Source organism: Phascolarctos cinereus, unplaced genomic scaffold (genome assembly GCF_003287225.1).
Source record: "Phascolarctos cinereus isolate Bilbo 61053 unplaced genomic scaffold, phaCin_HiC Scaffold_5;HRSCAF=322, whole genome shotgun sequence".
Lineage (NCBI taxonomy): Eukaryota > Metazoa > Chordata > Mammalia > Diprotodontia > Phascolarctidae > Phascolarctos > Phascolarctos cinereus.
In genome coordinates, this window is record NW_027555958.1 from 246,848,153 (window position 1) to 246,977,913 (window position 129,761).

A 129,761-nucleotide genomic window follows, 5' to 3' on the forward strand; every position below is an offset into this window, starting at 1 on the left:
AACTTGTTTGCGTGGTGGGTGGAGGCTTGTTTGCATGGTGGACAGATATTTGCTTTCATAAGGCAGCCCCTCTTACTCCGTGTGTGTGTGTCTCTCTCTCTCTCTCTCTCTCTCTCTCTCTCTCTCTCTCTCTCTCTCTCTCTCTCTCTCTCTCTCTCTCTCCACGTGTATGGAGGAGCAGACAGCCATCTCGCAAGATTGTAATAAAGGCAACCTTTGCTTTCCACCTTGAGAAGTCTCTGAGTTTAATTTGGGTTGGGGTCGCTGTCCTATGATTTCACTATTTCTTTCAGGCCTGCTAAAATGTTTTAATTGGTCAATGCATGTTCCCTGCCTGACCTGAAGAAAATTAAATTTAGATAGCATTGAAAGTTCCCCCTTGAACTGGGTAGGGGCAATGAATCAAGACAGTTGAATGATGCAGCTTTTGTTACTATGAATCAGCCTCTCCTAAATATTCTCCCCTGTCTCCACTTCTGTAACAGTGTTCTCCCCTCCTACCTAGATGACTCCTCTTTCTCAGCCTTGGGGGATCAGCTTTCTTTTTTTCTGTTTTTGGAGGCAATTGGGGTTGTGACTTGCCCAGGGTCACACAGTTAGTAAATGTCTAAAGCCAAATTTGCACCCACGTCCTCCTGACTCCAGGGTCAGTACTCTATCAACTGCATCACCTGATTGCCCCTGGGAGTTACATGTATCACCCATGCTCTGTGTTGAGCCATCCTCCCTTTTCTTTATGTGCTCTCCTTTGGTAATCTCATCAGCTCCCATGAACCCATGGTTATTACTATCTTTATACAAATCACTCCCAGATCTATATATTCAGCCCTATTCTCTCTTCTGAACTCTAATTCTGCATCAAAAGCTGCCTGTTCCATAATTACACCTGGATGTCCCCTGGGCATCTCCAATATAGCATGTCCCAAATGGAATTCATTATTATTTTCCTCCAAACTCATTTGCCTGTCAAACTCCCTCATTTGTCAGTGGCCCCACTGTCTTTCTAGTTACCCAGGGTCAGGGTCATCTGGGATGACCTCCTTCCACAGCTGCCAGACCTAATTGGTTTTTAAGTTTTGCCAATTCTGCTTCCACAATAGCACTTGCATCTGTGCCCTTCTCTGCCCACACATCCTCAACCCTAGCTCTTGTCACCTTTTGCCTGTATCACTGAAATAGCCTCTTCAATGGACACACAGAGTTTGTCTCTATATACATATATACGTGAGGGGAAGGGGGGGAAGCAGGAAAGGTTACATGGTTACATGCTAGAGGGAGGATTTTTTATTTTACCTTAGAAACAACAGGAAATCTTTTAACATTTTTGAGTATTGGGGGAATGATAAGGTCAGATCTATGGTTTAGGAATAACCATCTGGCAGCAGTTTAGAAGACTGATTGGAAAGGTGAGATATTGGATGTAGAGAGACCATTAAAAAGGCCGAAAGGTGTCATAAAGAGTTGGACATGACTAAACAACAATATCACAAAAGTTTAGTATCTTAACTAAATTCTTCAAGCTCACAAGTCACAAGTGATGTGACTTACTGTCTTAAACAAATGGTAGCAATACTAAATTCTCCTAAGATGACCTCTTTTAAATGTTTAGTAACTTGTAAGTGCATCATTTTGTCTCAACATTGAACCTGAGCTAAGAGGATGCTGGCACTGGAGCTGAACCCCCAACATTTGGTTTTGGCAGGTAGGGACAAAAGGAGATGGCCTTGTTGAGGTTTAGGGGTGCTGGGACTCCAAAATCACAATACGTGGGTGCTGCCTGAAAGAATTCAACCCAAGCCTTCTTTCAGTCAAAGACAAAGTTTATTAGAACATCCATCATACTGCCATCATATTAGGCAGACTCTTAAGGAGTCTGAATATTAGTGAGCTATTGGCTAGATTTTAAGGATCTGAGCACCTTAATGGTGACAAGATGGACTTTATATACAGAACGACTGTGGGAGGGATCTAGGAATGGCCTGAGTAGTTTGAGCGGGACAGTGAGGTAATAGAATACCAGGGACCTGGACCACTGGGCCAAGGGAGAATGGAGCCTAGCTAGGATTAAGGGTGGGAAGTGGCCAGGGGCCATAGGGAGGTAAAACAATGGAGGGCCGGGCTGGGTTAAAGGTAATAGGGAACTGGGAAATTTGATGTAGCCACAAGGAAAAGCCAGTTGATGGGATTATAGCCTCAGGCAAAAGCCAGAGATTTGGCCATGTGGGAAAGTATAGGGTTTTTCCTTTCTGGGGTCCAGATCCCAACCCACTTCAGCCTCATGTGGGAAGACCATTGTTAAAAACATAGGAGGATGTTGTGATTTGATGGTAAGACGTTGTCTGGCTCCCTATCATGAGACTTCTTCTGATGTTGTATGGTGAGCCTTCCTTGTGGGACACAGAGGAAGCTCCCACTAAGCCAGGGAGTACTGGAGAAGGCTGCCTAGGAGAGCAAAGAAAGCGCTAAGATCATCATTCCCTGGATAGTGTTGATTGTGCTGTACAAATTGGACTGCCAGCATAGTCAGATTGAAAGGAAATTGGCCTGACATATCCAGTAGTTAGAGACAGATCTCTTTCAGAGGAGTACTCTTCTGAGAGGCCCCAGGTAGGAACATTCTATGATCTCTAACCCAGAGGTTCATGTTCCTACAGAGATAGAAGCCTTGAGACTAGAGAAGGAAAGCAGACCTGGGGCAGAGACTGGGGAGCTCCCACCCAAGCTTCAAGTTTATTCTATTGTTGAGGCCTAGAGGTTTAGGGGTGCTAGGACCCCAAAATCACAACATGCAGGTCCTGCCCAGAAGATTTAAACCCAAGCCTTCTTTCAGCCAAAGACAGGGTTTATTAGAACATTCACCATATTGGCCAGACTCTTAAGGAATCTAAGCATTTTTATCACTAATGGAACTGGGCCAGATCTAAAGAATCTGAGCCCCTTAATAGAGACAAGATGGACCTTATATACAGAAAGACTGTGGGAGAAATCCAGGAGTGGCCAAATAGTTTGGGGTGACTGGAGGAAGGGCCTAAGGAGGATCTGGATGGGAGTGGCCAGTAAGCTGGGGTGAACAGAACACCTGGGACCTGGACCAAGGGAGAATGGAGTCTAGACAGGATTAAGGGTGGGAAGTGACCAGGGGCAGTTGGGAGGTAACTGAACAGAATTGGGAAATTGGGTTTAGCCACAATGAAAGGCCAGTTGATAGGATTATAGCCAGAGATTTGGCCATGTGGGAAAGTCCAAGGTTTTTCCTTTTTGTGGTCCAGATCCCAAAGACATGGTCTTTTCCTTTTTTAGGGGTTCAGATCCCATCCCCATCACTATCATTTCAATTCTGGAGGAGGACAGACTCCTGGATCTAAAGGATCCACCTAGGAGCTGGAGTGTCTACAGAATTTCTGAGGGCATGTACTAAGAGAGCCAATGGGGAGAGGTTTTTAGCTATGGATTTTCATTTCCTGGAGGGAATTCTCTCCTCTCCCCTCCTTTCCCCTCTTGTCTCTTCTCCTCTCCTCTCCTCTCATGAAATATCACACCCTTACCTGAGGGTTCTCTGCCCAAAGGAAGGTAAATTTTAGTGACTGAAACCTACCTTGATATCTTGGAATTTACTGGCTACACTTCTTTCTTAAAGACTATGCCTTAAACCCAATTCACTGTCCCAGCCCAAGCACTACTCAATGGTTGTTTTTTGGGACCTTATGGCTCAGAATGAATGCAAATAGTAATTATTTCTCTTTCAGCCAGAAACCCTGAAGGTCTTCCCCTCCTGGTTTGGTTATTATCATCATCATCATCATCATCATCATCATTATTATTATTATTATTGTTATTATTATTATAAGGGTGATCCCCTAGCTCACTTCTTAAACAACCCTAATCACTGAATAGGCATTGTCTCAGTCAAAATGAGAACTCAGAAAGACCTTAGCTTAAAAAGGCCAAGGTCTCCCACTGCATCCTGGGCTATCTCCAGTCCTTCTGATCTATATCTGGCCCCTGGACCCAGACAGCTCCTGAGGAGAAAGCGAGGCTGGTAACTTTGCTCAGCCCTTCCTCATTTAAATCCAATTCATCTGAAGTCATGGCATCATCTTCCTGATGTCATAGTCTTTTTTGAGAATGAAGGACAAACCACAACTACACAACAAGTTTATTGGAACCTCCTGAAGGCGAATGCTCTTTGTCACTTTTTAGGTGACAGAGTTAGGGAGTTATTGGTGCTTGGCCTTATAAAGATGAACTCCTCCACCCCCACTCCCACTGCAGCCACTTTGTAGATAGGGATCTGCAAAGAAGGAGATGAAGCTCTTAAAGAAAAGAGGTTAGATAGATCAGATCTATGTTGTCCCCTTTCCCAAGGCCTGCCACACTCTATACCCAGCCAGTCTGAGGAGCAATTAGATCCTACCTTCTGGTGGAACCCAACCAGAATAGTTTCAGACTTTAACTATGGGTCTCCCCCATCTCCAACCATACAGATATGGACTAATTAATTGGTGAAATTTGAGCAGGAGTTGGGATAGTTGCGGTTTGAGCAACTATTGTCAGTACAGATAGACAATCTATGAATGGAGGAAGAAGTCACAGAGCCCACCTCTGCCCTGCTTTGTGGAAAGAGGTGGTTAACACCATCCCTAGGAGGGAGATTTGGGAGTGGCTCCAGAAACACAGGATTGATAAGAAAGCAATTGATGGCCAGGCCTCCAGGTTACTAGTAAAACTGTACAAGAATATTAAGCATTTGGTCACTAGGGGCCATTCAAGGCCACCCAAGCCTAAAGTTTTCTCTAGCTATCTATCTTCTAAAGGGATGTTCAGGAAAGACTAGCACCTCTGGTGTGAGGGCTTGCTGAGCCCTTTTCAGGGCTATTCATCCACCTTTGGTGTCCACCTCTCACCCAGCTCTCACCTGTGGCTCCAAGAAGCTTAACATGCAGAGGCCATGCCCTAGTAAAAAACCATCTCAGCAGGTAGGTTAAACCAGGTTGAGGGTAACCGACAGGACTCAAAGGCATGGATGAGTTAAGGGGATGTCTACCGCAAGCATGTGAAGACTTCCCTAGGCAGAATGGGTAGAGGAGAACAATTTGTTCTGATGGCCATGAAGGTGGATAAAAGCAGGCACTATAGCATGCTTAGAGGTTGATCAAACATTGAAGATGCCAAAGTCATCTGCTGTATCCCAGGGCATCACCAATGGTCCTGTCTTTTTCTTTCCACTGGACTTCAATTACTCTGGAAGAGAGTGAGGCTAATGACTTTGTGCAGCTCTGCCTCAATTAAATCTAATTCATATGCAAGCCAAGACATCACCAATGATGTCACTGGTCCTTTCCTAAAACAAAGGCTAAACAACATCTATCTGCCCTATTTAGATCATTCAAGGGAGGTTTACAGAGGGCAGCCCATATTGGAAAGGGGTGCTATGGGCTCAGGATCTATCTTGTCCTTTTCAGCAACTTCTAGGCATGTTATTGTGGATAAGGCCAAATGGAAACTCTTAAGAGTTACAACTACCCCATGGAGCTAACACCACATAATCTGGGGTCTCCAAGGTGGTGAAAATTACTCCTCCACTAGTGATGGAGATGAAGGAAGCTGGAGTACTCTGTCACACCACATCCCCTTACCTGTGTTACCTGTGAGGAAAGCAGATGGTACCTGGCAGCTTACAGTGAATTATAGGGAGCTGAACAAGCTATCATGCTTATTTCTACAGCTGTTCCTGATTTTGTCAGTGTTGAAGACCAGGTAACCCAGACCCAGGGTAAATGGAATGGAGCCATCAACTTTGCCGATGGTTTTTTCTTTTTTTTTTCCCCTCTATTCCTGGGGCTGAGATTGGTCAGGAACAGTTTTCTTTTACTTGGGAAGAAGTCCAATATACCTTCACCATCCTTCCCCAGCGCTACGTGAACTCTCCTTCACATTATGATAGATAAAAACCTGAAAGAGGCCTCCCTTTCTGAGGGGATTGGTAAATACTACTACACTGATGACATAATGTTGATGCAGTCAAATGAAGCCACAGTGGGAGAGGCCCTAGATCAGATGGTGGCCCATATGAAGGACAAGGGCTAGAAAACAGGAAATCAACACTAAGAAAATTCAGAGTTCAGCTTGCTCAGTCAAGTTGTGGGCAAAGTCCGGAATAAGCTCCTAAGACTTGCTTCTCCATGATCTAAGAAAGAAGCCCACAGACTTATTGGACTTTATAGGTTTTGGAAAACCTATATTTTCCAATCTGGATATCCTGATGGCCTTCATTAACTCACAAGTCTGCTTCTTTCAAGTGAGGCCCAGAATAGGCTATAGGCCTAGAAAATGTAAAGCCAGCTGTTCATCAATTCTTCCCCTTGAGCCCTTATAATCCTATAAGGCCCATGTTTTTAGAGGTCTCTGTCCATAAAGACCACGCCGTATGGAGCCTTTGGCAGGTACTAAGAGGTTGCCAGAATAAGTCACTATATCTGCAGCTACAAGCTTCCCAGAGCAACCACTCATCATATCACTTTTGAAAAGCAGTTGCTTGCCTCTAGTTGCTACTGAACAGATGACACAGGGTCCTACAATCACCTTTTGTATTGAGTTGCCTACTATGGGTTGGCTGATACAAGATCACCCCCTCTAACAGAATAGGTATAGCACAGGAAGTTTCTATTGCTAAACAGAAATGGCAGCTCAAAAATCACTCTTGCCTGGGTCCCTCTAACGTTGGTGTTCTTCACAAACAAGTGGTGATGGGACCAGAGACTGAGGCCTCCAGTCCAGATCCTTGAACTCTGCCTCCTCCACTGGCCCAGTGGGCCCGCCACCCCCACCCCCACAAAGAACCTGATTCCCAAGGAATGTCATTTCACCCAGTTAACCTATGGTTCCATCTGCTGCAAGAAAGACATATGCAAGTGTACTTCAACAGCCACTAATCTGGTAACAGCAAATACCCTCAGGAGTAGGGGTACTATCAAATCCTTCCAGTTGGCTAAGCTTCAGTCTACATGACTAGTATGTAAGAGAACCTTGAGGGATAGGGCAGAGAATATCTTCATCTACATTAGTTTCCAAGCAATGGCCTGTAATGGGTGAAAGATGAAATGACTGAAGAAACAAAAGTTCCAACTTCCAAAAATATTAATTTATTAAGCAATGAATAACAATTATATAACAAATCAGGACCAAGTCCTTCAGCTTTGGCACTGAACTATGAACACAGGAGGAAACAGATTTTTATGCATTAAAAACAATTAATCAAATAAGACCAATTAATTTTTTAAAAATTAACCAGGATTATTAGGTAATCTGATTTCTAAGCTGTGAGGGAGATAGCAAACAGGTACAATTCCCTGAAATCAGGAAAAAGAAGTATCTCATTCCCTTTAATTGTCTATATTCAATCAAAGGAACACAGAAATAATAACTAATTGACCGATATAGGGACAGTTTTCAGATAAGACATATGGGTTGTTGTTTTGAGATATATATTGGGAGAAAACTCCTAACATCAGTCTTTGGATCTGACTGGGTTTCTGGTCAGCGTAACTGAAGTTCTTAGTCAGAGATCTCTAAGCAATAGGTAGAAGTGGTCTAGCTTCCCAGCTACACAAGACTAGGTTCAAACAATGCAATAAGGTTTTCTCATAATTCCCACAATTGAATAAAATTTTCTTACAAGACAAAAAGTGGACTAGACCTGTAATTAAACAGAACTGAGATACTTCCAGAATTGAATCACAAGATGAGGTAGGTACGGTTCACTCAATTTCCACCACCATTTGATGTTCTAATTCCCTGAATTCCCCTTTTTGATTCATAGGGGAGGGGACCAGCCCACTCCTGCCATGGATCACTGACCTATAAGCCAAATTCATATTCATAATCAGAATTATTGAAGTCAGATTACAGATCAAACTTCTTAGAGGGCTCACAATGGACTAATTTTGGGAAGGGATATTTACATGCCACCAAGGTAACCAAGAAAATTCAGCATAAACATAAACACCATGAAACAAAAGGCCAAGTAATGCAATTGTTAAAATATGTTTCCCAGAGCTAAGACCAGCAAGCAGGCTATGCCCTGAGCTTGGCATAACAATAATCCTTTGCGCTCCGGCTGATCTCACTCTCTGGCAAAGCGTATTGCTTTGATCAGCACCAGATATTCACTGAGGGATTTTTTCCCCCTATTTCCCAGGAACCCGAGAGCCAGCATCCATCACATCTCTGACATACTCACAATCTCTGCTTCTTGTACTCTTGTTCCAGTCACAGAACTCTGGTTCAATAACCCACAAAGTAATCACGACTTGAGACAATCAACTTAAGAACTGTTCCCATAGAACCCAGGGACAGCTGCATTATCCATGCATGAGCCTGCCATGGGAACGGCTATGAATGATTGTGTCATACTCTAATCCACTTATGTATATAAAATACTGCCTTGCCCCAACATGTTATACCCTCCCTCAGGGGGAGTATGGGGGGGAGCTTCCATTTACAAAAGTAATTTTCCTCATTCTGAAATTAATTAAACTTCTATTTGTGTCCCAAATCTGTCTCTGGCCTGCTTTGTGCAGCTCCAGCCACCCACAGGTTAGAGGCTTGTCTGGTTGACGTAACAATGATCATCAATATTAGCTAATATCAAGTCTCCTTGTATCCTAGTAATCTAATGTCCATTTAATTATTACATTTTGTCTGGAATCCCTGATGGCCCATGTAATCATCTGGTCCTTGGAAATATCTTTTCTTGGATATTCTGGAATAGGCCTCATTCTCATAGCAGCTTGCATAGCAGTGCCAAAGCTGAGGGACCTAGGTCCAATTTGTTATGTAATTGGCATTCATTGCTTAATAGATCCATATGCTCAAAAGCTCAAATCTTTGTTTCCTCAGTCATTTCATCTTCTGCCTACTACAGGCCATGAGTCTAGCCAAATGATTTGACATCTAGAAGACACAAGACTAGACAATCAAAGGTATTCCCCTTTGGGGCCAAAACAAATGGAGGAATATACCTCCCACTGTGATGCAGTTTGGGGGTTCAAGGGTCCTGGGACCCCAAAATCATGACATGCAGATCCTTCCTGAAAGAACTCAACCCAAGCCTTCTTTCAGCCAAAGACCAGGTTTATTAGAACATCCATCATATTGGGCAGACTCTTAAGGAGTCTGAACATTAGTAAACCATTGGCTTACTAATTGACTTACTTATTGGCTAGATTATAAGAATCTAAGCAGTGGCTAGATTATAAGAATCTGAGCCTCTTATTGGAGACAAGATGGGCCTTATATACAGAAGGCCTGTAGGAGGGATCTAGGAGTGGCCAAGTAGTTTGGGGTGATGGGAGGAGGGGCCTAAGGAGATCTGGATGGGAGTAGCCAGTAAGCTAGGGTGAACAGAACTCCTGGGACTTGCACAATGGAGCTTAGTTATTAAGGGTGGAAAGTGACCTGGGGCCATAGGGAGGTACGGAATTATAGTCTCAAGAGAACGCCAGAGATTTGGCCATGTGGGAAAGTCCAGGGTTTTTCCTTTTTGGGGTCTAGATCCCATCCTCATCAACTGCATATGGTTGTTTTGGGGGCATGTTAGCATCTATCAGAGATATATACTAAATAACCAAGTTGGAACTCTTTTAAGAATAGCAGAGGTTAAGGAGTGGGTCTAATGCCAATTTGGACTTGGGGGATGATACCATGCTGTGCTGGGCATGGGACTATATGATTTCCCCACACTCATGCTAAGGACAAGGCAACTATTCCTAACCTAAGTTGCCCTCAACCTATCCCCAACTGGCAAAACAACACTCACTCACCTACCTCATTAGACTGACATTTAAGACCCTCTACAATCTGGACCTTCGCCTTCCCCTTTCCCTTCCCTCTGCCAACATAAGGATCTAAAGGAATAGGATCCCAAAGGAATGTATATTTTGATCACTGAAACCTTGAAAGATATCTTGGGACTTACAGGTTAGATTTTTTTTCTTAAGGACATTGCCTTAAACCCAAATCACTCTGGCTCTCATTGACTGGCCAATAATAGGTCCGGGGTCAAACCCGACCTGGTCATTGTTTGACTCACAGTGAATGTAAATAGCAATTGTTTTTATTTTGGCCAGAAACCCTGAGGGTCTTCCCCTCCTATTGATTTTTTTTTTTTGACTAGGTAAAAGAGGCCATTCTCTGCCTCATTTCTTACCTAGCCTTAATCACTGAATGTGGCTTTACCTCAGTCAAACTGAGACCTGTTAAAGACCTTAGCTTAAAAAGGCCAAGATCTCCCACTGAATCCAGGGCCATCTCCAGTTGTCCTGATCTATATCTTTCCACTGGACCCAGATAGCTCCAGAGGAGGAAGTGAGGCTGGTGACTTTTTGCACAGCCCTCTCTCACTTAAATCCAATTCACTTGCACATCATGGCATCACCTCTCTGATGTCATGCTCTTCTTAGAGAATGAATGACAACAATAACAACAACAATAATCTGGACCTACCTGAATTCCCATCTTTGTCTCCTATTATTCCCACATATGAACCCCCAGACCACAACCAGACTTTTCTACTCATTTTTCCCTAAAATATTCCTGTTCTTTCTGTTTTTGTGGGTGCTGTTCCATATCTCATCTTCCCCCAAAAGATAATGTTCTATCCCCCACCTCTCTATATCCTATTGATAAGGATGGGATCTAGACTCCTAAAAGGAAAAACCCTGGACTTTCCCACATTGCCAAATCTCTGGGGTTTGCCTGAGGCTATAATCCCATCAACTGGCCTTTTGTTTTCACCTATACCCAATCTCCTGATTCTCTGTTACCCCTAACCTAGCCTAGCCCTCCATTGTCTTACCTTCCTATGGCCCCTGGTCACTTCCCATCCTTAATCCTAGCTAGGCTCCATCCTCCTTTGGCCAGGGTGCAGGTCCCTGGCATTCTATTACCTCACTGTCTCCCCCCCACACACAAACTACTTGGTCACTCCTAGATCCCTCCCACAGTCTTTCTGTATCTTGTCTATCTTGTCTCCATTAAGATTCTCAGATTCTTATGATCTAGCCACTGCTCAGGTTTTTACAATCTAGCCAATAACTCATAGGTGCTCAGATTCCTTAAGAGTCTGGCTAATATGGTGGATCTTTAATAAACTTTGTCTTTGGCTGAAAGAAGGCTTGGGTTGAATTCTTTCAGACAGGACCCTCATGTTGTGATCTCAGAGTCTCAGCACCCCTAAGCCTCTAGACCTCATCACTACCTTTCTCAAATAATAACTCCTCAATGAAGACTTCTCTGATCACTCCAGCCAGATATGACTCCCTTACTCCTCAATACCATATAGTTTCTTTTTTTCCCTTTTTAAATTTATTTTATTAATTTATTTTGATTTATCAACAATCACTTCCATATGTTTTTGAGTTTAAAATTTTTCTCCCCCTTTCTCCCCTCTACCCTCCCCAAGACAGAGCACAATCTGATATAGGCTATACATTTACATTCCTATTAAACATATTTTCACATTAGTGATTATAAGTAAAAATTAAAACCAATAGGAGGAACCATCAGAAAGAGGAAACAAAACTCAACAGAAGAGAAAAAAAATAGCAATTCAACTTCCATAGTTCTTACTTTGGATGTGGATAGCATTTTCCATCACGAGGCCGCTAGAGATGTCTTAGATCCTTGTATTGCTGGGAAGGGTTAAGTTTATCAATATTAGTCATCGCACAACGTGGCTGTTATTATGTACAACGTTCTCTTGGTTCTGCTCATTTCACTCAGCATCAGTCCATACAAGTCTGTCCAGGTTTTTCTGAAGTCAGCCTATTCATCATTTCTTATAGCACAATAGCATTCCATTACATTCATATACCACAACTTGCTCAGCCATTCCCCAATTGATGGGCATCTTCTCAATTTCTAATTCTTTGCCACCACAAAAAGAGCTGCTAATTACCATATAGTTTCTATCAAACAGCTGACATTTCTTAAATATTGTGTTGTACCTTAATTATGTGTGCACATTTCTTCCCATATAGCTAAAACAGAAACTCCTATAAGCAGGGATCAGGCCATATTACTATCCTCAGTACCTAGCACTGTGTTATGCACATGAGCTGCTTAATTGATACTTCTTGAATAAATGCTAGACTTTTCCTGTTTTAATTATCTATGACTATAATTTTGAGAGAAAGGACCTTCCCTGCCCAAACCCATCAGACTGTTACTTCAGTTTGAGTGGCCACTTGAACTTTCAATTTCAACTCTGGATCACAGAGTCACAGATTTAGCTCTGAGAGTGGCCATGAAGTTACTTAGCTCAACCCCCTTATTTTGTGGGTAAAGGAAACTGAGACCCAGGGAAATTAAATTATCTGACCAAGTCTACATTGTATCAAATAGCACTAAGTTATTGCTGTTGTTTAGTTGTATCAGACTCTTCATGACTCCATTTGGGTTGTTGTTTGTTCATCTTTTAGAAGCAATTGGGGTTAAGTGATTTGCCAGAGTCACACATGTCACATTTGAACTCAGGTCCTCCTGACTCTAGGGCACTGGATATCCACTGCACCACTGCAGTTTTCTTGCCAAAGACACTGTAATGGTTTGCCATTTCCTTCTCCAGCTCATTTTACAGATGAGGAAACTGAAGCCAACAGGGTTAAGTGACTTGCCCAGGGTCACACAGTTAGTGTCTGAGGCCAGACTTGAAATCATGAAGATGAGTCTTCCTCATTCCAAGCCTAGTGCTCTATCTGTTGTGCCATCTAGCTGCCCATTTTGTAGGCCAAAGAACATCTAATCTATAAGAAAAAACAACTGAGGCAGAACTCTGAGCTAATAACCATTTATTTAAGGGAGCTGGCTCCCTTTAATGAATGGGACCTCAAACTTTCCTCAAGATCTGAGATGCCTCCTTCCTCCAGGGCCTTACTTTTACAATGCTTGCTACCAGGACAATACAGGTGAAATATGACAAAAATACAGACTCTGATTGGTGGATAAACCTTGCCCCTGACCCTTCAGGAATGTCTACACAAAATACAGAATCCCATTGATTGACAGACAGACTTGCAAGCAGACCTTAACAGACCTGTCTTGACCTTCCAGAAGGTCCTACCAAAATCAAGGTGTAGCCCATGGGATTGGGCTGATGAATGGAGGGGCTGGTGGAAGTGCAGGTCCCAGGCCAGCAAACAGGGCCACTCATTGGCCAAATGCTCGTAGCCATCTCTTAATGAAGGGCAGGGGAGCAAGGGAAAAGGCCTGGGACTTTCCATGTAATTGAGTCACTGTCACTCTTGGGCTTGGTTTCCCTACTCAGCAGGAGGAAAGTGTGGAGGTCCTCAAGTTAGCTTCCTATGATTAGGCAAGAGAACTTCTTAGTTAAGTGACCATCTGATTGGGCAATGTATAGTTTGGGGCCCTTCATAAAAGGCTTGAGGCTTTTTATAAGTCTGGGGTCCTTTTATGAGAAAGAATCTATCCTATTTGATATTCCCAATTAACTGATTAACTAAATATATATTGATAAGTATAACATGTTATAGTGATAACAGGTATAATATATTAATTGATTGACTAAGACTAACTGCATGTTGATTGGTTGGCTAATTTGATTGACTAAATGTATATTGATTGTAGGTTTACTATATTGATATATTGATAATTACTACCAATCACCACCCCTATAAAATCACTAGCTGATTAATACTGATTGGGGTAAAATAATGCTCCAATCATCTATTTCACTGTTTGGTACACAGGTATTAAATGGAAGGCAGTTACATGGTGCACTGGATAGAGCGCCAGATCTGGAGTCAGGAAGACCTCAGTTTTAATACAGCCTCAGACACTTCCTAACCATATGACCCTGGGCAAGTCACTTAACCCTGATTGCCTCAGTTTCCTCATCTATAAAATGAGCTGAAGAAGGAAATGTCAAACCACTCCAGTATCTTTGTCAAGAAAATCCCACATGGGATCACAAAGGGTTGACCGAAACTGATGTGGTTTAGGGGTTCAGGGGTGCTGGGACCCCAAAATCAGAACATGCAGATCCTGCCTGAAAGAATTCAACCCAAGCCTTCTCTCAGCCAAAGACAAGGTTTATTAGAACAATGTCATATTGTGCAGACTCTTAAGGAGTCTGAACATGGGTAAGCAGTAGCTAGATTATAAGAATCTAAGCATCTTAATGGAGACAAGATGGACCTTTTATACAGAAAGCCTGCGGGAGGGATCTAGGAGTGGCCAGTAAACTGAGGTGAACAGAACTCCTGGGACCTGGACCTTGTGGTTAAGGGAGAATGGAGCCCAGCTAGGATTAAGGGTGGGAAATGGCTGGGGCCATAGGGAGGTAAGACAATGGAGGGGAGAATTGTAACCACAATGAAAGGCTAGTTGATGGGACTATAGCCTCAGGCCAATGCCTAAGATTTGGCCATGTGGGAAAGTCCAGGGTTTTTCCTTTCTGGGGCCCAGATCCGAACCCCATCAAAACAACCTGAACAAACTAAACGGCCGAGCCAGGATTTGAACAGGTGTCCTCTAACTCCAAATTTAGCTCTCCTTATGGATCAGATGGCACACAATCCTTTTGTCCCCATACCTCACACTCCATTATTCACTTGCTCTGAGCAGCTCTGATTGCTGAGAATCCAATCTCTCCCACTTACACTTGGGAAATGGGGACAATACCATTCAATCCATCTACTAAACTGGCACCGGTAAGTGGTGCAGCAAATTGCATGTTGGACTGTGAATCAGAAAGACCTGAATTAAAATAATTCTTCATGAATTTACTAGCTGTGTGACTCTGGGCAACAGACCTAACCCCTCTCCAGCTTCAACCTTCCCAAATGTAAAATGGAGACAACAGCAGCACCTACATCACAGGGGTGTGGTGGGAATAAAATGCAAAATGTGCTATATGCTACCTATCATTATTATGGTGAGGATCAAATGGATTAGATGATCTCTAAGGTCCCTTAGAGAAATAGCAAACCACTCTGGTGTCTTTGCCAAGAAAACCCCCAGTGGGGTCACAACAACAACAGAAAGTCCCCGTCAACTCTAAAATCTTATCAGCATGTGGTCCTATAAGTGAGATCTAGGAAGTACATAGGATTTGTCAGCTTTGAAGCCCTGCATAAAGGGTGGACACCTATTATGTGAATGTACTATGTTTTGTGGGATGCAAATATGCTTACAAAAGAAAAATTAGAAATGCCTCTGCCTTACAAAAGACTGAGACTTATCCTAGCCGTTAGGAGTTCATAATTTCATCTTGGTACAGCAGGCTTGCTTGCACCTGATCAGGATGCCCTTTGAGGGAATACAGGGGTACACAGCCTGAGGGACATAAAGGGGAAGTGGTCCTGGCAAAGGAAATACGTTTGTGCATGTGACAGTCATGGCATTTTGCAGAAGGCCAGTCTTCTATGGTTATAGGACTGCTTTCTACAGAAACATGCGATGTCACTGTATTATCAAGCAAGAGGGTACAATAGCTAAGTTGTCCAACAGGTGGCCACCAGCCCACCAGCTACCTCAGTTCCTCTCTTTCTAAAAAAGCTGTAGTATCCCCACAGGCCACCAGAAGGCATATAACCTGTAATGCATACATTGCTCCCCTACCATTACACCAAGTCCACCATGGCTTCAGTAGAACCACCACGCAATTGGGTTCAAACCCTGGTCAGCTGAGTCCAAAATTTATCTAAGGTATAAAAGGGAACATTGCTCAAAATATTTAAAATGCAAAATTTATGGTCAGCCTCCACCCTGTTTGAGCCCCACCTGGCTCTCTAGTAACAACCCCTACCCCCACCCACCCACACCCACCCACATATTTCTGGATTCTATGAACTTCTTCATTGTACATAATGTGAAAGGAAAGAAACAGATCAAGAACTCTGATAGAAAGACACTGGCTTCTAGTCACCTCTTAAACTTCTTCTCACTTGCCTACCCAGATCTTTAGGTGGACAGACAGAAAAATTCCTGAGCCACCTGTGTCCTTGATTCATGGAAAGGAATAAAAGAAAGGCACATTCACCCTATATCAAGGTCATGGACTAGAAAGAAAGGAACATAATGAGGGGACTCACTTTCTCCATCCAGCTCACAGAGCCAACGGAATTGACAACTGCCCTCTGTTTCCTTATGTGTCAGGATCTGCTCTGGAATCTGCATTTCTGTTGTGGTGCTAGTCCCTGGTCATTTCATTCACTGGTCACAGTCCTGAACAATTACTCTTACCCCCTGGAAGCCTAGCTGTCCAAATTAATGGCAACAACCACTCACCCCAACCACCCTCGTGGTGATTGGCACATTCTGATCCAAGTTCCATGAAAGGAAGAGGAGAAGCCAACATTACATTCATCAACATATAGACTGAATCTGCCTCTTTTCCTATGGAAAATATTGTCCATTCCAAGAGGATGTTCTTCAAGATCCCTGATGAAAGGAGAGAGACAATCATCATCTTGTACAGTAGGATAGTTGCAGAGTGCACTGCCACTCTCCTCTCCAAATCATCACCCAGGGCCCAGGGTAAAATAATAATTAAAAAAGATAAGAGGACAAATGCAAGGTGCAAGTTACATATATGTTACTTTCGGTGGGGTTAGCCTGGAAGAGGTGGACAGAAGACATTTCCATCCTTCCTTTGCTATTCTCTGCTCTCTCTTCACCACCCCAAATATGTTCAGTCTCTGGGCAGCTGTGGTTATTGTGGGACGGGAAGACAAATAGAAGGGGAAAGGCGCCTGCCTTTAAGAGGTTAGGAATCTCACAATACTCCTCCTCACCCTAGACTTTTAATCAAGCAAAAAGCATTAAATATGTACTTACTAAGTTCCAGGCACTGGGCTATAAAAATGAAAAAATGTTTTCAAAGAGTTTATGTAGACCCTCCTGGATTGCCAATTTAGTGAATACTACCACAGAGACTAAAGACACCAAAAATAACTATGGTAACTGAATGGACTCCAAAGTACACAGGATCCGTGACAGCAGAACTTGGTATTGAGGTTGTTAATATAGCATGCGTGAGCAAGCACACACACACACACACACACACACACACACACACACACACACACACACAACACAGGCTCATTCTTCCAACTTACACAGGAGCACAGGTTAGCTTCCTAGAGGCTTCTAGAGCTCTAGAGTAATTCTGAGGGGCTGAGATTTCTATTACTGTTGCTCATGAGCCCCGATACAGTACGCTTCCAAATATCAGTTGACACCAATTACCTTTTATCAATGGATACTTACTGGAAAGGTAGAACATGGACATAAGTGAAAAACAATCCCCCCAAAACTAGGATGCACAATCTCCCCTTGAACAAGATCCTGAAGAAAGGAGGCTCAGACTTAAAGTAATCAGGCACCCATCTGCAGATTACGTGGGACTGAGAGATTTTTGACTTTAGGAGTCCTGAATAAGTTTGCTTCAGAGCATTTTGTCAATAATGAATAAGTCACTCCCTTGTTCAGCTGGACTGGGATCCCTAGTGATTGTGGTGTCTTGGTCTACTGCTGGGCTGGTTCAAGCGGGTCACTTAGCTGCTCTGTCAGACTTGGCTGCTACTAACTCTGGTTTCTGGTTAGACTTCTTATGGCTTTGATGAATCTCCCGGTCTCACTATTCGAATCCCTTTTGAAATATTCATTTGCTTAAGATCAAGAAAAACCAAACACAGATGAAACAGAAATTACATGTGTTCACAGACCCATGGCACAGGACAGGGGGTAGGGGCAGCTGCTCCTCCTCTCACCACCAAGTAGCTCACAATAGTTTTTATCTTCCTGTCACCATCAGGAAGCAAAATCGCAGAAAGGGGCTGAGGAAGGAGTATAGGGATCCCTTTGTATACAAATGTAGCTATGGCTCCCTGCCTCCTGAGTGGTCAGTTTTTCTGGCTCCTCAGCCAACCAGAGGATTCCTGGCAAGAAGTGAGTTCCACCAAGCCTCTATGAATTGAATAGGAACCAGGCAAAAAATATTCCACATGCTCTATATAACACACTAGGAAGTTCCAAGGACCAGGCCCTCATCAGCCAGTCATCTGAGGGCACAGAATCAGTCTTGGCAAAGCCATAGAGAGGAGTGGAGTGGCCTAGGGGTCAGAGTGATACACACGCTCTCAGCTGTCCTGTCCCCTAACCCTAAGAAGATAAGGTTCACAAGACACGTATCAGTGAATCCCTAATCTAATGGGAACTGCAAGTTTATAACACACACACAAATTGCTAGCATACAAAATGAGACACAATTTCGTCTAGCAATGTTTATCAGCCCTTATGTCTACAAGATGGGAAAGAAGGAAGGAAGTATTTATTAAGTGTCTGTTATGTGCCAGGCACTGTACTAAGTACTTTAGAAATATTATCTCATTTGATCCTCACAAAAACTCTTGGAGGTAGCTATTGTTACTATGCCCCTTTTGTAATTGAGGAAAACAAGGCAGATGTGGCTTGCCCAGGGTTACACAGTAAGCAACTAAAATGGGATTTGAACTGAGGCCTTCGTGACCACAGGCCCAGAGCCTCATCTGCTGTGCCACTTAGATGCCTAAGTATTACTCAGGGATGAACGTCATCTAAACTGAGATAGGACCATTATCTATCAGTGTTCCTCCTCCACAACAACTTGGTTAGGCTAGTTGCTGGTGGTGGTGGTGGTGGAGGCGGAGTTTGGTTTTTTTTCCTTTTAGAAGGAATCAGAGATATACCCAGGACTTCATTGAACCAGAGGGCTAAGGCTCAAGCTGTTCTTCCCTTAAGGCAATTTCCTGGTGGCTTCTGTCCCTATTGACATGTCTTCCTGGTCACATAGGATCACAAAAAGATGGATCCACATGGACCCACATGGCCCTTCAGACTTGATGGATGTCTCAGTATAGGACAAGTCACCATACCCTGTCCTGATGACCTAATAAGTATCTATATTGGAGGGGTCCATGCCTACCCAAGCTAAGTGCTAGTGTATCCTTATTGAATATCCTTTGGCTAAGTAACTTATAGCTAAGCAAATCTCTTTTTGTTAAGTTTTGCATGACCTAGAGAATCTAATTTCATTTCAGCACTGAACCTAAATTACCAGCAGATCAGCCTATGCTCAGCCCTCCTATTACACCAAGGTTATAAAAATAGGAAGTGAGGTGAATAATGGTGCCACAAAGAAATACTGTGAAGGCAGATGGAGGAATAGGCTTAAGGGGGAAAGATAATGAGCTCAGTTCTTAATATACTGAGTTTGAGGTGCCGGGGACAGTAGGTAAAAGAGATGCAAACCAAATGCTCTGCAAGGTCTAAATTGGAAATGTTCTTTACTGAATAGGTGATCAGAAAAACCGTGATGAAGGTTTCCTATTTTGGCTATTATTTGGCTATTCATTAGGCAAAAAGGAGACAAAGAAGGGAAGAAAATAAGCATTTACACAGTACTTTATGTGCCAGGCACTGTGCTGAGTAAGTACTTTTACAAATATGATCTCAGTTGGTCCTCACAACAAAGAGGTAGGTATTATCCCCATTTCACAGATGATGAAACTGAGGCAAACAGAGGTTAAGTGACTCGCCCAGGGGTTGATGGTTGATGGAAAAGGTCTGTTGTGCCAGGCTGGGAGAGGAGCTCAGTTCAGCATGGGCCCCACAGGCAAAGACAGGACCCCAGCAAACTCTAGGCCTCAGAGGACTGAATCACTAGCAGCTGTGGCAGTTTCCAGACTTCTCAACCCACAAATGCCAAACACAACTTAGGTCAGGAGGAAAAATCTGCCAGACCTGGGTGAGAGAGAAATGCAGTCTGGCCCCAGCCCTGGTGCAGCCCTGGGGCAGAGGCAGTGGTGGCTATTTCTGGAGCTCTCTGGCCCACAGATGGTTTGGGGATCAAGTAGGTGATCAGAGGAGGATTGCAGGGATCTCTTTGTAGGCACTGAGGCAGGATTCTCTTCCTTTGCCCATGCTTGGATCAGGTCACAGTTCTGGGTGGTGGTCCTGGGGCGAGGAGGAGTGCTGGTGTGGCAGAGCTTGTGGCAGCAGTAAAGAGGGAATCCTCACAGTTCCAAGGCAGAAAAGAGGGCTTGTGGTCACTCATAGATCACAGCACAGGCCAGGAAAGGTGTAAATATCTTGTCTTTGATCATAACATCTTGGAAGAACTGAAAATTTACATGTTCCTTGAAGTATCTCCGAAAACAGCTGCACAAAACCCTTGAATTTTGGGACAGTACATTCTCTACACTGGAAGCAGAGCCCTACCTTAACAAAGAGTTTAAAAGTCAAGTAATTGGCTGGGATCATGAGCAAACTGAGCAAAAAAATAGTCAGACTGCAGAATTTTTCTTTGGTGACAAAGATCAAAACATACAACCAGAAGACAACAAAGTCAAAGCTCCTACAACCAAAGCCTCCAAGAAAAATATGAATCAGTCCCAAGCCATGGAAGAGTTCAAAAAAGATGTTTTGTTTTTGACTAGGCAATGGAGTTAAGTGACTTGCCCAGGGTCACATAGCTATTGTCTGAGGCTGGATTTGAACTCAGGTCCTCCTGAATCCACGGTCAGTGCTCTATCCACTGTGCCACCTGGCTGCCCCTCAAAAAGGATTTTGAAAAGCAAGTAAGAGAAGCAGAGGAAAAATTGGGAAGAGAAATGAGAGTGATGCAAGAAAATCATGAAAAACAAGTCAACAGCTTGTTAAAGGAAACCCCCCAAAATACTGAAAAAAAATAACACCTTAAAAAATAGACTAATCTAAAGAGGTCCAAAAAAACAATGAGGAGAAGAATGCCTTAAAAAGCAGAATGGGCCAAATGGAAAAGGAGGTCCAAAAACTCACTGAAGAAGATAATTCCTTAAAAATTAGAATGGAGCAAATGGAAGCTAATGACTATGAGAAATCAAGAAAATTTAAAACAAAACCAAAAGAATGAAAAAATAGAAGACAATGTGAAATATCTCACTGGAAAAACAACTGACCTGGAAAATAGATCTGGAAGAGATAATTTAAAAATTATTGGTCTACCTGAAAGCCATGATCAAAAGAACCTAGACATCACCTTTCAAGAAATTAGCAAGGAAAACTGCCCTGATATCCTAGAACCAGAGGGTAAAATATAAATTGAAAGAATCCACCAATCACCTCCTGAAAGAGATCACCAAAGAAAAACTCCTAGGAATATTATAGCCAAATTCCAGAGTTTCCAGGTCAAGGAGAAAATATTGCAAGTAGCTAGAAAGAAACAATTCAAGCATTGTGGAAACACAATCAGGATAACACAAGATTTAGCAGCATCTACATTAAGGGACCAGAGGGCTTGGAATATAATATTCTGGAGGTCAAAGGAGATGGACTAAAACCAAGAATCACCTACCCAGCAAAACTGAATATAATCCTTCAGGGTAAAAAATGAATATTCAATGAAATAAAGGACTTTCAAGTATTCTTGATGAAAAGACCAGAGCTGAATAGAAAATTTGACTTTCAAATACAAGGCTCAAGAGAAGCATGAAAAGGTAAACAGGAAAGAGAAATAATAAGGGACTTATTAAAGTTGAATTGTTCACATTCCTACATGGAAAGATGATATTTGTAACTCATGAGACCTTTCTCAGCATTACGGTAGTTGGAGGGAATACATAGAGACAGAAGGCACAGGGTGAGTTGATTTTGAAGGGATGATATCTAAAAAATAAAATTAAGGGGTGAGAGAGGATTATACTGGGAGAAGGAGAAAGGGAGAGATAGAATGGGGTAAATTAGCTCACATAAAATAAACAAGAAAAAGCTTTTACAGCAGAAGGGCAGTGGGGGAAGGTGAGAGGGAATGAGTGAATTTACTCTCATCAGATTTGGCTTAAGGAGAGAATAACATACACACTCAACTGGGTATGGAAACCTATCTTACCCTACAGGAAATAAGGGGGAAGGGGATAAGAGAGAGGGGGTTGATAGAAGAAAGGGAAGATTGGCGGAGGGGGTAATCAGAAACCAATACTTTTGAGGAGAGACAGGGTCAAAGGAGAGAATAGAATAAATGGGTGGTGGGATAGGATGAAGGGAAATATAGTTAGTTTTTCACAACATGACTATTATGGAAGTGTTCTGCATAACTACACATGTATAACCTATACCGAAATTGCTTGCCTTCTCAGTGAGGATGGGTGGGGAGGGAGGAAGAGAGAGAATTTGGAAGTCAAAGTTTTAAAAACAAATTGTTTTTACATGCAACTGTGAAATACGATATATGGGCAGTGGGATATAGAAATTTATCCTGCCTTATAGGAAAATAGAAAGGGAAGGGGATAAGAGAAGGGAAGGGTAGATCAGGGGAAGGGGTATTCAGAATGCATGCTGTCTTGGGGGGGCGAGATGGGGAAAAAATTTTGTGGAAGTGAATGTTAAAACTAATTAATTAATTGAAAAGAAAAGAAAAGAAAATCCAGCTCTCTGCATCTCAAAGATGCAAGGAGTTCTAACCTTGAGATGTAGAGGTCAGCTTGGGAACTTAGTTGGCCAAGGGCAAGACCCAAGCAAGGATGAATACCCCACCCAAAAATGTAGCAGGAAGGGGCAGACAGGTAGCTTGGCAGATAGAGCACTGGCCCTGAAGTCAGGCGGACCTGAGTTCAAATACAGCCTCAGACCAAACACTTGACACTTACTAGCTGTGTGACCCTGGACAAGTCACTTAACCCCAATTGCCTTAAAAAAAGTAGCTCTAATTCAGGAGCTAAAGCTCAAAAGATAAATAAACCAAAGAATTCATTATTGATAATTAATTTTTTTAAACTTATTTAATTAATTTTAATTATTAATAATTAAAATTATTCCCAGTGTCAAAAATCAATGTACATCTAGAAACTCCTCCAAAAGAAGGAGAGAATGAATAAGTCCATAATAACTAAAAGCAGAGACTCAAAGGAAAAACTGATTTTCCACAAGAATTACATGAGTAATAAAGCAAGAGATAAAAAGTAAAGAAAGGGAAGAAGGAATTGAAATGAGAATAAATAGCTTAGAATGAAAGTGGATTTCCTGAAAAATCAGACTAGACAAAACAGAAATTGATAACTTTATGAGACATCTTGAGACATCAGAACAAAATTAAATGTTTGAAAAAATAGAAGGACATGTAAGATCTTATTTTTTTTTAACTGACCTGGAAAACAGGTCAAGAAAAGATGATAATTCAAAATCACTGAACTTTCCCAAAACCAAGAGTTTTAAAATGAATAAATAAAAGCCTGAACACTCTCTAAATGAAAATTCCCACATTTATTGGAGCCAGGGAAAAAACAAAAAAAACCCAAAATCTATTGATAACCTCCTGAAAGAAACCACAAAAGGAAACATTTCAGAAATGTCAAAGCCAAAATTCAGAGCTTCCAGATCAAAGAAAAAATATTGAAAATATCCAATCCAAATACCAGGAACCACAGTCAACATCACAAACAACCCAACAGCTTCCACTATAAATGAAAGATCTTAGAATACAATATTCCAAAAGGCAACAGATATAGGCTTATAAACCAAAAATAAATTACTCTACAAAGTTGAGTATAATCCTACAGGAGGAAAACAGATTTTTAGTGGAATAGATTATTTCCAAACATTTCTGCTGAAAAGACCAGAGCCAAGTGGAAACTTTGAAATGCAAACAAAGCAGTCAAAAGAAACCTAGAAAGTAAATATATTTGAACAACTAGATGGAGCTATGTGAAGATAAGACATAAACATTCTTAACAAGAGAGAAAAAAACAACAGGTATCCCTTCAGAACCTTAATTTCTTTGAAGGGTATTAAACAAGTTAAATAAGAAAAATAGAGGACCTGGAGTGAACTGATTATATCCTGAGGGTTTTGAGAAAAGAAAGAGAAGAAAAGGTAAAAGTAATAAACTAGTATAGAAAGGAGAAAGAAGGCAGTAGAACTTGATACTTCTCATAATGGGGGTGGGTAAGAAGAAGAGAATACAAACAGAAGAGAAGAGCAGAGAGCAGGCATCAAACAAACCTCACTTTTATCTAAACTGGAAAAGTGAGGTGAATACACACAGTTTAGTGTACATCAAACTCAATAGAGAGACAAATGGGGATGGGAAGAGAAGTTAAGAGAATGGAATGGAACAGTCACAAGCAAAACAAACTCTTTAATCCTAAAAAAAAAAACAGAAAAGAACTAAAATATAATAAGGGGTGGGATTCCTATTAATTAGGGAATCCCAAACAAATGGTGGTAATGAATGCAATGTAATACTATTTCACCATAAGAAACTATGAAAGCAGATATGAGAGAATTGTGGGTTGATTCAGAGTAAAGTGAACAGAACCAGGAAAATAATTTATACAATAATGACAACACTAGGAAGACAAATAACTTTGAAATAATAAAAAACTCATCAGTGCAATGACCAATCATGTCTCCAGAGGACATAAAGGAGGCTACCTACCTCCTCATAGGGATGATAAATACAAAGTACAGAAAGAGATATACTTTTTTTTAATGACTACTGTGTGGATATGTTTTGCTTGATTATGCTTATTTATTACAAGGCTTTTATTCTGTTTTTATTAGGGTGGGAGAGGGAGAAGGAAAGAAAAGTTAGCAATCAGGATGCCCAAAAAGGAGAGCCACTGAAGCATTTCTAAAAATAGAAGACATATAAAAGACAAGCAAAAGAAGTTCAGAAAGAAGCCTAGACAAGCAGGATAGTTTTGAAAGCAAGGTGTAGAATTTGTTCTCTGTGTGTGTGTGTGTGTGTGTGTGTGTGTGTGTGTGTGTGTGTTTTAAGTAAGTGAAATGAAATGGTGATTCACAGTTTCATTTACAATCTCCTTTTTCCATTCTGCTGTGTATATGGAGACACTCTTTTTTTGTGTGTGGAGGGGGTGTTAAGTTCATAATATCTTTAAAAATTAATTTTAAAAAGAATGGGAGCTGAATCATAGGATTGAAATAAGGCAAATGTCCTAATTTTTCTTTTTTCTTTTTGGCCCAGGCAGTGGGGTTAAGTGACTTGCCCAGGGTCACAGAGTTAGTAAGTATTATGTGTCTGAGGCTGGATTTGAATTCAGGTCCTCCTGACTATAGGGGCCAGTGCTCTATCCACTGCACCACCTAGCTGCCCCCTAATTTTTCCAAAGAGAGAATAAAATGGAGCCCACTCACTGTAGTAAGCCTTGACTTCAATTTCTGGCAAATTTTTATAATATGTAACTTAAGAGATGATTAGTGATCATCTAGAAAAGTGGTGATCTCTAAAAGCCAGTATTACTTAATCAAGAACAAGTCATACTCGACTAACCTCATTTCCTCTTTGACAGAGTTACTGGACTGGAAGTTCAGATGAAAGTCATAGATAACAATTTATTAAAATTTCAGTTTGACAAAGTATCTCATGTTATCCTGTGGGCAAAGATGGAGAATTGTGTTACTAGATCAGTGTTGTCCAATTTTTTTTTCTCCTACCTATCTGACGGGCTCCTTCTAATCTTTGCTAGACAACTGTCATACTACATCCTAATCATGGGTGCCCTACCCCAAGTCTGTCCTGAGCCCTCTAATCTTCTATCTTTCAGTGATCACATCTGTTCCTATGAATTCAATTATCAACCCTGCAAATGAATTCCAAATTTACGTATCTAGGCCTAATCTTTCTTCTGAGCTCTAGTCCCAAATCACCAGCTACCTGTTAAATGACTTTACCTGGATATCTCAGAGGCATCACAAATTCAACAAGTCCAAAGAGGAATTCATTATCCTGATCCTAAACCCATCAATTCTCCCAAATTCCCAGTTTCTGTTGAGGGTACCACCAACCATTTAGTCATCCAGGTTTGAAACCTCAAATTCAGGGCAGCTAGGTGGTGTAGTAGATAGAGCGCTAGTTCTGGAATCAGGAGGACCTGAGTTCAAATCCAGCCTCAGACATTTACTAGCTATGTGACCCTGGGGAAGTAATTTAACCCCACTTGCCTAAAAAAAAATCCCAAATTCATCCTTAGTTCTTGCTCCTTCCTTCTCCTTCCCACCATATCATCTAATCACTTTTTAAGTCTAAGTCAATTCTACCTCTACAACATCTCTCATATTCCTCCAATGCCAGGAAGAATATCTACCAGAGAGTCCTTACCACGTGAACCAAGCTATCTTAAAAGATATCAAAATCATCCTTGAGACTTAATTGGCTCAGGGGCTAAAGGTTTTGATCGTTGATATCACTTCCTGGTAACTTGAGTAAAAAAGCAAGAAGGATCTGCAGCTTGGATCTGTTGCTTGGCTGGAGGACCGCCAAGAAAGGACAGCTGAGGAAGGAAAGCTGCTCTCAGTAGTATCCTCACTTTATATCCTTATTGAATATGTTTTCCCTGCTATGGCTGAGCAAATTATCTGTTACCTGTTTGATGACCTATTCATATCTTATTTTGTTTTAGTATCAGATCTAAACTACCAAAGGACTGGCCTGAATCAGGACCCGACAACACCTCCCATTTTCTATACTCACATATCCTAGTTCAGACCTTCATCACTTCTTGCTTGGAACATTTCAATTAGTCAGTCTGCTGGGTGTGAGGAATTACCTCAGAGTTGTTTTAATTTGCGTTTCTCTGTCAAAGCCTTCTAATTGTCCTCCAACCACTCCCTCTACAATCAATCCTCCACCCATCTGGTCATATCACTTCTCAAGTACCTCAAGAACCATTGCTCAGGAAGTTTCAATGGTTCCCTACTGTATTTAAGAGAAAAGGAAAACTTTTTTCTTTGGTCATTTAAAGCCTTGCAAAATCTTACTCCTGACTGTACTTCCATACTGGTTTCATACTACTTCAATCAACTCGATGTCTCCCATTCAGGACATCCCATCTCCCACCTTTATGCCTCTGCAGACTATTCCTCAAGATTGAAATCATCTCCTTCAGCACCTCCACCCTTAGAATTCTTAGGTCTCTTCAAAGCACAATGCCGGTATGACATCCTATAAAAGATCTTTCTGGATTCCTCCAATTATTTATGCTCCTCCTCCCTTGAAATGCCATTGTCTTTATGTACATTTTGTATTTCCTTATCTCTATAATTTTTGTTTCTCCCTACTCCCAACCAAATGTAAACTCCTAGTGAGTAGTGACTGCTTAATTTTTTACTTTGTAGCCTCACCTTCTAGCACAGGACTTTAGCACATAGTAAATGCTAAATAAATGCTTGTTGCATTAAATTAAATTGAATTGAGAAAAGCACATGAGTCAATAGTTCCTGGTGGTCCCTCAATTACCTTCTTTCAGTATTACTACAATCCACAATTTTTGCAATTATTTACTAGCTTCTCTTTCACATACATTGAGAATCAACCTCCCTCAAAATTGTCACCTCTAGCATAGACTTCCTCTGTGTATATTTGTATATATTCCTACTGCTCTGTCATTTTCACTTCTTCATATAGTATATTGTGTCCAAAGCAAATGTGGTGGTTCCATTGTGTCATTAATGAAGAAAAGTGTGTCTTAGAAATTTGCCAGTAATGGGAGAATTTGTTACTCCCTCTCTCTGCACCCCCTACACCCCCACCTTGAATCTAGCATGGAGTTGCCTCAGGCCAACTGAGGCAATAATTAGGAAGGCTCAGAAAGAATCTCTCCCTTTTATTTTTGTTCAGTCATTCAGTCATGTCCAACTCTTTGTGACCCCATGGACCACAGAATGCTAGAATGCCTTCTATCCTCCACTCTCAAAGTCTGTCCGAGTTCATATTTATTGTTTCCATGACACTACCTACCCATTTCATCCTCTGCTATCCCTTTTCCTTTCACCTTCAATCTTTCCCAACATCAGGGGCTTTTCCAATGAGTCCCATCTTCTCATTATGTGGCCAAAGGATTTAAGCTTCAGCTTCAGTTTTTTGCCTTCTAGTGAATAGCCTGAATTAATTTCTTTAAGTATTGACAGATATGACCTCCTTGCTGTCCAAGGGAGACTCTCAAAAGCCCTCTCCAGGCACAGTGGATAGAGCTCTGGCATTCAAGTCAGGAGGACCTGAGTTCAAATCCGACTTCAGACCCTTGACACTTACTAGCTGTATGACCCTGGGCAAGTCACTTAACTCCGATTGTCTCACCAAAAAGCAAAAAAAAAAAAAAGTCTTCTCCAGCACAATTTGAAAGCATTGATTCTGTGGGGTTCAGCTTTCCTTATAGTCCAACTCTCACAACCATCCACTGCTATTAGAAAAACCACAGGTTTGACTATACCAACCTTTGTCAGAAAGGTGATGTCTCTGCTTTTTAGTATGCTGTCCAGATTTGCCATAGCTTTCCTTCCAAGGAGCAATCATCTTTTAATTTCATGGTTGCAGTCTCCATCTTCAGTGATCTTTGAGCTCAAGACTATAAAACCTGACCCTGCTTCCATTTCTTCTCCCTCTATTTGCCAGGAAGTGATAAGACCATTTGCCAAGATCTTAGGTTGTGTTGTTTGTTTGTTTTAATGGTAAGTTTCAAGCCAGTTTTTATGCTCTTCTCTTTTACTCTCATCAAGACGCTTCTTCTTTTTTTCTTTGGTGGGGGGGGGTAGGAAGCAATTGGTTAAATGGGCCAGGATTACACAGGTAGTTAGTGTCTGAGGCCAGATTGGAACTCAGGTCCTCCTGATTCCAGGGCTGGTGCTCCACTCATTACACTACCACCTAGCTGCCCCCATCAAGAAGCTTCTTAATTCACTTTCTTCCAACAGAGTGGTATCATCTGAGATTGCTGATATTTTCCCCGGCAACCTTAATTCCAGCTTTTGATTCACCCGGCCTGGCATTTTGAATGATGTACTCTGCATATAAGTTAAATAAATAAGGCGACAATAGACAGCCTTGTACTCCTTTTCCAATCTTAAACCAATCAGTTGTTTCAGGTTTGGTTCAAACTGTTGCTTCTTGGCCCACATATAGGCTCCTCAGGAGACAAGTATGGTGATGTGGTACCCCCCATCTTTTTGAGGAGTTGCTACAGTTTGTTGTGATCCACACAGTCAAAGGCTCAATGAAGCAGAAGTAGATGTTTTTTCTGGAACTCCCTTGCTTTCTCCATAATCCAGCAAATGCTGGCAATTTGGTCTCTAGTTCTTCTGCCCCTCCAAAAATCAGCTGACTCTTCTGGTAGCTGTCATTTCAGATATTGCTGAAGCTTAACTTGCAGAATATTAAGCATAACCTTGCTGGTTATTGAACTAGTCACCTTAGCTGTGAAATGAGCACAACTGTTTGGTAATTTGAATGTTCCTCGGCATTGCCCTTCTTCAGGACTGGGACATCCAATCCAGTGGCCACTATTGAGTTTTACAAATTTGCTGTCATATTGAGTGCAATACTTTAGCATTATAGTGTATTTATAGTATATTTAGCATTATAGCTCAACTGTAATTCTATTACTTCTACTAACCTTATTGTTAGCAAACCTCTCTTTACCAAGCCTTCTTCCCACCAGAATATGAATGTTTAGCTCATTTGGTATCTAGATCTAGATTTACCTGGGGTTCTTTGCTTTGGGGGTGCTAAATAATACATTTTCAGTAAGAATCTCATTAGTTTGTTTTGACCTCTAACCAGGGAAAACTCAAGCAATTTATGGAATCATCTCCCCCTATGTTCCAGGGTGAATACAATCCATCTTAATTACTTTTAGCCTCCTCTAGGAAACACACCAACACAAAGACAGACAGACACACACACCAGGTGAACAATATCTTAAAGGAATTAGTTTCTTTAAAAATTCCTATCAGATACATACTCCAAAAAGGTCTTTGATAAGAAATCACCATGTAAACCAAAAAACTCACAGTAGTACTTTCTATGGTAGCAAAGAACTTGTAACAACATAGATGCTCATTGATTGTGGAATGGCTCTGAAGATGACACTTCCCTCTTCAGCAGAAAGGATGGCTGCTGCAGCCAGAGTCAGGGGCAATAGGAATGAATTAGGACAGATCCTAGACAGCTAAAGTGACCAGTTCAGGAAACCTACAGTGAGACAGATCAGGACTGCCATGATTCACCAACATTCTAAAACAGACAGGCTACAGGCTAGAGGCTGTCGTGAAACTTTGGCCACTGTTACTGTTGTTTGTCCTTCATTCTCGAAGAGGACCATGACATCAGGAAGGTGATGCCATGACATGCAAGTGAAATGAATTTAAGAGAGGGAGGGCTATGCAAAGTCATCAGCCTCACTTTCTCTTCCAGAGCCATCTGGGTCCAGTGGCAAGATATAGAATCAGGACAACTGGAGATGGCCCTGGATGCGCTGGGAGACCTTGGCCTTTTTAAGCTAAGGTCTTTTAACAGGTCTCAGTTTGACTGAGGCAACACCTCATTCAGTTATTAAGGCTAGGTGAGAAATGAGGCAGAGAATGGCCTCTTTACCTAGTCAAAAAGAAAAAAAAAGCTATCTGGATAGGGAAGACCCTCAGAGTTTCTGGCCAAAACTGAAACAATTGCTATAAGGAGAGAAGAGAAGAGGAGAGTGGATAGAGTGCTGGGCCTGGAGTTACCCAGACTCATCTTACAGAGTTCAAATTTGACCTCAGGAGAGGAGAGGAGAGGAGAGAAGAATTTCTGCCCAATTGGCCAGTTCTTTCTATTCATAGGTTGTTGTCTGTCCTTCATTCTTCAAGAGGACCATGACATTAAGGAGGTAATGCCATGACATGCAAGTGAATTGGATTTAAGTGAGGGACAGCTGTGCAAAGTCACCAGCCTCACTTTCTCCTCCAGAGCCATCTGGGTCCTGTGGCTAAATATAGAAAGGAAGATGGCCCTCGGCCACTGCTGAGGTCAGTACTGGAGAACTATTCCAACCCCTGGCACTCTCCCCTCAGTTCCTTCCAATTGTTTATATAACCTATGTAAACAATTGCATACACAATGCAACTCTACCCCCAAATCTTTCCACCTATTGCCTGGGAGTGATGAGGAGAAAGCTTTGGGAAGATTGTGAGGAAGTATAATACAGTTTCCCTATAGTTTTGCTATGAACAACAATTTTACTATGTTTTTGTAAACTATATTACCACCAAAACATCAATTTTCTCAACCTGTGAATTAGGTTGGACAATGGATAGCAAGTTTCCTAAAGGCAAATGGAGACAGCCAGATCCAGATTTTAATAATTTTCATATTTCCAAATGACATTTCATTTCTTTTCCCCACAGTCAAAATCTGTTCAGTACAGGCAACCCAAGCTGTGTGCACTTAGTTTGGTAGTTAGCAGGCTGAGATACAGTGAGTATGGGGGCCTCTGGGGAAGTCAGCACATGTCCACAGAATACCCTCGGGTACTTTCCTGTTTTGAGAATAGTGCCATGTGGTGGCTGAATTATATATTATTTTCTACCTAGCTGATTAATTAAGTAATAGCCTGCTTTAATGGAGATTGAAGAAAGCAGGGAATCAAGGCTGGTGTGGTCAGCTTTTACTACAGCAACACCCATCAAATATAAACCTAGCCCTTACCACTTGTCATATATGTTTAAATGCTTGTTAGGATCTGCTTTCATTGAGTTACTTTCAGGGAACTTCCCTTCCACAATTTTTTGCTATTTTCCAAAGTGATACTGTTCATAATCAGGCAGCATAACTGAAGCAGCTAGGTGGCAAATCGGACTTGGGATCAGGAAGACCTGATTTCATATCTGGCCTCAAACACTTACTTGCAAGCTATGTGATCTAGACAAGGGAGAAGAGAAGGGAATGAACAATTTCTATGGCGACTATTACATCTCAAGGCGCTAGGTGGCGCAGTGGATAGAGTGCTGGGCCTGGAGCTAGGCAGACTCTTACAGAGTTCAAATTTGACCTCAGGTACTTACTAGCTGTGTGACCCTGGGCAAGTCACTTTGCTCTGTTTGCCTCAGTTCCTCATCTGTAAAATGAGCTGGAGAAGGAACTGGCAAGCCAGTTCAGTATCTTTGCCAAGAAAACCCCAAATGGGGTCATGAAGAGTGGGACAACTGAACAACAATATGCCAAGAATAACAACTTTACAAATATTATCTCATTTTATTCTCACAACAACCTTGGGGAGTAGGCATTGTTATTCTCCCCATTTTACAGTTGAGGAAACTGAGGCAAACAGTGGTTAAGTGACTTGCCCAGGGTCACACAGCTAGTAAGTATCTAAGACCATATATGAAGTCACTATTCCTAACTCAGACACTGTGCCACCAAACTTCCCATAGACAAGTCTCTTAACCTGTCTGCTTTAGTTTCCTCACCTGTAAAATGAAGATAGTGATAGCACCTACCTCCCATGGCTGTTGTGAGGATAAAATGAAGTATTTCTAAAATTCTTTGCAGACTTTAAAGTGCTACCTTAAAGCACTGGTTATTACTACTACTTTCTACTAACATCCTTCATAAGGTTAGGCAAACGAATTTATACTTTAAACTAGCATTCCTTTTGGCTGCCATAACTTTCTCCTTGGCAAATGAGATCAAGGCTTTCCACTATATCTAAAATCCAGTCCCTTCTCTTCTTTGCCTTTTAGAGTCAGCTCTGTATAACGCAGCAGTGAAGTCCCAAAGACCTGGTTTCAGATATTATTTCTGAAACTTACTATTGGTGTGATGTTGCAAGTATTTCACTCCAGCCTTAATCTCCACATCTGGAAAGGGAGAAGAATAATAAACATAGTACTTAGCTCATGGGGCTACTTTGAAGTTCAAATGACATTATATCTGTAAAAATGCTGTTTGTGTTAAACCCTAGTTTCCATCCACCTATCCACCCTGGACATCTTGCATATGCTCTGTCTCTTCCCCATCCTTTTCTCACCTGACACTGCACTCCCAACTCCTACCCCAATTCTCCATACACCAAGCTACCCTCCCTTAGGAAGTCCTGCCTCATGAGTGCAAATTCATCTACTATAGCTAGCTGTTCCCAAACCATATTTCACATGGACATTGGCTCTAGGGTTTTTATTTTAAAACAAATTCTTTGTTATATGGGATAGGTTCCAAGGAGGGAGAAAAGGAGGGATACAGGGAGAAATCTAGGTAATGAAAAAACAAACCAAAAAAAAAGTAAAATTTGGTTTCTTTAAATTTTTTGCAAGTGAAAAGAATTTTTAACATGTTTTTAAAACTTTGGGTTCCAAATTTTCTCCCTCCCTCCCCACCCACCCTCACTGAGAAGGCAAGCAACTGGATACAGGTTATACTTGTGTAGTCATGCAGTCATGTTGTGGAAAACTAAGTATATTTCCCTTCATCCTATCTCCACACACACACACCCCACCCGTTTATTCTATTCTCTCTTTTGACCCTGTCGCTCCTTAGAAGTATTTGCTTCTGATTAATAAAATTTATTTTTTTAAAAAAAGAGAGAGAAACCTAGAAGACCATCCATGCCAACCCCTTAGTTTTCCAAATTGAGGTCCAAGGAAGTGAAGTGACTTGTCCAAGGTTACACATTAAAGAAGAGAGTCATGATTTAAACTCAGGTCCTTTACCTCTAAATTCATTGGTTTTGGTTTTGGTTTTTAATGTGTTGTTTAATTTTACTGAACTATTTGTTTCCTCTTTTTTTCTTTGTTTTAAAAAATGGCTGGGAGGGATGGGAGAGGGCTACATTGGGAAATGTAGTTGATGTAAAAACAAAATATATCCATAAAACTTTATTTTAAAAAAATAAGGCTTTGGAGTCTCAATTCTGATATCTGTGTGACTTTGGGCAAGTCACTTAACTTCCTTGGGCTTCAGTTTCCTCGTCTATAAAAAGAGGGCGTTGGACTAGAAGATTCTGGTCCCTTCCAGCCCTAGGTGATTCTTCTACCCTGGATGCCGGCGGGCAACCACCACTCAACTATTTATTTCCTCCAACGGCTCAGAAAAGAGTAATCAAAACAGTACTACGGAGAATTCTGGGAAGGGTGTTAAAATCAACTGCACTAAAGCTCGGTGAAAAAGCACTGGATAAAAAGTCCCTTTTCCGGCTCCTGCTATCTCACCTAGTTAGAATGCAAGCTCCCCGAGGGCAGCTGAATGCCTCTTTTGTATTTGTATCCTTTATACTTTACTAGGCAGAAAGTAGGTGCTTAATAGTCAGTAAATATTTTGTTGTTGTTCAGTCGGGTCCTACTCTTTGGCGTTTTCTTGATAAAGTTACTGGAGTTTGCCCTTACCTTCTCCAGTGAATCCATTTTGAGAAGTTTGCCCAGGATTACACAACTAGGATGTGTCTGAGTCTGAATCTGAACTCAGGTCTTCCTGACGCCAGGCTCAGGGTTCTATCCACTGAGCAAGTAGCTGCCTCTTTATAGTTAACAAATACTTTTTCATTCATGCAAGCATTCAAGGCTCAGCTTAGATGACACCTCCCCAAAAAGCCTTTTCTGATTTTCCCAATAGTTCTTTCCCTCTTCAAAATACCTGGAGTTATCTGTGTACACGTACGTGGTGTATCTCTACCTTGCCCCATACTCACGTTAACTGCTCCCATATTCCCCAGTGGGTGCAAGTTCTATGAACACTGTTCATTTTTGTCTTTGCTAGCACACTGCCTGGTACACAGACTCTCGATATATTTTTTACTTTGAGTCAATGCCCCCTCCAACTCCACACGACTGGATCCCCGGGAGGCAGCTCTCGCACGGGGATCAGCGCGAGCCAAGCACCACCTTCCAGTTCAAGCCCTGGACCACCAGGACCCGAGGCTAGCACGCATGCGGAGCCCAATTCCAGAGGGCAGGAGAGAATTGCCGGCGTTAAGAAAGCAAAGGCGGAGGGAGGAGGGAGGATGCACGTATTTCCGCTCCGGCGGACAAATAATACTGGCCAAAGGGGAGGAGGCTAGTATTCCTGGACCCTTTAACAGAGTAGGAAACGGGTGGGGGAAAGTCGGGAGGAAAGGGAGGTATCGCACCCCTTTAATTATACACACACCCCATACACTTTTTGCCCCACTGTAGCTTCCTCCTGAAGCCACAGCCGCCGCAGTAGGCGAAACCGCGCGTGCTGAGTCCAGGCTGCCTGGCACGAGCCGCCCCCGCCCCGGCCCCTCCTCCCCAGCCCGCCCACGCAGAGCCGGAGTCGCGCGCCAGACCGCGCGCACGGGCGCGCACGTCCCTGCGCCTGCGCGTCACTCAGGCCTGCCAGTGCGTGGTGGGTGCCGCCGGCCCCCGGGGGGGGGGCGGGGGAATTAAAGGAAAAAAAAAAACTGCGCGTGGAACCGATCCAGGTGAGAGGCGCGCTTCCCGATGGGGTCATGGGATTTAGGGGAACAGGTTCTCCGGAGCAGTTGGGCCCCGAAGGTTGGGGGGCAGGAGAGTAAGATGCTGGGGGGGGGCGTGCGCGGTGCGTACGGGGGGGGGCCGGGAACGGGCGCGTGTAAACGTGCCCAGGGGGGCGGGGAAAAGGGAGAGCGTGCCCCAGACTAGGGAACCCTCAAACCCCGGCCCCTCCCCCCCACACTCCGCGGGCACACCTACCCCCCCCCCTCTTGCCCTGGTCCCTAGTTCGTGGGCGGGATGCTTGGGGAAGAAAGTATGCGGACCCCGCCCCTCGTGGGACTTCGCCTTCCCTCCCCTCCCCCTGGGATGGGACGGAGCAAAAACTGAGGGGTGGAGGGTGGTCTGGAGACGGAAGTAGCATGCTTCTGCCCCTGGGGAGGGGGGAAAAGGGGAGAGGAGGGGGCCGAGGTTTGGGGAAGGGGTGAAGGACCGGCTTCCTAACTAATTCACCCTCCACCAAACACAGGAAACTCTCCCAGCACTCCCAGCACCATGGCATCTGGAGTGGAAGTCTTGCGATTCCAGCTCCCAGGGCATGAGGCTGCTACCCTTCGAAACATGAACCAGCTCCGAGCAGAAGAGCGCTTCTGCGATGTCACCATTGTGGCCGACAGCCTCAAGTTCCGGGGCCACAAGGTAATCTTGGCGGCCTGCTCCCCATTTCTTCGTGACCAGTTTCTCCTCAATCCCAGTTCAGAACTACAGGTCTCGCTAATGCACAGTGCCAGAATCGTGGCAGACCTCCTCCTGTCCTGCTATACTGGTGCTCTGGAGTTTGCTGTCCGTGACATTGTCAACTACTTGACTGCTGCCTCCTACCTTCAAATGGAGCATGTGGTAGAAAAATGTAGAAATGCCCTGAGCCAATTCATTGAACCCAAGATTGGCCTGAAAGAGGATGGAGTTAGTGGAGGGATTGGATTGACTGGGCTCAGCTCCACCAAGTCACTCCTCCCACCTGCTCGAACCCCAAAGCCAGCTCCCAAACCCCCACCACCACCACCTCCTCCACCTCCTCTTCTCCGACCAGTGAAGCTAGAATTTCCCCTAGATGAGGACCTTGAGTTAAAGGCAGAAGAGGAGGAAGAGGATGAAGAAGAGGATGTGTCAGATATCTGCATTGTCAAAGTGGAATCAGCATTGGAAGTGGCACAGAGGCTTAAGCCCCCTGGAGGCATTGGGGGGAGCCTTGGTCTTGGAGGGAGTCTTGGCCTTGGGGGCAACCTTAGCCTTGGAGGGGGTCTTGGCCTTGGGGGGGAGTAGTGGACTCCTCATCAATGAAGTTGGAGAAACAATTGATGCACCTGATGATAGCACAGCACCCCAGGGGGTAGTGAAGGCCTGCTATAGCCTTACAGAAGACACAGAAGGGGAGGGTCTGTTGCTGTTTCCTGGAGGTCAAGTAGGGGAGGGCATTACCCTTGGGCTGGGAGATGAAGCCCTAGCAGCAGCCACTATGTCCCGGAGCAGTGGTGTTAGTGGGAGTTATGGGGGCATGAGGAGTCCTATACCAGGAGGCTCCCCAGTGGGAAACCCACTGAAGAACATCAAGTGTACCAAGTGCCCAGAAGTGTTTCAGGGTGTGGAAAAACTTGTGTTCCACATGAGAGCCCAGCACTTCATCTTTATGTGCCCTCGATGTGGGAAACAGTTCAACCATAGCAGCAACCTCAACCGTCACATGAACGTCCACCGAGGTGTCAAGTCACACTCCTGTGGTATTTGTGGCAAATGCTTCACGCAGAAGTCTACACTACACGACCACCTCAACCTTCACTCTGGGGCTCGACCCTACCGTTGTTCTTACTGTGATGTGCGCTTTGCCCATAAACCTGCCATTCGACGCCACCTCAAGGAGCAGCATGGCAAGACCACAGCAGAGAATGTCCTTGATGCCAGTGTGTCAGAGCTCAATGCCCTCCTCCACTAGCAGGAGGAGGGATAACTAGGGGAGGGGGTGAGGTGAGGAAAGAAGATTGCTGGTAGAAGGGGGTGATGAAGGATCCTCTTTCACCAAGGGGAGGAAGTTTGAAGGGGAAAAGGGCTTTTCTGTTTCCAGGAGAGTTAACATACATTCTGGGGTTAAAGGCAGAGGTATTACAAAAGAACAGCTGCTCAGATCTTCAGGGGGAAAAAGGTGGGTTAGACGTTACTGAGGGGACTGACAAACCTTTCCTTGGGATGATAAGGAAAGAAAAGTTTTCCTGTATTCTAGGATAAGAAGGGCCCAGGAAGAGGGAAGGCTCTTTTCTGGAAGAGGTAGATTATTGGGTTGCGGATGGTGTGCAGGGTGTAAGTAGTAAAAAGGGGAATATAGGAGAAGATGGTTTTATCATAGGGTAAGAAAGCTATAGAGAAGACTTAACTCAGTTGGGATAGGGTGGGTGGGAATTGGGAGGGAATCTTACCAAAGCTATACCTATCCTTAGGTGGGAATAGAACAGGGGAAACCTCTTAAATTCTTGGGAGAGCAACTGTTATGAGGAAAAGGTTATCAAGTCCCAGGGAGAAAAAGTAGAGAATGTCTTTCTTGCATGCTAGGGAGGAGGGGAGGGGGACAGGGATGGGCTTTTGTCTCAGTAGACAAAAAGTGACAAATGGTGGCAAAAATGAAGAAAAAGGGAGAAGAATGGAAGTAGACTAGAAAACAATAGAGGTAAAAGGAGGAAAGTCAGAAGTAGTGAGGGTTGGGGAGGGGACATGGGGGAATGAGGAAAATACCTAGAAAAGGGCTCTTAGGGAGGGGAGGGAAGCAGCTGGGGAGGGAAAGGGTGTGGTAGACAATAACGGTATTTTTTAAGGAAACATATTTTTCAGGAGTTTTCTGGAATCTGAGGTCTCAGTTTGTTTTTATTTTCCACAAAATAAAAAAAGGGTTTTTTTCTTTATATTTTGTTGTTTGTGAGTCTGAGTTATCCCTTTCCTTCCAGTCTGGACTTAGACTACCTTGGCCATCCAGCTTCTGCTTCTCTTTGAGTTTTCTGTACCTGTCCAGTGTTTTTAGTCACCTCCTGGTCTCCTCACCATGAGGGCAAAGACCGTGTAAACTTTTTTCAACAGTACTTTGCTAAATTCTTAGTACTCTTCATATATGGTGTTTCAGTCCCAACTCATGTCATTATCTACTTGTGAGATGTCACATACAAGCCTGTTGCTTAAACAAAGGGAGGAAATTAGACTAGATCAGAGGTTCTCAAACTGGCATGATAGGCTTGGATGGGGTAAAAATACATTTTTTTTCCCACTAAGATCAAACGAACAACATTTCCTTCAATTATGAATTTTAAGTTATTCTGAGAAGGGATCCTTAAGCCTCACCAGACTGCTAAGGAGGGAGTGTCCATGATGCCCCCAAAAAGGTTAAGAACCCCCAGACGGGATGGTCCCTGGGGCCCTCTCCAATACTACTCCGAGTTTGTGGATGGAAGGAAAACTTTAAAGGCCGCTCTCAGCCTGTGCAAACTACAGCTCCCAGGAGGCCTCGGAGGCGGCCCCGGGTGCCCAGTCCCAACCCCCAGGAGCCGGGGCTGCCGACTCGTCCGGGTTCAAGGGCTGTGGTAGAGACGGCTGAGGCGGCGCGGCCCTCCGTGCTGGGAAAGCGGCGTCTGCGCTTCTTCTGGTCGTGATGTCATTAGCGAAATTGTGATTGTGTTAAGTTCTCGGAGGGACCGGTGGCCGGCCGGGCGGGACTGGAGTAGTCTTTAATTAAGCCCTAGTTACTCACAATAAGAGCCGGGAGTAAAAGCCCTAGGTAAAGGGGAGGAGCGTCTCGGAGTACCCCCATCCCCACCCACCTCCAGGGGCAAAGGCTTCTCTCCAGCTTCAGCCCGGACCGAGATCAGAGGCAGAGGCACGGTCCTGCCTCTTGCCGGGACGCCCAGACCTGAGGAACCTCGGCTCCGGGGTTATTGGGCAATAGACTTGCACCACAGAGGCGGCCCCCGCCCCCGTCCCTGCACTCCGGCGGAGCGCCCGCGCTCGCCCCCCCATGGTAAAGGCCAGGGCGGCCAGATCGCAGTGGCCTCCGAGGCGCCCCCGCCAGAACCCTCCCAGGCATCCTCCGCAGCCCTCGGGGCTCCTGTCCCAGGAAAATGGCAATGGAATGGGCCACGGCTCCTTTAAGGGTTCTCTTCCTCCTCCCTCCTTCCACAACTCCCCCATCCCCCCTGGCCCACGTGACCCGGGCGGCCGCGCGCCTCCTGGGCCCCCCGCGCGAGCGGCTATGGCGGCGGCGGCGGGAGCTGCAGCGGCGGCGGCCGCCGAGGTGCGGAAGGGGAGGGGGGGGAGGCGGGTGCATGCCCGCCCGCGCGCGCGCCCGGGGGAAGCGCGCACTCGTGCAATGCTCCGGGGGTGCAACGGGGCCGGGGGGCCCGAGCCGGGCTTGCAACAAGCCGGGGGGCCAGCGCCGGGGGCCGGGGAGGGGACCAGGGGATGGGAGGCGGGGGAAGCGGGCACGGAGGTGCGCGTGCAGCCGCTGGCTACCCCCGAATGGGCGGATGGAGCCGGGGTCCCAGGGGCACGCGCACGGGGTGCGCGGGGCAGACCGCCAAGCTGGGGGGGAGTGGGTGCCGGGGGGGGCGTCGCGCGGGGCCCCCGCGGCTCCGGGGACAAAGGGGGAGCGTCTCGTGCACCCGGGAGGAGGGGGCGGGGCCGGGGCGCGTTGGCCACGCCCCCTCCCCTCCTTTCTGTTCCCGGGATGCGGGGGCTACCGAGGGGGAGGGGGTCTCTTCGGGCCCGGGGGAGAGGGCGAGGGCCACTTCCTGGGAGCCGAGGCAGAGGGCGAGGGGCAACCCATCGGGGCCGGGGGAGGGGGCGAAGCCTGCTCTCTTCCGCCCGGACCCAGGCGTCCTGGGTTCCTCTGCCCCCAGCCGGGTTGACCAGTCCCCCTACCCCTTGTCTCCCCTCGCAGGGGGAGGCCCCTGGTGAGATGGGGGGGGCGCTGCTGCTGGAGAAAGAACCTCGGGGAACTGCAGAAAGAGGTAAGCATGCAGTGTATACAGGATGTCTGTCCCCCAGCCCCCTCTTCTTTCCTATTGAGAAAGTAGCCTTGTTCCCAATACCCCCTTCTTTTTTCTCTCTGGAAGTGACCCTTTCCAATAACCTGGCAGGATGGTAAGCTACCTTTGCCCGTAGATTCCTTTCCTCCCTCCTTCCTGGAAGGAATCCTGTTCCCCAGCCATGTGTGTGTCTGTGTGTGTCCCTCTGTCTGTCCATCCCTGTCTCTGTCTTTGTCCCTGTCCCTGTCTCTCTCATCTCAGCTCACTCCTCAATCTTTCTCTTATCTTCTTAGGTCTCAGCTCCTCAGGAGATAAGTCTCCTGGAGAGGAGACCCCACCCCAGGACCATCCAGAGTCTGTGGAACCCACTGGCCCCTCATCTCCTGCCTCAGTCACAGTGACTGTAGGGGATGAGGGTGCTGACACCCCAGTGGGGTCCACACCCCTCATTGGTGATGAGCCAGAGAGTCCAGAGGGAGATGAGGGCATCCACAGTGGTAGGATGTTGTTAGGTAAGGAGGTTGGGAGGGCTTGAGACTGGGGAATTCAAGGAGCAGGGAGAACTGGGCTCTCAGGTCATACCATTTTCCCTCCTCTCTCTCCCAACCGTGTTGTCCAGGCCATGCCACTAAGTCCTTTCCCTCGTCCCCCAGCAAAGGGGGCAGCGCCTGCCCAAGCCGGGCGAAGATTACCATGACAGGGGCCGGGAAATCACCTCCCTCAGTCCAGAGTTTAGCCATGCGGCTGTTGAGCATGCCTGGGGCACAAGGGGCTGGAGCTGGGCCTGAGCCTGCCCCTACCCCCACCCCTACCCCAACCCCTACCAGCCCTGAAGGGAAGCCCAAGGTCCACCGAGCTCGAAAAACCATGTCCAAACCAGGGAATGGACAGGTAAAGGACATATGCAGGGAAGGGAAGAAGTATATCTTATAATAAGGAGAGGGAGCTGGGGGGAAAAGGGGAGTCTTATCTTCCTTTCTGTGTATTCCCCAGCCTCCAGTTCCTGAGAAACGCCCCCCTGAAGTTCAGCATTTTCGAATGAGTGATGATCTTCACTCAGTTGGGGATATGGGAACAGGTATATCCTTCAACCATAGATTCTAGCATCTTTCTCACCCATGCCATTGGGACAACAGTTAACTTTGGTCTGGGGCATCAAAAATCTTGCTGAGGTTTGAGGAGAAGAACCTTACTTGACCTCTTTAATTCCAGACATTGCCAAAAGGAGGAAGCTGGACTTGGGAAGTGGAGGCCCCCACAAGAGAGGACCCCATGGCTTGGTAAGGCTGCATCAGGGACAGGACCAAGGGGCAGTAAGGGAGCTAAGAACAGAATGACAGCCTCTTTGAGAGAAAAACAAGTACTGAAAAGGAGAGAGGTGTAGAAATAGAATATTTTAGTTCCTTAGAGAAGGAATTTGCCGACAGGACGGCTCAGCTGGAGTAAGGGTGGGGAGGGGAGAGATGCTGACTCTTGGGTGGGACAGGTCTCTAATATTCAACACACTAAGGTGCCTTCTAAGGGCAAGGTACACAAGGTGATACAAAGGAGAAAGATAGTTTCTGCTATTGAGAAACTTAGTGTTTAGGAGATTTAACCACGTCTATCAATCAATCAACATTTATTAAGCTCCTACTATATATCAGGCCCTGTGCTAAATGCTGGGGATACAAAAACAGGCAAAAAATAGTCCTTGCCCTCAAGGAGCTTACAATCTAATGAGGGAGACAACATGCACACAAATATATACATAGCAAGCTATGTGCAGGATTAATAGAAAATAATTAATGGGGAGGGCACTGGAATTAAGAGGGTTGGGTAAGGCTTCCAATAAAAGATGGAATTTTAGTTGGGACTTAAAGGAAACCAAAGGTCATTAGAGCCAAGGAGGAAAAGCATTCTTGGCCTGGGGGACAGCCAGAGAAAATGCCCAGAGCCCAGAGATGCAGTGTTTTGTTTGTAGAACAGCCAGGAGGCCAGGGTCACTGGATCAAAGAGTATGAGTTTCAGAGTAGAGAATAAAAAGACTCATACCTTAGGTTATAAAGGGCTTTGAATGTCAAACAGGGGCAGCTAGGTGGCACAGTGGATAGAGCACTGGCCCTGGAGTCAGGAGGACCTGAGTTCAAATCCGGCCTCAAACACTTGACACTTGCTAGCTGTGTGACCCTGGGCAAGTCATTTAACCCCGATTGCCTTAAAAAAAATTTTTTTGAATGTCAAACAGAGCATTTTATATTTAAGCCTGGAGGCAGTAGGAAGCCACTGGAGTTTATTGAGTAGGAGGATGACATGATCAGACCTACACTTTAGGAAAATCACTTTAGTGGCTAAATAGAGGATGTATTGGAGTGGGGAACGACTTGAGGCAGGCCGACTCATCAGTAGACTGTTGTAAGTACCTAGACATGAGGTGATGAGGTCCTATGTTATCATAGTGACAGTGTCCGAGAAGGGGGCAGCAGGTTGCAAAGGTGAAATTGACAGGCTTGGCAACAGATTGGACGTGAGAGATAGTGAGCAATCCAGGATGACTCCTAGGTTTCAAGCCTGAGGAACTAGGAAGATGGTGTTGCCTTCTACAGTAATAGGAAAGGGGAGAGAGGGGAGATGTGGTTTGGGGGAAATGTAATGAGTTCCATTTTGGACATATTGATTTTAAGATGTCTACCTGACATCCAGGTCAGAATGTCTGAAAGAGTTGGAGATGTGAGATTGGAGGTCAACAGGGGGATTAGGGCAGGATAGGTAGATTTGAGGTTGACATCCTCATAGAGATGGTAATTAAATCCATAGGAGTTAATTAGGTAACCAAGTAAAGGTGAACCAGGTAAGGTAGTATATAGAAAGAAAGAGGACCTGGGACAGAACCTTGAGGGACACCTGAGAGTAACATACAGAGGTGTATCCAGATAGGTAGAATGAGAACCAGGAGAAAGTGGTGTCCAGAAAACTTGAAGAGAATATCAAGGAGGACAGAGTGATTAGCGTTGTCAAAGGCTGCAGAGAGGTTAAGGAGAATGAGGATGGAGAAAAGGCCGCTGGATTGGCAGCTATGAGATAGATCATTAGTAGCGTCAGTTTCTGTGGAATAATAAGGTGGGATACTGTATTTTGAGGGATTAAAAAGACAGAGGAGAGAAAGAGGAGGAACCTATTATAGATGACTTTTTTAAGGAATTTAGCCACAAGAGGCAGAAGAGATACAAGATGATAGTGGGGATAGAAAGATCAAGTGAGGGTGTTTTTCAGGATAGAGGAGACATGGGCATGTTTGTGGTTAATAGAGAAGCCAGTAGCCAGTGAGAGATTGAAGTGAAAGAGTGGGGATGACAGAGGAGGCAATCTGTTGTAAGAGACAGGGTGGAATGGGATCTCTTGAACAAGTAGAAGGGTTAACCTTAGTAAGGAGTAAGGCCACTTCATCCAGTGAAACGGGTGAAGTAGGAGAGAGTGGTAGGAGTATGAATGATGTCACTTCCCTACTCAGTAAACTCCTGTGGCTCCCTATTGCCTCTAGGATAAAATATGCCCCTTTGAGTTTTTAAAGTTCTTCATAACCTGGCCCTAACCTGCCTTCAGTAATGTACAGTAAGGTTCCCTTTCCACGCTCTAAGATACAGCCAAACTGGCCTTTTCTCTTCTCACACTTGACACCCCATCTCCAGTCTCCTCACTTTGCTTTGTTCAGTTTCCTCCACTCCACCTTACAGCTCAATCACCACCTTCACCCTTTTCTGATTTCCCCAAATGCTAGTGCCCTCCTTCCGACTGCCTTGTATTGTTTGTGCCTATGTGTGTGTGTCTACACACGTATCTCCTCCAGGTAGAATATAATTTCCTTTAGAGTAGGGATTGTTTCATTCTTTATATTCTCAGCATCTAGCACAGTGCCTAGCACTTAGGAAATGTTGGTTGGTTGGTTGATATACACACAAATATATCATAAGATAGAAGTTGATAAAGGCAAAGGAGATATCTTGACAAAGTATCACTCTAGGAACATGGAAGGAGGGAGAGAACACTTTTAGCTGATGGGATCTGGAAATCTTCATGGAAGGGGAACTCTTTATTTCCCAGTTGGAAGAGCTGGGGCCTGCTGGGGGGTCTGAGGACATGGCCCTGGAGAAGGAAAACCAGGAGGCCATGGAAGACTGGGATACAGATGTAGGAGAAGGCTTCAGTTTGTACTATGACTCATACTCTGTGGATGAGCGAATTGACTCAGACAGTAAGGTAAGGAGCAGCTGGGTCTGGGGTGAGGTGACCTCCCTACCACCAGCTTCTTGCCATCATTTATGATGCCTCTCTAGCCTTAGAGGCTTTAGAGAGTCTGTGTATTGTGCCTAATCTTTTCTTTGCTGACTCTGTCTCTTTTGTTCCTCCAACCATCATTTCATACTTACCTACCAGGAATGCTTCCCTGATTTACCAGACAAAACTACCTGTACACACATGCAGGTTTACACACATTTCCCTGAGCCCTGATGTCACAGTTGTCCTGTTTCTGTATTGACTTGTCCAGTTGAGAGCTCCCCAAGGGAGAGGACTGCCTCCCCATCAGACTCCCCACCATATCACCCAAAGGACAAGACCTTTGATCTGAGGGTCACCCTCCCACAGCCCCATCTTCTTCTCCCTTTCTAGTCTGAGGCAGAGGTCTTGGCTGAGCAGTTGAGTGAAGAAGAAGAGGAGGAGGAGGAGGAAGAAGAAGAAGAGGAGGAGGAGGAAGAGGAGGAGGAAGAAGAGGAGGAGGAGGAAGAGGAGGAGGAAGAAGATGAGGAGTCTGGCAATCAGTCCGATAGGGTAAGGGTCGGATATCAGGGTCTGTAAAGGAAGTCTAGGCTTAGGAACAGAGAAGATAAACTTGCATACCCAGGTTCCGATTCTTCCCCCTCCCCCTCATCAGAGTGGTTCTAGTGGTCGACGAAAAGCCAAGAAAAAATGGCGGAAGGACAGTCCTTGGGTGAAGCCCACCAGAAAACGTCGAAAGCGGGAAACACCACGTGCCAAGGAGCAGCGGGGTAATAATCCAGATTAAGTTCCTGTCCCCCCAAATCCTTGTTCTCCTCACATACACATCCCTGCCTTGGTTTCCCCCAACTTTTCATCTCTTTCTCTCCCTCTGTACTAGGGGTGAATGGTGTTGGTCCCTCTGGCCCCAGTGAGTATATAGAGGTGCCTCTGGGGTCTCTGGAGCTACCCAGCGAGGGGAACCTTTCTCCCAACCATGCTGGTAATTGGGAAAATGGGGGAGCTGATTCAGGGAGCCTTGGGTGGGATAAGCTAAGGGTAAGAGTAATAACTCAAGACTAGCAATCACAGCATAACCAATGGTGGCAGAAGAAGAGAGTTCCTGTTACTGGAAGGGATGGGATTAAATTTTTTGTTGTTTTTTTTTTTAAGAGCAGTTTTGATCTATTGGGTAGATTAGTTGGGCAGAGAAAGGGAAGGGTACAGTCACTGATCCTAACTGGATGAAAAAACCAGCCAGTAAGATGAAGGGAGTTGGGGGGCAGAAGTAATGTCTGGGTCTCCCTATGACTTTTTGTCTTTCTGCATCCCTTTGCCCCGAGGGGTGTCAAATGACACATCATCCCTGGAGACGGAGCGGGGGTTTGAGGAGTTACCCCTGTGCAGCTGCCGCATGGAGGCTCCAAAGATTGACCGGATCAGCGAGAGGGCTGGGCACAAGTGCATGGCCACAGAGAGCGTGGATGGAGAGGTGGGTCTGGACTCACAGGGAAGACAGAGAACGGGGTGGGAGGTAATGACAGCAGATAGCTAGTTATGAGTCGGATCTTTCAAGTCCTTTCTAACTGTGAGTTCTGGTGGATATCCAGTGGGTGGGAGGGTAGGGAGTGTGGGTGGGCTGGGGGAAAACTGGGGAAGAGTAACAGGGAAATAATGGGATCCTCAGCTTGTCTTTTCCGCTTCTATGCCTTAACTGTTCCTCGTCTTTTTTCGTCTGCCGCTCCTCTGCTCACACCCTGTCCTCCAGCTGTCGGGCTGTAGTGCAGGAATCCAAAAGCGGGAAACAATGAGGCCTTCGAGCAGAGTAGCTCTGATGGTCCTCTGCGAGACACATCGAGCCCGGATGGTCAAGCATCACTGCTGCCCAGGCTGTGGCTATTTTTGTACAGCGGTGAGGAGGGATATTGGTAGGGCTATGCAAATCCCCAGGACAGGGTAGGGGAGGGAGGTTGCTGGGCAGACGACCAGACCTCCATGGGGAGGGAGGAGTTGGAGGGAACCATGAAGCTGGGTCATTTATTTGGGTCCTAATACCGTTGCCCCAATCCCCCCCCCAACAAGGGCACATTCTTGGAGTGTCACCCTGATTTCCGAGTGGCCCATCGATTCCACAAAGCCTGCGTGTCCCAGCTGAATGGGATGGTTTTCTGCCCCCACTGTGGGGAGGACGCTTCTGAGGCCCAGGAGGTGACAATTGCCCGGAGTGATGGGGTGGCCCCACCTCCTGGCACTGCTGCTCCTGTCCCCCCACCCCCTGCCCAGGATGCCCCTGGACGGGCCGACACTTCCCAGCCCAGGTACCCCTCCCCCCCAGAAAAAAAGAGCCCTCTCCCTTTGTAGGCTCTTCTTCACCTATTATCTTTCATTTCCATTTCTACTTACCTTTTAAACCCTTACCTCTTTATCTCACGTTCTCTTACTTTTCTCTCCCCATTCCCTCCCCTTGTCCTTTCATACCTTCCTTTACCTTTCCATGCTCTTTCCCTCCCCTCTCTCCCCCTTCCTCTGTCTTTTCTGCTGTACCTCTTCTTCCCCTTTCGTTTCCCCTTTCCTTCCTTCCCTCCTTGTCCTTTTCTTTCTTCCTTCCTTTCTTTCCTTCTTTCCTTCCTTCCTTCTCATCCTTTCCCTGGGATATGAGAGTCTTTTCCCTTTCCCTAGTCTTTTTTCCCTCCCTGGGACATAAGAGCCCGTCTCCCCACACCTCTTCTGTTTCCCCAGCGCCAGGATGCGAGGTCATGGAGAACCAAGACGCCCCCTCTGCGACCCACTGGCTGATACCATCGACAGCTCAGGCCCTTCCCTGGCATTGCCCAATGGCAATATCCTCTCAGCTGTAGGTCTAGGGGCTGGCCCAGGCAGAGAAGCCCTGGAAAAGGCACTAGTCATCCAGGAGTCCGAGCGGTGAGAGAAACTAATGGCTGGCGGATGCACAGATAGCTGGGTCTCTGAAGGGAGAGGGATCTTTTTTTAGTAGACTCATACTTAAGGATGAGTAAAAGAATGGTGTCTCAAGGAAGAGGCGTTTGATGAGGGACTCAGGGTGTTAAGCTCTTAAGTCTCCCTGTTCCATCCCCTTCCCCTCTCCCTCTCCCCCTGGCAGAAGGAAGAAGCTTCGCTTTCATCCCCGGCAGTTGTACCTGTCTGTGAAGCAGGGGGAGCTGCAAAAGGTCGTCCTAATGCTCTGTGAGTGTCCACCCCAGCCCAAGGTTCTCTCTCTGTCCATCTGTCCCTCTCCCTCAGTCTCTCTCTGTGAATGACACTCTTCCCCCCCCCCGCCCATAGTGGACAACCTGGACCCCAACTTCCAAAGTGACCAGCAGAGCAAGCGCACACCCCTGCATGCAGCCGCACAAAAGGGCTCTGTTGAGATCTGCCATGTGCTCCTGCAGGTAAGAGCAGGCCAGGCCTTCGGTGTCTGACGGTCCCCTTTCCTTGCCCACAGAATTTAGGATCCAGGGCCTCTCCTCCCACTGTCTCCCCTTCATCCTAGTCACTGAGGGAGGCCCTCATCCTTATTTGACCATCTCTTCCAGCCCTCAGCCGTCATTTCCCTGGCCCATCTCCTTTTGTCCCCCCTGCCCTGTTCCAGTTCCCACTCTCTCCTGGAATACCCCTACATGCGCGCGCGCGCACACACACACACACACACACACACACACACACACACACACACACACACACACACACACACACACACACACACACACACACACACACACACACACACACACACACACACACACACCCCCCACGTTGTCATTTCTACCTTACCAGTACCTTTTATGCCCATCCCCTTCTCACCACTCACACAGACACCGTCCTAGTTCAGGCCCTCACTGCCTCTCACCTGGACTATTGCAATAGCCTTCTTCTTGGTCTTCCTGCCTCAAGTCTCTCCTCACTACGATCCATCCTCCATTCAGCCTCCAAAGTGATCTTCCCGAGCCACAGCTCTGACCATGTCACCCCAGTAGCTCCAAGATCAACTATAAGGTCCTCTCTTTCGCATTTAAAGCCATTCCCCAATCTGCTCCTTTTCTATCTGTCTTCCCCATCTTACACTGTACTCTGTCCCACCCACTGTATGATCTAGCTATACTGTCTTATGTGCTGCTCTGTACACACTCCAACTCCTTATTCCATGGCTTTGCACTGCCTGTCGCCTAGGTACAGAGTATTCTGCCCCATCATCTCCATCTCTTAGCTTCCCTGGCCTCCTTTAAGACTCAGCTCAGATCCCACCTTCTACAGGACACCCTTCCTGGTCCCTCTAGATGCTAATTCCTTACCGCCAAGATTACCTTTCACCTACCCTGTACGTAGCTAGTATGTACCAAGTTATTTGCATGTCGTCTTCCCCCATTAAAATAGAAGCTTCTTCGGGAAGGGACCCTTTTTTTGTCTTTCTTTGTATTCTCAGTGCCTGGCGTATAATTATTGCTCAATAGAGGCTTGTTGACTAACTAACCCTTTTTCCTACCTGCCAGGCTGGAGCAAATATCAATGCTGTGGATAAGCTGCAACGGACCCCTCTGATGGAGGCTGTGGCCAACAACCACGTGGAAGCCGCTCGATACATGGTACAGCGAGGAGGCTGTGTCTATAGCAAGGTGGGCACCTCAGCTGGCTGGTGGGCACAGTTGTACTGGTCTGAGTGGTGCAGTGGGAGATGTGGCAAGGGGTTATAGATAAGGTGAAGGAGAAAGAACAGGAGGTAGCTGTGTGTGTTCCTTGGGGGCAAGGGCTCTGTAAACTTGGATGAGAAAAAAAAATTGCATCTTTATTTTTAGTAGCCCCTAACTGAAATTTAACATTTCCTTCAAATATTTTTTGTAAGTGTCAAGTGTCTGAGGCCGAATTTGAATCAGGTCCTCCTGACTCCAAGGCCACTGTGCCACCTAGCTGCCCCTCCTTCAAATAGTTAAAAACATCATTCTGAGGAGTCCATAGGTTTCACTGGGCTGCCAGAGGGGAACTGTGTCTCCCTGCCTTGTCCAAGCTCCCCCCTCTCCTCAAAAAAAAAATGTGAGCACCTCTGCTTGGGGTATTAAAGGTCTGTGTGCACTTGTCTTCCCAGGAGGAAGATGGTTCTACTTGTCTTCACCACGCAGCTAAGATTGGCAACCTGGAGATGGTCAGCCTGCTGCTCAGCACTGGCCAGGTGGATGTAAATGCTCAGGTCAGTGACCTGTGGTTCTCCCCCTCGCCTCTGTTCCCCGTCTTTGTCTTTTAATTGTTCTGAGTGTTTCTGTGTCTCCAGTTGCTGCCTCTCTCCCTTCACCTTTTTGTGTATGCTCTTTTTGTCATTCATTCTCCCATCTCTGTTCTTCTTTGACTCTCTTTTTCCTGCACGGTAGTGACTTGTTCTCTGTCTCTGCCTGTCACTGTCTCTTCTCTGGTGCCACTTACTGCCTAAGCCCCACCTCCAGCCCATGTATCTCTCCCTGCCTTCCTGTGTTGTGCTTTGTCTTTGTTGGTATCCATCACTAGTCTCTCCCATACTGTCTCATTCTCCCCCTAGATTGCTCCTCTCCCAACCTCTGTCTCCCATGTCCCATCTCTCTTGCACTTCTCTCCTTCCCTGTTTGTGTTTTTCTGTGTCTCTCCAAGAGAGAGAGAGAGTGTGTGTGTGTGTGTGTGTGTGTGTGTCTTTCTCTGAGAAGGGGAGGCTCTGAGAGAAGGGGAAACCCATGCCTCTCTTTTTAACCAGATACTGCTATAGGAGACGTGACTGGGCCCCAACACTTACCTGCCTCTTTTTACTCCTTCCAGGATAATGGGGGCTGGACACCCATTATTTGGGCAGCTGAACATAAACATATTGAAGTTATTCGGATGCTGTTGACCCGAGGAGCAGATGTTACCCTCACTGACAATGTAAGAGAAAACATGTGGGTACCCAAGGGTGGAGCAAAGTAGGATGATATCTTGGAATCCTTGGATATCTCACATTTCTTCATTTTGTACCTCCCTGACTTAGTAATATGCTATTGGGTATTGGTTTTACCCTTATTCATTTCAGATTCCTATACTACACCAATAAGCCCCACGATGGCAGGAACTAAGTCTTATTTAATCTTTGAACTTCTCCAGTGCCTAGCGGGTGATTGGTCATTGTTTGTTTTTGTTTTTTTCACTTTAACTGAGCCTTGGGGACCAGATATCCTGAACCAACTCCTATATCTTTCCCTTGTCCTCAGGAAGAGAACATCTGTTTGCACTGGGCATCCTTCACAGGCAGTGCTGCTATTGCCGAGGTCCTACTGAATGCCCGCTGTGACCTCCATGCAGTCAACTATCATGGCGACACACCCTTACATATCGCTGCTCGAGAGAGTTACCACGACTGTGTGCTGTGAGCATCTCCCACACCCCAGAGCCTGTGCCCTGGGTTCCCCATTCTTCCTCTTCTCTTCCCTTCTGTCCATCCCTCTTCTGCTTCTCTCATTGGCTCCTGCCGCATATTCCTTACTGCTTTCCTTGTTCTACCCCTTCAGGCTTTTCCTGTCCCGGGGTGCAGATCCAGAGTTACGGAACAAAGAAGGAGATACGGCATGGGACCTGACCCCTGAGCGCTCAGATGTCTGGGTGGCCCTGCAGCTCAACCGAAAGCTTCGCCTTGGTGTGGGTAACCGAGTACTGCGGACAGAAAAGATCATTTGCAGGTGGGGGTTCCTAGAGTCACCTGTCCATTTAATTGCTCCCCCAAAAGGGTCTGGGTGGGGTCTCATCCCCTCAGCCATATTGCTTCTCTTCCCCCTAGAGACGTAGCTCGAGGTTATGAGAACGTGCCAATCCCCTGTGTCAATGGAGTGGATGGGGAGCCGTGCCCAGAAGATTACAAATACATTTCTGAGAACTGTGAAACTTCAACTATGAATATTGACCGAAACATCACACACCTGCAGGTGAGTGGGTTGGGAAAGATCCCCCAGACTTCTTGATATCCTAAGTCTAACATTTCAGAGATCCTTAGCCAGTTTCCTGATTCACCTCCAGTAGTGTCAGAGGGCACCCTCTTAGCCCAGTCCCATTGCGAACTCCTGACAGCTCTACCCAAAGCGTTGCTCCCATGCCATGTAGACAAAAGCCTGATGATCTCTGACAGAATGAGGGCTCTGGGCTGTGGAGGGGGAGCGTTCTAGAGGCTGGAGGGCAGGACACCTGGGTCCTGGACTTAGAGGATTATGACCCCAGTGTCCTCACTCCTAGCACTGCACCTGCGTGGATGACTGCTCGAGTTCCAACTGTCTCTGTGGCCAGCTCAGTATACGGTGTTGGTACGACAAGGTGAGTGAGCTTCCCGACCCCCTCATTTTCTAAAGAGCCCTCATGTCCCTGGGAGGAGTCCTCCCCCCAACTTCCAGTGTTCATTTTCTATCCCTTCCTAAGGAGGAGGAGCTGTCCAGGACAGAGGGGGCTCAGAGAGGAGGAAGTCTTCCCTTCATGGGGATTCTCTCTCCCCTTCCCCGATCCCAAACCAAGGGCAACAGAGAACATTTGTTAGGAAACTGCCATTTTTGTTGATATATGCAGATAACCTTCAAATGGCCCTGTATTTGTCCTGCTTCTTATACCAACATGCCCTTCTCCTCCTCCTCTTCCTCCCCCTCCCCTCCCCCTCCCCCTTCCCCCTCAACTAGCCCCTTCCCATGGGATGGGATGAAAGATTGGGAAGGAAGAACAACAAGTGGTCTGCCATCAATACCACTGTCTCTTCTCACCTCTCCCCTTTTCCTCTGGAACCAGGATGGACGTCTGCTTCAGGAGTTTAATAAGATTGAGCCCCCCCTGATCTTTGAATGTAACCAGGCCTGCGCCTGCTGGAGAAGCTGCAAGAATCGAGTGGTACAGAGTGGTATCAAGTGAGGATGCCTGCCTTTCAGCCGCCCACTCCTTCCGGACCCTGGGGACCCAGGCATCCTTAATTCCCTACTGCAGTTTTAGCCTTGCCTCTTGAGTGAAGTGTGAATAGTGGGGCACCCTTTGGTCCTAGGGCTCTCTCTTCCCTCCCCATGACACACCTTCCCATATTTTTCTCCTTGGGAGGTCCCTCTGAGAGATACAATGGAAAAAGTACTGGATTTTGGGAGTCAGAGGACCTGGGTTCAAATCCCACCTATGAATGGGAGTTGCTTCTGAGTGACCTTGAGAAAGACACTTTACTTCAGCTCTAAATCTAGAATCCTCTTTCTGTCTTTGCCCTGGATGTCTTCCTGTCCATCCCCCTGTCACAACACTCCATGCCTTTTCCCTTCTCCCCACCCTCCAGGGTTCGGCTACAGCTCTACCGTACCGCCAAGATGGGTTGGGGTGTCCGTGCATTGCAGACCATTCCCCAGGGTACCTTCATCTGCGAGTGAGTGTGCTGGGGACCGCCCACAAGGGAGTGTGGAAGGGTTTGAGGAGGGCAAGGGCTGGGACTTTTTGGTGCAATAAAAAGGAGAGGCTATCTGATGTGTGGATAGAAGGCTAGACTTGAGTCAAGATGGCCTGGTGTCAGGTCTTACCCCTTGATACATACTAACTTTGTGACCCTGAACAAATTACTTAAACCTCTTAGTGCCCTCAAGCACCATTTAGAAAACTAAATTACAGAATAGTTGCTGACCTGCATTGGTGGAAAAAATTTTCGCAAAAGGCATTCCCTACAGCCGTGAAATCACAGGCCTAGAAAAAAAAAATTGAGCTTGGATTACAGCTTTAGATAGGGGTGAAAGTGGCTTTAGAGGTCATCTAATCCAACCTCCTCATTGTACAGATAAGGAAATAGGCTCAGAGATTAAGTGACTTGGTCATAGTCACAAAAATAGTAAAGGGGGAGGGGTAAAATTTGAATTGGGTCCTCAAAATTCCAAACAAGAGCCCCTTCCCCTAAACATATGTCCACACATAGATATCTCTAGGAGAAAACTGCTCACTATGAATTTGTGCTGTTTTCACCTCTTCCCTTGCTGTTACTTACTCACCAGTCCTGTTATTCACCTACTTTTAATTCCCTAGTATACTTTGCACTACTGTTATTACACACCTTCCCAGTCTCCAGTCCCCTCGCTCTCTGAACAGACAATTTCACTAAGTGCTTTAATAAGAAAATAAAAATCGTCCTATTCTGAGCTGCCTCACCTTCCTAACTTGCCACCCCATGTCTCTTCATCCACCCTCACTTTTTCAAGTTGAAATCTGTCCACCTAAACTCATGGTCCTACCCGGTGACACCCTGTCCTACATCATGGTCCCCTAACTCTTACCTGATCTTCTATCATGCTTTCAGTCTTCAGTGTCTTCAGTCTCTGGTTTGAGTCTTCTCCCCTCCCCTCCTTTTTAAAAATATTTGAATGGCACTTTCAAACTACTGTCCTATATCTTTTCCCTTTTTAAAAAACAAATATTTTATTTGTTTTAATCCACCAAGATCTACCTTCTCACCCTCTCACCTCAACTCTCCTCCCAGTTGAGAACATGAGAAAAACAAAATCCATTACCAGCATGTATAGTCAATCAAAATAAGTTGGATGTTGGCCATGTCCAAAAAGAATTAGTCTCATTCTGCATTCTGAGTCATTCACCTCTGTATCTGGAGGTAGGCAGCATGTTTCATTATTAATCCTCTGGAATCTTGATTGGTTATTACGCTGATAAGAGTTCACATACAACAGTATTCCCGTAATTTGTTCACCCTGTTCCTCAGTTGTGGGCATTCCCTCATTCCCGTCCTTTCCCCACCCCTCTCCTCCTGTTTTCCTATTGAGCAAAATGGATTTATGTACCCAGCTTTGTATGTGTGTATTCTTGCTTCCAGATAAGTTCTGATGACTATAAGATTCAAGTGTAAGCCATTACCTATTCCCCCCCCCCCCCCGTGCCCTTATAGATGTCTATCTTCGTACCTTGGTACCTTGGAGAAGATGATCTTACCAGTTCCCCATATCTAAATGTAAGCAGTTTATCTTTGTTTCGGCTTTTATCATTGTTCATTCATGTTTATGTTTTTTTATGCTTCTCTTCACTCTTGTGTTTGAACTAATGAGTTTCTCTTCAGCTCCTCTCTTTATCAGGAATGCTTGGAAATCTAGTTCATTTTTTTCCCCCTGTAAAATTTTACTCAGTTTTCTGGGTAAGTTATTCTTGGCTGAAAAGCCATATCTTCCACCTTCTGGAATATTATATTCCAAGTTTCCTGCCTTATAGTGGTGGTTGCTAAATTGTGTGTGATTCTGACTCTAGGGCTCCTCAGTATTTTGTGTCCTTTCTTCCTGTTTCCAGGATTTTTTCTTTGACCCAGGAGGTTCCTAGCAGTTTTCATTTGGGGCTTTCTTTCAGGAGGTGACTGATGGATTCTTTTTATTTGCACTTTGCTCTTTGGTTCTAAGAGAGATAAGCAGTTGAAAGATTTCTTGAAGTAGAATGTCATTGGCCCTTTTTTGGTCTTGGTGTTCACATAGTCTAGTGATTCTTTAATTTTCTTCTCCTTGATCTATTTCCAGGTCAGTTGTTTTTGCTATGAGATACTTTGCATTTTCTTACCCCCCCCTTTTTTTTTTTCAGTCTTTTGACTTTGTTTTAATATTTCTCATTGCTTCATAAAGTCATTGGCTTCTGTTTGGTCTATTGGGGGAGGTTTTGTACTTCTTGTGCCACAGTGTTAATTCCCTTTCCAATTCTTTTTTCTGTAGCTTTCATTTCTTTTTCTAATTTTTTTCCTCAAGATTTTCATTCCATTTTTATAAAAATATCTTTAACTCTTTTTTTTAAACTCTTGCTTCATCTCTTCCACCATAATAGCTATTTATGGTGCGGTTCTTTTTTTTTTTTCTCTCTCATTCTTCAAGCCCATTTCCTGACTTTGGACTAAATGTTAGGGGAAGGCTCTATCGCACTTCTGGAAGGAAGGTCTAGGCTGGTCCAACAAAGCTGTCAGTTGGCACCTGTCCTTGTGACAGTGCCCCAATATGGGTATGCAGTCTCCTTTTGTGGTGATGTGCAGCCTGTCCTTGGACATTGGAGTCTTCCATTTGTGACAGTTGCCCCTGTTCTGACCCTGTTCCCAGTGTCTACAGATCTCTCTGTCTCCCTATGCCAACCTGGTCCAGATGAATGATGCATTGTAACTTTTTCTGGATTTCTCCATCAGGATTCAGGCTGGTGAATTTTATAGATCTATTAGGAGCAGTTGTAGACAGGAGCTCGGCTGCCTTAACTTCCTGCTACTCTACTATCCTGGTTTCACAACCCTTTAATCTCCCCATTTAATGTTCTAGCTTCTCCAGAGAGTCATCTTTATAGCCAGTGCTTCCACTTTATCGTGCCCAATTCTCCTTAACCACTTGCAGCCTGGCTTTTACCCCTACCAGAAAACCAAAACCATTCTCACAGAGGTCACTAGTAATCTTATCCACCATATTCACTCTTTTAAAAGTCCTTTAAAAAGTCTTCATCCCTCTTAATCTTTTTTTTTTAAAGGCAGTCAGGGTTAAGTGACTTGCCCAGGGTCATGTAGCTAGTAACTGTCAGAGGCTAGATTTGAACTCAGGTCCTCCTGATTCCAGGGCCAGTGCTCAGTCCACGGCATCACCTAGTTGTCCCCATTCCCCTTAATTTTTATCATCTCCCCAGCACGTGATGCTGTTGACCACTCATTCCTACTGAATACTCTCCTCCTTTGGCCTTCATGACATCATCTTCTGATCCTTCTGATGCCACTCCTTAGCATTCTTTCTTTCTCTATCATTCCCTGACTCTTCTTCCTCATCCTACCCCTGAAAGGTAGTTCTTTCCTCAGAGCTTAGCTGTTCATCTTCTTTTGTCTCACTCTTCCCTCTCTGCACACACACATCTTTCCCCTTTCTTCTCCCCTTCAGACCTCATCTATTGTCATGCTGTCATGGCCTCTACTGTCATCTCCCAAATCTACATTTTTAATCCTAACCTCTCTCCTGACCTTCAGTCTTACATCTTCAGCTTTCTACTACAAGTTTCCACTTTAATGTTCCAACAGCACTTCATATTCATCAATATACCAAACTCCTCATCATCTTCTCTCTAAGAGTGACCTCCTAGTTGCCTAGATCCCAAACCTCAGTCACCTTGGAGTCCTGCCTTCTTTCTTTTTTTTAAGGCAGTTGGGGTTAAGTGACTTGCCCAGGGTCACACAGCTAGTAAGTGTCAAGTGTTTGGTCGGAGGCCAGATTTGAACTTAGGTCCTCCTGACTTCAGGGCCAGTGTTTTATCCACTGTGCCACCTAGCTGCCCCTCCATCACATCCAGTAGTCAGTCTCCAAGTCCTGCAAATTGTCCTTCGATCTCTTACATCTGTTTTTTCTTTTCTTCCTCCACTGCCGCCTGCCATGTCCAGCTTCTAAACGTAGCTCAATCATAAAGTATTTACCATGATTTCCTAGCTGATTTATCTTCCTGTAGTCTCTCCTCCACTTAAAAATCTATTCTAAACATACTACTAGATTAATTCCATTAATCCAGTCAGCCAACACTGTCTTCCCAAAGCATCACTATTAACTTGTCTGTCATATCACTGTCTTGCTCAAAAGTATTGAGGAACCCCTCACTTAACTTGGCATTCAAGGTTGCTATAGTCTATATTCACTCGCTATGCCGTTAAGCTCCCCCTACCCCATTACTTCCTTGTTCTTATTCTACTCAATTAAACAATAAATTCAGTTAACATCTGTTATACACCTACATTCCCATCCTTCATGAATTCTAAAGTCTGACAAGGAGGTAGGGCATAAACACAGAATTCTAATTGGCAGTATTGTAGAAGTACATTAGAAGTGCCTTGTAGGGTTACTGACCAGGGAGATCAAGGAAGGCTTCATAGAGGGGGGTAACATTTAAGTTGGAAGGATAGGTAAATGCTGACAGGTGATAGACTCAAGATGCAGAATGAGATAGGCAGTTTTGGATATGGCCACTTCAAGAATTTGTTTTGTTTGACTATAACTATTTATTACAAGGGTCTTAACTTTTATTTTTTTCCCCCAATGGAAGGGAGGGTACAAGCTGAGAAAATGAAATTTAAAATAAAGGATGAATAAAAGCCCACTAGTGTTATGTAATGAGAGCTAAAGGCCAGGATTCAGATCTCATCTTTGACCCCAGACTATACCTCTCAGTGTCCCCCAGGCAGCTCTGTATAAGACCATAACGTCTTAAGGTGCAGAGGAGATGCTGAAAAGGTTCCCCACTCCCATGAAATCATAGGTCTGGTCAAAAAAATGAATGAGTAGGGGGCAGCTAGGTGGTGCAGTGGATAAAGCACCAGCCCTGAAGTCAGGAGGACCTGAGTTCAAATCTGACTTCAGACCAAACACTTGACACTTACTAGCTTTGTAACCCTGGGCAAGTCACTTAACCCCAATTGCCTTAAAAAATAAATCAATAAATGAGTAGGCAAAGTCTGTTGGTGGAAGGAGAACATTTCTTTTTGTAGGATGTAACAGGAGCAAAAGTGATAGTGGGATATGGGGACAGAGAGCAGTTCCAGACTGACTGGAACATAGGAATGTACTGTAAAGGTAGGATGGGGAGAGGCTGATATGACATAAGGCTGTAAAGGGAGAGTGGTACCAGATTGTGAAGGACCTAAATCAGTCAGTCAACAAATACTCATTAAGCTATGCCTGGTGCTATTCTAAGTTCTAGGGATACATGTATGAAGAATAAAACAAACCTCACTCCTGCAGTGAGTTTACATTCTAAAGTGACTAAATATAACTATATACATACATGTGTGGATACAGACATATACTTACTGAATGCCAAACAAGGAATTTAAACTTTACTCATTAAGCAGTAAGAGGCCCAGGAAGCTTTTGAACAGATCTGTGTGTAAGAAATACTCTGGTAGCAGTGTGAAGGATGGATTAGAGGACAGAGAAAATAAGGCTTTAGCTAGCTATTGAAGCTGTGCAGGCTGGTGCTCTTGAGGTCCCTTAAACTGTGAGCTTCTCAAAGGTAAAGATTGTCTTTTGCCTTTTTTCTATCCCCAGCACAGTACTTGGCACATAAGTGGGCACTTAATAAATGTGTACTGATTGAACAGTAAGTAGGATGATGGCAGTAGAATGAATGGAGAGAGGAGATAGATATAAAATTAGCCTATTTGTATCCTAAATATGCCTTGGCTTAGGACGTTCACCCTACCTGAAATGCCCTGCCACAGGAGTGGGGAACCTGCAGCCTCGAGGCCACATGTGGCACTGCAGGTTCTCAATTGTGGCCCTTTGAATCCAAGTGTGTTTTGGATTCAGTCAAAGGGCTGCACCTGAGGACCTAGAGGGCCACATGTGGCCTCAAGGCTGTAGGTTCCCCACCCCTGACCTACACCCATCCAATATTACCCATTTTAATAGCCCAACAGAAGTGTTTCTTTTCTTTTTTTTTCTTTTTAATTAATTTTTAATTTTCAATATTCACTTCCACAAGATCTTCAGTTCCAAATTTTCTCCCCATCTCTCCCCTCCCCCCACCCCAAGATGGCATACATTCTGAATACCCCTTCCCTAATCTGCCCTCCCTTCTATCATCCCCTCCCCTTCCTATTTTCCTGTAGGGCAGGATAGATTTCTATACCCCATTGCCGGTATATCTTATTTCCCAATTGCAGGTAAAAACAATTTTTAACATTTGTTTTTAAAACTTTGGGTTCTGAATTCTCTCCCTTTCTTCCTGCCCACCCACCCTCGTTGAGAAGGCAAGCATCTCAACACAAGTGTTTATAATCATAACATCCCACAATGATCTGGGGCTCCCAATAGTACCTAGTATCTGAACCACTGCAGGAATGAGGATGGGTGAGGTGAGGTTAGGAAGGATGACAGATTTGGAGTGGGGACAGAGTCCTTCAGAGAAATTGAAAAGGATAGTGCAAGAATAAGTCACAAAAGGTTAGAAGTGGGGATTAGAGTGTGTAGTATGTGGGGACCTGTGGACAAACTTACCCTCCTCTGTATCCCTCTCAGAACTCCTCTCTTCCCCCTACTGGATTAGGTATGTTGGGGAACTGATCTCAGATGCTGAGGCAGATGTTCGAGAAGATGATTCTTACCTCTTTGACCTGGACAACAAAGTGAGTAGATTGGGATGAGGGGGGAGGCCTTAACCTGTTTCCTCTCCAGTGCCTCCCTTAAATCTTGAGTTGGGTCAGCAAGAAATGATGCAGCATCAATAACTACGTTGAGACTTCGGCCCAGTAGCAAGGAGTGAGATAGGGGAGGTAACCAATCCACATTTTCTCCAGGATGGAGAGGTGTACTGCATTGATGCCCGATACTATGGCAACATCAGCCGTTTTATCAATCATTTGTGTGACCCTAACATCATCCCAGTTCGAGTCTTCATGCTGCACCAAGACCTCAGGTTCCCCCGAATTGCCTTCTTCAGTTCTCGAGACATCCGGACGGGCGAGGAGCTAGGGTGAGGGGGATGCAAGGGTTCCCTGGGGTGGCTGGAAGGGTGGGCAACTGGATCTTTAATGAGGCAGCCAGGTGTAGTCCCTAAAGAGTCGGGGGAGACAATGTGAGGGAGGGGAAGTGTGGGGCCCAGGAGGCCTGGGTTCCAGGAATAGCATCCAAATCCCACAGTAAGCTCTGCCACCTTTCTACTTGTATGACTTTGGGAAAGTTGTCACATCCCAGCTCTAAAATGAGGATTTGGGGCCAGATCATGGGTTTTAACCTGTGGGGTTTGTGGATAGATGGATTTGGATGGGGGGAAGAAATGACATCTTTATTTACACTTAACCTGTACTGAAATTTACCATCTCTTTCAATTATGAATGTAGGCAACAAACCTGTAGTAATATGTTTCTATAGACTGTCAAAGTTGCCCACAACACAAAACAATTTAAGGATCCCTGGACTAAATTATCTCTAAGGTCCTTTTGAACTCTACATTGTATGGTCCTATGACCCTAATGTGCTCTCTGCTAGCCCTCAGAGGGTTCCTCAGGTACTCTGGCATTCTCTCAGAATCTCCCAAGTGACAGGCAAAGAGCTCCCTGTTACACCCCTCTCCTTGCCCCCTAAAGGTTTATATTTGCTGCTGTCTCCAATCTTGGGTTGGGTTTAACATGAGGCTTGGGCCTAGTTAGCCAGAGCTTGAGTCCCTAAAAAGTGGCCAAAGAGGATGAAAGCTGGGGCGAAAGCTTCTCGGGCGGGTAGGTAGGCAGATTAAAAACCCGGGAAGACTTGAGGTCTAGATCCCAAGTTCCCCTGATCTTCCTGGCAGGTTTGACTATGGTGACCGCTTCTGGGACATTAAGAGCAAGTATTTCACCTGTCAGTGTGGCTCTGAAAAATGCAAGCACTCAGCAGAGGCCATTGCCCTGGAGCAGAGCCGCCTGGCCCGTCTGGATCCCCACCCAGAACTGATTGCTGACCTTGGGTCCTTGCCCTCCCTCAGTTCCTGACCCCAGATCCAGTGACTTCTGGGGGGCTTCCTCACAGAGTTTCTTCTCCTGGGAATTGTTCTCACCTCTCAGAACTAGCTGCCTTTTTCCTGCCCACACACTGTCCCAAGCCATTCCTGTTCATTTGTATCACCTGTTTTGAAACTGGGATACTCTTCCCCATCAGCAAGGAATGATGGTGTCCTGTTCTGCCATAATGATTGATTCCCAGACCCAGTTCCCCACTTTGAGACAAAAGTGACCTCCTTTGTATTCCCCACTACCTATCAGAGAGAGACAGACAGACACACACACACACCCGCAATTGGATTAAAGAAAGGGCATCTTTGGGGATCTGAGCACCCAACTGGGGTGTGTCTGCAGCAGCAGCCTCACCTCCCCAGAAAGTCAAGGGCAATCTGTGCTCTCCCACCCTGAACATTGCTTCCTCCCCCATATCACTTGACCGTCATCACCCCACTCCCTGACAATTTTTTTTTTCTCAATAAATGTTTTGGTTTCGTTATAAGCTGTCTTAGTCTTAGTAAGGGGTGGAGTGGGGCAAGGTACCAGATAAGGTACCCTGCTGCCTGGGAAGAGGAGGAAGGAGGGTGGACAGATATCGGTTATGGGAGAATCCAAGAAATTATAGAAAAAAGAAAAAGAGCCATTGAGTTGGAGAAAAAAAGATTTGGGAGTATCAAGATATGGTTAGACTCCTGTGGGATAGAAGGTGAGCCTTGATCTCTGAGACAGATTATTCAAACCTCTTACTGGAATAGAACTGTATTAATTTACATCGATTTTTGAAGAGGCTCCGAGTATTGTTTAAGGTCAGGTTGCCCAGAGCCTAGCCCCAGTTTCAGCCACCTCCCTGACACCCACCTCAGTTCTTGCTTATGTTGTTAAAGATCCAGGACAGGGAAAGTTGGAAGTTGGGTACTGGTAGGCCAGGGCTTTAGGACCACAGGTAAATGGGAGGGGTAGAAATGGTGACATCAGCAGAGGAGGTGGGGCTCAGAGGCAAGCAGCAGATAAGACACTAGTTCCCTAGAGAAGGCAACAATTACTCTGGAGCCTTCCTGTAGTCATGGGGAAAGAACAAGATGAGAAGGAGGTTTATGGTAAGGCTTGGGGCTAGATGCCTAGGACCCGGAGGGTTGAAGGGTCTGGTTAAGGGAAAGCAGGAGTTTATGGAATCACGGGAGGAGCTAGATGCCTGGGACTTCAAGGGGAATTTAGGGAAATGGGCTGAAGAATTGCTGAAGGGCTGGATCCCTGGAACTCTGAAGGAAGCAGAGGTTTGAAAAAGGCTTCCTAGGTTTGGAGGGGCAAAGGGGAAACTTTAGGAAGCTGGACATAGGTAAATTATTGGGGTTTTTGAGGTAGGAAAAAGGGCAGGTGTTAAAAGGATGGACACTTGCGTCTCTGGAGGCTGGAAGAACTATGTGCTTGGGTCCTTGAGAGCTGGATGGAGGACTGGGCAGGTGGATTCCTCTGAGGGCTAGAGGGGAAAAAGGACTCCTGGGTCCCTCTGGAGCTTAGAGGAAGAATTCTCTCAGGAAATGTAACATCTAGGTTTCTGGTGGCTGGGAGAAAGTGGATTCTTGGATTCTGTAGAGGAGGGACTGGGAAACAACGCCTGAGTTACTAAAGTGAGAGGAGGATTAGAGGAAAGGGGCCATTGAGAGCACCAAAAGCCCATTTCAATTCCTATAGGGAATCAGGAAGAGGGAGGGTTTGTTTGCTGGACTTCCTGGAGACGGCTACAGGTCAATGATTGACCTCTTTCATAACAAAGAAGAACGGAGTCCAGTGGAATTGGGGAAAACAGATACCACCCCACAACCCTCTTGCCAGTCTCCTTTCCCTTGCCCCTGGGCCCTTCTCCCCCTACCCTAATCCTTCCAAAGGACCCTGGAACCCTCATGACTGCCTCTTCCCCTCCCACCATGTGTGCTGTAAGTGCAGGTGCTCCACAGAGTTTGTGTCCACAATCTGAGCAATACAGTTCCAGCTAGGCTGAGGAGGAAAGATATCCATACCCCTAAGATGGATGAGGAGCATCCCAAGGGTTAATTCTTGTGTTTATACAATCCAGAGTCCCCTGATGAAAATGATGCTAGCCTCCTGGTCTCCCTCCCAGCAGCTGCTCCTCATGCCCTGGGGGACGGGAGTGAGGAGTCCGTACTGGAAATGCTTGCCCAGAGGGCTAATAAAGAAATGAAAACTGGCAAGGAGGGAGGCGGAAGGTGGTGGGTTAAGAGTACCAGAGAGATTGATGGAGACTGGAGAGAAGATGAATAGACCCAGAATGACAGAGGTCCAAATTAGACTGGAGAGGGAGAGTCCTAAGTGGGGGGAGGGAGCAAGGTAAAGGCTATTTCCTGGGCTCCAGGCCATGGAGGTGTGAACCAGGAAAAGGTCTGATAAGCTTATAGACCCAAGGCGGGGCTGGGGGACGAGTTGCTGGCTGTTAACCTGGCTTTCCCAACTCCTTTTACTTCTCTATCCTGCTCCATTCCCTCTCACACTTATCTCTGTCCCCTTCTCCCAGTCTCTCCCTCACCATCTCTCCCTTTCTGTCTGTCTTTGGCTCTCTTCTTTCTCTGTCTCTCCTCTCTATCTCCCTCCCTCCCCTCTCTCAGGCTTTCTTTTCCTTCACTGTTTCAATGAAGTTTGGTACTTGTGAAAGGGAGTTACTTGACAGCAGGGGGTGGGGCAAAAGGTCTTGGGCTAGCCCATAAGAAGGGAAGGAATTTGTTCTGGGGAAGACAAGGTTGACCCACAAAATGACAACCAGTATATGCTAACCTGTGTGGTTCTGAGTCTCTGCTTACCTCACTCTCCCCCTCAGGGAAGCCTGTCAAATATGATCCCACTTTCAGAGGCCCCATCAAGAACAGGTAACATCTCCCCCTACCAAAATTCCTATTCCCAGATATACCCCCCACACAAACTTCTATCCAATGATTTCTCCAATTCTCCAACAACATTAACCCCCATTAGCCCCGTCCTCACTGCCTTGAAAAAAAAATTCTTTTTCATCTCTCATTCTCTCCAGGAGCTGCACTGATGTGATCTGTTGTGTCGTCTTCCTGGTGTTCATTGCAGGCTACATTGTTGTGGGGCTTGTGGGTGAGCTTTTCCTTTCCCACAATCTAAAGGTGGAGAGAGGAGGACGGGTGATGAAGAGACCACATCCCTAACACCACGGCCTTCCTCTACCTCTCTGTTTCTTTGTCCCTCAGCCTGGTTATATGGAGATCCTCGCCAAGTTCTTTATCCCAGGAACTCTACTGGGGCCTATTGTGGGATTGGAGAGAACAGGTGAGAGGACCTGAATGCCTGGGTCCCTGAGGGAAGGAGGGGCTGAGGATGGATGCTCTTCTTCCACCTGACATTAGCTCCCTCCTCCCCTCCTACTTGAAGAATCCTCCCCCATCCTTCAAGACCCACCTTGAGTCCCACCTTCTCCATCAAGTACTCCTGGCTTCTCCAGCCCACAGAGAGCTCTCCCTGCTCAGTGCCCGCATTGTTCTTAAAGTCAGCACTGTATCATTTGGCACCCAGTTGTTATCTGTTTTGTGTCAATCTTTGTGTCTTGTTACCCCCTAGATTATAAACTCCTTGAGGGCAGAGACAATGTATTTCCTCCCCCAACAGCTCAGGGCTTGGTGCCAAACAGTTAACTGTAGGGCCTTTTTTTTCCTCTATAAAATGACAGGGTTTGTACTAGATCTTTAAGGTCCTATGGGGCCAAATCAATTCAACAAACACTTCTTAAATGACCAAAGCATTATATAGGCAATACAAAAAATAAAAAATAGCACAATACTTATTCTCAAGGAGCTTACAATCTATAAAATCTATAGTATATGTTAGAAAATTACTCAGGATATAGGGAAGTTTAAACTTTATCACCTGAGAGGTTCAAGGAAGGAAAATGTGGTACTTTGGAGGAAACACTGATTCTGGGCTCAGAGGAACCAAGTTCATATCCTGCCTCCAAGGTTTTGGATTCCCTCTGTCTCAGTTTGATCATCTGTAAAACAAAGGACTTGAAGTAGTTGTTGCTGTCCAGTGATGTCCAACTCTTCCTGACTCCATTTGGGTTTTCCTGGCAAAGATACTAGAGTGGTTTGCCATTTCCTTCTCCAGCTTATTTTACAAAGGAGGAAACTGAGGCAAACAGGGTTAAGGGACTTGCCCAGGGTCACACAGCTAATAAATGAGACCAGATTTGAACTCTGGAAGATGAGTCTTCCTGACTACAAGCCCTGAACTCTCTCCACTGAGCCACCTAGCGCCCCTTGATTTATGAAGGAGCCTCTGATTCTCTGAGTCTGTAGCTGACTGACCAGGGCTTATGGTCCTGCCTTTTCTCCTTACAGAGAGAAGCCATACCTCTATTACTTCAATATCTTCAGCTGTATCATGGCTACTACTATTATTACAGCCACTATGGATGGACTTCAGTGCCGAACTACTCAGGTCAGAGCCTGAAATCTGAGGAGCCTCTTGGGAATCCCATGTCCTTTCCCTGCCCTGGGAACCCAAATAGAGCACTGGATTTGAAGTCAGGAAACCCAGGTTTAAATCCCAGCTCTGTTATTTACTCCTTGTGACCTTGGAAAAATCACTTAACCTCTCTGGGCCTTACCTCAGTTGGATTAAATGATCTATAAGGTCCTTTCCAACTCTAACTTATCATCCTTTGACCTGGATGTCCTCTTCCCCAACTGTCAGAGAGTTCCTTATGGATCCTGGCATTCTCTCTCTTAGCCCTTAAGAATGTCTTAGGAGACTCTGGCAAATAGCTCCCTATCATACCCTACCTCTCTACCTTGCACAGATTTGTGTTTCTTCCTGCCCCAAAGAGTATTGGACAGTGAATCTTGATCAGATGTATCAGCCTGTGAAGGACGTCTTCAATTCATCCCTGCAGTTTTGCCAGCCCAGTGTTGATCCAGAAATGGTGAGCCAGCATACACAAGCACACAGACACACACACACACACACACACAAGGACTATGATCTCAAGTCAAATGAACTATAATCAACAATCAAAGTCTTTCTGCAAAAGATAAAGGCAGGACTATATGAAGTCAACCCAAACATGAATCTTCTCCAGCATCTCCACATCACTCTCCCCTGCCCAAGGGGTGTGTTTGTGTGTGTGTGTGACTAGTGAGTGTGTGTGCCTGTGTGTCTGTGTGTGACTGTATCTTCATCCCTTTCCCCAGGATGTGATTTCAAGTCTGAATTTGGACCTCTGCCCTGCTTTCCTCCTCATTTCTACTCCAGGTTAGTAAGTGATTTGTCCTTTCACAAAAATACACAGATGGAAGAGGCTTTAGAGACTCTTTAGGCCAACTGCTTCAGAAGAAGAAACTGGAAGCCCAGAGAGAAGGGACTTGTCCAAGATCACTCAGCAAGTTAGTGGCAGTCAGAACTCAGGTGTTCTGTTGTTCTCTGTCCAGGGCTCTTTTCCCTGCACTGGGCTTCATTTAGCACGTGTTTATTCGCTGTACATTAATTGTACATTTAGCACAAACTTAGAGTGCCAGGCCAGTATCTCCAGCTGCCCACTCGACCTCTCCACTGAAAGTCCCATAGGCAGCCTAAAACCAGCGTATGTCCAAAACAGCTTTCATTGTCTTTCCCCTTAAACTTCCCATTTCTCCTAACTTCCCTCTTTCCATTGAAAGCACTACCATTCCTCCAGTCACCCAAGTTTGATACCTTATCTCTTCACTTTCCATTCACCCACCTCCTGTCCCATCCACTCCCTCTGCCTCATCTCCGTCAGTAGCCACGTCTTGTCCACTTTACTTCTTCAACATCGATTTACTAATGAGACAACCATCCTAGTCCAGACCCTTATCACCTTTCTCCTGGGTCATTAATATAGCCTTATAATTGGTCTCCCCGAATCCAGTCACTCACAGATTTCTCTTTGGTATTTGACAGAAGAACCAACCACTTACTTCACAATGCAGCTCTAGCCTATCCTTCCAGGTTCCCTACACATTAGCACTCTACAATCCAATTAAATTGGGCTGTTTAGTCTGTTCCCTCTCCACCACCTGAAATGCTTTCTCTTCTCACCTCCACCCCTTAGAATCCCTAACTTCCTTCCAGACTTAGCTAAGGTGTCTCCTCCTGTAAGAGACTTTTCCTGATTCCCCTAGTTGTGACATGGTTAGACCATTAGGAATGGCCATTTGGCATTCATGTGCAAAATGGATTGGTGAGGGGAGAGACCGGATGCAGAGAGACCAATTAGAAGACTAATACAGTAATCCATGTCCAGGATAAAGGACTGAACTGTGGTGGTTGGGATGTGAATAAAGAGAAGGTGAAATTCACTGGATGTGAGAAGAGGTGAGGAAAGGAAAAGTGAGAACAAAGAGTTAAAGATGACTCCTAGATTAGAAAACCTAAGTGATTGGGAAGATGGTGCCACACTTAACAGAAATAGGGAAGTCTGGAGGAGGGATGGATTTAAGGGGAAAGATAATGAGGTTTTTTTGGACATGATGAGTTTCAGATGCCCATGGAACATCCGGGAGAATTAGGCACTTGATCATGTGAGACTGGAATTATTCAGGAGAGATCGTCATCAGGAGAGGTGGGGCCTGGGTAGATAGATTTGGTAGTCATCTGAATAGAAATGATTGGTTGAATCTACAGGAGATGATGAGATCACCAAAAAGAGTATAGAGAGACAAGAGGGCCCAGCACAAAAATAGATAGGGGGCAAAACGGGATGATGAACCTCCAAAGGAGACTGAGATCTCTGAAGTGTTGCAGCAAGTCAGGCCCAGACTTTAGGAAGGTTTCTGTTTGCTTCCCAAGGGCAGCAGGAGCTGACCATCCTTACATCCAACAAGTATTTATTGACCAGGAAGTCAGGTGCCAGGTACCAAATGAGTCTAACCTTCACTGAATTCTCCCTCTCCAGCTCTGGGCCGATGTATTCCTTCTGTCAAGTCTGCCTCTTCACTGAACACAACTATTATCATTCAAAGCATCGAGTGAGATATCCCTTCTCTCATTCCTCATCCCTGTTCTTCCTCCATCTACCCTTTGGCCCTCATATCTAGTTTCATCCTTTTCCTTCACCTCAGTGGTCTCTTGGACACCCTTAATGCCCGAGAAATCAGCACCAAGATTTTTGAAGATATTGCTCGGTCCTGGTACTGGATCCTTATGTGAGTTGCCAGGTTTTTCCAGCATCTCTGTTCCTTTCCTCAGTCCCTTTACTCTAGGAAGTCACAGCCTCATGGTACATGGGGATATTGGCTTAAAAGTAGAGGACAGGAAAATGAGAAAGCAGAAGAAGAACTGGGGGTGACAATAGATCACAAGGCCTGGAGGGAAGAAAATCTGCCCTGGGAGAGACAACACATAGTTCCCTTGGATGAGGGGCAAGGGAGGTGGCTCTGAAGGTGTAGGGGCTTCAGGAACAGTGTGGAGAACACAAGAACTTCCGGATCTCCGTCCCTCATTCCATCCCTTCCTATCCTCAGTGCCCTGGCTATCTCTGTGGCCTTGAGCTTATTGTTTTTGCTGTTACTTCGCCTTGTGGCGGGCCCCCTGGTGTTGGTGCTGATTTTGGGGGTGCTAGGGGTTCTCGCGTATGGGATCTACCACTGTTGGAAGGAATACAAGACACTTCGGGATGAAGGAGCCACCATTTCCGAGGTGGGCTTTACCACCAACCTTTCTGCCTACCAAAGTGTGCAAGAGACCTGGCTAGCTGCTTGTGAGTCATGCCCTCCTCCCTTAACACCCTGGATCGCCAAGCTGTCTAAAACACAACCAAAGCCTATCCCTATAGATTAAGCCCGACCCACAAAACCACTTACTTGTTCCCCCATCCCCTTGCCAGATACTTCCAAACCATACCATGTTTCCCTTCAGAGCTGGTATGAGATCTCTGACCTCTCCCAAACCCATCATATTTCCCTTTGGAGCTGGTGACCATACCGCCCCCAGTGCATCAACTCCATAGTCCTCATCTCTTCTCCACCATTCCCATGATTCCCACTCCCCTCCCCATTTCTCCCATAGTGATTCTGATTTCTGTGCTGGAGGGGATCCTTCTGCTGCTTCTGATCTTCCTCAGACAAAGGATCTGGATAGCCATCGCTCTCCTCGAGGAAGCCAGCAAGTTAGTGGGGAAGAGAGTGGGGAGATATTTAAAATGTGAGAATATAAAAGTGAACGAAAAGTGGGGTTGGGGACAGGAAAAGGGGGGACAGAAACGAATTAAAGAGAGAAATGGCCAATCACAGAGAGACCATGAAGATATGTGGAGAATCAGGGAAAGGGAGAGAGAGTATAGTACTGAGACACAGGGAGGGATGGGAGGGATGGGAGGGATGATAGGAGAGCTGAACCCTAGAGTGTAGGTAATTATCCATTTTGGGTGGTGGGGAGCTCCTGTCTTCCTTAAAAGGAAGGAGCATGGAGCTTTAAGCTTTTTAAATCTAAGAATTTTTATACATTTTAGTTTTGGGGCTTTTTTTTTCTTTTTGGTGAGGCAATTGGGGTTAAGTGACTTGCCCAGGGTCACACAGCTAGTAAGTGTCAAGTGTCTGAGGCTGGATTTTGCATTTTAAAGTTTAAGACTTCAATAAGACTTTTAGGTATAAATTATATTTAGATACTTAGATGTTTAATTGATTTTATTGTTGTGAGTGTTATGTCCTCCAACAGATGGCAAACCCCACCATATTTCATCATACTATGTAATTCTCATCCATGTCTTCATAAGCCATCCACAGAATGATTTATCCTCCACTCACTGTGCTGGAGGCCTTTCTGTGGCTCTTTTAGAATCACAAGGGTACCAGCATACCCCTCAGACTCTCCAATTGTTGTCTCTCAGTCTCCCCTCTATGGCTGACCCACTTCCTTTTCTAATCATACATATTAGATCATAGGATTTAGAGCGAGAAGGGACCTCAGAGATTGTTAAGTCCAACCCCTCATTTCACAGGTGAGGAAACTATCCTCAATGCCTTTTACTCCACTCATGGCATGCTACCAATGCTGACTTTCATGGAACCTATATTCTCATCCCTAGGGCAGCTCTGTGGTGAAGTGGATAGAGTACTGGGCTTGGAATAAGGAAGATTGATCTTCCTGAATTCAAATGTGGCCGCAGATACCTACTAGCTGTGTGGACTCTGGGCAAGTCATTTAACCCTGTTTGCCTCAGTTTCTTCATCTGTGAAATGAGCTGGAGAAGCAAATGGCAAACCACTTCAGTATCTTTGCCAAGAATACCCCAAATGGGGTCACCAAGAGTTGGATATGACTGAAAAACGACTGAACAATATATTCTAACCATATAAAAAATATGGAGGAGGGACAGCATGATTGGAAGGAAGAACAAAATGATGGGAGTTGTAGGGTAATAATGTTGCAGAGAGACCCAAGGCATTAACTGGGAGATTAAAAGGGGTGCAGCCTGGTCTGTGAGTGAGTGAGGATGTCTTTTCTGCAGGGCTGTGGGGCAGATGATGTCCACCTTGTTCTTCCCGCTCCTGACGTTTGTCCTCCTGCTCATCTCTGTGGCCTATTGGGTCATGACAGCTCTGTATCCTCTGAATGAAGTCTCAGATCCCCTGTGCACTAAGCTCCTAATCTTTGTGGCCCACAGGGAGCCCTAGGATATAGTGGGGAACTATGTCTTCCTTTGAGTTCTGAGGGGCCCTGGTTGTTAATGGGGGAAGCATTTGCTCCTTGATGATAGGGCCTGGACAGTCATCTTTCCTTAACCCTAATATGTTCCCTACTATCATAAGATTGCAGGATTTAGAGCTGGAAATAGATGATTAAATGATTTGCACAGTGCCTGGCACATGTAGGCCCTTAATAAAGGCTTGATTGATTGATTTGTCCAAAGTCACACACAGATAATAAGTAATAGTGCCAACCCAGATCCTCTGACCCCAAATCCAGACCTCCTTCTACTATCTCATGCTTCCTTGACTTCTTCCCTGGGTATCTGGCCACATCTGGACAACCTCAGTACGGATGGTGGGCTCCCAATGGCAGCGACCCAGGCTGTCAAGATGTCATCAATAAAACATGTAACCCCCTGGTAAGGAGGCTCCAAGACAAGAAGGATATTTGGGGGAAGAAACCTAGAGGATATGGTGGGGATCCTATTGTGTTCCATAGGGTGGGTGGCCTTACAATTAGTTAGGAAACAAAATGGAGGAGGGGGTCTAACATAGATCTCAAACCTGGGGACAGAAGAGAGAGAATGAGATTATTCTGTCTTCCCATTTTCTACCGCCTAGCATATAGTGCCTGGGTCAGAGCTAGCACACAGACTGATTAATGGCCCTTCCCTATGCTTTCTTCTCTCTTTCAGGACAAATTCTCCAGCCAACTCAATTCCTCCATCGCCATGTGCCCAAATCTAACTTGCCAGTTCCTAGGTTACTCCACTTCAGGGCCAGCCCAGCGTTCACTATTTAATCTGCAGATCTATGGGATCCTAGGACTGTTTTGGACACTCAACTGGGTGCTGGCCTTAGGGCAATGTGTCCTGGCTGGAGCCTTTGCTTCCTTCTACTGGGCCTTCAACAAGCCCCAGGATATCCCTTCCTGTCCCCTGACTGCTGCTTTCTTCAGGACTCTGCGGTCAGTGTAGTTTGGGGAAAGGATGCTTGGGACTTTCAGAAAAGTCAGAAGATTGAAACTTGGGCTTCTAAGAGGAGAAACTTGGGGACTGGAGTAAGGAGGGGATGCCTTAGTCTCTGAGGGGAGGACAGAGAAGGCCTAGATTTTCAGGTAAGGCTAGCCCCTAACAGCTGGTCTCATCTCTTCAGTTACCACACAGGGTCCCTGGCCTTTGGAGCCTTGATCTTGACTCTAGTCCAGATAGTGAGGGTTGTCTTGGAGTACCTGGATCACAAACTAAGAGGTAGGACCAGAGGGGTCAGGTACCTGAGTTTGGGTAGGGGAGAACAAGAGTCTGGATCTGACACTTCAGTTCTGTGGGGAGGGGACGGTTGGCAGCTTAGGGGACTTAGGTGGTTGATGAGAGTGGCTAAGACCAGATACTTAGATCTTCCTCTCTTCTCCTGTCCTCTCCGCCCCACCCCACTCCCACCTCTAGGAGCCCAGAACTCCCTGATCCGATGTCTTATGTGTTGTCTCAAATGCTGCTTCTGGTGTCTGGAGAAATTCCTCAAATTCTTGAACCGAAATGCATACATCATGGTGAGGTCTTTGGGACTATGTCTAAAAATATCCCCTCCCTCCTAACCTCCAATAAACCACTTCGAGAACCTTCACAGTGTCTCTCTCCACCCTCATGCCTGTCTCCACCCCCATCAGCAGACAGTGTAACTACAGGGAGGGAAGGGAAAATGTGTTAGCAATCTTCCCTTCTGGTTTCTCTTCTCCTAGATTGCTATCTATGGGAGGAATTTCTGCATCTCTGCTAAGAATGCCTTCATGCTGCTCATGAGGAACGTTGTCAGGTCAGAGTGTCAAATCCTTAGCCTCATTTCTTCAAATCTAAGATCCAACCCCTGCCTCCCTACCTTAAGGCAATTCCTACCCATAAAGGTCCATCATCCTGTTTTCCCCTAAATCCCTAATCATGCATCTCAACCCTCATCCCATCTCTGTAGCTGCTCTGTTTTTACCCCAGAGATAACCCCCCAAATTCTGCCAACAGGGTGGTCGTCCTAGATAAAGTGACAGACTTGCTGCTTTTCTTTGGCAAATTGCTCGTGGTTTCAGGAGTTGGTGAGTAGGGACATAGAATTTAGAGGCAGAAGAGAATAGAGAGATTACCTAGTCCAACCCCTTCCTTCCCCCTCATTTTACAGAGAAGGAGACCAAGGCCCAGAGATGGAATGTGATTTCACAGGATCCACAATTTAGAACCAAAGGGGACCTGAGAGGTTTAATCTAACCCCTTACTTTACAGATTAAGAAATTAAGGTCCAGCAAGGTTAATTACCTTATCCAAGGTCACATAGGTAAGAAGTAGAGGCAGTAGGAAAAACCAGATCCTGATTCCAGAGCCAATCATTTTGCCACACCACCACAATGGCGTCTGGAGAAGCCTAGGGAAACATGATTCTCTGAGGAGAATGTGTACCCGTGTGTGGAGGAGGGGAGAAAAACCAAGAACTAGAAGAGATGACCATAATTTGGGGGGAGAATGAGAGAGCTGCTTCACCCCCACTTCATGCCTTCTTCCTCCTATCCCCAGGCATCCTTTCTTTCTTTTTCTTCACTGGCCGAATCCCAGCCCTGAAGGAGGAATTTGGTTCCCTTAACCTCAATTACTACTGGCTCCCCATCATGGTGAGTGACTTGCCTCCATCCCTACTTCCTGGGACCTAAGTGTTCCCCTCACCTGAATTCTCCCTTCTCCAAGAGCCCTCACTCTTCTGAGTTCCTGTCATCATCCTCTGTATTCCAGGTCACCATCCTTGGCGCTTATGTCATCGCTTCTGGCTTCTTCAGTGTCTTCAGCATGTGTGTAGATACTCTCTTCCTCTGTTTCTGTGAGTATTTCCTCCTCCTGGAAACATGCCCCTCCCTATGAAATTCCCCACACATTCACCTGTACCTTCAACAAACTGGCCTATCAACCCTTACCGTATCTCCCAAGAAGACGGCTGGAAGTAGAAGGATCTTAACAAAAATAATGACACAAGCCAAAAGGCAAAATGAATGGGTTAAGAGCTGGGGGATCCTGGCCTGAATCTCAAACCAATTCAACAAATATTTTTTAAGCACTGTGGAAGACACTGTGCAAAAGTGAGAAAGTCCCTGACCTCCAGGAACCTATATGCTACTGGGGGGGGGGGGAATGCAACACATAGGTAAAAATAACCTGAGAAGCAGTAAAAATTAGGGCAGGAATGGCATCAGAACATGGAAACCTTTCTTGGAAAGATGGCACCTGGGGGCAGCTAGGTGGCGCAGAGGATAGAGCACCGGCCCTGAAGTCAGGAGGACCTGAGTTCAAATCTGGCCTCAGACCAAACACTTGACACTTAGGAGCTGTGTGACCCTGAGCAAGTCACTTAACCCCAATTGCCAAAAAAAATAAAAAAGAAGATAAAATAAGACTTGAAAAGTAGGTTGGAACCAGTCTGTGGAGGGTTTTAAACTGCCAGACAGAGAAATTTGTATTCTATCCTGTAGGGAATAGAGAACCATGAACATTCCTGAGCAAAAGAGTGACTTGATCAGACCTGTGCCTTAAGAAAATGATTTTGACAGTTGTACAAAGGATAGATTGGAAAGGAAAGAGACAAGTCACGAAGAGCTATTAGGAAGCTATTACAATAGTTTACATGGGAGGTGATGAGAGCCTAATTTAGGACAGCAATAGTATTGTCAGAATTTAGCAACTGATCAGATGTGGAAGGTGGAGAAAGAAAAGACAAGGATAATCTCGAGGTGACTGAGAGCGTGGTGGTGCCATCAATAGAAATAGGGAAAAGAGGAGGTTTGGAGCTTCCATTTTGGACACTGTTCAATCTAAGATAATGATGGGACATTTGGAGATGTCCAGCAGGCAAGTGGCAATGTGAAAATGGAGTTCAGTGGAGAAGTTAGGGTTGGATATATAGATTTTTGCCAATGAATGAGATCACTAAGGAGGGCATGGTAGAAGAGAAAAGAAAACAATCTTGAATAGGGCCTTCAAGGACATATGAAGGAAGGGGAGTAGTAGTAGGTGAGGGGAGATTAATAATGATCCAGCAAAAGAGACAAAGAAAGAGTCTTAGATTTAAAGGCAGTTCTCAAGAGGAAGACTTGGAGAAAACAGACTTTGAATTCAGTTCTACAAAATGTATTAAGTTACTGCTGTGGAGAGAACACTGGGAGAGATGCTGGGAGGCACAGTTTAGACAGAATATTTTCCTGTCCTGATGGTGCCTCATTTTCTTTCTTTCTTTCTTTCTTTCTTTCTTTCTTTCTTTCTTTCTTTCTTTCTTTCTTTCTTTCTTTCTTTCTTCCTTTTTTTTAGACTCATTTTCTAAGAGGGGTATGGGAATATGGTATACAAATCATATTAAATCCAAAACAGTAAACGTTACATATGTAAAATATACATAGAAATTAACCATAGGAGAGATACAGTAACAGCTTACAGTTTGCGGTACTTTATGGTAACACTCTTCTCATAACACTGCAAGCATTATTTATCCCCATTTTACAGATAATAGCAACAATTATAGCTTGCATTTATATAGAATTTTAAGGTTTTCAAAGTGCTTTACAAATATTATCTCATTTGGGGCAGCTAGGTGGTGCAGTGGATAGAGCAGCGGCCCTAGAGTCAAGAGGACCTGAGTTCAAATCCGACCTCAGACACATAACAGTTCACTAGCTGTGTGACGCTGGGCAAATCACTTAACCCCAACTGCCTAAAAGCAAAAAAAAGGAAAAAAAACATTATCCCATTTTATCATCACAACAACTTTGAAAGATTTATTCCATTTTACATTTGAGGAACCACAGGCACCCAAAGGTTTAAATGACTTGCTCAGGGTCACACAGTTATTAGGTGTGTACGGCCAGATTAGAGCTCACGTCATCATAACTCCAGGTCTGATGCTCTACCCTTTGTACCACCTAGCTACCTAGTTTTCCAGATGAAGAAACTAAGGCTCAGAGGAAGTGACTTTGGTCACACCAAGCTATAAAGGATCAGAGCTAGGATGAGCAAGTGCTGGGCAATATCAGAGAAAGGAAATACAAATGACAGGGAACCAAGGAAGGGTTCGTGCAGGTGACTTTTGAGCTAGGCTTTGAAGGAGAGGCAGGCTTTCAAAAAGTCAAGAATTAATGGGGGGGGGGCCGCTAGGTGGCGCAGTAGAGAGAGCACCGGCCCTAGAGTCAAGAGGACCTGAGTTCCAATGCGACCTCAGACACATAACGCTCACTAGCTGTGTGACCCTAGGCAGGTCACTTAACCCCAACTGCCTCACCAAAAAAAAAAAAAAGAATTAATAGGAGGGAGGGAAATACAGTTAGTAGTCATTATTGTGAATGTGAATGGGATGAACTCACCTGTAAGACAAAACAGCAGAATGGATTAGAAACCAAAGTGACCCAAGTAGGGACAACCCCAAGAAACTTTCCTCCTGATGGGGGGGGGGGAAGGGAGGGACTGGGAGAGGACAGAATTCACGGGGGTGCTTTTGGTTCCCGGCTCAGTGGAAGACCTGGAACGGAATGACGGCTCCCTGGCCAAGCCCTACTACATGTCCAAGAACCTCATGAAGATTCTGGGGAAGAAGAACGAGCGCCCCTCCCGGGAAAAGAGGAAAAAGGCGAAATAACCAGACCCGGCCTAGGAAGCTTCTCACCTGGATCTCAGTCCCCATTTCCCGGCCCTCCCCTCACCCCTTCCCAATTGCCCTGGTTTCCAGATGGAGATTTTATAATCCGCAGATTTTATTAAAAACCGATTCCCCCCCCCACACACACAAACTTGGCCCGGCTCATTCTCTTCCAGCCTCCTGCCGCTTTAAACCGGTCCCCCTAGGTTCACCAATGGCCAGGCTCTGAGACCAATCAGAAGGCTCGGGGTACTTTTCCCTATTCACTTCGGCCAATGAGCTCCCGTTCGTCCTATGACTCCCATGGGACCGACCAGGCCAATCGGAAACGCTGTTACCTAACGCTAGCCACTGAGTCACTAGTAGGGAGGGAGAGAGGCAGGAGGTGGGAACTCTCTGTCCAATCGCAGGGGCCGCGGTACCGTCCCCCACCTGGGAAGGGAAGCGCCTATATCCGCGCGCAAGGGGCTGCCCAATCCGGACGGATCGGGCGGGTTTTTTTTTTAAAGGGCAAAGGAGCGGGATCAGCTGACTTGGTTCCCTAGCCCCTGCTCCCCTGCCGCCCTGTCAGTGTCCGGGGCTGCGAGCGGTTGCTATGGAGGAGGGACCAGCGCCTCGGGAGACTCGGTCTCCGGGGTCGTGCCGAGTCCGCGGTCTCTGGCTTTCCCTGGTGAGCCTTCTGCTGCTGCCGCAGCTCGAAGGGTCGCGGGTGCCCGATGACTTCAGCCTGGTAAGTGCCCCGTCCGTCCCGCATCTCCCGGGCTCGGGGACCGGGGCTTCCGAGCCCTCCCTCCAGCATCGCAGCCTTCCGTGTCAGCTTCCCTCCGGGATAGTGTCCCCAGCCCAGGTTTCCCAGCCTCCTATTTTGTTGCCCCGAGGGACACATGGGCACCTCATCCCCGTCTCCTCCAGACCCCGCTCCCATGTTGCCTGCCCCGCTCCCATGTTGCCTGCCCCGCTCCCGCCCTCCTCACCACCCGGGACACCTGCCAGACGTCTCACCCCCTCCTTCCTCGGGGTACCCAGGTGTCCGAGATGCTCGCTCCATTAATGCCCCCTCCAGCGTGAATTCCCATCCCCAAACACACACACACACACACACACACACACACACACACACACACACACACACACACACACACACACGAGGGACCCAGGCATCAAACACTTCCCCCTCAGACTTTACATAAACACCTATGCAAAGGCTTCGCAGCTAACTAAGGTATCTAATTAAGACCATATATGTCCCATCTTTGTCCCCCGGGACCCAGGCATCAGAGCCCCACGCCTCCACTTTTCCCCAGGGATCTAGGCAACTAAGGCTCCTCATCCTCCTCTCCTGTTCTACTCCCAGGTAAACTCGCCTCCAGCTCCAGATCGCTATCTTGAACACTCAGATCGCTATCTTTCTGTCCAGTTCCAGTCCCAAGGCTACCAAAGCTGCTGGTTCTCCATCTCTTAACTAAGCACTGGAAGCCTAGGCTTCTGAACTCCTAATTTCACAAGAACCTAACTCAGCCCTCTCCTCCCTACCATCCTTCTAGGCCCAGATATCAGAGCCCCCACCTCCATTCTCAGATCCCCTGGGGGCACACTGGCATCTGCCAAGATACCTGAGCTCCTATCCTCACCCCTATCTCCTACTCTGTCATTCCCTAGAACTCAAAGTCTTCTATCCTCAGATTCTCCCAGGAGTCTTCCATCTTTCCCTGCTATCTAGTCATATAAGGTGCACCCATTGCCACCAGTGGTTAATAGGGTACTGGACTTGGAGTCAGGAAGACTTGCATTCAAGTATGACCTCAAACTAGCTCTAAACCTGGCCAAGTCATTGTGCCTTAGTTTCTCATGAGTTTCTTAGTTTCTCCTTTTCTCTGTGCCTTAGTTTCCTCATCCATAAAATTGTGAGGGATAAAACTGAAGGCCTCTAAGGTCCGTTCTAACTTTAAATCCATGATCTATGAACCTTGATGTTTCATCCCTAATCAAACCCAAGCATGTGACTAAATGCTTACTCCTCTCAGGACTAGGTATTAGAGAACCTCAACTCCAGCTCCTACTCTGACCTCCTTCTCCTCCTGTTATTACAGGTACAACCATTGGTGACTTTGGAGCAGCTCCTTTGGGTGAGTGGGAAGCAAACTGGGAATGTGGACACTTTCAGAATACCACTGATCTCAGCTACTCCCCGAGGGACCCTCCTAGCCTTTGCAGAGGCCCGGAAGATGTCGTCCTCAGATAGAGGGGCTAAATTCATTGCCATGCGGAGGTCCACAGATGGAGGTGCCTGAATTCTGAGGAAAGGGTGGGGGGGTAGGGAAGCAGGATCTGGCCTGGGGGCCCAAATGGCTGAGTCATTTATTTAACAAACATTTATTAAATGCCTAATGTACAAAGCCCTGTGCTAGGCATTAGAGATACATAAATATAGATACATATAGCATAGCTTTGCTGAGAAGGAGTTTACAGTCTATTGGTGGGAGGTGGGAAATTGAGGGGAGGGAAGTATCAAATCTGTATTCATATACCTAGGAGACAAGGAGGAATGAGAAGTCCAGGCAAAGTATTGTGCTAAATCTGAGATGAGGTGAGACTCTAGGCAGTGGAGAAGAAGATGAATAAGATGGAATCTGAGAATCTGACTCCTATATCTTGATCCTGTGTTTTTATCAGGTGCCACATGGTCCCCCACATCATTTATAGTGGATGATGGGGATGTTGCCGATGGACTGAACCTGGGGGCCATAGTTGGGGATGTTGAAACGTGTACAATGTTCCTTTTCTATTCTCTCTGTGCGCATTATGATGGGTGTTCCGTGGCTTCCACCATGCTGGTGTGGAGCAAGGATGATGGCATCACTTGGAGCCCACCCAGAAACCTCTCCTTGGATATTGGAACTGAAATGTTTGCTCCAGGACCAGGCTCTGGCATTCAGGTCATTGGGTTGGGGTAGGGTGGGAAGGGGAACTTCTTGAAATGAACATTTATTATATAAATGTGAATTATTATGGGGCTCTTTATCAGGTGGTGAGTTCCCTGTCTTCCACTGAGTATCTTCAAACAGTCTGGGTGACTACTTGTCAGGGATAGGTTGTAGAGAAGATTCCTGTTCAATTATGGTTTAGACCGCATGACCCTTGCGGTCTCTTCCAGTGCAACAATTCTATGATTATTATTATGGTAACAGGAGTTGGGACTTTGGGAAGGAAAGTGCTCTTAAAAGTCAAGATTAACCTACCCAAGGATGACCTAGAAGAGAAAAGTTGTAGTAGAGTTGGGACTCATCATTTTAAATGAAATTTCCTAGAAGGAATTTTTTTTGCCAGGAATCTGATTTAGGATCACAGATTTAGAGCTGGAAGAGCTGACTTTAAAAGTCATCTAGTCTTCCTAGAAAGACTTTTCTTACCAGAGAGAATGGGATTTTTTCAATGAACTTCCCATTTGGAAGATGGGCAAATTTCTTGTCACAGAATTTTGTTCCAAGGAGAAGCTTCTTATTTAGAAAAAAGGGCCTTTTGAGATTTTGGAAGATTAACTTCCTTAACAAGACCTGTTGAGGTTAGAGGCTGGGACTAGAGGAAAACTGGAAGGAGCTTGAGAGAATATGAGACTTCCTCTGATTGATTTTATGTAACTGAGGATGCCTCCTTCCTGTCTTGGAGAACCTGGTTTAGAGTTCCCGTATATTTCACTCCATGACATTCTGTTTTCCCAACAGAAGCAGCATAAGCCATATAAGGGCCGGCTCATTGTCTGTGGCCATGGAACCCTGGAGCGTGATGGGGTCTCCTGCCTCATTAGTGATGACAAAGGAGCCTCCTGGCGCTATGGCGGTAGAATCAGTGGGATTCCGTATGGGGAGCTCAAGAAACCAAATGACTTCAGTCCTGATGAGTGCCAGGTTAGAAACTTAAGAATACAGAACTCCTTACTTCCTACCCATTCCCTTAGCATCACCCACACACACACTCTTTTTTTTTTTAAATTAATTTATCTTGATTTATCAACAATCACTTCCACAGGCTTTTTAGTTTTAAATTTTTCTTCCTCCACCCCCCAAGATGGCTCACAGTCTGATATAGGCTATACATATACATTTCTATTAAATATATTTTCACATTAGTGATGTTGTAAGGAAGAATTAGAACCAATAGGAGGAACTATCAGAAAGAGGAAACAAAACAAAACAGAAGGAAAAAAAATAACAAATAGTATGCTTTGATCTGTATTCAAAGTCCATAGTTCTTTCTTTGGATGTGGATAGCATTTTTCCGCATGAGACCTTTGGAGATGTCTTAGATCCTTGCGTTGCTGAGAAGGGCTAAGTCTATGAATGTTAGTCATCTCACAACATAGCTGTTACTCTGTACAACATTCTCCTGGTTCTGCTCACTTCACCCAGCATCAGTCCATAAAAGTCTTTCCAGGTTTTTCTGAAGTCAGCCTGTTCATCATTTCTTATAGCACAATAGTATTCCATTACATTCATATACCACCACTTGTTCAGCCATTCCCTAATTGGTGGGCATTCCCTCAATTTCCAATTTTTTGCCACCATAAAAAAAGAATTGCTATAAATATTTTTGTACATGTGAGTCCTTTTCCCATTTGTATGATCTCTTTGGGATACAGCCCTGGAAGTGGTATTGCTGGGTCAAAGGGTATGCACATTTTATGGCCCTTTGGGCATAGTTCCAAATTGCTCTCCAAAATGGTTGGATCATTTCCCAACTCCACCAACAATGCACACGCACCCTTCCTATAGACCCAAGTGCCTGCTCTTCCCTCATCCCAGCCCACTAACTCTTTCCCCCCTCAGACTCTGCCTCCCTCAGAGACCTATATACCTGATACCCTAGCTTTCTTCAAGTTCATTTCCACATTTCAATCTCTCTACTTAATGAGCCTTCTCCCCTGAAGCCTCTGACTTGCTACCCCCTCAGCCCTACGAACTCCCTGATGGCTCCGTCGTAATTAATACCCGAAACCAGAATAACTACCATTGTCACTGCCGCATCATCCTCCGAAGCTATGATGCATGTGAAACCCTCAAGCTCCAAGACATAACCTTTGATGAAGAACTCATCGACCCTGTTGTAGCTGCAGGCGCTGCGGCCACCAGCTCTGGTCTGGTCTTCTTCTCAAATCCAGCTCATCCAGAATATCGTAAGTCCCTGGGATGGGCAGGGGAATGCTCTCCTTGGCCTCAGAGTCCCTTTTTGACTTTTTTTCTCTCTTCCCTCCCCTCCCCCACATGCAATTACATCCACATTGCCATCATCCTGATTCAAGCCTTCATCTACTCTTACTACTCTCATCTCTCATCAAAATGGCTTCCTAACAAGTCGTCTTGCTTCCATCTTTTCTGCAATCTGTGGTTTTAACCACACAGTGGTTAAAATACTTTTTGTGATGTATAGCTTTAATGAGAGGTGGTCTGGTGTGGTGGATGAAACTGGTCTGGGTTTAAGCCCTGCCTTGGACACACTGCTTGGGCAAATCGCTTGCTCTGGAGTAGCAGAAGAGTTGCTGATTTGCATTGGCAGAAGGAATTTCCTCAGTGAGAGTTACTCCCATTCCCCCATTAAAAATACAGATGCAGACCAAAAATAAAAGAACACCTACCCACATTATTAGCAGCAGCCAGGTAGCTCGGTAAATATAGTGCTAGACCTGCAGTCAGGAAGTCCTGAGTTCAAATCCACCCTTAACACTTACTAGCTATATGGGCAAGTCACTTTAACCTCTCTCTGTCTCAATTTCCTCATCTGTGAAATGAGGGTAATAATAGCACCCAGAGTTGTTGTGAGGATAAAATGAGTTAATATTTCTAAAGCACTTTGCAAACTTTAAACTGCTGTATAAATGCTAGCTATTATTATTATCCTGTTTATAAATTTTGAGTGGTTTCATATTGCTTACTAAGTAAAATACAAACTCTTTAATCAAGGCCCTTCTCAATCTAGTAAGAATTTGCCTTTATAGTTTTTTCTCCCATAGTTCCCTGTTCATCTGCTCTGTGGTCCAGAAGGACCATGCTACTCACCATTTCTCAATCTCATCTTGCCCTTTCCTGGTTCTTTGTATTCACATAAATTCATCGGACATCTCTACCTGTTTACATTCTCCTCTTCCTTCAACATCTACTTCAAACACCACCTATTCCATAGAGTCTGTCTTTATTTCTGATCACTCAGTTGAAAGTGATCTTTCCCTCCCCATTTTCTTCTGTCTCTTTGTCTTGACTTCTCCTTTCTTCCTTCACATTCTATCTTTTCATTGTGCTTATTTGTTTAGACATGTTGCATCCCCTCTATTAGACCACGTGCTCCCTGAGATAAGGGACTGTCATTTTTTGTTTTGGTATCCCCCATGCCTTCCAGTTCAACAGACATTTATTAAGTTTTTACTGTGTACAATACCTTCTTGTTTCATCTTTCTCTCTAGGGGTAAATCTGACCATACGTTGGAGTTTCAGCAATGGTACTTCATGGAGGAAAGACACGATTCAACTGTGGCCAGGTCCCAGTGGTTACTCATCCTTGACAGTTCTGGAGGGAGCTCAGACTTGGGGGGATGGGACCCCCCAGCTCTATGTCCTGTATGAAAAGGGTCGGAATGACTACTTCGAGAGTATCTCTCTGGCCAAGATCAGTGTCTATGGCACTCTCTGAGCCTTACCCCACAGAGAGGATGAGAAGATATGAGGGGTACTAGGGGCACCTCAGACTTTGCCTTTTAGGACTCTGCTGATCCGTTGTTGTAGATATATGGCTCTTTCCTAAAAAGTCATGATTTTTGGAATATTCATCTTCCCTTTGATAGGGACAACCTCCTTTAAGACTTTTTGTCTTATCTCCTCTGACAAACACTAGGCCCTCTTTCCCCCTGAGCCTTCCTTTCTTTTTCAGTTATAATGCCTTTTTTTGCTTAGGAGATGGGGCCCCACTTTTCTCCCTGCTTCCTCTAGATCCCAATAATCTCTCTCTTAGGGCACTAGACTGCTCTTGCTCCTAACTCTACTGAATCCCCCTTCCCCATCCCTATCCCTCTTCATGGTGGGGGATGAATTTGCACAAACCTGAACTCAGGGACTTCTGGTTGGGAGGGGTGCCGAAATTTAGAGTGGGAGTGCAGGTTGTTGGAGGACAGTAGGAGATTTTGGATGAGGAAAGGACACTTTGGACTGTTTACAGATCAATAAGTTAATCAGTTAAATTAGTAGTTCTAATGAAGGAAAATAAGAATTTGCCAATGTCTATTTATTAAAGCTGTGGTCTCTATCTGTGTATGTCTTTGGGTTTCCTAAATATAGCCATGAAAGAGAAAATGAGAGAAGAGAGAGCTGTCATAGAGGAAAGAGCAAAAGGCTTGGGTTTGAGTCCTGGTACTGCCACTCACTAACTGTGGTCCTTGGCCAAGTCCCTTAATTGCTCTGAGCCATAGTATCAAGTAGTCTTAAGTGTTTGGAACCACAGAGGTAATCTAATTCAACACTCATCTAAAGCATGAATTCCCTCTGTTGACATTCCTGCTAAATAATGATCCAGCCTAATTACCTTTTTTTTTAATATCACCTTAATTTCCCAATATACCCCTTCTCCCACCCCTACATAACAAGCTATTCCTTGTAAAAAGAAAACACTGAAAAATAGTTCAGCAAAAATACCCAGTGCATCAACCACATTTGACAGCATAGACAGTAAACAGTGTTCCATACCTATAGAGGTTCCCCACTTCTGGGAGGTGAGGGAGGTACATGTTCTCACATCTTCTCCAGAGCTAAGCTTGGTCATTAGAATTAGACAGCACTCAGTTCTGTATTTTGTTTTTTCTATTCACATATTTGTAGTCATTACACATAATGTTTTCCTGCTTCTGCTGTCCTACCTCAATTTAGTCTTCCAATGTTTCTCTGAATTCTTCACATCATTTATTATGGCCTAGTAATATTCCAACATGTTCATGTACCATAATTTATTTAGCCATTCTCTGCTCAGTATTTATTTTGCTTCCAGTTCTTCTCTAACCTCAAAAAGTATCACTGAATATTTTGGTGTATGTGGAACCTTTTGTTTTGTTTTTGACCTCCTTGGAGTAAATACCTAGCGATTTGTCTCTGTTTCACAAGGTATGAACATTGTAGTCAGTTGTTTGGGTTTTGTTTGGTGTTTTCTTTTTAGCATAATTCCAAATTGCTCTTCAGAATGGTTTTTACCAATTTGCAGCTTAATTTAGCAGCATATTAGTGTACCTGTCTTCTCCTAGCCCCTCTGCCTAATCCCATCTTTTGTCATCTTTGCCAATTTGCTGAATATAAAGTGAAACCTCAAAGTTAGTTTTGATTGCATTTATCTTATTGTTAGTGATTTGAATCAGTCCTTCATAATGTGTGAAACAATATCTTGTAATACATGGTATAGGCACAGGGCCTGCCAGAAACGATATTAACTTTGATTGATAATCCAAGCATTACTTCTTTTTTTAAATTAATTTATTTTGATTTATCAACAATCACTTCCATATGCTTTTGAGTTTAAACTTTTTCTCCCCCTCCCTCCCCACCACTCTCCCCAAAAAGGCACACAATCTCATATAGGCTATACATATACATTCCTATTAAACATATTTTCACATTAGTGATGTTGTAAGGAAGAATTAGAAACAATAGGAGGAACTACCAGAAAGAGGAAACAAAACTCAACAGAAGAAAAAAATATAGCAAATAGTATGCTTTGATCTGCATTCAAACTCCATAGTTCTTTCTTTGGATGTAGATAGCATTTTCCGTGATGAGGCCTTTGGAGATGTCTTAGATACTTGTATTGCTGGGAAGGGCTAAGTCTATCAAAGTCATCGAACAACATGGTTGTTACTGTGTATAATGTTCTTCTGGTTCTGCTCACTTCACTCAGCATCAGACCATTCAAGTCTTTCCAGGTTTTTCTGAATTCTGCTTGCTCATCATTAATCTTATAGCACAGTAGCATAATTCCGTCATATTCATATACCACAACTTGTTCAGCCATTCCCCAGTTGATGGGCATCCTCTCAATTTCCAATTCTTGGCCACCACAAAAAGAACTGCTATAAATATTTTTGTACATGTGGATCATTTTCCCATTTGTATGATCTCTTTGGGATACAGCCCTAGAAGTGGTATTGCTGGGTCAAAGGGTATGTACATTTTATAGCCCTTTGGGCATAGTTCCAAATTGTTCTCCAAAATGGTTGGATCATTTCACAACTCCACCAACAATGCATTAGTGTTCCAATTTTCCCACATCTTCTCCAGCATTTATCATTTTCCTGTTTTGTCATGTTGGCCAATCTGATAGGTGTGATGTGGTACCTCAGAGTTGTTTCGATTTGCATTTCTCTAACCAATAATGATTTAGAGCATTTTTTCATATGACTATAGATGGCTTTAATTTCTTCATCTGAGAACTGTCTGTTCATATCCTTTGACCATTTATCAATTGGGGAATGGCTCTACTTTCCTTCTAATCTTGGTTGCATTCAAGCATTACTTCTTAGAAAGAAGACAAATGATGTACAGAACCACCCCATGACTGTGAAAATCTCTGATCCAAAACATTTTGGTACTAATGGTTATAGCATTCCCTGGCAATAGACAAAGTTTCGTGTTAAATATGATGAAACATGGTTAACATAAATTCAGGGTCCAAGTTTAGTTAACAATTTATAACATCAAGTAGGACAGTAGTTATTTAAATTTTGGCATATCTTTGGAGAATCATTTTTTTCTAAAACCATTCAGTACCTCTTTGACCATTTCCTTCAAATATTCTCCTTTCTAGCTGGTCTATACTGCCTTAACTTTCACTAGGGTCCCTTGTCAGGTCACTGCCCTAATTCAAGGGAAGAGTCTCTCCTGAGCCAGTTGGAAGGGAGCAGGACACTGTCTCCAAATTGATAGTTTTTCTTTAAGATAATATTTCAATGTTTTCTTAATGTTTCTAAAAGAGGAAGCCGGCTTTGTCTGCTTTCACTTGTGGTTGTTGATGATTTGCAGTTCTTCCTTGGAGAAATGTTTGTTCATATCCTCTGATCAACCACTTAGCCATTGGTAAATAGCTCTTTGTTTTCTATATTTGTGTTCTCTCTTTATCTTGGATATCAGAGGTGCTTGATGCTAATATTTTTTCCCCTAATTTTTTCCCACAGCTTTTCTTCTTATCCTAATTACTAAGATTTTTTGCATGCAAAAGCTTTTCAGTTGCTTGTAATCACAATTATTATCTTTTGTGATTGCCTCTTTCCCTTTTCTGGTTAAGAACTTTCCCCTTAGCCATAGCTGTGAATAGTATTTGCTCTCATTCTCTTCTTAGATTTGGTTTTTGTTTGGTTGGTTTTTTGGTTGTGTTTCTTTTTAATGGTGTGACTTTTAATATTTGGATCACGTGTCCATTTTGAGCCTATTAGTATATGGTGTAAGATGTTAACCTAAGCCTAACTTCTGTCACATGGCTTTCCAGTTTTCTCAGCAATTCTTATCAGATCTCAAGTTCTTCCTCAATGAGTTTATCTTCTCAGGTTTATCATACATAAGAGGGGTTTTTTTTGGTTCAATTATTTCTGATTCTTTCTTATCTAGTGTCTCCCACTCATCCACTTTTCTATTTTTGTTTTTATTCAGTACCAAATAGTTTTGATGATTATTACAGAAAGTTTGTTAACATTGCATTGAAATTTGCTTATCTGCAACTTCCACCTATTGCTTCTAATTTAATGCTCTCAAGTCAAGCAAAATAGATCTAAACTCTCTCCCCCATGGCAGCCCTTCAGAGATTGAAAAATCGCTACTATATCAGGAGGAGTTTCCCCAGTTCCTTCAGCAGATCTTTATTTGATATCTAGTCCTCTTGACCATCCTGGTCTTCTGGACAAACTCCATTTTATCAGTGCCTCCTGCTTAAAAGTACCCCCAGAATGAGACATAATAATACAGATGTGGTCTGATCAGGGCAGAATACAATGCAATATATATCCAGACTATGATCAAATTATTGGGTTTTCAAAAAAAAAAGTAGCATTTACATAGCACTTTAAGGTTTGCAAATACACTTTACATATGTTGTCATTTGTTTCTCACAAGAACTCTTTGCTATTATTATCCCCTTTTTACAAATGAGAAAACTGAGGCACAGAAAGGTTAAGTAGTTTCCCCATGGTCACAGCTGGGAAGTATCTAAGACAGGGTTCAAATTCAGGTCTTCCCAATTCCAGGTCTTTCTATCCATTGTACCACCTGGCTGCTTTTTTGGTAGTCATGCCACACTTTTGACATAATGAGCTTGCAGTTCATGAAAACCCTCTAATGTTTCTGCAAGATTAGTTCAACTGATTTGACCCAAGTGCAAGCCTTTATCCTTATTAAATTTAATCTTGTTAGATTTCATCCTATTGAGATCATAATTTTGGATCCCAATTTTGTTGTCTAACATATTAGCCTTATCTCCCAATTTTGTTTAATCCACAAATAATCATAGGCATACTTAACTTGGTCTTTGCCCAATTTGTTTTCTACTTATTCAATGTCATCCCAATGAAATTACAAAAAAATTATTTTATTGAACTAGAAAAGTAATAATAAAATTCATTTGAAAGAACAAAAGGTCAAGAATATCAAAGGAATAAATGAAAAAAATATTAAGGAAGGAGGTTTAGCAGTATCAGATCTTAAACTATATTATAAAGTAGTCATTATCAAAACTATCTGGTACTGGCTAAGAAATAAAAAGGTAGATCAGTAGAACAGAGTAGACATACAGTACACAGTAGTAAATGATTATAGTAAACTTGTATTTGACAAATGTAAAGATTTAAGCTTTTAGAATAATACTACAATATTTAGTAAAAACTGTTGGGAAAGCTGAAAAGCAGTCTGGCATAAATTAGATAAAAACCAATATCATACACCATTTGCCAAGGTAAAGTCAAAATGGAAACATGACCTAGATGCAAAAGAAATTAGAACATGGAACACTATCAGACTTATAGGTAGAAAAAGAATTTATGAATAAACAAGATAGCATTGTGAGATTTAAAATGGATAATTTTGATTATGTTAAACTGAAAAGGTTTTGTATAAATAAAACCAATGTAGCCAAAATTAAAAGGAAAGCAGAAAATTGGAGGAAAAATTTTATAGACAGTTTCTCAGATAAAGGTCTCATATCTCAAATAGATAGAGAACTTTGTCAAATTTGTAAGAATATGAATCATTCCCCAACTGATAAATGGTCAAAGAATATGAATAGGTGGTTTTTCAATAAAGAAATCAAAGCTATATATAGTTATATGAAAAAATGCTCTAAATCATTATTAGAGAAATGCAAATTAAAACGACTTTGAGATATCATCTCATACCTATCGGATTGACTAAAATGATAGAAGGGGAAAATGACATGTTGCTGAGGATATGGAAAAATGGGGACATTTAATACACTGTTGGTGGAACTGTGAACTGATCCAACCATTGTGAAGAGCAATCTGGAATTATGCCCAAAGAGTTATAAAACTGTATACCCTTTGACCCAGCAATACCATTATTAGGTCTGTTTCCCACAGGTGATCAGGGAAAAAGGAGAAGAGCCTATATGTTCCAAAATATTTATAGCAGTTCTCTTTTTCATTTATTTATTTTATTAGCACATTAGTCATGTTGTAAGGAAGAATTAGAACCAATAGGAGGAACCACCAGAAAGAGGAAATAAAACAAAACAGATCTGCATTCAAACTCCATAGTTCTTTCTTTGGATGTGGATAGCATTTTCCATCATGAGGCCTTTGGAGATGTGTTAGATCCTTGCATTGCTGAGAAGGGCTGTCTATCAACACTAGTAATCGCATAATGTGGCTCTTACCATGTACAACGTTCTCCTTGGTTTTGCTCACTTTCTAGGTTTTTCTGAAGTCTATGTGCTCATCATTTCTTGTAGCACAATAGTATTCCATCATATTCATATGCCGCAACTTGTTCAGCCATTCCCCAATTGATGGCCATCCCTTCAATTTCCAATTCTTTGCCACCACAAAAAGAGCTGCTATAAATATTTTTGTACATGTGGGTCCTTTTCGCATTTGTATGATCTCTTTGGGATACAGCCCTTGAAGTAGCATCTCCCTTTGTGGTGGCAAAGAACTGGAAACTGAAGGGAAACAAGTGTACATTTTGCATTCAAACAATGTGGCCAGCCCTTCAGAGTTGCACTCTTTGTAGAAGAGTCTGAATACTTGGCAGTTTAGCTAGAGAAAAGACACCAGTGTTGGGTGCCTTATCTTGCCAGGTGATCTTCAAAATCTTCCTAAGACAATTCAAATGGAAATGATTCAGTTTCCTGGCAGTGGTAGTGAACTTTCCAGGGATGTACACATTGATAATGAAGTTGACGCACACATTGCCAGAGGTAGTTCAATGTTTGGGAGGCTCCGAAAGAAAGTGTGGGAGAGAAGAGGTATTAGACTGACTACCAAATTAAAGGTCTACAGAGTCCTTGTGTTGACCTTATTATTGTATGCCTGTGAAACCAGGACAGTATACCAGTGCCATGCCAGGAAACTGAGTTATTTCTATTGAGTTTAAGACATCCAGTTTAAGATATTTGAAAGATAGTTGGAAATATGAGACTGGAAGTCAGCAGAGAGGTTAGTGCTGGATAAGTGCATTCAAGAATTATCAGTATAGAGATGGTAATTAAATCCATAGAAGCTTGTGAGATCACCAAGTAAAGCAGAGAAAAAATAGAAGAGGACCCAGGACAGAACTCTGAAGGACACCTAGCAAAGGAGACAGAGAAGGAATGGTCAGGTAGGTCAGACAAGAACCAGAAGAGAGTGGTGCCCCCAAAACAGAGAGTAAGGGGCAGCTAGGTGGCACAGTGGATAGAGCACTGGCCCTGGAGTCAGAAGGACCTGAGTTCAAATGTGACCTCAGACCCTTGACACTTAATAGCTGTGTGACCCTGGGCAAGTCACTTAACCCCAGTTGCCTCACCAAAAAGGAAAAAACACACAAAACAGAATGAAAAACGAAGAGGAGAAAGTGATTAACAGTATCAAAAACTGCAGAGAGGTCAAGGAGAATGAGGATTAAGAAAAGGCCATTGGATTTGGTAGCTAAGAAATCATTAATAACTTTGGAAAAGAACAGTTTCAGTAGAATGATAAGGTCAGAAGCCAGACTCTTAAGGGGATAAGACAGGAGGAAAAGTGGAAGCACCTTTTATAGACAAGTCTTTTCAAGGAGTTTAGCTACAAAGGGCAGAAGATATAGGACTATAGTTAGCAGGGATGGAAGATCAAGTTAGGATCCTTTTTGAGAATGGGGGAGATATGGGCATGTGTATAATCAGTAGGGAATGAGACAGTAGAAAGAGATTGAAGATCAATGAGGGTGGGGATGAGGGGGAAGGCAATCTGTTGGAGGAGATGGGGTAGAATGAAATCATTTAGAAAGATTAGCCTTGGTAAGGAGGCAGGCCAGTTCATCATATAAAACAGATATAAAGGAGGAGAGAGTGGCAGAAGGTACCTGAATGAAAGGAGATGTGGAAGAAAGGAGAAAAGGGAGTTTGTGGCAAATGGCCTCAATTTTTCCCATAAAATATGAGGTGAGTTTCTCAGCTGAGGGGGTGAGAGGAGGGAAAGCTATGAGAGGTTTGAGGAGGGATGAAAAGGTTTGGAAAAGCTGCTGTGGAGAGTGGGATAATGTGTTAATAAGACAGGTATAAAAGGATTGCCTAGCAGTAGTGAAGGCCCAGTTGAGGATTTGTAATATAAATTTATAATAGGCCCAGTCAGAATGGTGTCATGGTTTTCTACATCTTTCTTCAGCGGTACACATATATGAGCAAAGGCAGTGAATGGTGGCACTGATCTAAAGCTGAAACGTGGCTGGCTATAATTGGTCATGTGATAAAGGGGCTAGAGATTCAAGAGAGGACAGAGTAGAGTTGAATTGATTCACCAAGGAGTCAAGACAGAGAAAAGAAGAGAGTGATTAGTGTAGGGGGAGACGCTAGAAAATTGAGGGGTCGAGGGATTGGAGGTCACAGTATGGGCAGAGTGGGGTTATGTAAGGGAAAGTAGCTGGAGAAGTGAAAAGTCAATAGATTGGGGTTGGATAAAGAGATTTCAGAACTTTTGAACACAGAGGTAGTACATTTGTAGGCAATGGCAAGATATGACTATCTGTGTCCCACTGATACAAGATGGAGGAGTAGGTCATGGGAAATGAGTGGGTTGAGTAGGGTATTTGAGATATAAGCACTGAGGACCAGAACTAGTGGCTTAGGTGCCCCTAAAGCCTCTCCCCTCCTCATCTTGGCCATCAGCTCCCAGAGCCATATCTCCCCCACATCTGCTATCTTCCCCAGATTAGATTTTGTTTCCCTTTGAGTTTATTTAACATGATTAATATACAGACGAGCTATCTTATCTATAATATAAAGATGGTAATGCTTATAATTGCCCTACCTCGCAGGTTTGGGGTAAGAATCACAAGAGAATAATATGTTAGTAAACCATGTAAATGTGAGCTGTTGTTTTAATGTGTTCGGCAGATGTTTCTGTCATGAAAATCAGACTTTGGTATACCAATTCTTCTGTGTTAAGATATTCATTTACCCACATCAGAAGTACTTTTTCTTTATCGTTTATTGACTTCCAGTAGACAAAGTTTGATGAAATGAATCAGTAAGCACCTACTATGTGCTATCTAGGCACTGTATAAGGCACCAGGGATACCAAGATACAGTGAAACAGCCCCTGCCTCAAGAAACGAACATCCTATCAGGGGAGACAGTGTGTACATCACAGATATGTACAAACCAAATACCAGTTAATCTGAGGAGGGATGCTATGAACAGCCATATCAAGAAAGGCTTCATGCAGAAAGTGGCACTTGGACCGAATTTTAAAAGAAACCAGGGATTCTAAGAGGAGAAATGAGAGTACATGCTAGACCTGGGCAGAAGCCTAGAGTTAGGAAAACCTAAGTTTAAATCTAGCCTCAGACTCTTACCAGCTGAATAACCCTGGAGAAGTACCTTAACTTGTCTGCCTCAGTTTCTTCAACTGTAAAACAGGGATTATAATCTACCTCCCAGGATTGTTGTGAGGATCGAATGAGATATTATGTGTGAAGCACTTAGCACAGTACCTGACATATAGTTTGTTGATGTTCAGTCATTTCAGTTGTGTCCAACTCTTCATGACCCCATTTGGGGTTTTCTTGGCAAAGATACTAGTTTGCCATTTCCTTCTCCAGACAGATAAGGAAACTGAGACAGAGTTAAATGACTTGCCCAGGATTATACAGCTAGTAAGTGTCTGAGGCCAGATTTGAACTCAGGAAGAGGTGTCTTTCCTGACTCCAGGCTTGGCATTCTATCCACTGTGCTGCTTAGCTGACCATATAAGTAGGAACTTAATAAATGCTTGGTTCCTCTCAAAAGAGAGGAAAAATCCTGGCCTCAAGTTTTTCCTCTTTTCAGTCTATCTTTCACATAGTTGCACAAGCATAGACCTCACTGTATTACTCCTCTATTCAGTAAATTCCACACTCCAATAGTTCTCTTTTATCTCTAAGATAAACACAAACCCTTCTTGTTTGGAATTTAAAGCCTTTCACAACGTGGCTCCAACCTGCCTTTCCTGCATTGCATTCACTGGAGTGAAGTCTGCAGTGTCATTTCTGATGGCCTTATAGACATTCATAAGCTGCTTATTTTATTCCATGGTACCCTTAAGCTTAGAAACTTTTTTCATTTTTGTCTTTTTATCCCCAATATCTAGTACAGTGTCTGGTACCTAGAAAGAAGCAGTGTAGCATAACAGATAATACACCAGACTTGAAATCAGGCAGACCTGAGTTTGAATCCTGCCACAGACATTTACTAGCTGTGTAACCCTAGGCAAGGCACTTAACCTCTCTCAGATTTCCAAATCTATGAAACAGATTCAATTATAGCACCTATATCCCTAGGTCGTTGTAAGGATCAAATAAGAATAATGTATGCAAACCTTCAAGTGACATATAAATAGCAATTATTATTAGTAGATGATTGTTGAATTTAATTTGAGAGCCAGAGCTATGTTTCCATCTTCTGTATATCAATGAGAATGTTCTTTAGACTAGAAAGCGGAAGGAAAACAGTGATTACTAAGAATGAGCATAGGTTCATGAAGCAAGCCATTTCCATTTTTGACAAAGATACTAGATTGATAGATTAGGGAAATTCTGTAGGCATAGATTATCATACACCTGCTATGTACTTTTGTCATAGACCTTTCCAGATTTTAGTAAGTAACATAACATAGTCTCTTATGATTTCCTGGTTTTAAAAAAATTATAAATTTCAGCAAGATTACAATAGAATAATGTAGATTTTAGCTAGTCAAATGACCAATGTTAATTGATTGATGTTAACCTGGAAGGAGATCTTTAGAGGATTGCTACAGTGATCAAACCTCAGACCTCATTCTCTTCAATATGTGTTATCGATGAAAATGTGCTTATTATATTACAAAGCCTTAATCATCAAAATGATTTTGTATTGGTTAAAAAAAGAAGTGGAACAAATTAGGTACATAACATACAAAAAAAAAAAACACCATACATGGTAGCATAGTGTTCAATAAGTCCAAGGTCCCTAGTTACAGAAGGAAAGAAGTCTGGCAGAAATTAGATTTTGACCAATACCTTATACTATACAACAAGATAACCTCCAAATGGATATATGACCTAGATACAAAAGGTCATATAAACAAATTAGAGAAGTAAAAAAGAATTACCTTTCAGATTTATGGGTAGGGGAAGAGTTCATGGCTAAAAAAAGTGAAAGAGGATCATACAAGGTAAATGGATAATTTTTGTTATATAAAATTTAAAAATTTTTACACAAACAAATTGAATGTAGTAAATATTAAAAGGGGAACGGGTACGGGGTGGAGGGAGAATTGGTACAGCAAGTTTATCTGATAGAAGTTTCATCTATCTATATAAGGAATAGATTCAAATTTATAAGACTAAGAGCCAGTCAGACTAGATAGGTAAGCAGTTTTCAAAAGAAGAAATCCAAACTACTAATAATGTGAAAAAAGTGCTCAAGATCACTAATAATTAGAGAAATGCAAATTAAAGCAACCATGTAGTTTTATCTCAAAACTATCAGTATCAACAGTGACAAAAAAAGAAAATTATAAATGCTAGAGGGGCTATAGGAAAACAGGTACATTTGTGCACTGTTATTGAAGCTCTGAATTAGCCTAGTCCTTCTGGAAAGCAATTTAGACAAATGCCCAGAAACTTACCAGACTGTGTATATATACCCTTTGGTCCACCTATACCACTACTAGGCCTGTACCCCAAAGAAATTTTTTTTGAAAAATGCTGAAAAGGCTTTATATGTGCAAAAACATTTATAACAGTTTCTTTCTCATCCTAGCCCCAAACTGGAAATCAAAGGGGTAGCATCCTTTCAGGGAATGAATAAACAAATTATGGTCTATAAATTGATGGAAATGTGACATAAGAAATGACGAAATGGACAATTACAGAGCAAACTGGGAAGACCTTTATGAACTGAGAGTAGGACTAGGAGAACAGCTTATACAATGATAACATTATAATGAAAAACAACTTTGAAAGACTTTGGAACCAGGATCAAAACAGTAACAAACTATGAATCCCAAAGAATGTAGATGAAACATCTCACCTAACAGAAAGAGATAATGAACTTAAAATGAAGAAAGAGACATTTTTAGACATGGCTAATGTTGGAATTTGTTTTGCTGGACTATGCAGCTGTCTGTGGAGGGTTGTGTTTGCATGTGTTTGTGTTTGCTGAGGGGAAGGAGCAGTTGGGACAAAATAAATTTTTTTTTAAAAAATTGCTTTTTAACCTGAGAAGTAAAAATAGTTTTTAAAAACTTTAAATATGCTTGAAAATGTTTCAGTTAATATAATCTCCTTTTTGGGAGGCATGAGCAGGAATGATGAAGTAAATCTGTCAGGATTCCAAGAATCTTGACCCAAGCACCGTTTAGACAGTAAGAGCAGGCCCAGGAAGTAGCTAAAGGAGATAGCTATCACTGATCTCATGACCCAGTCTTTATGATCTACCATGTGGTATGCACACAAAAGTCTTAAGTGAGCTCTAGTCACCTGGCTTCTCTTTGTGCCCTTTCAAGACAATAGGAACCTAGAACTAGTCCATTTCAGATATCAAGTCTGTCCAGGGCTTATCATTATCACTCTAAACCCTAACCTCTACCATAACCACACCTATTCTCTCCACCCAACAGAAGTTTACCACTTTCAGATTTTTTTGTAGTACTATTTAGATACATTTAGTCCTTTTCAAGCTCTAAGATTTTGTGATTCTGTGATTGCCAATATCCCATGACCTCTTTGATAGGGAAGACAGGAAAAGGCCTTTGAAGATGACAAGAATTATCCTATCACTGACCTGGTGATTTAGAGTTATCATCACCAGCCCTTTGATATATGACCTCAGGCAACTTATCAAACAGCCTGACATCAAAGACCTTCCCAGTGATTTATGTGACGTGAAGGAGAAACAATGGAACCAGACACACTGACACTCTCTCTCTCTCTCTCTCTCTCTCTCTCACACACACACACACACACACACACACACAAATCTTTTTAAGATCAGCATCTGCTGGTGCTATTTGGCTATAAATGATGGAATACAACCATTTGAATAATCAAAATTATGGGTGACTCAAAGGGTAATGGAAAGATTCACAGAAAGCTTAAATGATCTGCCTCATATTACCAAAGATGACTCATGGAAATGTATGCGAAAACAAAGCATTAGCAAATGTAATATTAAAAAAGGAAAAAGAAAACATGAATCAATAGAATTACCAATGAAAAATAAGAGAAATTAATATAATTAGAGAATACTATGTGACAGCTCATGTCTCCTTTGCTAGATACTCCAGGGTTCTGTCCTGGGCCCTCTTCTCTTCTTCCTCTTTACTACTTCACTTGGTGATCTTATCATCTCCCATGGATTTAATTACCATCTCTATGCTGATAATTCTCAAATTTACCTTTCTTGCCCAAGTCTCTCTGCTGATCTTCAAATCTCACATCTTCAACTTCCTTTCAGATATCTCAAATTAGTGTCCAGTAGACATTTTAAATTTAATATGTCTGAAACAGAACTTCTTATCTTTCTTCCAAAACCCTCCCCTGTACCACACACACACACACACACACACACACACACACACACACACACACACACACACACACACCCTTCCCTATTACTGTAGAGGGGTTGTAGGGAGTGTTAGGAGAACTAGCACCTCTGATGTGAGGGCTTGCTGAGCCCTTTTCAGGGCTGTTCATCCACCTTTGGTGTCCATCTTTCACCCAACTCTCACCTTTGACTCCAAGAAGCTGTGGCTATAGCTGGTAGCTGGTAAACCATCTGGGCAGAAGGGCTAAACTAGACTGCAGGCAACTGACAGGCTTCAAACCCATGGGTGAGTTAGGGGGGTGTCTACCTCAAGTATGTGAAGACTTCTATTCTACAACAGGCAGATGAGATTAACTTGTTCCAAGAACCATGAAGGCAGTTTAGAGCTTAGAGATTGGGTCAGAGATCAAAGATACCAAGGTCATTCACTGCATCCTAGGCCATCACCAGTTGTCTTGACCTTTTTTTTCTGCTACTGAACTTTGATGACTCTGAAAAAGAGAGTGAAGCTGATGACTTTGTGTTACTCTACCTCACTTCAATTCACAAACAAGTCAAGGCATCACCTATGATATCATTGGTCCTCTTTGAAAATGAAGGTCAATATGCTGAGTGAAGTGACCAGAACCAGGAAAATGCTGTACACAGTACAGCCATGTTGTGCGATGACTAATATTGATAGACTTAACACTTCCCAGCAATACAAGGATCTAAGACATCTCCAAAGGCCTCATGATGGAAAATGTTGTCCACATCCAAAGAAAACTACAGAGTTTGAATGCAGATTGAAGCATACTATCTGCTATTTTTTTTTCTTCTGTTGTGTATTGTTTCCTCTTTCTGGTGGTTCCTCCTATTGGTTCTAATTCTTACTTACAGCATCACTAATGTGAAAATATGTTTAATAGGAATGTATATGTATAGCCAATATCAGATTGTGCAACGTCTTGGGGAGGAAGGTGGGGAGGGAGGGGGAGAAAAATTTAAAACTCAAAAGCTTATGGAAGTGATTGTTGATAAACCAAAATAAATTAAATGTTAAAAAATGAAGGTCATGGGGCAGCTAGGTGGTGCAGTGGATAGAGCAGTAGCCCTGAAGTCAGAAGGACTTGAGTTCAAATCCGGCCTCAGACCAAACACTTGATGAGTACTAGCTGTGTGACCCTGGGGAAGTCACTTAACCCCAACTGCCTAAAAAAAAATGAAAGTCAGTAATAAAAAAGAGAGAGAGAGAGAGAGAGAGAGAGAGAGAGAGAGAGAGAGAGAGAGAGAGAGAGAGAAAATGAAGGTCAGACAACAGCAACAGAGGGCAACACCATCCTCCCAGTCCCTCAGACTCACAACCTAGGAGTCATCCTGGATTCCTCACCCTCTCTCACCACCCACAACCTCCATATCCAATCAGTGGCCAAGACCTGTCACTTTCACCTTTGCAACATCTGTTAAATATGGCCCCTTCTCTCCTCTGTCACTGCCACCACTCTGGTGCAGGCCCTCAACCCCTCATGCCTGGACTTCTACAATAGCCTGTTGGCATGTCTGCCAGCCTCAAGCCTTTCCCCACCCAATCAATCCATCTTTCACTGAGTCACTAAAGTGATTTTCTAAAGTGCAGATCTAACCATGTCACTGCCCCGCCAGACCCTACAATAAACTCCAGTGGCTTCCTGTTACCTCCAAGAGCAAATAGAAAATGCTGTTTTTGGCATTCAGAGCCCTTTATAACCTAGCCCTCTCCTACCTTTCTAGTCTTCTTACACCTTGCTCTCCAGCATGTATTTTTTGACCCTGACATTAGTGACACTGGCTTCCTGCCTATTTCACAAACAAGACACTATCTCTCAGCTTCAGGCATTTTCTCTGACTGTCCCCCATGTGTGGAATGCTCTCCCTCCTGCACTCTGACTACTAACCTCCCTCACTTCTTTTAAGTCCCAACTAAAATCTCATCTGCTACAGGAAGCCTTCCCCAACCCTCTTAATTCTAATGTCTTCCCTCTGTTAATCATTTCCTATTTATCCTGAATATAGCTGGCTTTGCATGTATTTGTTTTCTTGTTGTCTCCCTCATTCAATTGTAAGCTCCTTGAGGGCAGGGGATTGTCTTTTAAGGATAGGGACTGTCTGGCTTGTTATTTTTATCCCCAGTGGTTAGCACAGTAAGCACTTAATAAATGCTGTCTGTCTGTCTCTCTATCTATTTATATTGGAAACAAAAAGGGCAAAATGGCCTTACCTGCAGAACAAATAATAAAACATCTAAAAATCCAACAATCTCCACCAAAAAATTAACAAATAAATGAATTAAACACTAAATTAACCCCCTAAAATAATTCTCCCTCTCTCTCTCTCTCCCTCTCTCTCTCTCTCTCTCTCTCTATATATATATATATATATATAGATATAGATATAGATATCTATATCTATATATATATAGATATAGATATATATCTATATATATATATATCTGTCTCTGTCTCTTTTTCTATCTCTGTCTCTCTGTCTGTCTCTATCTCTCTGTCTCTCTCTCTTTTTTGCCAGTATATCTTGAAATTTCATTGATGTACGAAGCTCCTGACAAGTAAATTCCTCTACCAATGCAGGCTGGCATTCTTACATACTAGCAATAAAGAGCAAGAAAATAATTTTTTTTAAAAAAAAGGAACTCCATTGATAATCATTTAAGATCAATTGAGCCCCAATAAGGGACAAAAACCTGAATTAATCTTTTTCTCTCTGAGTGAACTAAAAACACCCCCTTCCTGTGTTAGCAAATTCCAGGAACAGATAGAACTGATCAACTAAGCCCAGGATGTCTGGGACCAGATACTCTCTTGAATAATGGGACTTTTCTTATCTTGAGTTTCTACTGACACTTTGACATTCTTCTGTTTTATTGTGTTTACAGCCTTATTCAATTAAGAAAATTCCTTTCCCATGCTATATGTTAAACAAACATATGGGGGCTGTATTTTTTTGTAACACAGACATTCTGAGTCTGATCACTCTAAACTGTATAAAACCTCTCTCATTTTGCTTAATCTCCAAGTCAGAATCACATTCTGGCTCCCATGTTAACATGATTCGCTAGCTAAAAGGGAATAAACTGTATAATAGTGTATCACCTAACTTGTTTGCCTTCCTTAACCAAACTTTCAGGTCAACAGTAATGGTGCCATGACTCGGATTGGAACTGAAGGAATGGTAGAAAACTCCAGCCCACCCTGGCAATGCTTTAGTGGCTCAGGCACCTCAGGATCCATCTTTTCCTGGAGTCCTAACCTTGATGGGGTCGGGTAAGTTTCTCCTATTCCCAGCTTCCATGGACTTTCCACTAGTTTGGTTGAAGTCCAAAAGAAAATTCCCTGTAAGTTAGCTCTGGGGTCAGGGATCCAGTCAAGATTCAGAAACTCTGGCTGCTATATCAGGTCCCCTCTGGTAAGGATCGATCTAGGTAAATTGGCTATGGGTCAGTCAGAAACTAAAACTAGAAATCCAGCTAACAAGATGCCGCCTCTTATATGTCAAGCCATTGCCAATCTGGTGATCACAAGTACTGCTAGCACTGATATCAATTAACTAAAGATAACCCGAAATCATGTTAGTCACAATATGGGGTTCTTTTGACCGGTCAAAGTTACTTTATCTTAAAACCAAATCAAGTTTAAAGGGCCAACAAAACATCCAGCCAAGAGCAGGGATGTTTTCATCATTGGGTTGCTGAGGTGGCTGGGGGAGAAGGAAAGGTAGAAGCCTCTTCCCTTAAGGCTCGCAAGGCCGCTTCAGCACTCTTTCCCAGGCTCTGAATAATCCCCCTCCCCTTTCCCTTAAAGGCTATGGTCCTGACAGGGACTCAGATCCCCAAACTTAACTTTATTGGGACTTGCCCCTTTAAATCTGCAGTCTCAGGGGCATTCTGAGGAAGGTTCACAGGATCCAGTGACACTATCAGGTCTTGGATCCTCGAAAATTCTCCAACCCCTTTTCCTCAGAATAATAATAATAATAATAGCCAATGTGTGTGGGGGGGGGCTTTCTAACAATCCTCTAATTCCCTCTCTCTCTGTCATTGAGTACACACTATGTCATTATGTTTGTATTGTATTTGTCCTGTCAATTTGTCTGTCGGTTTGTGTCTCTGTATCTGTACCTTATAAGATTTTAAACGCAGCCAAAGACTTCTAAGGGCTGCAGCTAGGGAAACAACAAATTGTAAAACTCCTTTCTTGTGGGTCCAGGCCTGGCCAGCCTAGACCTACAGTGAAAAGTTAGATACAGCTAAAGACTTCTTAGCAGATTCTAAAGGTTTTGAGATTAATCATTAAGAAATTGGGAAGTTGTTCATTTTGGGACTGTTGGAGAAAACTTCTGAGACTGGGGGTGATTCCAGGAGCTCACCCTCTGCTAAAACACCTCCTTCCAATCCTGATTCCTCAGCATTTCCCACTCCCCCCTCAGACATAAGCATCTCAATAAGGGGACTGAAAAGAGAAGAGAATGCTGGAGGATTGTAGGGAAAACTTAAATCAGCCTTCCCTACCTGGCAAAAGGAGGAGAGGGGCAGCTAACACAGACTAGCAGTGATGGTCTGCTATCAGCCCTATGCCCCTGGGCATCTTGCAGCCCACCCTTCTAGGCAAGACCTGGGACTAACGTCCAGGTTCAGTACATTCTGCCCAGCCTGCCCCAGCAGCTGCAAACGGCACCAGCCTCAGTAAATTATGCAGCTGTGGGGAGGAGAGAAGTGGACAGGTCAGAACTATGATAAGATTCCATACGCCCTGCCACCAAGAATTATCACCACTGGCAAAGCCCTGGCATCAGCCACCCAAACCCCTGGAAGGCCTGGCAATAGCATTATGAGGTGAGAAGCCAACTTCTACTCTTGGTAAGCCCCATACTTCTCTGTTCCAGTTTCGGAATTTATGGCAAGTTATTTTATCTCTGTTTGCCCTGATTCCTGATTTGTAAAGGAAAAATAATAATGGTTGTTGTTATGGGATCAAAACGATATAATGATTGCAAAGTGCTTAACACAATGACATATGTTAGACAACATTATTATTATCTCTCTAATTTAATGTAATTGTTCCATACCTGATAACTTTGAAGTGGTTTTTAAATACCATGAGTAATAAGATCAATAATTTCTATGTGTGATAATCTGGAAATGCAACTGATGTCATCTGAAGTTTATTGTTTGTGTTGTTAGTATGTTTCTAAATTGTATTGTATTTCTAAAACTTTCTTAGATTGTAAAATTTGAGAGATCATTGTGAGGTAGAAATGGTACATATGGTTTGGTCTTTTAAAAGGATGTGATAAAATTGGATAATTTGAAAACTGTTAACATTTAATGAGGTATATTTGGTTGTAAGCAGGTAATTAATTGGTTCCATTTCAAGTTTTAAATGCCTGATAATTGTTTATGGTATAGTTATATTTCTGAGATTTTTTATATGGTGTAATCTGGTAAACAAATTGTATCAGCTATACTGTTGAAAAAAAAGCAATTTCTCTTATAATCCAGAGATGTTAGATCAAGAATTGTCACCCCTCCCAAAATAATAATAATAGGGGAGAATGAATGGGTTAGAATAAACTTCCAAGTTTTATTTGCTTTTAAGAGGAAGTTTCACCTAAAATTCTTATCAAATCTGTGTAAAAGTTTCCTGTGTTGTGAAATTCCTGAGTAAATGAGAATCCTTGAGATATGTTAATTTGGAGATTTATGGATTACCACATTCACTATCTTTGTGAGATTCCAGAATGTAATAGTTTTTCCTAACTTCCAGTGATATATTTAAAGACAAAGGAAAGAAAAAAAAATACTGAGTAAATTTTTAAAGGCTTGATAATATTTTTTTTATTGTGATAAGGCTAATTTAAATGGGTATGTTCTTTATGCATTATAAAAACTGAATTTTTTTTTCTCCATTACAAATATCTTTTTGACTAAGGAACTTTGTGATATCTAGGAATTCTGTAACAACTAGGAATTTAGTTTCTTATAGTTCTTGGGGAAGTTATTTATGTTACTTAAGGACATTTTACATCAACTTAGTTTTAATGAATTCCAATTTTAAGGTTTATTTTTACTTTAAGGTGGAAAGGAAAGATATCTGTCACTTTAAAAATTTCTAACAAATGTTCTTCATAGTTCTTCTTTAGTGATTATTCTTCTTAACATCAGGATAAATTTTTAAATGTTTTTAAAAGGGAAATACTTTCAGAAGATATGTCTTGTTTGATTTTTTTTTTGAGGCCTACAAAATTTTCATTTGCAAGATAACTTACTGCTAAATTATTGTAATGAGCTGTAAAGCAGAAGAGATCTTTGTTTTGATCTGAATCTGTAGTCACTTCATGGCCTAAGCAAGAGTTAAATTAGTGTTTGAACTTATATGTATAAGATTCAAATCTTGAAATATCTCATTCTTTCAGAGTGAGTATAATTAGAGAAGAATAAACAAGCTTGTGAACAAGGACATAAATCCATCAACTTCTGAGGTTAAAGTTAGTAACCTCTTTGTTTTGTTTAAGGATTAGGATTCCAGTGCAGTTATGTTAGTGAAGAGTAGTAATTTATGAGCTCTTTTGTGTTAACTTAATGGGAAATCTAATATTATTATCAATCTGGAATTCGAACATGTGCAGAAATTTATACAAACTTCTGAAGACTCACCTAAAGATGTTCCCATTGTTTAAAGGAATTATGAGAGCAGTAGTATTTTTCTGTGATCAGTCTCTTACTGTTACATATGTGAGATTAAATTCTTATTATCTAGGATATGTGACTTTATGGGACAGAAATTTACTATTGTTTTGAGCTTTGATTACCAGGATAATTGTCTGAGTTGTCATGAAGCCAATAGTAGGATGGCATGTGCTGCAGGCTGAGAACTGATAAAGGTGGATGTCTGTGCCTGGGAAGAGTTTTGAGGACGACCTTGGACACAGCCTAGGTAGGATCTTCCTGACTCTACTTCCCAATTGTGCTATTTCCTTTCTGAAAAGGAAAATTCCCCACCTAATTAATCCTAAGCCCTGCTTTTAACATCCAGTGACTACATGATTGGCTATCAGATATGACTCATGCCTGGAATCAAATAGAGCTAAGGAAGTTCTTTCCTTCTGATATGATATATGACCTTGTCCTTCTGGAACATCTCTGAGTTCTCATAATATGATGCAAGTATGAATAGCTTACAATTTTAACTTACATTTATGGCCAAGTAATAATAATATAGAATATCATCCTCCTAAGGAGGAAATGTTTAGACAAAGATATAATGTGATAGATGTCTAATTAAACAGGATAGCAAATTTTGAGAAAAACAACAGGATTAGGCTGATTCCTAAAAGGCAGGAGAGCTCATTTTATGGTTGGATCTTCACATTTTAAACAATTCTTGCACCAGGTACAGGATGTAGTTAAGAACAGAAGCAGCAGATGATATCAAAAATGAAGAGCCAAATTTAAATGACTATACTAATTCATACTAAGTCAAAATTATCTGGGAACTTCTAAATTTAAACCAGAGAAACAAGAACTCCCTTTTTGAACTGCCTCTGAATTAAACCTATTGTACGTGAGAAAGGAATTTAATGTTAGTTAACATTGGTAATAATGATTGTATTGCTTTGTATGATTCATGTTTAAGTTTTCTTGGTTATCTTGGTTACATGTAAATCTCTCTTCTCAAAACTAGTCTATTGTGAACCCTCTAAGTAATCTAATCTGTACCTGACTTAATGTAATTATGTGATTTTGTGAATTATGAGAAAACTTTGTTGTATTGTTTGAACCTAGCCCTGTGTGGCTGGGAAACTGAACCATCTCTATGTGCCTTTAACTAAAGACTTATGTTATGCTATTTTCTCTCAATTATCAACTCATACATCTTCTATGAGCCTCTATCAGGTCTATGTGACTACTCCCATAGCTGAGAACTTCTGGATGTGGACTCTGGGATCATCTGAAGATGCCCACTCCTGAGTGGACATCTGAACCTATAGGAGACCTTGCCCTCCGGTTACGAAGGGGCCTGAAAAAGACGACATCAGATGTAGACAGCTTTTCCAAGAGTCCGGACCACGCCTGCACGAAGTAAAGCTCCCTCCCTGCCTGAACCCCTTACATACCCAAGACTGGTTACGCATATTTTAGTAGTCCTAGATTGCTTAATCTCTCTATTCCCATTATGTCTCTCACTCTCCCCACTTTGACTCCTCTCGCAGCCTGTTCCTCTTGCTTATTTGCAATTGTCTTGCAGTGGCTGCCGGTCTTTGGGGATGTCCAATCACAGGGGAAGAGCAACCCCTTCTTTCACCTTCCCACTCATCCCATGCGGAAGCTGGGTCAGGAGGCAGTCAGGTTATTTAACCTGTCCAATTGCTGGTTGTGCATAGACCCTCTGGGACGCACCTCAGTACAACCTATCTCTGCCTCTGACTGGGGGTCGATTGAGTTGATCACCCAGGCTCACCCCACTGAGGGCCTAAGATTCTCTGAAAAGAGAAGTTCTGAAAAACCGTATGTGATTCTCAGGGCGGAACAGGCTCAGTCTAACAAGGAATTCGACCGTCTCCTCAGCGCCCCCTACTTCAGGAAACGGTTGGAAAAAACTCGAATCCACTTAGAGTTAGATAACTCTCAGGGCCCTGTCTTTTCTAGGGCAGCCTGGACCTCCACAGCCCTTCCTGCTACTTTCTGCTATTTATCTAATCACTCCTCCGGAACCCCTGTAGGGAACCTTGATCCGACTCAGTGTAATTATGCTATTTGGATCCGCCCTGGTGGGCTATCCTCAACTTCAAGAGAGGAATCAAGTTCTATCTGTGTATGTCTGCCCTCCTCTCAGATCCTAGAGATTAACACGACTTAAGGTAACTCTGACTCCTCCTACTGTGCTGGACAGCCAGCCTATCTCCTTTTTTCCCTTGGTCTACAGGTGAAGCCTTCTGCTTACCTTTGACCAAAAGGAGGAAATGATAATCATTTAAGATCAATTGAGAAAACACCCCCTTCCTGTGTCAGCAAATTCCAGGAACAGATAGAACTGATCAACTAAGCCCAGGATGTCTGGGACCAGATACTCTCTTGAATAATGGGACTTTTCTTATCTTGAGTTTCTACTGACACTTTGACATTCTTCTGTTTTATTGTATTTACAACCTTATTCAATTAAGAAAATTCCTTTCCCATGCTATATGTTAAACAAACATATGGGGGCTGTACTTTTTGTAACACAGACATCCTAAGTCTGATCACTCTAAACCGTATAAAACCTCTCTCATTTTGCTTGATCTCTGAGTCAGAATCACATTCTGGCTTCCATGTTAACATGATTCGCTAGCTAAAAGGGAATAAACTATATAATCGTGTATCATCTAACTTGTTTGCCTTCTTTAACCAAACTTTCAGGTCGACACCATTTATAACAAAAACCATAAACTATTTGGTTTAGGTAAACAAATTGTGGTACATGAATGTAATAGAACTCTATTGTTCTATTATGAAATTGACAATTTCAGAGGAAACTGTAACACTTTCATAAATTGAAACAAAGTGAAGTGAGCAGAACTAGAACAATTTATAAAATAATACCATTTGTGGAGAAAAACAACTTTGAGATCTTTCAGAACTGATCAACACAGGTATAAAGCATGAGTCCAAAAAAATGAAAATGAACCAACACCTCACCCGACTCTTGATAGAAAGGTAATGAAATTAAATTGCAGAAACAGATACATTTTGGGGCATTGCTAATGTGGAAATTTGTTTTATTGGACTATGTAGCTATGTCTTGAGGGCTTTATTTTTAACATTTGTTCCTTTTTTAATTTGCTGAAGGGAGTTATGGTTGGTAAGACAATTTTTTTTTTTTGGTGAAGTAGCCAGCAGTGCTGACCAGATTGTGAGTATTCATTGCTGGCGAAATTTCAAACTAGTGAAATCTTATTTCAAAACAATCTGGTAGTACTCTGCAAAAGTTACAAAAATAAGATAGTAAGATCTGACTTACTGGTAAGACCCATGCATCGCTGCTTAACCTGCAAAAATGTCTGACAAACCAGAGACGGCTGAGATTCAGAAATTTGATAAGTCTAAATTGAAGAAAACAGAAACACAAAAGAAAAATCCACTTCTTTTTTTTTTTTTGCATATCATGGGTCACTTTTATTAAAAGTATCATTACTATAGTTGGCAGCAATTTGCATCTTATCTTACATGATAGCAGTTTTCAAAGTAAAAATAAAAGGACATCACAACAAAGGAAAAACAATACATTTACAAAGTCATGTCTGTAAACTTCAAGGCTAGTTTAGAGTTGAGGTAATGCTGTTTAGCTTTGTGGCTAAAGTAACAAAGTCCTTTAATTTTAAAAAAAGGTACCTGATTCTCTCTTTTTCTTTCTTTTTTTTTTTTGTTTATACCAGTGCATTACGAGATCATGAGATAATTGAACTGTAGTTTTATCCTGTAAGAACCTTCTCAGTGGGTTAATTTCTAAAAGGTACTCTTCACATTCAACAGCTGCCTTATTATCGCTGTGTCTCAAGACAGAGACATTCACACTATCTTGGAGATTATCAGAGTGTGTGTATGTGTATGTGTGTACGTGGAGGGGGGAACTCCCGTACAGTCAAAAATAATGAGCAAATACGATATGTATGGTGACTTTCATCTTGACCTTCACAGCAAAAAAAAAAAAAATTAAAATTAAAAAATTTAATATATAACTTCATACGTCCTTTAAGCAGCACTTCCTTCTATTAGAGCCACTGTTATAAATTGCTGCTTTTATAATACCAATGGTACCAAAAGAAAAAAAAAAGCAGAGCATTATGTAAGTTTCTTTAAAAAGACATGATCACCTCTCAAATTTCATCCCTCCTAGGGATAATAAATAATGCACTGCACAATACTTAATGACCAAGATACCTTTTGACACATCTGTATAACACGACTTAGACTTTTTTTTTTGCTACACTGTGTTACAGAACAGCTTATAAAACTAGGTATGAACATTAACTGTGAGTGTAAACAGTAGGACTACCACTTGTCAAAAGTCTCAAAACACTTTAACTGTAACTGGTACTGGTTATTCATCATTCTCATTGTTTTCTATTTCATCCCCCCCCCCCCATCAAGCGAGTCTAACTCTCCACCCTGTGCTATTTCATCTTCTAAAAGGGAGGAATCCGCAGTCTTATCAAGGCTCTTCTCAGCATCACTGCCTTCTAGGTGGTCTTCATCTTTAAAGGGAGCTCCCTCAGCTTTGTCAGCAGCCTTGTCCTCACTGGAACCCACTGCATTCTGAAGTCCTGCTAATGCTGGGAAACCAGGCAGGGTCAATCCTCCCAGTCCTGGAGGTAGAAACATGGATGGGTAGAATAGGCCTGGAGCCATGGTGGACAGTAGGAAAGGATTGAAGGCTAGAGGGTTGGAGGGCAAAAATCCACTTCTTTCAAAAGAAACATTTGAACAGGATAGACAAGCGGGTGAATCGTAATGAAATCTGCCCTGCCAATATGCACGGTACATTCCACAAGCATTGCTTTCTTAATCTTACTTCTTTTAGCTGTTTAACTTTGTAAGGTGCAAAGAGATTGGATAAAGTTTAAATGACTGTGCTGCCCCTTTCAACATCAAAAGAATAAAGAACTACTGACACTGAATTGAATGAAGGCCAAGCCGGCTGCCTCTTTCCATCTGCCTATCCTGGCTGGTTTGGGTTCTGATGGCATTAAAATTTTTTTTTTCAAAAAGCTTGCATGTTAGTGAAAAGAACCCAGGTGAGACTGTAGTAAATCTAGTTAACAATAAAATGCAAAGCTGTACCAAGGTCCTAGCAAGCTGTAAAATTCAATTAATCAGAATGCAATTTTTTTTGTTCAAATGATTTTAATTATTGGAATGCACAATTTTTTAAATATGCAAATAAAAAGTTTTAAAACCTGAAGAGAAAAGTTACAAAAATAAACATGCCCATTGACCCAATAATTTCACTTTGGGAATATGTCTCAAAAGTATTGTTTTGCTTTGTTTTGAAGAAGAGCTATCTGTTCAAAGATATTTCTAACAGCATTTGTTGTAATTGCCAAAACTTGGAAGCAATATAAATATCTAAGAGTAAGGGAATGGTTAAATTAATTGTAATACATTTGTAGAATGGAGGTAACTAGGTGGCACAGTAGATATAGTGCCAGGTCTAGAGTCAGGAATACTCATTTTCCTGATTTCAAATCTGGCCTCAGACACGTACTAGCTGTGTGACCCTGGGCAAGTCACTTAACCCCATTTGCCCCAGGTTCCTCATCTGTAAAAAGAGCTGGAAAAGGAAGTGGCAAACTGCTCTAGTATCTTTGCCAAGAAAACCCCAAATGGGGTCCCAAAGAGTTGGATGCAACTGAACAACAGCAATGTATAGAATGGAAGTGAATCCATTGGGCACAGTGGACAGAAGCAGACCCTGAGCCAGTAAGGTCTGGATTCAAATCCTGCCTCTGACTTATAAAGACCGAGTGATCCTTAACCTCTCACTGCTCTAGTTGGAAAGAGTTTCCTTACCTGGGGGCTCCCTATACCAGTGAAAATATAAGTCCAGTCTCTATCCAGAATAGAATAGAATAAGAGGCAGCATAGCATACTGGACCTGAAGTCTGGGAGGCTTGGGTTCAAATCACACCTCTGACACAAAACCTTTCCAAACCTAGTTTCCTCATCTGTAAAAATGGAAAGGACTTAGGGTCTCTTCCAGCTCTAAGTCTGCCCTACAACCAGGATTCAAGTCTAGCTACGTAACCATGGGCAAAGTCATTTAACTTCTCAGTTCTCTAGGCAACCCTCTTCAACTGTAAGTCACATAGTAATAATAGCTAGCATTACAAAGCACCTTGTGCTTCACAAATAACTCATTTTGTCCTCACAACCCTAAGAGGTAGGTGCTATTATTATGCCCATTTTACAGATAAGGAAACTGAGGCAGACAGAGGTGATATGACTTGCCTAGGGTCACACAGCTAGTAAACAGATGAGGCAGGATTTCAATTATGTTCTCCCTGACTCCAGGTCTACAGCTCTATCTGAGCCACCTTATTGCCTTGCAGAAGAATTGCTAGTCTCCATCAGTGGAGAGAGTTTTATTCCATAAGACTGCGATACACCAGTGATGTCCAACTCAAATAGATATGGGGCCACTAATCTGTTCATATGGATCCCTGCAGACCACGTATTGAGTTAGTTTCAAAATATGATGTTATTATTTATTTTGTTAAATATTTCCCAATTACATTTTAATCTGATTCAGAAAACACTTAGAAGTGTTGCAACCAGTAGGTGGGGTTTTTGGCACCTCTGCCCTACAGTCATGAAATCATAGGTCTAGATGCTTCCCCCACCCAAATATAATGAAATACCACAAATGCAGTTAAAGTAGACACGTATGACAAAAATAGAGAGATCTATAAATAACTTTATGAAATTATACAAAGCACAAAAAAAAAAAAGCAAAACCAAGAGAAGGTACACACTATAACCAAACAAAAAGAAAAGTTACCAAGAATGAAGATACAAAAACACCTGATAAATATTTAAATGATTAGAACATTTTGTGGTTGGAATTAATTTAAATAAATGTAAATAAATTTGAAGAAAGGGAGAATAAAAGATATCAAAAGGTATCTGTATGATCAGAAAAGGATTTGGACCTATTATGAATTAAAAGTGATGAATAATATATGGATAGGATGAATTCAGCGATGGTACCAACACAAAGCATTGGACCTGGAGTCAAGAGGACTTGAGTTCAAATCCAGCCTCAGTCACTTCCCAACTGTATGACCCTGGGTAAGTCACTTAACCCTGTCTGCTTCAGTTTCCTCATCTGTAAAATGAGCTGGAGAAGGAAATGGCAAACCACTCCAGTGAATTTGCCAAGAAAACCCCAAATGGGTCATGTAGAGTCGGACATGATTGAAATGACTCAACAACAAGGACAACAACTTGTGAAATATTAAAAGACCTGTCAGAAAGCCTCAGGTTCCCAGGTTGGTTCTGTCTGGATAATTTACTTGGGGTCATTGATAAGAAACACACAGAAGGAGAAGATCAGTATGGGTTGAGATGTGGACCAGTGAAGGGAATAACCACAGCTATGCCACGAGTCTGGGATCCATCCAGTTAGTGAAGCACTGATAACTTTCACTAAAGCCAGAGAAGGGTGACCAAAATACCAAAAGGATTGAAGACCATGTCATAGAATATTAGTTGAAGAAAACGGGAATATCTAGATAGAAGACATGGAGGAGACATGATCAGTGTCTTCAAATATTTTAAGCACATGTCATGTCATGGTGAAGAAGGACTGGACTTAACTTCAGAGGGCAAAATGAGGATCCAAAGAAAGAAAAACATAACAATTAGGGCCTTCCAAAGGTGGAATGAGGCTGACAGGAGGTTTTCTATCACTGCAAATATTCAAGTAAAAGTTGAATGACCTCCTGTTGGGAATTTTTAGTAGATGGGATTCCTGAATCAGATTGAGTTAGATGACCTCTGGAGTCCTTCGTCTCTATTAAGTCAATGAATGTGCCCCATAGGGCTTGAGTGCTTACCCTTAGACTAAAGAAGGGAGGAGCCCAGCTCTGGGCTTGCATGGACTGGGTTTACGTCCTAGGGGAATCTGACCCCAAAGCAAAAGGATCAGGTTCATCTCAGATTCTCAGGCTTGGTATTCTGTCACTGTGGAGTAGAACTGGGGAAATCTCAATATGAAAGCTTAGGAATGGCTCATGCTGCTGTTATTCCCAAAAAGCAATTAAGTGTCTCTTCTAGAAAGTGTACTCAGTGTATGCAGTAGATAAGGCACAGAGCAACTATTTATTTATTTCACCATAAAAAAAATGCTTAAAAAAAACTCTTAAGTGAGAACTGACAAATATTTAAAACATGATTCAGTAACCTATCACTTTATTACATTCTCCCCATCAATCAATCAATAAGCATTATTAAGTGTCTATTATGTACCAGGCCCAGTGCTAAGCCCTGAGAATAGGAAAAGAGACAAAAGATTTTCCCTGCCCTCAAGGAGCTTACATTCTAATGGAGCAGACAATATGCAAAGAGATATATACAAAGCAAGCTGTTGTTGCAGACTAGGACACCTAAGTATCTGATTTCATTGTTTATGATGCAGGAATTCCTAGGAAAGGCACTCAAAGCTAGGGTGATCAATCCAAGCTTTATTAGATTTACTTATAAGAGCCCCAGCGATAGCACCTTGTGATGGACAGTAATATTTCTGTACAGAAGATTGGTCCTTAAGTTATTAATATATTTTCTACTAAAACTGCTGGGGATGGGGGGATGGGAACCAGTTTGGTGAAGGAGCCTGAAACATGTAGGATATGGCTGAAGTAGCAGGAAATGTGAATGTTTAACCAATACAGAGTTAACTTGACAATATCATTCTTGACCTAGGTAGATTTGAGTTTCTTGTCCCTAACTGTAACTATAATCCATTTGACTCACGATGTTCCTAACTGCAACCAAGATCCATTTAACCCACAGCTACATACAGGATAATTTAATTAACAGAGGGAAGGCACTAGAATAAAGAAAAGCTTTCAGTAAAAGATGGGATTTTAGTTGGACTTAAAAGAAGCCAGAGAAATCAGTAGGCAGAACTGAGGGAGAGCATTCAAAGCATGGGAGACAGCCAGAGAAAATATTAAGCAACAGAATGTCTTGTTCATGGCACAGCCCAATAACACTGGACAGAAGAGTAGATGTCTGGGAGTAAGGCGTGAGAAAACTGGAGAGAGCCACTGGAGTTTAATGGGGAGGGTGACAAGATCAGACTTGGATTTTAGGAAAATCACTTTACTGGCTGAATGGAGGATGGATTGGAGTAGGGTGAGATTCCAGGTAGGCAGACCCACTAGCAAGCTATTGTAAAAGTCCAGGCATGAGGGGATGAAGGCTGGTACTAGCGTGGTGGCAGTGTCAGAGAAGTGGGTATTTTCAAGAGATATTTCGAAGGTGAAATCAACAGGCCTTGGTATCAGATTGTATATGGGGGTGAGAGATAATGAGGAATTCAGGATGGCTCCTGGGCTGGAGATATGAGATTGCAGATCAAGCAGAATGTATGGGGCAAGAAAGATAGATTTGAGAATCAGCAGTGTAAAGATAGTAATTAAATCCGTGGAAGCTGTTTACCTGCCAGGAGGTGAAGCATCTTCACCAAGACTTCTAGAAGTCATGGACTGCTGAACAAATATTCCGTTGCTACCCCTGACCCATGTTATCTGTGCAGTTCACGAGGCCAAATCTCCTGGCAAGCTAGGGCATATTTTAGACTCTTTTAGTCATTTCTTCTCTAGCATCATCCTCATGGTTGTCATCTCCTCCTTTGAGAAGTTTTTGCAGAAATCATATCTCATACATCAGGAGCTCCTGACTTACATTATTGTGGTAAATATATCATTATATTATTATTATATATTATTGTAAATATGTTATTATATTATGTTATTGTGGTAAACTCATTATTGTGGTAAAGTCCAGAAACAACCATCTCAGGATTGATAATTCACTCAGAGAAATAAATAAAGCAGAAGAGGCATCCAGAGACTTGGAGTCCATTCTCAGATCTAGATGCCACGTGCTCATATTCAGCATTGCTGCTGGTTGGGGTGGGGGTGGGAGGGTGGGCTGGGGGAGTGGAAGGGAGTTTTCCTTTCCCTATTTCTCAGAAACCCCAAAGGAAAGATTGCCCAGTTCTACAAAATCTTCTGAGTGGGTAATTTCTCCTGAGTGGCCTCGGTGGCCAATAAGGCAGCATGCATTTATTAAGCACTTACCATGTGCTAAGCACTGAGGATACAAATAAAAACAAAAAGAAAGACAGTCCCTGTCCTCATGGAGCTTATTTTCTAATGAGAAAAGACAACACACAAAAGGAAAGATGAAGGAGGTAGGGGGAAGGGAAGGCCCCTGTGTATAAAAGTCCATAAAGACAGAAGCAGAGCCAGGAGGGAAATGAAGGTTGGCTATCCTGGGCTAACCCCTCTCCAAAAGTGAGGCCTCTAGAGGATTTTAGCAATAAGAGGAGGGGGCCAGAATGGTGGAGGGATGCCTCAGGATGAGAAAGAAAGCGTGGTGTTGAAGTCCAGAATGTCAGAAGCAGAGTCATGAAGGAGATGAAGACACATGGCCCTCCTACCTACCTTTTTAGAGGAAGGGATCAGGGGGCCAATCAGGAGCCTCTGCTCATGCTTACCCTTCAACGTCAGGCCAAAGCCCATATGTTCCTGGAGGTGACCAGAGCACATGCTTAGCACTCGCATATCATGGGGAACAGGAGACCAGTAAGGATTTGCCCATAACCTCAAAATGTAAGTCCTTCAGCACTAAGCCAAAGCATATATCTCTTAGGAAGTGGCCTAAGTCCAGCAAATCAGGCTCTCTGCCACCCCATTTCATATATATATAGTTGAGGGATAGGATATAAAAAGACTTTCCACGAAGTCCCCATTGTATGGAGGTGACCCTGGACTCCTGATACCTTGATACTTGGCATTACTATGCCACCTAGCACAAGCTCTGGCAGGTTTTTTTAACAAGGCTATGAAAGGCTTCCCTACAGCCTTGGGCGATTAGGTGGTATAGTGGATAAAGTGCTGGTCCTGGAGTCTGGAAGACTCATCCTCAAATCTGGGCTCAAACATTTACTAACTGTGAGCCTGGACAAGTCACTTACCTCTGTTTGCCTCAGTTTTCTCATCTATAAAATGAACTGGAGAAGGAAATGGCAAACCACTCTAGTATTTTTGCCAAGAAAACCCCAAATGGCACCATGAAGAGTTGGATACAACTGAAAAATGACTCAAAGGCTTCCACTAGGGTTCCCAGACACAGCACTTGCTCTCTAAGGACAACCAGCCTTGGGAAGCAGAGGGGCTTCTCAGTGAAAAGTTAGCCAAAATTTGATGAATCCTTTGGATTTGGCAATTAATGAAATATAAGAGGCACAATTGAGGATACACTGTGCTGTTTCTCACTCTCAAGTCATACGTGCCTGAAGTAAACCTACCCAACCAGCCTTACCCTCTGTGAAACAGGCATCTCCTGGTAGCAGATGCTTAGAATTTCTTTCAGACAGTGTTTCCTGTATAGTCCTGGAGAAGTTCTTCCCTTCCATAGGGCTCCTCTCAACTTTTATTCTAATTCAGTCACTTAAGTGTGACGGATGGGTGTTCCAGAAACAATCTTACTATGACGTGCTGGGTTTTGGTGACACTTCAACTGACAAAACTTTTCCAGGAAATATTTGGGTTTTTTTTCCAGGAAATGTTCCAAATTTCTGTAAAATTTTTCACCTGAATAATATGAGGTTCACACCAAATACATATGTAAATCTTGTATGTGAGTTTGAGAGGAGGAAGGATATGTGTGTGTGTGTGTGTGTGTGTGTGTGTGTGTGTGTGTGTGTGTATAGTGGGGTAGAGGACAGGAGTGTAGCCATAAGACCTGGTTAAAGGGAGGCAGGCAAAAACAACCATTTGAACAGCAGAGGAAGATTTCCTAGAGGACAAGAGTAGGCTCTACAAACCCATTTTGACTTGGATTAGAGATTTTTCTTGTGGTTCAGTCATTTAGTCATGTCTGACTCTCCATGAGCTCAGCATGATCCAGTCCATTTAACAGAGGGAGGAAACACCAATCACTAGAGCTCAGGAAGCAAAGGTGGACATGCCTGGAAATTGAACCATGTTATCAAGTTCCTCCCACCTTCTGTCCTATTCAGTTCTCCTGCCATAAAAATGCTATAAAACCACAGTGACTCAGTTCTGTTGATCCATATCTGGTGACAAAGGTGATGTTTGAGTCTCATGGAGGACTTGGTCATGTGTCTTATCTTATGTTTCCCACCTGAGGAGGTTCAAGGAGGGAGGAAGATTGGTTTCAGTGCCTAGAATGGCAAAAAGAAAAAAAAATCAAGCCATTGTCTCAAATGAAGTTATTTGCCCACCTCTTCTGTGACAGCTTTAAACCTAGAATCCAGAACTATTTCAGGAAGGTGGAATATGATACTAGTGGGAGGGGAAGGTCTGGGTCTAAATGTTGGGTGAGGAGGAGGGACCTTTTATTTAGAGAGGGAAGCTGGAGATGAAAGATAACACTTGAGAGGTAAATAAACTGAGGATAAAGACAGAGGTGGCTGAGAGACTGTTAGGGATTGTCAAAGAAAACTCACAGTTAATTTTAGTTAAAAACTCAGCTTAGTGCTGGGGGGAGTGGAGCTCTAACTTTGAGTGCAAGGGCCCCAGAGAGGGAAAGGTACAGAGATGGCTCCTAGATATATCTAAAATATAATGACTGACCTCCAAACAATCATTATTTCTGAGCTAGCCCCAGATATAACCTTCCTCACAAGGTTTTTTATTTGTCCCGTGATGAGGGAATTCTTGGCCTACATGTTAGGGTGGGGTTAGTGACTTAAAATGGAGATTATAGAACAAAATGAAGGCATCAGTAAGGATTGGAGAAAGATTTTGTGGAAGAGGTAAAATCTTGACCTGGGGCATGAAGTCTGAAGAGAAATACACATACATTTCGTGAATATAAAGGAAGAAAGAGGGTATGTGGGCATAAGCAAGGAAGCTGGGGGCACAGGGAAGACTGATCAAAGCATTTCCCAGAAACAAAGAGGCAAAGACATCAGCTCTTCTCTGATCAGTCTGGGAAGGCTTCTTAAAGGACGGGGATGGTTTGGGTGGTGGCATGAAAGGTATTCCTGGTAGGGGAAGAATAGTTTGGAAGACAGGAATGATCTTGGAAAATTGAAGGACAGTTGAAGTATACGGCTGGATAGGCAGCTTAGGTCTACTGAGGGCCTTAAAAGCCAGAAAGAGAAGTTTGGATTTGAGAAGAAAAGGTATTAAGGAGTCTTTGTAGTTTTCCTGGTGGAGAAGCAACTAACCTGGTAGCAGAGTCCAGGAGGGGATGACAAGAGGCAAGATAGCCCTTGAAATATTGAAATACTGAAGTTAAGGCCTGAAGTTAAAAGGACCTGGATTAAGATAGTGACCATCAGAGTAGAAAGGGTAAGGCAAATTAATAGGAAGAAAGGAGAATTAATGGTAACTAGATGTGGGCTATGAGAGATAAAGAGAATGCATGAATGAAGCACTTACTAAAACTATGTGTAAAGCACTGGGCATACAAAAAGAAGATAACACTGCTTTTATGAGCTCACATTCTAATGGGGGAGACAACAATAAAAGGTTCTAGTTGCAAGTCAGATGTAAAAGTTTGATGGTCCTTAGGGTATAGATGTTGATGCCTGTTCTTTAAAGTCATTATTTTATTTTTTTATTTTTAGTCTACCTTTCCATGGCCCTTCATCACAGAGTTTTTATTGCATCATGATCTGAAAAGGATACATTTAATATTTCTGCTTTTCTGCATTAGATTGTAAGGTTTTTATGCCCTAGTACATGGTCAATTTTTGTGTATGTGCTGTGTACCACTGAGAAAAAAAGAATATTCTTTTCTATCTCCATTCAGCTTTCTCCAGAGGTCTGCCATATCTAACTTTTCTAAAATTTTATTTACCTCTTTAATTTCTTTCTTGTTTATTTTGTGGTTAGATTTATCTAGTTCAGAGAGGGGGAGGTTGAGGTCCCCCACTAGTATAGTTCTACTGTCTATTTCTTCCTGTAACTCCCTGAACTTCTCCTCTAAGAATTTGGATGCTATACCACTTGGTGCATATATGTTTAGTAATGGTGTCATTGTCTGTGGTGCCTTTTAGCAGGATGTAGTTTTCTTCCTTATCTCTTTTAATAAGACCTATTTTTGCTTTTGCTTTGTCTGAGATCAGGATTGCTATTCCAGCTTTTTTTACTTCAGCTGAAGCATAATATATTCTACTCCAGCCTTTTACCTTTACCTTCTGTGTGTCCCTCTGTTTCCAATGTGTTTCCTGTAAACAACGTATTGTAGGATTATGATTTTTAAGCCATTCTGCTATCTGCTTCTGTTTTATGGGAGAGTTCATCCCATTCACATTCACAGTTATGATTACTATCTGTGTCTTTCTCTTCATTCTATTTCCGCCCTGTTTAAGCTTTTCTTTCTCCTTTCTCCCTTTTCTTACTCATTGGCATTTTGCTTTTGATCACTACCTCCCCCAGTCCACCCTCCCTTCTATTAGCCCCTCTCCCTTTTCTTCCCCTTTACCCTTACTACTTCTTCCCTCTCTTCTATCCCCCCTCCCTTTTCTTTCCCCTTTTCCCTCCTACTGCCTATAGGGCAAGTTAGATTTCTGTATCTAACTGATTATGTTCTTGAGCTAAAACCATGAGAGTAAGGTTCAAACAATGCTCATCTCCCTCTCTTCTTTCCCTCTACTGTAATAGGTTTTTGTGCCTTTTCCTGTAATATAATTTATCCTTGTCTGCCTCCTCCTTTCCTTTTCTCCCAGTACAACCACTTAATTAGATCAGATTAATCCACTTACTTAGATCCATTTAACCCACTTAAATTAGATTTTTTTTATCATTCCATGAAAGTCAACTTATACCCACAACCTCCGTCTATGTATACCCCTTTAAAATGGTACAATAACAATACAGTTCTCAAAGAGTTACAATGTCGAAAAGATAAAATAAAAAAAAAATAAAAATTTCTAAAAAGTTATAAGTGTCATCTTCCCTTGTAGGGATGTAAACAGTTTGCCCTTATTAATAATATGTTGGGTTTTTTTTCTGCCCTGTTTACCTTTTTATGTCTCTCTTGAGTCTTGTATTTGAAGATAACATTTTCTGTTGAGCTCTGGTCTTTTTATCAGGAAGATTTGGAAGTCCCCTATTTTGTTGAATGTCCATATGCTCATTTGCTGGGTAGTTGATCCTTGGTTGTAATCCAAGCTCCTTTGCCTCACAGAATATCATATTCCATGTCCTATGATCTTTTCATGCAAAAGCTGCAAAGTCCTGTGTAATTCTGACTGTGGTTCCATGATATTTAAATTGTTTATTTCTGGCTGCTTGTGGTATTTCCTCTTTGACCTGATAATTTTTGTTTTCAGTTTTTAATTTATTCATTTATTTTTAGTTTTCAACATTCACTTCCACAAGATTTTGAGTTCCAAATTTTCACCCCATCTCACCCCTCCCCCCACCCCAAAATGGCATGCATTCTGAATATCCCTTCCCCTAGTCTGCCCTCCCTGCTTTCTCTCCCCCCCTTCTCTTATCCCCTTCCCCTTCTATTTTCCTGTACAACAGGATAGATTTCTGTACCGCATTTCCTGTATTTATTTCCAAGTTGCGTGTGAAAACATTTTTTAAAAATATGTATTTTTAAAACTTTGGGTTCCAAATTTTCTCCCTTCCTCCCTCCCCACCCACCCTCATTGAAAAGGCAAGCAACTCAATATAGATTATACATGTGCAATTATGCAAAACGCTTCCATAGTGGTCATGTTGTGAAAAACTAACTCTATTTCCCTTAATCCTATCCTGCCGACCCCCAATTTATTCTATTCTTTCTTTTGACCCTGTCCCTCCTCAGAAGTGTTTGCTTCTGATTACCCCCTTTCCCAATCTACCCTCCTCTCTATCATTCCCCTGCTCTCTTGCCCCCTTCTCCCCTTATTTTTCTGTAGGGTAAGACTGCTTTCCATACCCAATTGAGTGTGTATGTTATTCCCTCCTTAAGCCAAATCCTATGAGAATAAGATTCACTCATTCCCTCTCATCTTCCCCTGTTTCCCCTCCAGTGTAAGAGCCTTTTCTTTTCTGTTTTTTGTGAGATAAGTTACCCTGTTCTACCTCTCCCTTTCTCCTTCTCCCAGTATAATCCTTCTCACCCCTTATTTTTATTCTCCAGATATGACCCCTTCACCTTCAACTCACCCTGTGCCCTCTACCTATCTATATCTATATCTATATATACATACATATAATTTTTTTCCTCCAACTACCCTAATACTGACAAAGGTCTCATGAGTTATAAATATCATCTTTCCATGCAGGAATGTAAACAGTTCAACCTTAATAAGTCTCTTATGATTTCTCTTTCCTGTTTACCTCTTCATGTTCCACTTGAGTCTTGTATTTGAAAGTCAAATTTTCTATTCAGCTCTGGTCTTTTCATCAAGAATGCTTGAAAGTCCTCTATTTCACTGAATGACCATTTTTTCCCCTGAAGGATTATACTCAGTTTTGCTGGGTAGGTGATTCTTGGTTGTAATCCTATCTCCTTTGCCCTCCAGAATATTATATTCCATGCCCTCCGGTCCCTGAATGTAGAAGCTGCTAAATCTTGTGTTATCCTGATTGTATTTCCACAATACTTGAACTGTTTCTTTCTGGCTGCTTGCAAAATTTTTCCTTGACCTGGGAACTCTGGAATTTGGCTACAATATTCCTGGGAGCTTTCCTTTGGGGATCTCTTTCAAGAGGAGATCGGTGGATTCTTTCAATTTCTATTTTGCCCTCTGGTTCTAAATATTCAGAGCAGTTTTCCTTGATAATTTCTTGAAACATGATGTCTAGGCTCTTTTTTTGATCATGGCTTTCAGATAGTCCAATAATTTTTAAATTCTCTCTCCTGGATCTATTTGTTTTTCCAATGAGATATTTCACATTGTTTCCCTAATTTTTCATTCTTTTGGATTTGTTTTACAGTGTCTTGATTTCTCATAAAATCACTAGCTTCCAATTGCTCTATTCTAATATTTAAGGAAGTATTTTCTTCAGTAAATTTTTGGACTTCTTTTTCCATTTGGCCAATTTTGCTTTTTAGGGCATTCTTCTCCTCATTGGCTTTTTGGAACTCTTTTGCCATTTGGGTTAGGCTATTTTTTAAGGTGTTATTTTCTTCAGCATTTTTTGGGGTCTCCTTTAGCATCACTCTCAGTTTTTCCTCTACTTCTCTTATTTGCTTCTCAAAATCCTTTTTGAACTCTTCCATGGCCAGGGACCAAATCATATTTTTCTTGGAGGCTTTGGATGTAGGAGATTTCGCTTTGTTGTCTTCTTCTGGTTATGTGTTTTGATCTTCTTTGTCTCCAAAGTAAGATAATATAGTCTGATCTTTTTGCGCTGCTTGCTCATGATCCTGGCCAATTACTTGAGTTATAAACTCTTTGTTAAGGTAGGAGTCTGTTTCCAGTGTGGAGAATGTACTGTCCCAAGCTTCAGGGGTTTTGTGCAGCTGTTTTCACAGATACTTCTAGGGACCTGTAAATCTTCAGTTCTTCCAAGGTGCTATGATCAAGGGCAAGGTGTTTACTCCTTTCCTGTCCTGTGCTCTGGTCTATAAGTGACCACAAGCACTCTTTTCTGCCATGGAACTGTGAGGAAGATTTCCTCTCCACAGCTACTACAAGCTCCACCACGCTGGCGCTGCTCCTCACCCCAGGACTGCCACCCAGAACTGTGACCCAGATCCAAGCATGGGCAAAGCAAGAGAATCCTGCACCAGCAGAGAGATTCCTGCAATCTCCCTCTGATCAGCCTTGATTCCCCCTCAGTCTGTGGGCCAGAAGCTCAGGAGGCAGCCCCTGCCCCAGGCCATGCTTGGGGAATGGAGCTGAGATCACTTTTCTTTTCTTTTCTTCTCTCTCAGCACTGTAGAAACAGACTTTTCCCACTGACCTTCTAAGTTGTCTTTGGTGTTCCTGGGTTGAGAAGTCTGGAAACTGCCACAGCTGCCCTCGATTCAGTCCTCTGAGGCCTGCTCCAGGTTTGCTGTGGCCTGAGTGCCCACGCTGAACTGCATTCCTCTCCCAGCCTGGTGCAATGTACCTTTCCAATCAACCATCCAGGTTGTCTTGGGCTGGAAATTTGTTTCACTCTGTCTTTTTGTGGGTTCTGCTGCTTTAGAATTTGTTTAGAGCTATTTCTTATAGGTATTTGGAGGGGTTTGGGGAAGAGCTCAAGCAAGTCACTGCTTTCACTCTGCCATCTTGGCTCCACCCCTGACCTGGTAATTTTGGAATTGGGCTACTATATTCCTTGGCGTTTTCAATTTGAGATCTCTTTCAGGAGGTGATCAGTGGATTCTTTCTATGGCTATTTTACCATCTGATTCTAGGACCTCAGGACAGTTTTCCTTGATGATTTCCTGAAAGATGCTGTCCAGGCTCTTTTTTTCAACATGGTTTTCAGGTAGACCAATAATTTTTAAATTCTCTCTCCTGGATCTATTTTCCAGGTCAGTTGTTTTTCCAATGAGATACTTCACATTGTCTTCTATTTTTTCATTCTTTTGGTTTTGGTTTTACAATGTCTTGATTTCTCATAAAGTCATTAGCTTCCACTTGCCCAATTCTAATTTTTAATGGATGTTTTCTTCCATTAGATTTTGTACCTCCTTTTCCATTTGGCCAATTTTACTTTTTAAGAAGATCTTCTCCTCAGTGAGTTTTTGTGCCTCCTTTTCCATTTGGCCAATTCTGCTTTTTAAGGAGTTGTTTTCCTCAGTGTACTTTTTTTCCAGCTGGCCAATTATATTTTTTAAAGATTTGTTTTCTACAGTTAATTTTTGTCCTTCCTTTTCCAAGCTATTGACTCTCTTTTGCCTACCTCTCATTTCTTTTCCCAATTTTTCTTCTACCTCTCTTATTTGACTTTTAAAATCCTTCTTGTGTTCTTCTAAGAAGGCTTTTTGGGCTTCAGATCAGTTCATATTCCCTTTTGAGGTTTCAGATGTGGGTTTGTTGACAATGTTGTCCTTTTCTGAATTTCTGCCTTGATTTTCCCTGTCTCCATAATAAGCATCTATGATCATTGTATGCTTCTTTTTGTTCATGGTGTTTGCTTATTTCCTGACCTTTAAAAAAACTGATCTCTTCTGCTGGGGATCAGGGGCCACTGACCCAAGCTTCTCGTGCTGGGAGCCTGGAGCAAGGTCATTGGCTTTGCATGCTGGGGCCTCAGATGGTGGCAGTTGGAGCCTGCAGTGTTCTGGCAGCTTACCTGGTGTTGAGCTGGAATTAGCAACACAGGAGCTCTAGGGGTAGGGGTGGGGAGTCTGGCCCCTGGAGGATGCCTGCCCACCCAGGCTTTCGCTCCTTTCTTTGGCTTCTTGCAGGGGGATGTTTTGCTGCTGCAGGATGTTTCTCTACCTGGGGCTTTCCCTCTTGCAGTTGTGCTTCCCAGAGTTTTGCTGAGACACTGGGAGATTTGGCTGCCAGAGAACGCAGTGGCATGTGGTGGTTTTCCAAGTTGGTTTCCACTGGTTCCCCTGCCCATACTGGGGCACTCAAGGGTCCTGGTGCTGGTGCTTGCCTGCTCCACCACCTAGGGTTCAGGATCTCCCCCTGGTATGCTGAGGTGGGGCTTTCTACTAGCAGATGCCTCCCGTTCTGTATTGCTCCTCCTACCCCAGACTAAGAGGGGCCTTTACCATTAATCCCCCAAGCTACCTGGGCTACAGGACTGCTGCACCTTGTCTTTCAGCTGTTCTAGGATTTTTCCTGGGGCAATATTTTCTAGGCTTTCAGAGGTCAATAAGGGAGGGTGAGAGCAACTTACATCTTGCTCCACCATCTTCTAAGGTCATTATTTAATTACATTATTCCCAGGGCTCTTGGGCTCAGAGTCCTAGGCTGTGCCCATCAGTGGTCAAGGTGGTAGAGTTGCTTTGACTTGTCTGGGATGTGCTGCCTCCAGTCTTTCTCTCAGGGTGCCCTGATACTTCAGTTACCCCACTTTGCCTGCCTTGTGGGCATCAGTTGGCTAGAAGTTAGTGGGGATGGCTGGCAAGAATTACTTCCCAAGATGATGGTTCTGAGGGCTAGGCTGGGAGCAAGAGGAAGACTGTTTCTACTGAGAGAAATGATTATTAATAACCAGTGATTTGGGGAGATTCAGATTTCCCCCTTTTTCCTTATCCTCATTTTAAGACCTTAGCCTCTGAAAGCTGAACTAACCTTCTCCTCTCTCCAGATCCTACCCAGGTGGGGCAGCCATTGTGTTCCACTCAGGTTTGAGTGAGGATAAATTCTTTGAATAGATTGTCCAAAGCTGGGGTTAACTTAAGAAGTAAATGAAATACTCAAAATTCAGACCCAGCTCCTCATTGAAATATTCATTTTCTCATTAATTGTTAACCAATCAGCATTGATTGCCACCCTGGGGAACACTTACTCTTGGAAGGGCATAAAAACTGTGAGCCCACTTCCATGATTGTCTTTGGTCTAAGAGAGAGACAGTCAAATGACCATCCTTTTATTTAAATGTTGGCATTATTAACAAAATTATTAAATTACTTAGAAATTGTGTCTCTCTAAATGCTACACTATCCTAGGTGACGAGAATGGTAGTACCATCAATAGGAATAGTGAAGTCTGGAGGAAGACCTGAATTGGGGAAGTGAGATTTACTTTGGTATATGTTTAGTGTGAAGTGACAAATGTCCAAGTAGCAATATTTTATTAGCAACTGGGACTCAGATGCAAATGTCTTCCACGTCTTGTGGTAGAGATTTAATTTCTTCTTTCAGATGGGAAATACAATAATTCCTTATCAGGCACCAGAAACCCAAAATTGGAAGTGGCTAAAATGGGGAATAACTACATACCATCTGTATTTCCCCCTATACCACCTGATTATGTTGGGCATACAGTATGTTTGGTTTCATTCGTTTGATTTTTTCCCCCATTGCTCAATGGGAGGCCCCATAGACTTTCATCTGGAGGTTTGGTCTATATCCGGAGTTCCAGATGAGTAAATATAACAGTTCACATTTACATAGGGCTTTGGGGTTTGCAAATCACTTCTCTTGTGAACTGAAAGCAGGTATTTCAAATATCACCTACACTTTATAAATAAGGAAATAAAGATTCACAGAAGTTCAAGTGATTTGTCCAGGGTCACATAACCAGCAACTGTCAGAACCAGGTTTCAAACTCAGGTCCTCTGACTTTGCATAAGTGCAGAATTCTTTCCACTTCTTCATGATATGAGGTAGTCACTATTGTAGTTGGTTTATAATGGACATACAAATTTATTACAGGCATACCTTTTCTAACAGACCTACTCCCCTATAACCTACTCCTCAAATCTGTACCTATATTCAGAAGCTTAAAATTTACACAAATTTAATCCTACATCCCTGTTCCTTCCTCTTTTCCCTCACACATGCTGCCTTCCCAAAGTTTTCCCTTGAGGCAAGAGAGAATGCTGGTTGGCAGGGAGATGGAAGTATTTGATTCTTACCTCCCTACCCAGACTGGGTCTCACAGTCTGGACTCAAAGGAACCCTTAGCCAATAGTTACTTAATGCATAGGCAGAGATAGGTGGTGTGTGGATTAAAATTGTCCAACCTACAATAAAAGAGACTAAGGCAAAGCTCTGAGCTGATGGCACTCTAATGATGTGGACTAATGATGGTCCACTCTAATGAAGTGGACCTCAGGTCTTCCTCACGATCTAGGATACCCCCTTCTTCCAGGACCTTGTATTTATAGAGTTTGGTACCAAATATGCAAAAGAGGCATGGTAAAATACAGAATCCCATTGGTTGACATATGGCACATAAGCTGAAATAAGCAAAAACGATACGTCAGCAGGATCATGGGTTAGGTGAAGCAAAGAATATCTCTACTGACTTAAGTGGTCACAAGATGGATGAGCTTCTGCTTGGGTTAAGCAGGAGATTGTATAAGTTATACATATGGGGGGAGGGTGGACTTTCCATACCATGCCATCACCCACACTTGGTTTGGACATGGAATTTGAGCAAAATAGGGTGGAGATATCTTTGTCAGCGTTCTTGTGGTCGCACAAGTGAGCCTCATAACTTGATAAACAAGTAATGAAAATCATATTAAAGTTTGAGGCCTATTATAGGGCCTTCCTATTAGAATCTATATTCCTATGTAACTTACACAAATTACAGATTAATACACTGCTTATTCTTATACCTATTATTAGATAACTGACTAAATATGTATTACTAGATGAATATATTGAAATAATTACCAACAATTATTATCCCTTACAGAATCATAATAGACTGACTAATACTGATCAAAGTTTGAGTAGGGGTCTTCAATGAATCAACTTTTTCAGTGGTGCTGTAGATAAGAGTGCTAGGCCTGGAGTCAGGAAGACTCTTCCTGAGTTCAAATGTGGCCTCAGACACTCACTAGCTGTGTGACCCTGGGCAAGTCACTTAACCTTGTTTACCTCAGTTTCCTCATCTGTAAAATGAGAAGGAAACGGCAAACCACTCCAGTGTCTTTGCCAAAAAAACCCCAAATGGGATCAAAAAGAGTAGGGACACAATTGAACAACGAAATTTAATGCATGCATTTAGCTCTGATGAAAGCAGAAATAAACTCCCAAATTTATAGATTTAGGGCTAGAAGGGTCCAGCTCAATATTTTATATAGCAAGGTGGTGCAGTGGATAGAGCTCCAGCCTTGGAGTCAGGAGGACCCAAGTTCAAATCCAGCCTCAGACACTTGACACTTACTAGCTGTGTGACTCTGGGCAAGTCACGTAACCTCTGCTGCCTCACTAAAAAGCAAAAAATTAATTAATAATAATAACAATAATCCCTGGTTCAGAGAGGATAATGGTCATTTACTCAAGGCCGAAGGTCAAGTTATCATTCAAACTCAGTTCCTTTACTTCTTGCTCTCTTTAGCCCACCTATATATCTACAGCTCTAGAGATATCAGGCATTAAGCAAGGCAATTATAAGGATTTAACACTTGTTGAGAACTTGTATGAGAGGTAGCTGGGATAAAATCCTGTGCCTGGAGTCAACAAGACCTGAGTTCAAATCCCACCTCTGACACTGACTAGCTATGTGATGCTAGGCAAGTCACTTAATCTTTGACTGCCTCAGTTTCTTTAACTGTAAAATGGGGATAATAATAGCATCCACCTCCAACGGTTGTTGTGAGGATCAAATGAGATAATAATTAGCACAGTGTCTGGCACACAGTAAGCACTTAATAAATTCTTATTTTCTTCCCTTTAATTTCTAAACTGGAATTGTTGTAAATAACTGTTCTTGACTGAAACAGCTATCTTTCAAGACATGAGGTAGAGAGTGTAAAAACAAATAACTCTATTTGAGGATTATGAGAAATCCTGTTCTGGCTCTAAGGTTTCAAAATTTCAGGCCGTACCTAAAAATTATTAAAATGTAGGGAAGAATTTAAAAAGTAAGGGCAAGCCTTGAGTTTTGACTTTCTTTGTATCCTCAACACTTGGCAGTGCCTGAAATATAATTTTCAGTCGTTTTTCAGTCTTGTCCAACTCTTTGTGACCCCAGTTGGGGTTTTCTGAGCAAAGATAATGGAGTGGTTTGCCATTTCCTTCTCCAGATCATTTTACAGATGAGGAAATTAATGCAAGCAGGGTTAAATAACTTGCCCAGGATCACACAGCTGGTAGGTATCTGACCCTGGATTTGAACTCAGGTCTTCTGACTAAAGGTCTGGCACTCTATCCACCTAGCTGCCCACTGGCATATAACAGGCACTTAATAAATGTTTATTGACTGACTTTTCTTCTTTGACAAAGTGAGGGAGAAACTATGGGTATGGAATGTTGCTTATATACTATCAGACTCAGTTGGCATATTGGTTAATTTTGCTGAACTGACTGCATTATTTTTTCCCTCTCTTTTAATTGTTATAAGATGTGAATCTTCAGGAAGGACAGTGGGAGGCATATATTTGGAAATGAATAAAAACAAAAGATGCCAGTAAATTTTTTAAAAGTAAAAACAGTAAATCTGTACAGAGTTCTTAGTCAATCTTCAGAATCAAAGAGCCATATTAAAAAAAAAACATAAAAAATTGATGGTATAAATTTTAGTTTCTTAATAGGTGACCAGAAGAAAATTTTTAAAAATTATCTCTATTAATTTAGGATAATAAAAAACAAAATGGAAAATTACATCTAGTTCATTCTTAAAATCTTTTTGAGGTAAAGCAAATATTGCATCAGAACTTTAAGTAAATAGCAGAATTGTTTGATTATATTAACTTCCCTAGGCCCCAGAAAGCATGATTCAGGTACAGTAAAACAATGCCAAAAGACTCTTCCAGTTAAGATGCTTCTCATGCATATCTCAAAGTTATTCAAGAGTCCAAGATATAATTGTTTGAAAAAATGTTTCCAGTTTTGAAAAAAAATTTAAGTCAATTTTATTATTTTCAGTTCTAAATTCTCTCCCTCCTTCCACCCATTGAGAAGGCAAGAAATACAATACCCAATGTGGATATGAAGTCATGCAAAATATATTTCTGAATTGGCTACATTAAAAAAAAAGAGAAAGAAAGAAAAACTATACTTCAATTTGCACTCTGAGTCAGGTCTCTATCTGGAGGTAGATAGCATTTTTCATTAGCCTTTTGGAATTGTAGATCATTGTGTTGATCAGTTACTAAGTCTTTCACAGTGGGTTAGCTTTACAATATTGCTGTTACTGTGTAAACTGTCCTAGTTCTGCTTACTTCACACTTTGCATGAGTCTTCCCAGGTTTTTCTGAAATCGTCTGCTTCATCATTTTTTACAGCACAATAGTATATTCCATCGTATTCACATAGCATAACTTGTTCAGCCATTCACCAACTTATGGGCATTCCCGCAGTTTCCAATTTTTTGCCACCACAAAAAGAGCTTCTGTAAATACTTTTGTACATATGGGTCCTTTTCCTTTTTTCTTTGATCTCAGGGTATAGACCTGGTTTGGAAATCTTCCAATATTAATATTAGGCAACACATAAAACAAGGGGACACAAACTTGCTAAAGATGTTTGCCACTGTTGTATTCAGCAGAGAGATCAGATGAAAGGATATTGCTTGGAGATGGTAGGGTTTTCCTGGTGGAGGAGAATGGATTGTATAGCCTTTGGGAAATTACAAAGTTCTTTTAATGACTCCAAACCTCCTGGAAACAAAAGCCCATCTTTTTAATGCCAATATTCTAGAGTATTATTGGCCGCAAGTCATGAAATACTAGTCTCAAAATTTTAAATAACTATCCCTCAGAGGGCAAGTGGGTGGTCACAACATAAGGTATATTGAAGAACTGAAATATCTGGAAATGAGCTGTTCATGTAAATAGCAAGTTAACCATGAACAATCCCTGTGATCCTCCACGATCCTCGTGATGCCAAGAAAAAACAAGGAGGGACTTCCTAACATAGACTGGGCTCTCTGGGGCAAACTTCTGGGAAGACATTGATGAGTCACAGGATGAACAGGCATAGATTGTGATCTGTTCAGTTGGAGGCAAAACTCACATTGATGAGATCACAGGATCCTTTCGAGTATTTTCATGTTTCAATAATTTCCAGAGATTTGAGGGGTCCAGCATTTATAGGCTCTGATTAGAATCCAACTCTACATTCCACCTGATACTACCCTCCCACTTCCAACTTCCTAAGGAAGACAAAAGCTTATGTATAATATTCACTGGTTTAACATGCTAACACCTGTGACGGGATTTGAAAATTCATGTATACACACATATACATATATGTATGTATAGTTTATATATAAACTTAGTTTATATATATTGCATATTTCAATAGAAAAGTTAATGTTTCTACTTAAGTCTTGCTTTCTAAGAAGACATTCCTTTTCCCAGTGACTTGGGGAACATCTGTCATTTCCCAAGGAGAGAAGGATTTGAGGAAACAGCCCAGTGTTCAAAGCCCTCTAGATTTTGCCACTACCGCCTTTTCTAGCCTTTTATCACTATACTTTTCACTTGTACTAGACAATTTATTTGCATTGCTCATACATATCTAGCTTCTTTCCCACCTCCATGCCTTTGCCTGCCTGCCCTGATTCTTATGCCTGGAATTCTCATCTCTGCATGCTAAATATTAGCTGACATTTATATAGAGCTTTATGGTTTGCAAAACACTTTAGATATTACTTGTTTATTCTATTTACCAAATCCCAGTTCATACACTATATGTACCATAAAACCTTCCCTAAATTCTGGGTAATTACGTGTAAAGTTGCTGTGAGGATACAAGATACATACTTACATCTTGTAAGTCAGCATTATCTGTGACCTTGGCCAAGGGACTTTTAACTATTGGGCCAATTTTCTCAGCTGTAAAATGATCCGCTGTTTTGCTTAATCCAAAACTAGAATAGTTCACCTTGAAGAGCCATTTTCCTA

General features: G+C 43.1%; 5 protein-coding genes and 1 long non-coding RNA gene across 9 annotated transcripts; all 6 read left to right on the plus strand.

Annotated features, from left to right (window-relative positions):
• The first annotated feature begins 35,089 nt into the window (after nt 1–35,089).
• On the plus strand, nt 35,090–38,180 carry ZBTB12 (zinc finger and BTB domain containing 12). The gene is given in 3 exon segments (XM_020974311.2): nt 35,090–35,240; nt 35,759–36,540; nt 36,542–38,180. Coding segments are annotated over 2 exon segments (1,437 nt in total). The 5' UTR covers nt 35,090–35,240; nt 35,759–35,784; the 3' UTR covers nt 37,223–38,180.
• Nucleotides 38,181–38,859: 679 nt separating this feature from the next.
• On the plus strand, nt 38,860–61,480 carry EHMT2 (euchromatic histone lysine methyltransferase 2). 4 transcript variants are annotated; one of them, XM_020974301.2, is made up of 28 exons: nt 38,860–39,556; nt 40,202–40,271; nt 40,583–40,801; nt 40,909–41,180; nt 41,283–41,367; nt 41,502–41,569; nt 44,370–44,525; nt 44,937–45,095; nt 45,169–45,313; nt 45,424–45,525; nt 45,866–46,014; nt 46,291–46,434; nt 46,605–46,840; nt 47,262–47,444; nt 47,644–47,726; nt 47,826–47,932; nt 49,031–49,153; nt 49,621–49,722; nt 50,316–50,420; nt 50,744–50,898; nt 51,041–51,208; nt 51,307–51,451; nt 51,756–51,833; nt 52,293–52,408; nt 52,816–52,902; nt 59,553–59,631; nt 59,803–59,978; nt 60,792–61,480. In XM_020974301.2, exons 1-28 carry the CDS (start codon nt 39,281–39,283, stop codon nt 60,970–60,972), a joined length of 3,969 nt encoding a protein of 1,322 aa, XP_020829960.1. In that variant the 5' UTR covers nt 38,860–39,280; the 3' UTR covers nt 60,973–61,480. The 4 variants fall into 4 exon arrangements, with proteins under 4 accessions (XP_020829960.1, XP_020829961.1, XP_078011589.1 ...); XM_020974302.1 differs by having other exon boundaries at nt 38,861–39,556; nt 45,199–45,313; XM_078155463.1 differs by lacking the exons at nt 38,860–39,556; nt 59,803–59,978; nt 60,792–61,480 and having other exon boundaries at nt 39,974–40,271; nt 59,525–59,608.
• Nucleotides 61,481–61,971: 491 nt separating this feature from the next.
• Nucleotides 61,972–76,452, plus strand: SLC44A4 (solute carrier family 44 member 4). Its single transcript, XM_020974224.2, has 21 exons — nt 61,972–62,075; nt 63,809–63,857; nt 64,016–64,089; nt 64,203–64,281; nt 65,346–65,445; nt 65,807–65,929; nt 66,198–66,258; nt 67,919–67,991; nt 68,085–68,168; nt 68,487–68,722; nt 69,031–69,130; nt 70,472–70,564; nt 70,972–71,071; nt 71,348–71,619; nt 71,808–71,902; nt 72,098–72,201; nt 72,391–72,464; nt 72,665–72,735; nt 73,208–73,302; nt 73,421–73,505; nt 76,177–76,452. Exons 1-21 carry the CDS (start codon nt 62,042–62,044, stop codon nt 76,299–76,301), a joined length of 2,127 nt encoding a protein of 708 aa, XP_020829883.1. The 5' UTR covers nt 61,972–62,041; the 3' UTR covers nt 76,302–76,452.
• Nucleotides 76,453–76,544: 92 nt separating this feature from the next.
• On the plus strand, nt 76,545–83,588 carry NEU1 (neuraminidase 1). The gene is made up of 6 exons (XM_020974226.2): nt 76,545–77,031; nt 78,392–78,584; nt 78,975–79,237; nt 80,024–80,206; nt 81,249–81,471; nt 82,753–83,588. The coding sequence occupies exons 1-6, from the start codon at nt 76,897–76,899 to the stop codon at nt 82,977–82,979; spliced, it is 1,224 nt and encodes a 407-aa protein (XP_020829885.1). The 5' UTR covers nt 76,545–76,896; the 3' UTR covers nt 82,980–83,588.
• Nucleotides 83,589–99,113: 15,525 nt separating this feature from the next.
• Nucleotides 99,114–105,963, plus strand: LOC144457620 (uncharacterized). Its single transcript, XR_013487081.1, has 2 exons — nt 99,114–99,862; nt 104,481–105,963. It is a non-coding gene; the product is annotated as an uncharacterized LOC144457620 (long non-coding RNA).
• Nucleotides 105,964–106,630: 667 nt separating this feature from the next.
• LOC110199283 (thymosin beta-4, Y-chromosomal-like) lies at nt 106,631–108,321 on the plus strand. The gene is made up of 2 exons (XM_020974040.2): nt 106,631–106,705; nt 108,026–108,321. Exons 1-2 carry the CDS (start codon nt 106,631–106,633, stop codon nt 108,083–108,085), a joined length of 135 nt encoding a protein of 44 aa, XP_020829699.1. The 3' UTR covers nt 108,086–108,321.
• Nucleotides 108,322–129,761: the final 21,440 nt, after the last annotated feature.

What these genes read in the sequence shown, in the direction of transcription:
- EHMT2 (XM_020974301.2), top strand. Translation starts at nt 39,281, where the DNA reads ATGGTAAAGGCCAGGGCGGCCAGATCGCAGTGGCCTCCGAGGCGCCCC. An exon ending in CTGGCAATCAGTCCGATAGG is followed by an intron (nt 45,096 to 45,168) that starts GTAAGGGTCGGA and finishes TTGCATACCCAG; the next exon opens with GTTCCGATTCTTCCCCCTCC. An exon ending in AGGTGGATGTAAATGCTCAG is followed by an intron (nt 49,723 to 50,315) that starts GTCAGTGACCTG and finishes TACTCCTTCCAG; the next exon opens with GATAATGGGGGCTGGACACC.
- SLC44A4 (XM_020974224.2), top strand. Translation starts at nt 62,042, where the DNA reads ATGGGGAAAGAACAAGATGAGAAGGAGGTTTATG. An exon ending in ACTACTGGCTCCCCATCATG is followed by an intron (nt 73,303 to 73,420) that starts GTGAGTGACTTG and finishes TCTGTATTCCAG; the next exon opens with GTCACCATCCTTGGCGCTTA. An exon ending in TACTCTCTTCCTCTGTTTCT is followed by an intron (nt 73,506 to 76,176) that starts GTGAGTATTTCC and finishes TTCCCGGCTCAG; the next exon opens with TGGAAGACCTGGAACGGAAT.
- NEU1 (XM_020974226.2), top strand. Translation starts at nt 76,897, where the DNA reads ATGGAGGAGGGACCAGCGCCTCGGGAGACTCGGTCTCCGGGGTCGTGC. An exon ending in GCGGAGGTCCACAGATGGAG is followed by an intron (nt 78,585 to 78,974) that starts GTGCCTGAATTC and finishes TGTTTTTATCAG; the next exon opens with GTGCCACATGGTCCCCCACA. An exon ending in TCCAGCTCATCCAGAATATC is followed by an intron (nt 81,472 to 82,752) that starts GTAAGTCCCTGG and finishes CTTTCTCTCTAG; the next exon opens with GGGTAAATCTGACCATACGT.
- LOC110199283 (XM_020974040.2), top strand. Translation starts at nt 106,631, where the DNA reads ATGTCTGACAAACCAGAGACGGCTGAGATTCAGAAATTTGATAAGTCT. An exon ending in AGAAAACAGAAACACAAAAG is followed by an intron (nt 106,706 to 108,025) that starts AAAAATCCACTT and finishes GGGTTGGAGGGC; the next exon opens with AAAAATCCACTTCTTTCAAA.